Source organism: Haemaphysalis longicornis, unplaced genomic scaffold (genome assembly GCF_048455015.1).
Source record: "Haemaphysalis longicornis isolate Haplotype H1 unplaced genomic scaffold, Haemaphysalis longicornis Haplotype H1 scaffold_4, whole genome shotgun sequence".
NCBI lineage: Eukaryota > Metazoa > Arthropoda > Arachnida > Ixodida > Ixodidae > Haemaphysalis > Haemaphysalis longicornis.
This window is the reverse complement of record NW_027526361.1, coordinates 131275830-131412600: the sequence shown is the minus strand read 5'-3', so window position 1 is coordinate 131412600 and position 136771 is coordinate 131275830. Positions and strand designations below refer to the sequence as shown.

Sequence of the window (136771 nt, the reverse complement as noted above, 5' to 3'; positions counted from 1 at the left end):
CTAGCGCTCAAATAGTCTGATGGCCCAGAACGTCACATTGCTTTCGCGTAGAGGAGATTGTCGAAAGCAGCGCAAATTAGTCAACTCTACAAGCATTACTTGCTTTAGTGTTTGGTTTAGGCCGGTTCCACCGGTACATGTGGGGCACATCGTTTGAAACGCGTACTGACTGTAGGCGACTTGCGTGGTTGCTGGGCGCCAAGATGTCTGTTCCCGTGCAAAATTCACCTCCAAGGTCGGGTTGGCTCTGAAGCTCTCCGTTTACAAGTACGAACTTGTATGCAAGCCTGTCAAAGAGCTCTGGTGCTTTAGTGAAATGCCACTGCCCAACAATAGCCTTGGATTGCTTCACCTTGCAGGGATCCAGCTGTAACTGGTATATCCGCAACTCATTTCACTGTTGTGACAAGCCTTGTTTTTTTTTTCGAGTCTCAGTTGTGCTCTTTTCCATTGATAATGCCGATCTAACACGCTCTAATCGCCACTTTCGCTTTTTACGCGATGACGTGGCACCATACGCAAGAAACGAACCAGTTCTGGTCAATGTCCTTTCTGGTTTGAAACTATAAAGCCTTTCAGAAGAGCAGACCCAAGCCTTTATAAGCGTTGGCCACTTTGGGAATCATGAGTCGTGGTTCCAAAACCATTGCAGGCCCAAGTATTTCGCGTGCTTCACGCCAGCCACCTAGTTACAGAGAAGGGCAAGGTTCTTTTGAGCAAGGATGTATCGAGAAGAGTCAGGAGCCATATTTGATTGCGACGCTTTGGCAATGACACTTAAAGCAATGGGATGACCAGCGCTACGTGCCATACTCCATATTGAGCTGCACTCCCCTGGCAATGGAGACGTGTGAACTTGTTTGTGATTTGGGTATAACGGAGGGAAAGAGGTTCCAGAAGCTTCTCCTCACCTCGCGGTTGAGAAGGACGTCGTGCTGATAGTGCAGTCCAGGACTGAGCAAGAACCACCGTTGGACGCACACAGGTCACGCGGGTAAACTTGTACTGTGTTTAAAGGAGGGGAAACGTAGAGTACTGCGTTGGGAGCCCAGGTTGAGATGTACAAGAATACGACAATGTACCTTGCAATCAGTTATCATTATCAATCATTTATCATTATCACTCTGTGCTTTGACAATGCCTTAAAAAACCCTGTCCACACATTACTGCTGTCGGCTTCTACTATGAGATGGAACGTCTGCAGGGCGCTGAATGACTGTACAGGGCCAGGAGACCCTATACGCAACTATGCATCCATTCGATACTGGCAGTGGACATCACAAGGCCAGAACGCCTTTATTACACGCAGTTATCGGAACGGAAGCAGATGAACAAGACGCTGCGTGTACAGAATGTGCTCTCTTTTATGGCACACTGGGCTTTTTGCAGAATTAAGATCATACGCATCGTCCGGAAGCTTGGGAACTCAGATAGTATGTGGTGGAAGCAGGAGATAAGGGAGGGTGAAGAGGCATGCGCGGCCGGCGAAACAGAACGGGAGCTTTTGAAGACACATTGCGCTGGCATGTAAAACGATACAGCCCGAAAATGTTTGCGGAACAACAACATAGCAGGCGATAAGTTTTGAGCAAGGATATCTACTAGGCTATGAGACCAACGCCAGCGAGACCATCAGGACAAAAGGGACCGTGCTGCGGCAGACCCTGAAACAGGGGGCAGATGACATCCACAGGACGAAACGCCGTGTCGAGAGCAGTTTTGCAAGAGGGAAGTTGAAGGTCCCGTCCGGTGACGTTTCTCGGACGTTGTGCTCCACTCGTTAAAGAGATGATGCCCGTTAAATCATCATCATCGTAACTAACGTAGTCATCGCCCAATGCTCACAAGGGGCCATGGAGGTCATCCCTCTCCTTACGTCATTGTCATAATCCCGCTCCTTAGCAGAGTCAACACCTTTTGGTAATGACGGCACTAAGGCCAAATGTTTGTGCGTGTCGCCGGGTCTATTAGTACGCCCACACTTGACACCATCCTATATGTTGTTACCAACAACATCGAAAAAACCAACTGACCCTGATTTCATGTCACATATAGCTGCGGACACGGCTCGTTCTTTAATCAGTCGAAGAAAAATATTGTTGAGGGAGTAGTCATTCGAGTAACACCCAACACAAGGATGATAGAGGCACTCAATGATAAACGGAAATGCAGTGACGCTGTGCACGCATGGATTTTTTCTTCCCCCTAGATACAATATATAGAGACGTAAACCCGGATGCAACGAAGTTGAAAAAAAGTTCGCAATTTTTCGTTACATCCAGGTTTTCGTTGCATGCAGGTTTTGATTTAAGCTCGTGGGAATGAAGCAAAAACGAATCCAAAATACTAGACACCAGTGAACATGAACTCTCTTTCAGAATTTATTTCATAGTGAAAAACTGCGTGAGTTGCGCTTGCTGCTTTCGCACTAGCTTAGGCACTACATGGCGCAACCCCTTTTCTACTCCCACTTCTCCCACTTGACGTAGAGTCTTCCGACAACAATAAAGGCTGCCTCCTCTTCTCCCCCAAAGTTGTGAGGTCTTCGGAAACGCATTCGTAAATGTAAACGTAACTGATGTGTAACTTTTGCTTTTGACCCTTTTCGGTGCTTTAACGCGCTTCAAGAGCCAAACGTGGCTGAAAGAGCGCCTTTTCGCGAACTTGATGCTCTTTTCCGCACTCCAAATTGTTAACAGGGTGTTAGCTTGCATACTGTACATTCGCGCTCACTATGACCTACACCGCTCATTAGTATTCACAGCTTTATATGACCTTTGTCTGGCAGCCGGGGTTAAGGACCAAATGCGCATTAGGAGAACAACGTCCTAATGAATCAAGCCTTATCCTAACGTATATGGCCATAGCCATTGTTTTGACGATATAATCGTCTGAATACTAATGAGCAGTGTAGGTCATAGTGAGCGCGACTGTACCAAGCGGCGGCATTCTTTCTCGCCGCCAGAGACGGGATTTGAAATTGTGAGCTTGTCTTGAAACGACAAAACTTTGTTTTCTGGCATTACAACCCCTCATCTATGAAGATAGCAGTAACGGCGTACGACTACAAGCCGATAGCCAGGCGTGGCATATCAAAACTTAAGTCTCAACCCGATACCGCACTCACACGTGGAAACGCACGGTAGTTGGCAATTCTAAGCAATTGAAGTGCAGTTACTCTTGCTACTTGGAGTGGTGTCACGCTACAGAAGCAATACCAGAAGTGGATGCTATACGTTAGGCACGGGATGGTGCTATACGCTTTCTTCATCATCATCAAGAAGAATATTGTTTGTAGGAAATTCTAGACGTTTTCGTATCTGCTGGCTCCTTACAGTAGTGCTAGTATTCGTTAAATTAGTGCATTTCTCCGGCCGATTTTTCAGTACGAGGACAAAAACCAATGACTGATAAACATAGCATTCAGGTTTCACTGTGTATATATATATATATATATATATATATATATATATATATATCGAAATCGAAAGGCGTGGGTTCGGTCCCCACTCTGGGCACGTGTTTTTCTTTCTTTCTTCTGTATATTTAAAAAAAATGTTTACTTAAGTAACCGTAGTGAAAAAGAAAAGCGCCTAACCACACCCCTATGCCTCCTTTGGCATTGTAGACTGCCGACCTATCTTTGTGTATATATATATATATATATACATATATATATATATATATATATATATATATATATATATATATATATATATATATATATATATATATATATATATATATATATATATATATATATGGTAGAGCAGAGAATGGTAGAGCACCGCACGCGTTATGCGGAGGTTGTGGGTTCGATTCCCGCTTCCGGAAAAAACGGCGCCTTTTTTCTCGACTTGAATTTTCAATTATTTATTCCTGCATAAAAAAATAAAGGCAATCATACCTCATTCGGCACTATAAAACACTGTTAAAGCGCCAAACAGCACTGGCAATAAGGACTGCAACTTTGATATGTGTCCTTACGGAATCCCTCGTCCCGTACGTCTCGGTTCTACAAAATGCATTACGAGGGTTCTCGCTTCAGCAGTATGAAATGCCTTTGGCTATCCCCGACCTCCGACCACGTCTTACGTGCGGCCGCTGGGAAAAGACGTTCTACGTCTTCCCGCGGTGGTCGAGGGGCGGCGCTAGTTGACCGGGCTCTGAGCAGTCGTAGATACAAAACCCCGAAGTATAGCCGAGAGAGGAGTCGCCGCGGAACTAGCTCAATGGTAGAGCACCGCACGCGTTATGCGGAGGTTGTGGGTTTGATTCCCGCTTCCGGAAAAAACGGCGCATTTTTTCTCGACTTGAATTTTCAATTATTTATTCCTGCATAAAAAAATAAAGGCAATCATGCCTCATTCGGCACTATAAAACACTGTTAAAGCGCCAAACAGCACTGGCAATAAGGACTGCAACTTTGATATGTATGTGTATATATATATATATATATATATATATATATATATATATATATATATATATATATATCGACAGAAATTATGGGTTGGCAGTCAAGAAAACCTCGGAAAGCAAAGGGGAGGTTGTGGTGGGTCATAGAAAGAGATGAGGAATTTTTTTAGTCGAAAAGAAAGTGGTGAAAAAATGCCCGCCGGGTGGGATCCGAACCCACGACCTCCAGAATACCGGTCTGGTGCGATAACCACTACGCTACCGGCGGGGCTGTTTCCCCAGTACTTTCTGGGGTATTTATGTTAAGGTATTTTTGTTTCCTGTGCTTGGGGGTGGTAGCCAGCGCCACTCGGACTAGTCGGGGTGAAGGAGAGCTTCTTTTTAACCCACGCGCCGTGACTCGAGTGTCTACGACATGTCGAGAGTGGTCGACCAGCATTGAACCCTCTTAAGCTTCCTATGGCACCAAGACTGCCAGAACAGAGGCCCTCGCTATGCATGTAGCGAATCAGAATGGGAAATAAGGGGCTCGTTGCATTAAGACAGAAACAAGGGTTGGCAGTCCAGAAAACGTCGGAAAGCAAAGGGGAGAATGTGGTAGATCATTGAAACAGATAAACAATGTGGAAAAACAGAAAGACAGTGGAGAAAAAATGCCCGCCGTATGGGATCCGAACCCACGACCTCCAAGCATGTGAGAATCTCTGCTCTGGCACTCTGGCAGTCTTTCTGTCTTAGCTATATATATATATATATATATATATATATATATATATATATATATATATATATATATATATATATATATATATATATATATATATATATATATATATATATATATATATATATATATATATATATATATATATATATATATATATATATATATATATGTACCATTGGCATAGCCCGACTGTATGCATACTCTCCGTTTCCGAAACGTCTCCCTCTCCTTCTCACAGTTTTCCGCAAAGCGATTGAAGAAAAGTGTTCCAAACGTTTGTGGCAGCAAAATCATCTAACTACTCTGATGAAGGCAAGTCCCATTGCCGCTACCTGAGTAAACCTTCTTTGTTATTGTTCTTGCTGTGTATCCGACTCTTTACTTCCACTATTTCTCCGCGCTTTGCGAGTTTTCTCTTGTTCTAGATTTATTTATTTATATATATATATATATATATATATATATATATATATATATATATATATATATATATATATATATATATATACATATATAGGGGGTTGGGAAATGAGGGGCTCGTTAGGAAATACAGAAAGAATTAGCCTATATATATATATAATATATATATATATATAGAATATATATATATATATATTCTTTCTTTCCAAATTCTTAATCTGTTTCAATGATCTCCCACATCCTCCCCTTTGCTTTCCGAGGTTTTCTCGACTGCCAACCCTTATTTCTGTGTTATTTTCAACGAGCCCCTCATTTCCTATTCTGATTCGCTACATGCATAGCGAGGGCCTCTGTTCTGGCAGTCTTGTTGCCAAAGGGAGCTTAAGAGGGTTCAAAGCTGGTCGACCACTCTGGACATGTCGTAGACACTCGAGTCACGACCCGGGGGTTAAAAAGAAGGTCCCCTTCACCCCGATTAGTCCGAATGGCGCTGGCTACCACCCCCAAGCACAGGAAACAAACATACCTAACATAAATACCCCAGAAAGTGAGTGGGAAAATCGCCCCGCCGGTAGCGTAGTGGTTATCGCACCAGACCGGTATTCTGGAGGTCGTGGGTTCGGATCCCACCTGGCGGGCATTTTTTCTTCACTTTCTTTCTTTCCAAATTCTTAATCTGTTTCAATGATCTCCCACATCCTCCCCTTTGCTTTCCGAGGTTTTCTCGACTGCCAACCCTTATTTCTGTGTTATTTTCAACGAGCCCCTCATTTCCTATTCTGATTCGCTACATGCATAGCGAGGGCCTCTGTTCTGGCAGTCTTGTTGCCAAAGGGAGCTTAAGAGGGTTCAAAGCTGGTCGACCACTCTGGACATGTCGTAGACACTCGAGTCACGACCCGGGGGTTAAAAAGAAGGTCCCCTTCACCCCGATTAGTCCGAATGGCGCTGGCTACCACCCCCAAGCACAGGAAACAAACATACCTAACATAAATACCCCAGAAAGTGAGTGGGAAAATCGCCCCGCCGGTAGCGTAGTGGTTATCGCACCAGACCGGTATTCTGGAGGTCGTGGGTTCGGATCCCACCTGGCGGGCATTTTTTCTTCACTTTCTTTCCAAATTCTTAATCTGTTTCAATGATCTCCCACATCCTCCCCTTTGCTTTCCGAGGTTTTCTCGACTGCCAACCCTTATTTCTGTGTTATATATATATATATATATATATATATATATATATATATATATATATATATATATATATATATATATATATATATATATATATATATATATATATATATATATTGTTAATTACAGGAAGCAAGGCGATACGAAAACTGCTCCAATAAGCTATGTCACCGCGTTTAACAAGTCTATAGGAAGCGTTGCACCATCCGCAGCCCTTTTCGAGAAAATAAAGTGCCTAATTATTGAATAACAGGGCGAATGCGGCTAATCGTCATATTACAGGGCAGTCAGATTGCAGCAGCAACCATGCCTTTCATTAGTTAGATCAGTAATTGATTGGAAACGCCAGTGCCCGATATCTGTTCTTTTGCCTCACCAACTGTGCGGAAGTTTTCTTTTTCCCATCCATCTACTCCACAAAGATGACTACGTCTAAAGGTACAAACAAAATTCAAATAATGTCGCTAAAGTAACATTTCTTCATCCAACATCTCCTGTTGTCAAACATCTACAATTTAATTCTAAGGGTCAGTTGCCTAAAGGGTTACAAGCCGCTCGAGTAAAACCAGTATTCAAGCATGGCGATAAAAATATTTAATTACTCTCGTTTCATTTCTATACTGCCCATATTTTCTAAAGGTACCGAAAAAGTGAAGCACAAATGATTCCTTCCCATTTTGATCAACTTAGCTTGTTCCTCAACTTTCAAAATGGTTTCCGAAAGCAGCGTTAAACCGCAACAACCTTGTAATACCAAAAGAACATATTATAGAGGCATATAAATCCAAACATATGGCATTAGCCCTTGTATCGATTTTTCTAAAGCATTCGATGTCATGTATAAGGGATCGGCCAGCACCTTCTGAGGCGGAGGGCCAAGTTGAATGAAGTCTACAAGGCGGAGACCGGATGAGAAATCAGGGAAGGGGGGGGGGGGGAGGGGGGGCTTGCAAGCAAAGAGAAACAATTGGGCGAATTGGCAACACTGTACAAACCTTCAATTTAGTCATGTTCATTTTCATCGGAAGTTTTTCTGTAGTTTGAAGTTTGATCCCCTTTAATGGACCTTTGCTCAGAAAGGAAGCACAGACGTTACTTTTCTTTTGTTCCTGACTGACCCCATTTGAGGTCAATACTGCCATGTGGGCCTTCAGTTAGGAAGTGACAAAGGGAGGGGCGGGGGTTCGTGCCGTGGGCCCCATAATACAGCCCCGCGGGCCGCAGGTCACCGAGCCCTGTCATAGATCTTTCCGTAGTTCTTTACAAGCCATACGAATATGGTATGCGTGGATTAGCCAGTGACCTATTTGAGTCTTACCTCGCATACAGAACACATTGTGTGGGCGTAAATCACTCACTCTCATCTGTGCAATATATACGCGCTGGTGTACCCCGCGGAAAGGGAGAGGGAGTGAGAGATAATTTAGCTAGGAACAGATGGGTTAAGGAGACGGGGTGGCCACCAGGCTGGTGGCGTCTAAAGCAGCTCGTTCAACCAAGAGCTCTCGGGTGGCCAGGTCGGAGCTGCCCAGCACCTCCTCCCATTGCTAGCTGCTGGTGATTGGGGGGAAAGGATCCTGCGGGCCTTCCCACATGCAATGGGTGAGGGATTCATACGCACTGCAAAGGGACATTTAGGAGATGGGAATTCTGACGGGTGAATGTGATGGAGAAGGGATCTCGTTGGGAAGGCTCCCGTTTGAAGGAGCCTCCATATTCGTACATTATGTTGTGGAAGAGATGCATGGGCTGGTGGGTAGAGACGACGGTAGAGGCGGTAGTGATCTGTGATATCGTTAAAAGGGATCAGCTTGTCTCTGGTGAACCTGGCGCCGTGGTGGGTGAAGGGGTTCATGCCGGCCCGGTGTGTAAGCTCTCGGGCCGCCATGTGTGCCGCCTCATTCCCCTCTAGCCCTGCATGGGCAGGGGCCCAGACTATTTGCACAGAGATAGTGGGTGGATTTTGCTGGAGAATTTGGAGCGCATCCGAGGAGATATCGCCTCGCGCAAAATTTTGAATGGCCAGTTTCGAATCTGAAACTATGGTCCTAGGTTGTGGCCGACAAGTAAGAGCCAGAGCGATTGCCGTCTCTTCCCCCTTAGTTAGGAAATCAGTGAGAATGGTTATTGCATTAACTGGGGTGGAGATCGAGTGGTTGATAACTGCCACAGCGTAGGCGTTTTGATGCCTGTATTCTGCGGCATCTGCGTAGAAGATACCAGACCGGATGGATAGCTGTCGGTCGAGGGCTCGAGCCCTTGAGATTCGTTATGGTGCGTTGTAAACCGGATGCATTGCCTGAGCAGAGGTCGATGGATAAGATGCTCTCGGATATATGTCGGCATGGAACATACCTCCTGCACGAGGTCTGAGACAGGGATAGTCTGCGCCTTAAGTATTCCTCGACCTGGTGGTGAGTGCTCTAGGCGTTCCCGTTGTGAGGAGAGGTGCACCTCAATGAGCTCCTCAGCAGTATTGTAGACCCCAAGATTATTAAGTCGGGCAGTGGAAGCATGCTGAGGTAGCTGCAGAGCCGCCCTATGTGCTTTCCGAATGAGGCGGTTGATTTTAGTGAGTTCCGTTTTGCTTGCGCAAACACAAGGCAAGGTATAGACGAACCTACTAATGAAAAATGGCTGTAAGAGGCTGAGTCTGTTTTTCTAGCCCAGACCTCGGTTTCGATTGGACACCCTTCTGATGAGTGCTATCAGCTGGTCTACTTGGGAACTTAATTGCCTTATGAGTTCCGAATTGGTTCGATTCTGCTGAATAATGAGGCCTAACTCCTCGAGTTTTGTGACCTGAGGAACTGGGTGGCCCTGTACCAGACTTTCGAGCTTAGAGGATGAAGATGCTGTCCTTTTGGGAGGGAGAATGAGAAGCTCTGATTTTGTGGGAGAGCACATGAGACCTGCCATATTAGCCTGAGTTGAGACCACGTCTGCGCCAGCCTGAAGGGTGCTTCCGATGTGCGCGTCGCTACCCCCCGCGACGCAGAGCGTAATGTCGTCAGCATACAAACTAACACGGAGTTTTGGGATTTGTTTCAATTCGTGTGTGAATGGAAGGAGAGCCAGATTGAAGAGAAGGGGCGGAATAACGGCTCCTTGAGGAGTGCCTCTGTTTTCGAGATTAAATGGACCATCCTCACTGTGACCAACCGTATTGTAGCGGTACGCGCCGTCAAAAATACTTTGACGTTGTTATACGTTCTGTGTCCAGGATTAATACACGCCACAGAAGCGCACTATGACCGCTTCTGTTTTCCATTTATATAAATGATATTGTACACTGTACCGAAGCAGCGAATTTTATTTCATATGCGGATGGTACTATATTCTTCATACTGCGTAAAACTGAAAAAGACATTGAAGTACAAAACAATCATGTGGTAAGGCACTTAAGCATTTGGACGAGTGCAAGCTGTCTACGAATAAATACACGAAAAAGGGCAAATCGAGGTTATGAAATAAGTCAAATCCTTGGAAGGATTTTATTCTAGTGATCTAAAGTAAAATAAATGTACAGAATACCTTCGTTCCGGAATTTTATCTGCCATTCGTGTTACTGCATGATTTATAAACATTGTTCCTGCAAAAGGTAAAATATTATTGTACAATTCATTAGTTACTTACTATTCAATATTACGGTGTTCTATGGTGCACTACGGTAGTTGCGAATTGAAGAAGGATAGAAATTTTACACAAAAAGATCCATTCACTACATTGCCACTGTATTGCGAAGTTCTTCCTCCTACTGTTCTTTTTCAAAATACAACATTCTTTCTATTTTTGTTCACAACTTCAAGCTTTTACTAACACACAAACGTTTTAAGTGCAAGGATAACTTCATATTAACTTTGGCTAATTTAAGAGAATCCCCACAGTCGACAAACACGACATAAAAAACCTGGATAGTAGCAATTAATGCCTCGAATGTACTATAACAAACAGTCATTTAATCATACCGCTCCAGTTTTGTTCGACCAATTGTCCAAAGACCACGTCGACCCTTGGAGAAAAAGCAACAATGCAATTAGGCTGTTTCTTCAGCAAGCTGTACCTTCTAACAAGCATTGATGGATGAAAGCGCGCTTTTTGGTATAATTTTATTCTCACTAGGGCCCTTATTTTTTGTATATCTATTAACAATTGTCATCCTATTGTGCCGTGCTGTTCTAAACGTCGTGTACTTACATCATTACCGGCTGTTTCTTGAGCAAGATGTATCTTATAACAAGCATTGATTCATGAAAACACACTTTTTGGTATAATCTTATTCTCACTAGAGCCCTTATTTTTTGTATAGCTATTAACAATTGTCATCCTATTATGCCTGGCTTTTCTTAATGTCAAGTGGTTACGTCATTACTGTACTTGTCTGTTTAAAAACCAATTATGTTGGAACTTCCATGTTGTCAGCTTCAGAAGTTTGGACCCTTGTCAAGCTGTTTTGGTAGCCATTTGTCCTGTCTCCTTTTTCCAAAGAAAATAAAATGGGGGTGTTACGATATGGATGATTTTCCGAAAATGAGCTTATTTCTTCACCTAGGCGGGGTGCCAAGCTCTTCACGCCTTTGTATGAGCTATAAAAATAATTAAAAAGAGCTGCTGCCACCTTCGGTACCTACTTATAACGCCAGTTTGTAATCTTTGAATGGCGCTCGTTGCAGTAGGCGCACCTTAGCCCGTTTGCATTGCCCCGCCCAAGAAAAGGAAGAAACGTTGCAAAATTTGTTGGGGCGCGTCCTGTCTAAATGTGCCAAAATAACCGTCACGTGGTATTCGGTCATTCACCGCCAATCTCCGCCGCTGTCGACACTCGCCGGGCGTCGGGCAAACCGCGCACTCACCGCCGATCGCGCGTAGTGCGCATCGAACCACGTCACGGACGAGGCAGCGAAACCCATGATGTGCGTCTTCCTGCTAACTGTAAGAAGATGGAGCCTTCCGCAGGTAGTAGGGGATAACTGTTCTTCTAAAAAGACCCAGGCTGTCTAGAAGACAAACAGCCGTCCGTCCCCGAATGTGACGACGTATGTCCCAGGCTCTCTCCTTTGTTTCTCTCTCATTGACGCGCTCGCCGCCATTCGTCGAAGTGCGTCATGCCCGGAGCGCTGTTTTTCCTGGCCGCGGTGTTGTTTGGCGTATTGCGCATACAGGTGCGGAAGGGCTGACGGGAAGTGCGCTCTAATATAACAACACGCGATGCGCTACCTCTGCGTCGTTACGATGACGTCCCAGCGAGGCGTTCCCCTGGCCAGCTGATTGTGATTGTTCTTCGCCAGCGCGTGTGCTGATTTTAAGGAGGCGGTGGCGTTTAATGGACCTACAGCCTCGGTGAAATACTGACCCCTCTTTACATACGACGGCGTCCTTGAGCTATTCTATGCTTGTTCGGCTTCAAGGGCACGTGCAAAGTAAACGACGTTCTGCCGCTTTAAAAAGTCCGCAAAAATTACAAGTTGGACATCTTACTAAATTGCGATTACTTCATACGGCCTTGTACAATTTTCATGCGCGGCTATTTCCTGTAGATACATCCGGTAAAGTACCAATACAGCTCTTAACAGCGGTTACCTTTTTTGTGGCGCTATCAACATAAAACAAATTTCTCCCCGCCTCGCGACTAAAACTGCTGTATAACAATCTGGAATGAAACAGCGAAATTTCAAACATTACGGAGCTTTCCTTTTGCGTTTCGAATTCGTTGACTCCTGTGTGAGTAGCATGGCTTTAGTAAAATCGCTGTGAGCTACTTCTTTTAACTCCCCTACCGCAGGCGGTCGCACCTCGGAGGGTTGAGAAATGTGAATATCCGTGTCCTTATAGCTTGTTCAAAAGCGAGAGGCACAGTATGTACAAGAGTAAGATGGCATCTGTAGGTGGGTATATCTCGCCTGCAGAGAAAATCGTCTAAGGAAAAATGCAAAGCACGTCCAGAATTTAAACACCACTAAAACCCTCATCCAGGAGACAACTGTGTAGAATTTGAAAGACCTTAACATCAAAACTGGTTTCTCCAGAACTTATTAGATAAGGTTTAGCAGTGCTTTTTTATAGCAACGTTAAAATCTTTTCTCTTTAGCACTGCTTTTTTGTAGTTTCTGCACGGTGCAGATAATCTAAAAAAATTTCTACGACTGCGTTAAACTTGAGTACTCATAGTTACATAATTATAAAAAGGTCGACTTAGCAATGTTAAAATGTTTTCTCTTCTGAGTGACACCCATTGTGGTGGCTCAGCGGCTGAAGCGTTGTGCTGCTGATCCCAAGGACGCGGGGGCGATTCCCGGCCGAGGTGGCTGCTTGTATGGTGAGGCAAGAAGCGAAACGCCCGTGCGTCGAGATATGGGCACACATTAAGGATCCCCAGGGGGTCCAAATTAATCCGGAGCCCTTCACTACGGTGCGCCTCATAACCCGGGTGCAGCTTTCGGGCGTTAACCAAATAATTTCTCTTCTGTATATGCCGCGTTACTTCCACTGGTTTGTTATACTCTCCAAAAATACACCAAAAGGCGCAGCGTTTCGCGTAAGTCGACAAAACAGGTTCAGATTTTGTTACATCCCCAGCTTCCTCGCTCAAAATTCCGACCTCTTAGGAACCTAGTCAAACCACTTCAGTAAATTGATATTCGGCATAAAGCAAGACGTCCACCTGGAGACGAAAACTTTAAAATTACTTTCCAGGTTTCTGAAGATTTGTTTGTGTAATTCGCTGTCAAGACGCACTCCCCATGCATTTCTATGGGATAGTTTCCATGGCTCTGGAGTTTGGTCGCCCAACGTGCTAGATTTGAAACTGTGTACAAACTTTCGCCCCCATATTAGCTGCGCGGAAATATTTTACATTCCGCTAAATAACTACGCAGTAATCATTATTGGAAAGACTGTCATGAGCCGGAAAGCTGCACCTGTGCTTTCGTTTAGCGTTTGGTAATAGATCGGCAGATTTACATGGCAACTTGGTTTCACAGCCACTCTTCCGTAAGGAACGATGCAAGCCACCTTGATATCGATCAGAGGTGCACGTATCTTCGTACAATAGGCACAGCACACAAATGCCGCAGGTACCTTATTAGATATAAATCTTGCATGGCATCATATCCTTGTATTCTGTGTAAAATCTGCAGAGTGCTTAGCGTCGCAGAAAAATAGACACAACTGCTTACGGTCTTTCTGCGCCGAATGGGCGGGCGCCCCTGTTTCGGAAATGAAATACGATGTTCCGCCAGCCCACCTATGCCCCACTTCATGACGCACAAGAAAAGCCTGAAAAAGGCGACCAAGTCTGTCAAAAGCGGCAAAGTATTTCGTCAGAAAAAAGTACAGTAACTATCTGAAGGATGCACTGCAAAAAGAGCATTGAGCAGAGCGGCATTTGAAAATGAAGATCTGTGCCAACTAAGGTGACCAAGAACGTCATAACTGTGTTTCTAGGAAATGTAGTACACAGCTGTGGCATTATGTTTGTTGCCGATCCAGAAATCACGAGCAGAACAGGAGCGTTTGCATAGTTAAACACGACTACTTCTTAGAAGGCATTTCTTGAACACGCCCGATTCGTTAGAAACTTCTTGCACCAAGAACAGGCGAATGCCACGGAATGCTCGAAGACGGGGGTGATTTTTATCGCGCAGGGCTGCATAATGTGCCATGTAAATGTTTAAACGTTTGGCAATGATCCATAAATTCTGGTTTCGCATTTAGGCGTCGGTTAGGAAAAATGTGTTGGTCACAATTCATAGTGCACAAAACAATGCACAATGAACGTTGCTCAGTGTGTAGGATTTGGACCATTAGTGCTCAGCGAAATAATCTTGGCGTTCAGGGGAAGAGGTAGAGGCTTCCTAAACTGAACAGCGCCACTATTTGATGCTTAGGTTGCACTATGCGTTCATTATCGTAGAATTTAGGTGTTAACTATTCGTCTGCTTCCTAAGCCAGCCATTGCAAGATGTGTTTGAAGTGCACCAGTATATGGCGTTCTGTGCCACAAGGATTTTTTGTTCAAATGAAATTAAGGCAAGTCGGTGGCACGGATTTTAGGGTTCAGGGAACCTAATTAATCTGGTGACTTACATCAAATAAATATCCTGAGTCTTCTGCTCCAAGAGGGCCTAAATGTTGGCCCTTATCACACTTGCCGTCAGGCTCTGCCAATGGGTTTGAGTAAATCTGGTGACTTGGCTCTTTAGACAGATTGCTGCTTTTGGCGTCTCTTACAGGTGTCGATGTCAATTCGAATTCGGAGTTGCCTCCATGAAGCCGCAACATCGTAAGATTCTATTACTCTACTCTTAGTCCCGTTGCTGTGATGCACTACGTTATTACTCATTTGACGTGTGCAACAGCCGAGTAATATCACTCTCCACCATTTTATTAATACTACATGCAGATATTACAATGTTCCCGCAGCCACCTCAGCCCATTCTTTTCACTTCACAAAAAGATACATCAGAACAAGTGCCAACATTCGCAATGTATGCATGTAAAGGCTGCCTACTCATCCCTATGTTACCTGACGGGCCAGTACATACGGGTGGGAAAACGGGTGCAAGTTGATACTTCCAGCAACATTAAGGGCTTCGCTTTAAATACGAACTCTTGTAAGGGTGCCCAAGAACATATCTCCACATGAAGCGAGCAATCTTTTACCACCGACAAGTAGCCTCTCGACTCCTAATTATAAGCGCTGCCGATGAAGGCGCACTATGGTCGGGTACATCTGCCCTAGAGGGCACAGTGTGTTTTGACCGCAGCTATTACGGCAATTCCACCCTATTCTCAACTTCTGATGATAAAAACAACATGAAAAGTTGAATGACTGTACTGAATCCCAAACATGCGAGGAGAGCAAGGTTTCCTGTCGTGGCTGCTACATGGGCCCCCATCACGGCGGAAATGTTTTGTAGTAAATTCGTATGTGGAAAACTATCACCAGTAAGCTATGTTCTCTCGGGTTTTGTTCAATTACGTCGAGAAATGCACGCACTGACGAATTGACATGACCCTTTTTCGTTTATTTGTTTCTGCCTGTGCATGTCGCTTTTGCGCTTATTGCACTACAGTTTAAGGTCCCGGTATTTATAGTTTCGCTTTGACGATCGTTTTCCTCTCAATCTCAGCAGCATACAGTTTCGGAAACGCTGTCCTTACTGGTTTCACTTCTTGCTTCTTCGTTAAACATAAGAATTAGACTGACTTTCTCAAGTGGTAGCTGGAGTCATGGGAGCCGAAACTATGAATCGGTAATGTAGCGCGCAGTTGCAGAGATCTGCACATACACTGTTGGTTTTTTTTTTATGAGTAAGAATATCGCACACACGGGAGTTTTAGATGCGACTGCGTCTCATTCACTCGCCTTGTCCCTCCATACGGCGTTGTTGTTGTCCGTCCACACCCTCCCCCATTCTCCTCGCCGCGCGAGGTGCGCTCTCCGCCGCTCACCCCCTCTCCTCTCCGATAGCGAACACTCTCTCGCGAGGGGCATTGGATCGGATTCGATTGGATTGGCTTGGCTTGGCTTGGCTTGGATTGGATTGGGTTGGGGTGGGGTGGGGTGGGGTGGGTTGGATTGGATTGGATTTGGATTGGATTGAAGTGGATTGTGTTGGATTGTGTTGCGTTATAGCCGCGCCACGTTGCGTCATGGCCGCGGCAGGGGGTTCACGGCACGTTTCACGCGATGGGAGAATCAACCTAACGGAAACAACAACGGAACCCCCCCCCCCTATGCGTCGCATCTACACAGGGGTTCCCGCGAGGGGAGGTGGGAGAAATTTTTGTTTTAGAGCGACAGCTCTACTGCGCTACATCTTTTGAAGTCATTCATTGCGTAGCCGTGACCTTCAGCTACAGATGCGCAAGCTGCGTCTTTCTTATCGTGCTGGTAGCTTCACTGCTGAAGTGACTAGCCTAAGATAAAATCGCTATTTCGCTTGCGCCTTGTCGTCAAGTGCGGGCCATCTGGGCGTGCGGATCAGCGCTAGCGAATCACATGACTAGGCGAGCGTTTGACAACCAATTTATAAAAATACTGCGCTGACTGAGTTTACAGGAAGAAAGACTAGAGAAGCACGCTGCACGCACACGAAAGTACTACTTTGCCGGCTGCTTTGATGGCGCTTTGTCCCTCAGTCGCGCCGATCGGTGGCTCGCCGGCTGGGCTGTTTGTACGTTGCCTTCAGCCAAAACGTAAGGGTGAATCCAGTCATCCACTAGAAGTATCTAGACGCCAGGCTGCGAAAGCTCAACCAAGGCAAACTTTCGCGAAACAGTGTGTGCATACTCTTTGCTTTTGTTCATGATAACTAGGTTGAGAAGTGTTAAACCTGAGTCATTTTTTCCCTCCATCGTGACCATTTCTTGCAGCTCAATGGTGATTCCGTCACTTGTAAGCAGTGTTTTGCTTGTATCTGGGCCTTTTTTTCAAACAGTCCACCTATTGATGTTCTCTTTCGTCCAAAAATGTGGCGTGCCTGAACGGATCCGGAAAGTAAGGATCAGTCAATAAAATGGTGTGTAACTCAGCTCACTGCTTTGCCGACTAGACAACCTTGGGAGAGCAAAAGGGGGGGGGGGGGTGCAATATATAAGGACACCGGGTCCCTTTATTTCCACCTATACTGGCCCCCCGGATATTCCCGTGTTCCGCAATGCGCTGCAGATTTGTTCCCTGCACTGCCTGTCCCTCCAGCATAAACGACGTGCTGGGTGCTCCTACAAATAGCGACCGGCAATATCAATATATATATATATAAGGTTAGTAGAGATAGAGACACACGAGAAAGACGTAGAAAATAGAAATAAGTTTACTGACGTTTCAGGAAGAAGTTCTCTTTGCTGAAACGTAGGCCACAATCGTGCTTTTACCTTGTTCGAAGTTTTTCTTCTCTTGTGTTCTCTACCATCTCCAAAGTTCTACTACTCCCTATATATATATATATATATATATATATATATATATATATATATATATATATATATATATATATATATATATATATATATATATATATATATATATATATATATATATATATATATATATATATATATATATATATATATATATATATATATATATATATACTCTAGAGATGGAAAGTCGCTGAATTTGACTCGACGTTTATTCAACGCAGCATGGAACTACAACAATCCAGCCGAGTTTGTGAGACAAGCGAAACGCCGTTCAAAGGCCTGACGGGGCCTTTCCCTAATAACACAGGCATAGCAACAGGTCTGTTGTTTGGAAACAAACACACAACCTTTCCAGGGAAGCAGACGTCATGGTTTCTCGATGTTGTAATTTGTTTCGGAGGGTTTGGCTCGATGACGTATGCATCGGTGCAACAGCTGTTCGGATCTCAGGTTTTGTTTTTCCTTCGAGACGGTTGGTTTTTAGGATGCGGTGACGACACGCGCGCAACTGCGGACGCTGTCCAGAGCGCTGGTGCACGTCACAGGTGTGATCTGCGCATGACTACACGTGTTTTCGCTTCACCGAACCTTTTCTGTGCCATTCTATTTGTTGTTTTGCGCAGTAGGAAGCTTTAACGCGCCCGACAATAAATGGGAACCGATAATACGAGCGCAACCTCGACGCAGGTCCTCGCAATTCTCCGAAAAGTGTGTAGACGAATAAAAACGGGCTGTTCAGTTGTAAGCGAATGTATCACCAGCAAATCGCGAAAAGAACGTAAATGATCCCTCTCACTTCGCACCTTGAATTTTTTTGGTTGTGGAATATTTTTGAAGGTACTGCAAATACAACCGACCTACTAATTAAGCATCCTGAAACATAAAATAGCGCTGGGTAACAAAAGCGTGCACAGCCAAACCCGTTTATAGCGAACTGCAATATGCACCGCGATTAGTTCGATATATCCAATAGTTCGATATAGCCAAACCCGCCTATAACAACCTTATTATTACGAGTTCGCAATCCGCAGCAGCGCCCCCCCCCCCCCCCCCCCGTCCTCACCAACTCCGCCATCCGCGTATGCAGAAACGAACACAGTACAGCAGCCATTACCATACCAAAATAATCAATATATTGCTAGTAATAAAGCTACTTTCCACCTTTACTGCCCACGTTGCAAAAAAAAAGCGGTGATTTTTGTTTTCATTTTCGTTTTGGCGGCTTCAACTAGCATAGCATTCTCGACACGACACATTGTTTGCACCAGTTCGAGTGCGTCCTCAAAAATCTAAGAAGCATTGGCGGAGCACATCGACTGCCGAAGGCGCTTCATTATAAGCGTCGGACGGATTTCACTCGCGACATCATCGGGAACGCTGGCGAGCTCTTCCCACAGTTCACCGATGCTGCTGTCTTGGTCCGGACTCGCTGACTGGGCGGGTTCCGTCGAGAGTCCCGCACGTCGGAAACAGTTACGGAAAGTATTGGGCGCCACGTCGCTCTGTGCGAGGCGCAATGTCTCAGTCGCAGCTCTTGCTCCCTGGTCGCGGCCAATCAGCATATCAATCGCCGCTCGAGATCATGCATTTCGGCAGCCATTCTAGGCGCCCAGAGTTCGATATATCAGATGTGAACTTCGTTATAAGGAATATGTTTCCCATGTATTTCTGTAACTGAATTTTTTTTTGTTCGATATATAGCATAATTCGCTCTATCCGGGTTCGTTATAGCCGGGTTTGACTGTACTGCCAAAAAAAGACGAAGACTGTCATGATGAAGTGCAATCTATTTTGCGGCACATATGTTCTTGAGTTACCCTAACAACGCTCTTGTGTTGCCACTACTATCGCACATTCACGCTTTACTGCCCTCGGTCGGGTGAGCGGTTGTTGCCGCAAATCGTCGGGTGGTGTAACATAGCAAACAACTATTGTGCATAAATACACCCTCCGTATAAAATGTTCACGCAATTTCAGGAAATGGGTGGCATTTCAGCGCTTCTGTAGGTGACTTTTCCTGACGTCGTCAAACCATTTAGAAATGCTGCTAAATGTGTCCGCGCACCACGTGCAATAATCTGTCAATTTGTTTTGGGCGTGTTTCAAGGAAGGTTACTAAAAACGTTTTGTACAGCTGTAAACATGGTTGACACTGGTCCACTACAATGCACAGTAACTGAATTGTGTTATGAAGGGAAGGAATGTCTTGTTAACCCGTGCATTTTGTTTTCTGCGGTACGAGAAATGAACTGTGATAGTTCTTCGCGTTCGGCTGAAGCAACACGAAACTCGGGCAAGGCGGAGCTGTGGTCATAATAATAAGCTCGTGATAATATTTTGAGGAGGGGTTAAAACGTTTTTAAAATGCGATTTATACTAGTTGCTGATTATAGAAGGGGACGTAATCGGTCCAGGGCAAAGCGCTCCAAGGATGCGCGACTATAGGGTGTGGTGCATCTTTCAGGGCGTCCTCTCGCTCTACCAGTAGCTACTGGTAGAGCGAGTGGCTGCTGGGTGGCTACTGGAGGCAAGTGGCTACTTGGTGGCTACTGTGGCTACTGGGGGTAAGCAAATCCAAGTACGTTTTTATTGCACTTTTGCGTTATTGATCAGTATTTCACTACAAAGTTCATTTATTTTTTTATTCCAGACGTTCATATAAGCTTTTTGTTTGACATTTTTCGCCCTAAGAAGCAGTTTCTGCCACCGGTGCCAGAAAATGCCATCCCGTGACTGTGACCGACCGGCAAAAAAAGAAAGCGGGTGATGGAAGCGCGCCACATTGAAAACAGTCACTGCTCGTATACAATATCGAAACCCTCCGGTTTTCGATACAAAATTTCCTCGGGCCACTCTGCTTGCGAGCTTTTAGGATGACAGCCTGGCAATGCGTGTACGCCGTGCTTCCGCAAAAAAACATGGCGAACTGCCTTGGAATTTGTGCAGTCGAGAATAGGGGCCCTATTCTCGACTGCACAAATTCCCGGGAAATTCGCCATGTTTTTGCGTAAGCACAACGTAAGCAATCAGTGACGTGATGCACGTATAGCTCTGAGGACATGCAGTGTAATTGGACGCTTCACTCATAAAGATAACACCCAAGGTATCAAATATTGTGCACAAAAGATATAAAAACACTTTACATGTACTACAAAAATTAAGGCGGTAGCTGAGGCTGGCAAAAAAACATTTCTGCGGGTCAAAATTGGCGCCAACACCACAAGGCGATCGAGTAACGTTGATCCAAAAGCGAGCGAAATGCGGATGTCGAGCTAAAGAACACCACGCAATTTTTACCGTATCTATTTATTCATTCCAATCGCTTTTTGTAACATAGTTTGGCTCTCTGCCTCAATTCAAGCTTTGTTGCGTTATCACCTTCCAGGCCGCCACCGCCGCCACGCCATCGTCTGCTGCTATGTAACAAGTTTATGGCGTGATCAGAGAAAAAGACGGCCGCGACCATCGCTTGTATGACGCATAAAAGCAGCGAAGCGCTACGCCTGATAACCGCGGAGCGTACCGATGTCGCCGATTCACTCATTGGTCAAGCTCGACTCAAATCAGCGCTATAATGAACAAGAGTCACTTTTATTTGTTATTTTTCTTTTGAGCTCGATCATGTGACCCGGCAGCTTACTACGAGAAGCGTGGACAAATACCATGCATTGGGTTCTCTTTGTCTGGAGAAGCTTGTACTGCCCTCTTATGTTGCGGTTACGCCGAACAAATAATTTTTAATTTATTGCCAAACATAAATGCAAACTACGGCACGTTATTTGTATGCTTCCTGATCGCTGACTTGGAAACAGTCAGAACTATTATTTCTTTCGGTAGAAAACATGCTTTAAACCGCGCGTCATACGAAATTATGGTGCACCACGAAACTTGCGCACGCAACCATTGTTTGTAAAACACTCCATATTAAAAGCCGACCAAGTGTATTATCTGCGGCTTCTTCAATACATTCACCAGAATCGCTTGTACTCTGTTCCTGATAGCAACATAGGTTACAATCTTCGCGTAGTAAAACTAAGAGTTCCGCGAACGCGAACAAATTACGGTGAACAAAAACTGTGTTGTCAGGTACCCAATGCGCTAAACAAATTCCCCTGTTCAAAAAACATGTTAAAAAAAAAGACCAAACAGCATCTGATTGAAGGTGAAATTCTAATATAAAAATGCAGCTTACCGCCTTTGATATATATGCGTATGTGTATGTATGTGTGTACATGGATGTAAGTGTATATATCTATTGTTCTGTCTTTTTCACACAAGTACTTAAGTCGAATGATTTACTTTATTTCATCCGTATGTACGAAATTGAACTCGTACAAGTATCAATTTGTATTTGCCCATGATTGTGCACATGTTTTGTATTCTAGTAAGTGTTACTGCTTATATATTACTTTTGTATTTTGATTGCTGCCCATTCTATGTATTAAGTGTTTTTGCGTTTGCATCTGTACTACTTACAGGTGTGGCGACGCAAAGCGGCGCTTCTGTGTGCGGTGCAGAGAGCGCATGCGCCCGCACGAGAAAGTTATCTTCGAGACGAAGGATGATAATAAAAGATCAGTTGTTGTTTGGGACGCGAGTTGTTCACTTGCGAAGCTCTGCCGAGCGACGCGTCCCAACATTGGTGACCCGGAATACAGACACAGCGACCGGAGTGTCGAACCAGCCGCAATATGGATTCAACGTCCACGACCGACGCCCCTCCGACAGTCTCCTCAGTCGACGGTAAGCTGCCCCCTTTTTGGACTGCGGACCCCGCACTTTGGTTCATACAAGTGGAATCTCAGTTCGCAGCCAGACGAATCACCGCAGACCTTACGAAATACCACTACGTAGTCAGCAGTCTCCCGCCCGCCATAGCCAGTGAAATCAGGGATCTGTTGCTCGCACCACCTGTCGAAAACGCATATGCAACGCTAAAAGAAACCCTTGTTCGCCGAGTTACGCCCTCCGAACCACAACGACTGCAGCAATTGCTTCGCGGCACGGAACTCGGCGACCGTACTCCTAGTCAGCTTTTGCGGCACATGCAACAATTGCTCGGCGAGACATCAACCACGATAGATGGAGCATTGCTCCGAGAACTTTTTTTGCAAAAGTTGCCTTCAGGCGTCCGCATGGTCGTCGCGGCCTCAGAGCACAAGGATTTAACCGCAGCCGCCGAACTTGCTGACAAACTGGTAGCGATGACCCCGCCCACACCCATGGCTGCCGTGCAAGCGCAACAGCCTCTAAACGAACTTCAAGAGATGCGTGAGGAAATTTCTCGACTTGCCGAAAAAGTATCAGCTTTGCACGCAAGCAGGAGGGCGCAAACGATAACCGAGCCTAACACGCCGCTATCGCAAAAGCAGCACGAGCATATCTGCTGGTATCATCGGAGGTTCGGAAGTAGTGCGCGTAAATGTGTCCCACCGTGCGCGCACTCGGGAAACAGCCGCGGCAGGCACTGAGGGCGACCAGTGCTACTACGTTGCCTCCAAGTCGTCCCTCGGTATTCTTCGTTACCGACCGCAACAACGGAGTACGTTTCTTAGTTGACACAGGCGCCGAGGTGAGCGTTATACCGGCGTCACAAGCTGAAAGAAAGAAACCTAGTGCATCGCCCTTGCAAGCTGTCAATAACACGGTGATAACAACATATGGCCATCGTTCACTGTCGCTGAACTTCGGTTTCGGCAGAACGTTTAGCTGGGTGTTCATAGCTGCTGATGTCAAATTCGCCATACTAGGCGCAGACTTTCTCCAGTTCTTCGGTCTGTTGGTCGACGTCCGCAACAAACGGCTTCAAGATCCTGTTTCTCGGGGAGCGGTACAAGGCACGCCGTGTTGGCACCCCCCTATCAGCCCGGCCTTGCTTAGTCCGGCTGGAGAAGCGTACTTCACCGCAATACTACAAGAGTTCCCAGAGCTGACGCGACAGCCACAGGCATTTCCAGAAGTAAAGCACGGCGTCCTGCATCACATCGAAACCACAGGCCCACCGGTCTATGCGCGACCACGGCGCCTGTCACCCGAGAAGCTGCGGTTGGCTCGACAGGCGTTTGCCCACATGATGGAACTCAGGATAGTACGTCCTTCATCCAGCCCATATGCGTCACCTCTTCACATGGTCCCAAAATCAACAGACGGTGATTGGCGCCCTTGCGGGGACTATCGAGCGCTGAATCGGGTAACCGTGCCAGACCGTTACCCAGTCCCGCACATTCATGACATGACCTCCTTCCTGCATGGTGCTACCATTTTCTCTAAAATAGATCTAGTGCGAGCATATCATCAGATACCCGTAGCACCGGAGGATATTCCCAAGACCGCAATAACAACGCCGTTCGGAATGTTCGAGTTCCTACGCATGCCTTTCGGCTTACGCAACGCCGGCCAAACTTTTCAACGGTTTATGGATGGCGTTGTCCGTGGCCTCGACTTTTGCAAGGTATACCTCGATGATCTTCTGATTGCTAGCAGCACTCCTGAAGAGCACGAGCGGCATCTGCGCTACGTACTTCAGCGACTGACAGAGAACGGCATCGTTATCAATACGGCAAAGTGCGTGCTTGGGGTACCGACACTATCATTTTTGGGCCACAGCATTTCAAGTGCCGGAGTACAGCCCCAGAAGGACAAGGTGGAAGCAGTACGGCAGTTTCCACAGCCGAAAAACCTCCGCCAGCTTCGAGAGTTCCTGGGACTCGTGAATTTCTACCGTAGGTTTATCCCGAAATGCGCCAACATCCTTCACCCTCTCCACAGCCTACTTGCGGCATCTGGATCTAAGGCAACTGCCATTCAGTGGAACGACCAATCCACACAAGCATTCCGGATGATTAAGGAAGCTCTCGCAAATGCTACCATGCTCACGTACCCGCAGCCTGGTGTTCCTCAATGCGTCATGGTGGACGCCTCCGATGCAGCGATTGGAGCCGTGTTGCAGCAGAGGGTGAGCGGAGTGTGGCGACCAATTTCCTTCTTCTCCAGAAAACTGAGCCCGTCCGAACGAAGGTACAGCACCTTTGGTAGGGAGCTCCTGGCCATATACGCGGCTATCCGGCATTTCCGGCATTATGTGGAAGGACAAGAATTTTTTGTGCTCACGGATCACAAGCCACTCACCTACGCATTGCGCGCGAACTCCGATTCTGGTGCGCACGTGGCACGGGAGCTCCGCCAAATGTCGTACATCGCAGAATTCACGACAGATATACGCCATGTTAGTGGCACGGATAATGCTGCTGCCGACGCTCTTTCGCGCGGTCCAGTGAATGCCATCAGCCTGCCGAGCGGCGTGGACTTCACCACACTTACGACGGCTCAACGCAGTGATGGAGAATTGAAGCGTCTACTGACGTCTTCAACCAGCGCCTTGAAGCTGCAATGGTTGGCAGAACCCACAGGATCCGTATGCTGCGACATGTCTACAGGCAGGGCCCGACCGTTCGTCCCCTCGAACCTCCGTCGCAGCATTTTTGACTTGCTGCACAGCCTGGCGCATCCCGGGATTCGAGCCACGCAACGGCTATGCACAGCGAGGTTCGTGTGGCCAGGAATAAACCGGGATGTCCGACACTGGACACGAGAGTGCCTCGCATGCCAGCGCTCCAAAGTTCAGCGACATACTGTGACCCCCTTGGGATCCTTCCCTCTGCCGGACTGTCGATTTGCCCATGTGCATGTTGACATTGTGGGACCACTGCCGTTGTGTCAGGGGCAAAGCTACTTGCTAACCTGCATCGATCGCTTCACGCGATGGCCGGAGGTCGTGCCCATTCCAGACATGACTGCTGATACCGTCGCTCGCGCATTTATCTTCCACTGGGTGGCCCGCTTCGGAGTGCCGGCAACCGTGACTACGGATCGCGGAACACAGTTTGAGTCCGCCCTATTCGCAAGCGTCACCCGGCTCTTGGGTACTTCCCGCATCAGAACAACTGCCTACCATCCGATAAGCAACGGTATAGTGGAAAGGTTCCATCGTCATCTGAAGACGAGCCTGACGGCTACTGCGAGTCACAGTTGGGTAGAGGCACTGCCGTTTGTTCTGTTGGGCGTTAGGACGGCTCTGAAAGCAGATATTGGATGCTGCTCTGCTGAACTGGTGTACGGAACAACGCTTCGCCTCCCAGGGGAGTTTTTCGCTACCAGTAAGGACGAGAACGTGTACGCGAACGCGGACTACGCCGTGCGACTGCGAGACATCATGAGCAAGCTACGCGCTGTTCCTCCGCGTCCGCCCGCAGCCCGGCCAGTCTACGTGGACCGGGAACTCTCCTCCTGCTCTCACGTGTTTGTGAGGCACGACGCCGTACAGCGTCCACTCCGGCCCCCGTACGACGGGCCTTTCAAGGTGCTGCGACGGGCAGACAAGCACATTACAATCGACAGAGGTGGTCGTCACGACGTGGTTTCTCTAGACCGCGTAAAACCAGCACACGTGGACTCCGACAGCGAAGCACCTGCACCACCTCGAGCTCCATCTTCGCAGGCACCCCCGGCAGACCACGTAGCGCAGCCCCAACAAATCCTCAAACGGTTCACGCGGAGTGGACGGTGGACGAGACCCCCGGTGCGCATGAACTTATGAACCGCAGTGGGTCGTCCGAGTGCGACCGTTGTGCGCGCACTCACTAGGGGGGGAGTACTGTGGCGACGCAAAGCGGCGCTTCTGTGTGCGGTGCAGAGAGCGCATGCGCCCGCACGAGAAAGTTATCTTCGAGACGAAGGATGATAATAAAAGATCAGTTGTTGTTTGGGACGCGAGTTGTTCACTTGCGAAGCTCTGCCGAGCGACGCGTCCCAACACAGGCTTAGGGTACCGAGGCCTCGTCAGGCTTAACCGCTTTTTGCCTCGGTCCCCTCTTTTCTATGAAAAGGAAAATAAACTTCACTTCACTTCACTTCAAAAAAAAAACTGCGCCTGCCGCAAATTCGCGGACATATTGCGGCGCCGAAAGCCGGGGCAATTTTTTGCCCCATTTTGCGACAAAAACAGCCGCCATTTTCAAGCTGTTACGTAACATTACGTCACTTTTACGCAGGCTGAAGTTGCCAATGCTTGACGTGATCGTTCCCGCCAACTGTTTAAATTACGTCATGCCTTCTCAGCCAATCACAGAGAGGGCGTGCATTACAGGCGTTATTGTTGTTGACTAGCAAAGACAGGCCTACGTTGTCATGTCTGGTGCTTTTAGTCTGGTTTTTCCTTGCCGGCAAAGAATTATGCGCTTTCAATAAAGAAACATAAGGCGAACTTTAGAACTGGTGCCCGTAAACGTCATGAAACGTCAAAATGACGACAGCACACACAACCGCTTTGTCAACCGGAAGCACGTGACCAAAATTGAAAGGCAATCAGAAAAGACTTCCGGCAAAATGCCTTATTTCCCGGGAATTTGTGTAGTCGAGAATAGGGCCCCAGGGCCCTTGACTTTATCAACGTAAGCGGCCCCATACGACGCGCTGAATATGCCAGGCGTGCTGCGCGCGATTGCGCTGTTTCCCTCGAGGTGTATCGGATGCTCCACTATTACTACTTTCATAACCGAAGCAGCTGGAAACTCGGGAGCAGGCAGAACTCGGGCCTTTTTGGAAAATCGCCCCAGATCAATGCATGTGCCGTTGCTCCGCGACTATTTTTTCTCATTTGCAAAACGCAGAACTCACTCACAAAGAATGGATGGTCCGACGTCTTGTGACCCAAGAAACATAGACGCGGATCACTTTGTTTCTCTACACATCACATTCCTCAAGAAGGTTTTCCTGAAGGCTGGTAATAATGATCTCGCCCGAGGAGCGTAGAAAACTTTTTTCAGCAGACAAATCAGGCTTAATTTCTTCTGCATCCATCATATAAGCTTACATTAAATCGAAGCTGAGTTTAGTGTGCAGCTTTGCCTGAAGTAACATTTCCTTTTGCGAAAGGTGAGTGCAGTTCGGGTATTATTTGCCTAATTTAAACTTTCTAGCAGCTTCTTTTACTGCGTTGGTTCCCAATTGCATCCGTTAATTTTTTTTTCTGCACTCATACACACACACCCGTGACAGGAAAAAGCAACTTAGACGCAATGATGACGAAATGCTCCGACATTTGTGCGATGAAACGGAATGAAAAAAAAAGACCCTGGGTTGTGGTATTATTATTATTATTGCTTTACATTTTCATATCTTTAGATAGCATGCCTGTAAGCGAATGCATCTCAGACATGGTGAACACTAGCGTCACAACATCGCTGCTGGCATTATACTTATGTGGCAGTGCGTGTAGGTGATTCTGTGTGAATGCGCGTGTCGTCTTCGTTAGCGTGTTATTCTCATTCTATGTGACCTGTTATCCCTTTCTTTCAGTCCTTTGCGATCTGTATTCCCCGCGCCTTGCTTGTTTTTCATTTTTTATGCTTGTTCCGTGCGCCAGCACAAAGGTGCTCTGTCTATTTCTGGGAACGAAAACCTCGTTAATTCGAATTCGGTTAATTAGAACTTCCGGTTAATTCGAACTTCCGGTTGATTCGAACTCACGCCCTGGTCCCAGCACAGCCGTGCATATTTCAATGGGGGAAAACTCCCTATAATTCGAACGCGTCGGAATGCAGAAGGGTTAATTCGAACTATGATCCCCTCGTTTGCATCGCCCCTCACAGAAGAAGTCGACCTAGAGTGATTACAATGTGTTACAAATTCAAACCAAACCCAATTTACTAGCGATGCAAAACAACGAAACAGAAAAATAGCGTGGCGCGCGCGCTACGCTCCTTCAACAGCTTATTTCGCTTCTACAGAGGGCGCCGTGCGATTGGCGCCAGTGCTGCGGCGTATGCCATTATTATTTACGAGAGATTATTTATGAGATCGCCCGCCACAAACGTGTAGCAGCACCTAATTCGCGATAACGAGTCCAGAGGTGGCTGCTTTGAGTTCTGCCCGCGCAATGTGGCGCTATTTCTCTTCATTCTAGCGCCCTCCCGCTAATTCGAACTCCGCTTACTTCGAACAATTTTATGGTCCCCTTCGAGTTCGAATTAACGATCTTTTACTGTATTACTATTCTTGTGGTTATTTCGAAACGCTCAGTGCCGCGCGACGTCACTGCTTGAACGTTTGCGCAGTCAAGAGACCGGGTAGTTGAAGTGGCAATTCGAATTTTATTACCGATCAAACAATAGGCCCGTTTGAAATTTCACGCACTACACTTATTCCAGAAAACATCTGACTGCGTCCATAGAGCACAACCGTTTTCGTACCTTTGATCGCTTATACCGATACACACCGCATTCACTAAAGTTGAAGAAAAAATACACATATGGTGTTTGTGCCGTAAACAAGTGAACGCGAAACACACATGACGTGTAACCTCAAATTTGTCACTTCTTGCGTCATATTGTTCCTCTCATAACGTTCCTTCTATTCTCATTTCGTGCTCGAGGGCCGCGTTGAATATCCTCGCTGCGACAGACATCTGCCAAGACCTCTGGTTACGACGTCAATACGCACTGCGACGTCAGCACATGCTGCGACGTCAAAACGTGATGTCGCGACATTTACACATTCTAAGAAGCTTTTTGGAAAGTTGAATTGTCTGTTATCCACGTTTCAAAGTGCTGAATTTTTGCGGCAGCTTTCTTTCGCGCCTCGACACCGAAAAAGATGAAGTATAAATTCGGACATGCGGCATGCTAGTGATTTACACCTCGTGCTTTATAAGCGTCATTTCGCGGGTTTCATGGCAGCCGAGGCAAGGTTAGAGAGGTGGTTAGCAGCCACTCCTTTGACATTTGATTAATGAGTAAGTAAAGTATACGATTTTTAAGTTGTTTTGCATTGAGCGTTTTTAAGAGATGTTACCCAGTTACGAGCATGTTGAGTCAAAATTATTCTAGAAACGCAAATCTGCCACTCAGCCTGACATTAGTAACACTTGCAGTAACAATCAGTAACACTTCCAGAACAATTAATCCAAGATCCATCTGTGGATCCCAATTAAAGCGTTGGAGTCGCAATTCTAAAGGTTTATATGTAGATTTTCACGAAGTTGTATTATCTTTTCTTTCGCCGTAAAGATGCAATGTGGGACTTCCATTGGCATTACATTGACGCTGTATGAAATGTCCAAACCGTTTTTTGATGACTTGGTTCGATATAGCGTTTATCGTACATAGCCCTGACATCCCCGTCTGCCTCGCGAACTTAAAGGTTGGTTCCCCTCACCTTACTCTCGCTCCAGGAGCCTAATCTAGGCATTTCTCGTCTGCATTTTGCTAGCCGAAACCACACGCCGTTCAAAACGCGTGAAGTCTCCAAACACATGCTCGAGCGCTGTCGCTGCGACCGCGGGTGACGTTACCCGAGCAACTTTGCCGCCAGAGGCTCGAACGAGCACTACCACAGCCAACGCGCCGCCAGCTGAGCGTGACGTCACTGCTCTCAGCGCGCTCTATTTCGGACTCCGTTCTGTACCTGGTCGACGACGACAATTTTTCCTACATGCCTCATCTATCCCGAAAGCAATAATAACATGTATCCCACATAGAACTGGCCAGTTAACTTAGAGTACTGACACGAACTTTTGCTGTTACGTTTTTTCCGCTGTTATGGGTGCCTACCAGCCCACAAATCATAGAATGACACATTAGACGGTCGGTCGCAGCGTAAGTAATTATTTACAGACTCGTTAATTCGTGTCAGTTCGGCTTTTATACAGAACGAACACCAAGGAGGCCGCCATGACAGGAGGGCGCTTGTGACGTCACCCTTCTTGTCGCATCACTGCCAGTGTGGACGCGCGCGCGCGCGCGTTCAGCCAAGCCAGGTTCTCCACCATCTCCACGCGACCGGGCAGCATGATGTCAGTCCCAAAACTGTGACGTGATACACACGCTGGAGCAGCGTGCGCCAACAGCAGCCAGCGCGTTCGCCACGTCGCGGGGCCCCCACGTAGGCAGTTTAGGGCCAGGAGGAGCAGATGGCGTCACGCTGATGCCGATTTCGATAGGGTATCCGTTCCGAGCTTTCTCGTGCGTGCGAAGATTAAAATGAAAATTTTAAATATGTCATACTAAACGGCGACTGTTGAAACTTGCAGGGAGATGTCGCCTTATACAAAGGAAGAGTTTTACACACTTATCTCAGCTTTGATATTTCGTGCCAGTACTCCTTTAATGCGATCCCCTCCTTGTCCCGACCTTTCCTCGAACGACGTTGTGTAGTTGTTACGCGCCTAAAAAGTGAACACCGGTCTCCCTCCCCCACCGCCATAACCCATCTTATTTCTGTGGCTATGGTTTTAACCTGTTATATGAAGAAATGAAAACGTACAAAAAACATGCTGAGCCCATGGTCGCTCCTTCTCGCACCTTTCTGCTGTTTTTTATGTATGTATCTGATGGAGGCTATGCGCCATTTGTAGGTACACAAACTGCGTCGACGGTTTGCGCTAGGTTTAAAATCGCGTCCAATATTTTGCGCACAGCGTTCAAAGATTGGCGCCAGGCTACAGATCTTATTAAGTGACGCAGCCGCCCATCGGCGTCTACCCTCGATTGCGTCTCCCGTTGTCGCCATGTCTGGCTGCGCCGTCCTACGAGGAAAACAAGCTCGAGGAGCTAGGAGCGACCATGTGTGCGCCCCGTCAGAATTGTGTTATCTAGCTGAATGTGTCGACAACATAAACGCCCCTGTTGCGGTGCTTTTAAGCAATTACAAATGGGCGAATTATATGTGCTGGCCGTTATAGCCGTATAGTATTTTAGGAGCATTTCGTGCGGGCTTTCATTAGCTACACGTGTAGCAATCTCCAGTGATATTTTCGCACTTCTAGTCTTCTCACTTGTGCGCAGCCTCTTTTGCATAAGAGAGAAGAAGGAAAAAATGATTGATTCTTTGGGTTAAGGTATTTAGGGTGAGTGAGGAAAATAAATATGTGCTTGATATTTTATACAGCAAAGAAAAAATACTGTTCAAAAGTCATCATCGTCAACATTATTATCATCACCAGCCTATCTACGCCAACTGCAGGGCAAAGGCCTCTCCCATTAATCTCCAATTTACCGGTTCTGTGCTAACTGCGGGCAATTTATCACCGCAAGCTTCTTCATCTCATCTGCCCATTTAACTTTCTTCCGTCACCTGCCACGCTTGCCTTCTCTAGGGATCCACTCTGTTACCCTTAATGACCAACGGTTATCTTACTGCCTTCGCGTTACATGCCCTGCCCACGTCTATTTCTTCGTCTTAATTTCTACTAATATGTCCTTAACACACGTTTGTTTGTTCCCTGACCCACTTCGCTCTCTTCTTGTCCCTTAATGTCACGCCCATCATCTTCCGTTCCATTGCTCACTGAGTCGTTCTCAATTTAAGTTGAACCCTCTTAGTGAGCCTCCAAGTTTCTGCCCCGTAGGTGAGTACCGGTAAGATGCAGCTGTCATACACTTTCTTCTTCAGGGACAATGGTAGGCTGCCATTCATTCAAACGTATTTTAGCATAAAATTACAAAAAGAGCTCGCGTGATCCGGGACCTCGTGGCAGTGTTCCAGGTTCAACTGTAACAACAGCTTCCAATAGACGGAGCGAGCATGGAAGGCTGCTAGATTGAATTGACTCTAGTGAACCTCCTCCGTGTTGATCGTGGCAGGGTCGAAAAGGAGGGGAAGGGCGGGAGATATGGGCGGGCGTTAAAATGGAGGCAATCAGGTGGCAAATCCAGCAGAACACTACAGTAAAAGCTCGTTAATTCGAACTCGAAGGGGGCCATGAAATTGTTCGAATTAAGCGGAGTTGGAATTAGCGGGAGGATGCTACAATGCCATATCGCGCAACACTGCGCGGGAAGAACACAAAGAAGCCACCTCCGGACTCATTATCGCGAATTAGGCGCTACTACGCGTTTGTGGCAGGTGATTTCGTAAATAATGTTGGTGGAGGTTGAACAGCGAACGAAATTAACGGATCAGTAAGTTACACGCCCGAAACAGGCACTCAGATTGCATTGATGTGAGCAGTGAGCCGTAATGTCAAAATAATAACGCTGTTTTTGCCCGAAAACAAGTTTGTTTGCTAGGCAGGGTCGAGGCAATCAAAATTGAAAGTAATCGGTGATATGCATTTGCTTGCGCTTCTTCTGTCACGACTCCATGAGAATTGCTTGGAACTTGCGGAAGAGCTCCAGCGCAGCGTCAGAATTCTCATCTGCTGAGAAATAACGTGCTGCAACATCCAGCATCGACGACGCTTTGCGTGCATCTCTAGTCAATTTGGTTTGGTTTGGATTTGCAATACATTCTAATCGCTCTGGGTCGAATTTTTCTGCGAGGAGCGATGGAAACCGGGTTATCCCAGTTGGACTAAACCGTTCTGGATACCGACGCGTTCGAATTATCGGAAGTTTTCCCCCGTTGAAATATACACGGCTGCGGCGGGACCAGGGCGTCAGTTCGAACTAACCGGAAGTTCGCGAATTAACCGAGTTGGAATTACAAGGTTTTACTGTATCATCTTTAGACGCCATTTACAGCGAAGAGAGCAGATACGTGGCCAATTGTTTCCGAGTTTTTTTTTTTTTAGCTTACCGTTTTCGTAACCTCTATCGATAGGTGCGCGCGCGGGTTTGTGAGTCTGAGCGTGTCTGTGTGTATGTGTGCGTGTTTTGTAGTGAAACATCTATTTGCCCAAATAGTTGGTCAGGCATACACGTTGAAAAATTAACGAGATTTATTTGGTGCGCATGGGTGACCGCACTAGTGTTCAAAAGAGCTGAGCCGGATGAAGGCCCTGATAAGGGGCAATGCACTTGCCTGTGATACAGCTCACTCTGTGTTTTTTCACTCGCTGTGTTTTTTCAACGTGTCCGACTTTTTACGGGCCCTATTAGTCTGAGCACTTTTAAAATTCGCTTTGTGTTCAGACTTTTTTTTTTACTCATCCCATTTTTCGTACGTATTGGTTCTATACTATCCTTCTTTAGGGATAGAGGCAGCTTAGTCTTCATTATTTGTGAATGCTTGCCGAGTGCATCCCAGGCAATACTTATTCTGCGCCGGACTTCTTACTCGTGGTAGGCATGAGCGCTGGCCACCTAGCCAAGGTGGTTATATTTTCCTAGTAGTTCTAGCGTTTCTTTTCCTAAGCTGAAGAGGGCGTTTTTTGGCATGCTTTTTGCTCATTACTTTAGATTTATTCATATTTATTTTTAACCCCACGGCCGTGCTTTCCGATTGTAGTGCCTCAAGCATTGTTTGCAGGTGCTCTGCAGTCTCCCTCAGCAAGACTGTGTCGTCCGCAAACCTGAAATGGCTCAAGCAATCCCCGTTTATCCTTAACCCTATGTTTTCCTAGTCAAGCTTTCTAAATACCGCCTCTAGACATGCTGTCAACAGTTTTGAGAGATGGTATCTCCCTGGTCTTACTCCCCTTCGGATTGGGAATTTAGCGCTTTGCTTGTGGAGGGATATCCTGCCTGCGAACTCCATATATACGTATTCTAGAAGTCTTATGTAGGTCTCCTCTATTTCCTGGTCTTTTAGTGCTTCTAGCGCGGCTGCGGTGAATACAGAATCAAACGCTTTCTCATAGTCTGTAAATGTCATGTAAATGGGTTTAGTGCATATTTCTATCACTTGATTGACGACATGGATGTCATCCAGGTATAGGACCCTTTCCTAAACCCAGTCTGCTCTCTGGGTTGTTGGGAATCTAGTCTGTCACTTATGCGGTTAATTACAACTTTGGTAAACAGTTTGTATACACTGAGAGTAGGCAGTCGGGTGTGTAATTCTTAAGGTCTTTGGTATCTTCCTTCTTGTGAATCAGAATTATTTTGGCATTTTTCGAGGCTATAGGCACTCTTTAGAGTCCTTAAGCATTCTGAAAATAATGAAACAAGCTTTTCCAGCACAAATCCCCTCCCTCCTTTAAAAGATTCACGGTTATGCCGCCATCCCCTGCACCTTAGCCCCTTTTCATGCCCATGGGAGTCTTTTATACTTCCTATTCAGTTAGTAGTGGACATGCCAAGCTAAGCTTGTACCCTCAGTAGTTTCCCCAGGTTTAGCATCGCTGGCGTATAGCCTGGTGTAGACTCGTTCTGTTACCTTTATTATCTCGTCCATTCTGTGCGTAATATTACCCTGTTCTTTTCCAAGTGCGTAAATTCTGTCTTTGCCGATAGCTAGCTCCCTCTTAGTTGTTTTTAAGCTTACTCCAATTCCCAGCGCTTACTCGATCGCTACCTTGTTATAGGCACGAATTTCCTTTGCTTTACTTCTGTTAATCAATTTCGATAGCTCTGCTAATTCAATTGGATCCGCCACACTCGATATTTTTATGTTCTTACGTTTGGCAATTAGCTCCTTCGTTTTCTGAGTTAAGTAATTTTTTTCCCGACATGATGCTCTCCCCCCCCCCCCAGCTGATGCTGATTGTATTCGTTTGTTCGTTCAGAGTTTACCCTTATTTGAGTTTCAGCATCCATCTCTGCCGATAGTTTGCATGAGTGCATGTGTGCGTGTGTGCGTGTGTGCGTGTGTGCGTGTGCGTGTGTGTGTGTGTGTGTGTGTGTGTGTGTGTGTGTGTGTGTGTGTGTGTGTGTGTGTGTGTGTGTGTGTGTGTGTGTGTGTGTGTGTGTGTGTGTGTGTGTGTGTGTGTTTGCCCGTAAGAATTACAAAGACACGTTCGTTGAATATTCAATGAGGTTTAGTACATACGGGCGACGGTACTAGTGTCCAAAAGAGTTTATTACAAAAAAAGGGCACCTGAGCCACATGTGATCCAGCTCACTCTACTGAAGACCAGTTTGTGGGAGTCAGATAGATATATTTGAATTCGAATTTTTTTGAATTTTTGAATTTATTTCATTTTGTGTTACAACAAGAATGTATACAACAGAAGATTTCAGAAGGAGGTCCCAGAGTAAGAGACTGAAGAGGGGACCTCCTATTTATTTGTCTGTGTACAGCACAAAATACAATACGAGAGAGGACGGAAAGAAAAAAAGCTGCCCTTTGCAGCTGGAGAACCCCTTACGCCCTACATAAGACAACAGTAGTGATGTAGCAGGCAGAGACGCAACGACTACATTAATTCAACATTTTTACACAATAATAACGGTAATATCAACACTGTACATTACTGTAAAAAAGAAGCAGCTATAGAAAAAGAAAAAAAAACCTATACAAGCAATACTCGTAAACCGACAAAGCTGTAACGAAAAGTACATGTAAATCCTCAGAAATGAATAAATACGATTACAACAAAGGCTCAAAAATGTACATCAGCTTCGTTAATATTTTCTTTGAGATTTTTGTTATAGAAACATTATTTTCTTCCAGTGTGTTGAAAAATATTGGTAAGGTGTACAAAAAAGATTGGTAACAATGAAGAATGGCAATGACCACAAGGCACGGTGGCGTACACAGTAAGCTGGTTGATGACGAACCGCTGAAACGTAGACAACGTGGCACTCTTATTGGCGGCTACAGCAGTTTTGTACATTGAAAGTAGTCTGAACGCGTAGTAGATACATCACTACCCCTCGATGTAATTTTTTCAACATGTGTCCGACTTTTTACTGATTTCTTCCAATTTACTTTCTCTTGGCACTTTTCACTCGTACTATTTTTCTGAGCTCTTTAGGAGTTTGCCTTGTTTTCAACATCCATCTCTACCGATAGTTTGCGTGTGTTTGCGTGCGAGTGCATATATGTTTGTCTATCTGTGTATGCGTTTTGCAGTGGAAAATCTATCCGCCCACTACAATAACTAAGACACGGTGAACAACCATTCACATTTAGTTTTAATGAACGACGGCACCAACGTTCAGAAGGGTTTACTGCAAAGTTTAATCGTATGACGACCCTGATAAAGGGCAGTTTAGACCCCCGCAATCCAGTTCACTCAACGCCAGACAAGATTGGAGCTGGTACGTAAGTAAACTTCGCTGCAAGTTTTTAACTCGTGTGCGACTTCTTACTCATCGTATGTTACTGATCTCCTTCACAGTTTACTCTGTGTCCAAAATCTCTATCGATAACTGCCTGTGGGCGTGCATGTGCGTGTTTGTGTGTCTGAGCGTGTGTGTGTGAGAGAGAGAGAGTGTGTGTGCGCGCGCGCGCGCGCGCGTGTGTGTGTGTGTGTGTGTGTGTGTGTGTGTGTGTGTGTGTGTGTGTGTGTGTGTGTGTGTGTGTGTGTGTGTGTGTGTGTGTGTGTGTGTGTGTGTGTGTGTGTGTGTGTGTGTGTGTGTGTGTGTGTGTGTGTGTGTGTGTGTGTGTGTGTGTGTGTGTGTGTGTGTGTGTGTGTGTGTGTGTGTGTGTGTGTGTGTGTGTGTGTGTTGTAGTGAGACATCTATTTGCCCACAACAAGTCAGACACGTTGAAAAATCAACAAAGTTTAGTACGTATACGCGACGGCACTAGCGTTGAAAAAACATTTACTGTATGCAAAGCTGACAAAGACCCTGGTAAATAGCAGTTGCGTTTGCGTGATCAGGCTGACACTGCTGGAGATGACTTCGGGGCCGATACCTAAGTAAACCTAACTGCAATTTTTCAAAAAGTGTCGGACATTTTACCCATCCTGTTTTTCTGAGTTCTTTCAGAGTATACTCTCTTCGCAATGTCTATCGATAGTTGTGTGTGTGTGTGTGCGTGTTGGCGAGTCTGAGCATGTGTGCGTGTTCGTGTGTGTGTTTGTGTGGGTGGGTGGGTGTGCGTGCGTGTGCGTGTGCGTGTGTGCGTATGTCTGTCTCTGCGTGCGCCTGTGTGTGCATGTCTGTGCGTGTCCATGTGTGTACCTGGGTGTGTGTGTGGGTGTGTGTCTGTGTCTGTGGGTGTGTCTGCGTGTGTCTGTGTCTTTATGTGTGTGTGTGCCTGTGTCTGTGTGGGTGTCTGTGTCTGTGTGCGCATGTGCGTGTCTGTGTGTGTGCGTCTGTGTCTGTCTGTGTATCTGTGTGTGTATCTCTGAGTGTCTGTGTGTGTGTCTCTGTGTGTATAAGTGCGCGTGTGTGTTTGTGTCTGTGTGTATATGTGTAATTGTTGTAGGGAACATCTGTTCGTCCACAACTGTAGTTGACCTGGTGATGGCTAGTGGCAGTGCTGTAGCTATAAATACTTTTCGGGGTGTTATACGCCCCCAGTACAATAATAAAGAGGAGGGCGTCAGCGCTCAACCAATAATGTAGTCATTTTGCTGATAAAGACGGTAGGTTAGTTGTTTCGTTCACAAAAGAAATCAGAAAATTTCGCGGGGTCCGTTGACACCCATAACCCCCCCACCCCCCTAGCTACAGACGTGCCTTGGGGTGTGCTTGGTGCTTACGGAGTTGCGAATCATAGTATCTTTCATTCGGGCGATATTTTCACACCCATTGGAAATTCGGCATAGACAAATTATGCCAACATGGATTGAAGGCGGTCCCGTTGGTACATAACTGAGTTATAAAACAGCGCGGGAAACAAGACTACAGAAAGGGCACACAAACAGGGTGCTGTCTGTGTGCCCTTTCTGTAGTCTCGTTTCCCGCGCTGCTTTATAACTCAGTTAAAACAAATTATGTATTGAGCAGTACCACAACTTCCTCCTGAATTGTGCGGGAAAACGATGCTGTTCCTTTTAGAACCGATTCTACAAGCTTGTTTGCGTCTTTTGGTCGGTGCCCAGTTAAAATCAAAAGATTCAACTACAATTAAATCGGATCCTTTCACCGGATCGGATTAAATCGCATCCTAAAGACTCCACTGGTCAAAATAGCATTCTCGTTAACCCATATAAGAGAGTAGTTAATATTGAACGGCAGAACTTATTCCAATGATTCCATGAAGCATTGGTAGATTGAGTAGCTCAGAGTTGACTCGCAACAAGTTTTAACAAATCCCATGAAGTCGGAAATCGTAGTAACCTAGGAACATATTCTACAAAGCTGGCTGCAGTGGTTTACTACGTTTACTTGACCTTCTTGTATGCCACAGAATTCTCTGATGAGTGTAGATAGATAGGTGACCAGCAAATACCAGGACATATAAGTATTACTTTAATCTACTGTGAGACAAAGCGGGGGAGACAGCGCGGGCTTCTCTAAAGAAAGAGAAATATGTCTAACGGGTTACCACGAATAATATGCTAATGGAATGTCCAAAGAACATAGGCTAACATTATCCCCCCCCCCCCCCCACCGCAAGCCGGACACGCCACCACGTGGGCTGTACGGGACAACGCACACTGGGTTCTCCGAACGCCGCCGGTGAATCACTCGCCGTGCCGGTCGGCCGGGTCGGCGAAGCGAGAAGGCAACTACACGGCATAGAAGCCGGTCACGGCATTCGCCGACATGAACGGGGTTCTCTCGCCTATAACGGAAGCACCCAAGCCACGCTGCAAGGAATTCGCAGGAAGCCGCTTAACTGTCATTGGTTCGCTTCATTGCCGTTAGCATAGCGTTAACTACGGAGATACCAGGCTGCACCGTACGCCCAATGTAGCGAAGCTATGTGACACATTTGCTTTTGTGTTATGGCGAGTTCACCACCCTCATACAAAGAGTATATGTGTACGTTTGGGAGTGTGGAGGGCGGGGAGAGGGGTACCAAGCTCTCAATTTCTTTATAGTATCGCAGCACCTCAAATTTCTTCCTTTGCGAGGTATACGGACGCTTCGATGTTACATTAAGCGGTGCAAGTCTATAGGTTAATTTCGGGAAGACGCTCCAGCGGTATTCAATTCAGAAACAAACGTATCGTCCCGTATCGTCCCTGTAGTTGTCCGTGCTAACGCCGGTATTATTTGGCAGAATTAAGTGTTGCAAACACCGGCCTTGCAGTCACGTAAACGCGCGAGTGTGCATATTCGAGTTAACACTGCGCAATTATCGCTGCACCAATGGAACGGATGCTCACAGCCACCACCCATGAAGGTCACGGTTGTCCCAAGGGTTAAGCCGCACTTCGCCAGGAGGCGCTAGAGGTGGAACGAGGTCCAGCCGGCCATCAGCTGCGACGCTGCGCGCTGCCAGCTTTTAAGCGCAGAAACGCGTCATCACGTGCAGCGTCAGCCGCCGGCCGGGGCAGGCCCAGACGCGCGAGCGTCTGCCCTTTTAGAAACAGCGCAAAAGGAACAAAGTAAATGAACCATTAAGAACCGTCGCGGCCACAATGCGTGAGCCGAGCCGAGGTTCCTCTCCGCCTGGCTGGGCTTCCAAACTGAGAGCGGCCAACTCTTCCGACCCTCGCTTCTCGAAGAGGGCAGGAAGAGAGGGGATAGACGAAACAGAAAAAAATGGGGACAGGTCAAAGAAAAGAGACAGCTTCCACGCCGCCGGTCTGTGCGTCACAAACGCCCCGCGCGAACGTCGGGAGCAGCAGCAGACGAGAGAAGCGCTCTGATCCTCCGGCGCCATTTTTATTTTTCGTAACTTCCGGCCGCCGCCGCACTCTCTCCGCCTCGGAGGTGATGTCGATACGCAGAACTTGGAGCGCGCCGCATAAAAAGTGAGTTGCCAAGCGGCTGCGGCGTCAGTGCGTGGTGCGAGTGCTTCATCGGCGGCGGCCGGTCCAGTTGTGGCGGCCAATTGACCGCAAACGGTTTTCCTTTTCGTCGGCTCCGCTCGTTTTTTGTTAACGACACTTTCGCCGTGTGCTGCTGCTACTGGGTTCGACACTGCGATCACTGTCGTTGGGCTTCGGCAAGCTGCGGGAATTTTGCTCCACTTTTGTTTCGGAACGCAATATGTCTGTGGGCCCGCCGTGGAGATGCGTCGCGCGCGTGGAGCAGACGACGCCATCGATCGAGCGCCTTCGGGAGAAGACGTGACTGTGTATATAAAGAGCGGTGAAAGGACTCGGCGCAATCATCCCAAGATAAACTCTCGCACGTGACGCACCTGTCCGCTCGCAATGGAACCTACACTTGTCAAGGTGAGTTGAACCATTTTCTACATTGCACCATTTTTCGCAACTGCCGTCATTTTTTGAATGGTGTCCCGTGGTTCGGAAGCAACTTTATACAACTTGTTCTATTTGTCAGTTGATTTCTAGTAGTTCTTTGGCCTATAGAACGTGTTGCCCGTAGCGGGAGCTCTAGCAGCGTATGACGTTACCACGGAAATTAAATCATAGTATCCCAAATCGCTAGAATCTACTGATATCACACTTGAGCCGCAAAATAACGCCAAAAGAGGTCCTACAGTGCCGTCGCTGGCATGACGCAATTTCGCGCAAGGCACCATTGCACGTTCTGACAGCACCGTCTCTTTGTACTTCGTCTGCCAAATACCTAAGGCGACCGCAAAACTATCTCAAGCAAGTTGAATTATTGGCGTTTATTCAGCGCAGAGCTCATGTGAAGGGGCGTTTCGATTCCGACTTGTTCAGTCCGCTCCGTTCTTTGTTCATCGGGTCAGGCGTACGCGAGGCTTAATTGTCACAAAACGACCGAACGGAGTTTATGTGTGAGTTTTTATGTGATGAGTAAAGAAAGGTATTCTTGTGATGCACATAGCACAGCTATTCTGAGAGATGCCGCTGAAGAGATGCATTTGACCCATCTACGCACTTTATCGCGTATATAGTACTTTTATCTCCTATCTTTATATGCGCGCCACATGGTCTCAACAACACATCTTTATTTATGTGAAGTCAAATACAGAAATTTGGTGAGGAAACCGTAGGCACAAAAGAGGACACGGACTATCTGCAGTAGTATCAGCTGTGACGAAACCTTACGTTATCTAACCCATTTACCCGGCGTTCGGGGTATAAGCTATCTCCGAGAATTCCATCACGTACCGGCTGAATGTACAAAGAATATACGAGCATAGTCGTGGCAGCTTTCCTTCAAGATGTGCAAAGATGCGCGATTGGCATTCTGTTAGTCATGTGAGGTATTTCTGTTTATTTTTCTCTGGGAATCCTTGGGACCTTTATCCGCAAGGTGCGCTCCGAGAACTTTCTTTTCATTTGCTGGTTATCTACACATGCATTTCCTCTTGTTGACAAGCGCGCCGCCGCTGAACAATCGCGGGTAGACGACCCGGTGCGGGTCTCTACGTTGGCGGAGAGTAGACACACGCCAACAACTTTTGCGCATTATACATGAGGTCGCCGACGCGCGAAATCCAGCCCGTGGGGCTGATTGCCGCTCCTACAATACCCCTTTTGCCTAGCTGAATTGTTGCGCTACCTCTTTGTGTAATTACAGCGACTTAATTTCTATACGGATCGAACTCCTTAAATGTATGTGCTCTCGAGGAAGCGCGCAGTGCCCGCATTCTTTGTTTGGGACGACGGGCATTTTCTGCGTTGTTTCGCCGCCATCTTGTTCTGCAATGTGCGGGGCGAGAGAAAGGGCGGAGGCTGAGGGGCGAGTGCGTGCCCACCGTTCGGCCAGTTCGGCCCCCCTACTTGAGGGCGTACGCAATGCGGCGCAACATGGCGGCGGCGACCGTAGCCTCCACGAATGCCGTGACTCGGCGGGTAGGGGATAGCCCGCTGTCATAGGCCGTTTTTATTCAGACCGCGCCAGCGACCGCAGCGGCTTCTTACGGGCGGTGAACGACGCGGCGATGGCGCATTACGCTGTGAGTCATAGTTTTGAAATGACTTTAAATTACGTGTTATGAAGGCTATGTAGCACACGAATTGTTTCGAACGCGTAGCTGCCTGTTGGAGTTTACGCGGGATGGTTGAACGAGTCAGTGAGGTTCGATGGTCGATTGCAGGTACCCGAAGAGGTGACGTAACCATTGGAATGTGTTTTGCTTTGCTCGCCGCTAGCGTATCATTTTACACTGCGAAAAAATGCGTTTTTTGATAAATGTTATGCACGTTCTGGTGTATAAATTAACCTGCGGGTGTTTGTTTTATCTATTTGTGCATGTTTCAGCCGCGGTTAAGTAGCGGATAGGCACGACGCGACAGATTAGATGGCTCAAAGGGAGCTTTAACAAGAGAAACAAGTGGGAACCGAGAAAGTTTGCGAGATGTTTTCTTAGGAGAAAGCAGTTCTTCAGTGAACACAATTTTGGGCGTGAATATTTTGGTGATGGCCCATTCCTCGTTGTACGTCGCTTTATTAAACATTTATTTGAGGCAGCCTAAAAATTTTTTTTGTTTTTTTTTTTTTTTCAAGATTCCTCAAATGTTTTCTGAAGAAGTGGCATAACCGAGGCCCCTTCTTCCACCGTAGTAATCCTGTAAATAACAAACTATATCAGAGATTGAGGAACTTTTTTATTGGTACACTGTCACTAATATGACCACCGGTAGCAAATTTCAGGGCAAAGATTGGCCTGTGCCCCCATCGCAGCTATTCCACCGTATTATTCGTTCTAACGTATTGTAACTTCCAAATATAGGTCTAAGAATAACATTTTTAGTGCCACTCGGACAGCAACCGGTAAAACGTATATCTGTATGTAAGCAGCTCCGGGGGCGGGAGGTATTCCTTGCACCGCAAGTATCGCGCATGCTGCGCATGCATCGCATGCCGGTCACGGCATGCATGTACCTATGCTCCGAATGTTCTCCTTTCCTCTCCACAACGTCGCCATTGGTCTGAGTGGCTGAGCTCGGGCGGCTGCCTTGACTCGACGCTCGTAGCGCAGGTTCAAAGGAAAACTTGTTCCCCTCAACACCGCGAGCTGACTCGGCTGGAATGCCTGGCTCGCCCCCCTCTCTCTCTCTCACACACCCCTTCCACCCTCCTCTCAGGCTCTCTCTCCCTGTCTCACGAGTTCGTCGGCGAACGGGGTGCTCACGTGAACGAAGTGCAATGTATTTTTGAGAGAGCGAAGTCTGGAGGGGATGCGGCCAGTAGCAGAAGGCGAATGAACACAAGGCCAGCAAGAAAAGCGCGTCGGTGGAAAAAGAAAGCTGAAAAGGCCTCTGCCAGGACATACGTACTACGTATGTAGTACGTGCTACATACGTAGTACGTACTACATACGTAATACGTACTACGTAAACGCTGACGGGACTCTGAAGGAAAAACAAGCCAGAGTGAATAAAAACAGAGATAAGTGGTGTCTTGGAAGTCAGGATCAATGAACGCGGGTCTTCCCAGAGTTGACCGGTCGGACTGACCGTCGTTGTTGGTGATCGAGTAGATGCGGCGTTTGAGAGGGTGGGGGGAGGGTGAATCCGTTGACCTAAGACACGTTTGTGGTCTCGATTTTGTTTAGTCTAGCAAGGTGTTTTATTTGGTAATACTTGATTGTTTACTGACGCTTCGGATACACCACAACCTTGGGATAACGCGTACGACGCTTTACCAAGTGAGCCACAGGAGCGGCTGTATTCGGTTCCACATGTTAGGTGTATGGAGGTGTAAGTGTATCGTGCCTATCTGGGCGATGCGCGGCGCCGCTATTTGAAGGTTGCTGGGTTCGGATGCCATCCGGAGCGTGCATTATTCTCTCCGTCATCTTTCTTTCCGACCGGAAAGTCAGATACCCGTGTAAAACTGAAAATCACGGTAGGTAGTAAAAAGGAGCACAATCGATGGAGGTGTAGCGCGTCTGTACTCACTTGTCGTCACCACGCTGAACGTTTTCTGTCGTGGGACCTTGCCTGTGGCACGCCAGTGAATTTTTCTGAAATGTGTGTCTGTATTTCACTCAAAAAAGTCAATGCTGCGGTTAAAGTTACTCTTTTCGACAACATATCTACTCAAAATTGCCACGGTATTGTGAAATGGCAGCTTTATGTGGTACGTTCGTTTACGGTATCTACGGCCCCTTACATATTACTGTAACGCGCCGCCTGAAGACAATTCTGGTTCCGGCTGTTGAGAAAGGCCATTGTATAATTACGTGGGAAAAAATCCTGGCGTTCGATTCCTGACACGTTCGACGTGACGACGGCCGTTTGGAAATGATTTTTAAAGCGAAGCCATCTATGTCTAACTGACGGTGTTGTGCTTGGCAAGAAATGCACTGCCGAAAAGCCTACGTCACACAGTGGATTTCAGAAAACAACGACGCTGATAAGTGAAGGCACATCAAGCGCCTCAAGATAAGAAGCGATTTCCGTGGTCGGACTCGAACCTGGGTCCCTCGCGGTATGAAACTGGTGCCGATCCTATGCACCAACCCGACACGGTTGAAGTAGTTGAATGAAGTTGCATGGGAGAAAGCTTCGCGTTTTAGGCATCTGTCTCTTAAGAAGACGGCTTTGATTTATGTACGTTTCCCGTGGCTGTCGAGGGGCGGTGTTAGTCGAATCGCCCCAGGACAGTTGACATATAAATCGTCGCACAAGTCGAGAGGGAGTAAGCGGCAATGGTGGCTCACTTGTTAGAGCTCCACGAGTCGTGTGGAGGCTGCGTATTTGGTGCCCGTCGGGCACACAGCTGAATTCTTCTTTCTATATCACACAGAAGTTATGCCTCAGAAGTCTACTTTTCAAAGTCGGCTGTTAAAAAGGCAGTTGATCATTTCAAAGGTTCCCGTGACATTATTGGCTGCAAGCATTGCGTGTCTGTGTCGTGCCGTTCGCTCAGCAACTTAGGAACTTAAATGCGCGCCTTTCAACTTGTTGATTTAAAGTGGCGCTGAAGTAAGCTGTAGATATTGGCTAATCACCGTACAAGATTGAAGTCTAGAAGTTGTAAGGCCATGTCCTTTGTCTTTCCGGCCTATTTATACTCACTTTTTATTGGGTAACATGCGTTGGAAAGTGCTGTTTTCCTTGCACCACCTTCCCCGCCTGCCTGCTTACGTCGACAAGCGCTCCACACTGGAAAATCTTCAGGTTTGAAATTTTCGGTCTGCTAGCCTCCACAACCTGGGCGTATACAAACAAAAAACCGATATTAACCACCAAATACAGGAAATCATAACATTCAAAGCTGATACGGCATAGAAAAGCATTGCGAATGTAAATCTGCGGGGTGCAGCGTCCGCGAGTAATACATCATGGTGTCTTCTCTACTTCCGCTCATTGTACATGTGAACTGAGAATCTACGGGTTCGCTTAATAGTCAAATATGGGGATTACATGGACTGGCCTTCAGCATTCAGCCGGGAATAAGAAAAATGACTAGTTCACTTCAGTTACCCTATAAGGCGGTCTCCAAATGATGTGTACTACAGTCAGAGCCTGTGTATTATTTTTACCTCCTAAAGTTCTTCGCAATCACGAAACGTATAAACCGGCGTCGTTGGTGCAATTCGGATCCAGTTCAATCCACTCCAACTACCCGGGCGTCACTGAGATTGGAAATCAAGCCCGTGACATCGTCGGTTCAGAAGAGCAGACAGATTTACTTTTGTTTTCTTTGTAGCGAAATGTTTTTTTTTGTGTATAAGCCAGTACGTAACACCCATTATACGTTTGTTGTTTAATGAACTCGTCCGATGTTTGCGTTTTGGCGGCAATATTCTTCATTGCCAAAAGTCTCACTTCGGTAAAGAGCGATTGCCTTTATCGCCATCTTGGAGTCATTACCGAACTGCAGAACAGCTTGATGAAAGTTCGAGCTTGATTCAGTTTTGACGTCGAGCCTAACCGAAGGTTTAGCGCTGCGTGACAACAGAAAAAACAGACATGCGCGCCCTGAAGTGACAATGAACAATAGTAAGAGTGCTTCCCAGTCCTCAGATTTTAGGCGCTTTCCTGTCATACGTTTCTCATAGCAACAGCCTTTTTCCCTTCGGCATGTCATCTCCCATAAGTATACATTCGTCAAACTACGCGAAGCCATGTTTTTCGAAAATTATACACGTGCTGGTAAAAGTGTGATAAAAAAAAGAGAAGGGGAGGAGGAGGAGGAGGAGGAGGAGGAGGAGGAGGAGTGGGGGGTGGAGGAGGAAAAGGGATTGGTGAAAGTGATGGTGGCAATGACGACGACAATCTTCAAAGATCCTGTCAGCATTGCATAGGGGCAAAGTGTGAGCGATACGGGCTCCCAGGTTTCCTTCCACCTTTCCTCGTATGCGTCTTTTGCATTCACAGATATGTATATTTTAGAAGCTGGTGTATTGTAAGGCCCACAGCCCCATCTCCTTTATTCTGCAATTTTATAAACAGAGGGATCAACGCCACATGCAAATGAGCGAAAAGTGACCCAGTGGCACGAACTTTTCAAGCGGCTATGGCCTGCAAGTGATAAGTTGTTTTGGACAAAAGTCCTGCCTAACCGGAAGGCCATCATAAAAAAGAACACATCTTATCTTAAATCGCCGTGTTTGTTGTCCGTGCAGCAGGACCTCAGAGCAAAACACTCAGTACGAAGCCAGTCGCCGACGAAACGAAGTGGAAAGGGTTCATCAGAGCCAGCCAATGCCAGCGAACCCTTCTAAGAAACGAGATAAAGCTGCGTACAGAAGACGAGGAATTTAAAATGCATCCTGTCTGCGCCATTGTTCCATCTTCGGCGCCATCCATTTTGTTTTCCTCTCTGCGGCGCCTGCTGCTTCATTCTCCCGCCTTTCACGCCTGACCGTTGTTTGACGCATCTCGCCTGCAGCAAACATTGCATACTTAAACGGGCACCACAAAAGGACAAAAAGAGGTCATTGCACGAGGACAAGTTTATCGCACTGCAAGGACGTTCACCTTGGATGAACGAACCCCTTCCGAAAACGAACTGCATTGATGTTTTTTTTTTTTACTTCTCAACATCACAAAGTTTTAAAACACCATTTTGACCCCCGGAAATGAGGAGCTTGAGGGTAATGAGAAAGCGGACCAAACTGCGCGAGAACTTCCTAACCGCTCAGCCAGTAGTCGTATCTTACTCACCCCCCTTCCTAATACCTTCGGTGAGCGCCTCAACATTCGAAGAAAAGCCAGAGCTCTCTTTTCTCCGCCAGATAAAAGCTTATCAGCTGCAGAGAATCAGTCTCTCAGACAAATACCGACGAACGCCCATCCCGACATCCTCAGACTATCAAAGATGTTTCGCGAGAAATTAGCAAACGCATGTAATAAGTGCGGTTAAATATCCACCCTATTCCATGCATCCTGACGTTGCCGTATTATACGGCCCTCAGTAAACACCAAGACAGAGTTACATGAGCTATGGCAGGCAGCTCTGGCCGGCTCCGATCCTGGGGTTCGGAGTATCTGATCTTTGGGGCCAAAACTGGGGCATAGGAAACCGGGCCCGTGGGAGGAGGGAACCTACCCTAGCCCGATCAAGCCTTTTCATTTCAAATAAACGTTTCACCTCTCTCTCTCTTTCTCTTCATCGGCAAGGCTCAGTTGCTGAACCAGAGGGGTGGCACTGGTTACAGCAAGCGTTTAGTGAGGCTTCGAGGGTGTAGAATGGAGGGACGTACATGTCCCCACCGGCTGGTCTGGAACTGAAAGCTATAAGTTGTTATCAGTCAGCCACTAAGCCTAACAACGCATCGGTAGCGTTACTTCGAAAACACTGACTAGTCGATGATTTCGACACTGCGCGAGATCAGTGCAGAAACGACAATGGTGATATTGTTGGCCCTGCATGGGAAAAGCAGCCGTTGGTAACGTCACTTCCTTGTTCCCGCCATACAGGAGCGTGCGCTGTGCGTCAGAGATTGCTTCGGAGTGACGATACCCGTGGGAACTTCGTCACGATAAAGTGGAGTGGGAGGTCTGTTTCTCGCTCTTTCGTGCGCGTAGTGATAGCCTGCGCTTTCCGGAGATACGGTCAATCCCGAGCTGATTGCTGAAGGCATTTTATCGCTTACGTGATTAGCTCCACAAGGACGCTGGGTTTTGTCTTTTAGAATGCTGGAGGCAGCTATTAGGCGATACGCCTGACAGCGCAAGAACACTGCAGATTTTTCACTTTGAAAGTGGGCAGGTTTGTTTGGATGCGGCAGATGTAATTATTGATTAAGAAGGCCACATTTCTATCGGCTACCTTCGCGGTGAGTACATGAGATGGTACGCCATCATCGTGTAAAATACACGAGGCTTAACACCCTATCCGCAAATCCATGAAGCGCCACCCACTTTAGAGAGACTGAGTTTATCCTTGTAGCCCGTCTGTAAAAACCTAATTCGTGGGTAAGCTTTCGAGTTGCATGCAAACAGGGAAGACATGCAACTCAGGCAAGTGCACAATCTCTTAAAATGTCGTCTTTTCTACTCCACTTTACATGTCATTTGTTACTTGCAGCTTTTTGCTTTCCCGCAACAAGTTCCAAGTGGTACTGTAAACCCGAATTTACATGTAATCAGATTCGGCATGTTGCGTGTTAATATGTAACATGATTGAACAGATAACTGGTTGGCACTGCAACTTTCGTTTTCCCTCGCGCGCACGCCATCGCACGTAGGCGCACATTAGCACTGGTACAGAGAGCTAAAAACTTCCGTCCATTCATCGCGAAAATTGTCTTGCCGTTCTGGAATTCCTGCGTGCAGTGTCGCTGCATGCGTGCAGTCCTGCAGTCCAGTGTCCTGCGTGCAGTCCATAGCTGCCGCTTTCTGCGAACTACGCCAAATAGTAGGCGCCCTTGCCTATGGTCAGGCTGAGAGGCTGTTCCGAACCGAAAAGTCTTGCGTCGGGACATCTGAGCATTGTTCTCTTCCTGTTTGCTTGTTGGCAACGGAAGCGATTAGGCGGTCACCAGTGAGCGAACGAGTCGCCTGAGCGTAGTCGTTAACCTGGTTACGTTAACCGCCTGTGATCGCGCGTGCCCCGCATTCACAACGCCATAGCGGTCCTAGTCGGTGGGGCTGCCGCTGCATTATATTAGCAGTCAATTATTCTTGGCCGCTTCGACTGCGACGTCTAATGCCCTTGCGAAATGGGCCGGGGCCATTGACAGGTTACGTCACGTAGGCGGAAACCCGGTGAATGGTTATGATACTGCGTGCGATAAGGTAATTGCTTGGGCTGCCGCTTTGATGATGATGATGATGATGATAATTCTGATAATATCACAGTTTCTGGTGCTGTTCATGGCGCAGGGGTAATTTGAAATACCATAGGGTTAGGCGACGCCGCGGCATGTGCATATTTTTGAAAGGGGGATGCGAAGCGTGTGTGTGCGAGTGTGTGAGTAAAAAGTCGCACACACGCTGCAACAACAGCAAACTCACGTATCGGCCAGTGGCAGGAAAGATTATGTGTCTGTACATCCTGGCAGCGAAGAAAACGGCGTTGCATAAGGGCGTATGCATATAATCAATGAAAAGAGGAAGAAAAATAACTCAAGGAGCAAGAGACTGTGTCAGCGTATCAAGGACATTGGCTTCCTAATGCTTTCGAGTGCTATTACCAACCGTTCTGGGTGGAATAAAGAAATATAACCAGAGGTAAATATATATCGAGATACATGTAACAAGAGGCACTAGAATTTTTAAAACCTTGGGAATCTTTCACACGTGCGAAAATTTACCGCTGGGTTGTATCAAATTCATCACGCAACACACTTCGCCCGCCGATTGTCCTCTTGTTGCACTATATAGTTCTGGAACTATTGCGGTCCTTAAAACGTTTCTTTTCTTCGTTGCTTGTGAAAATAAAAAATAATCGCAGAAAGGGAAGTCTCTGACGCTTATGGAGGTGGGGTGCACTGTTGCTATCGCGTTGTTTGAGAAATTGAAAGACTTACTTAGGGAGGTGCGGTGGATTCTTGCTATCGCGTTGTTCGAGACACCTGCCTCGGGCTAACTGCTATGCGAGTTGTGATATCGTGTCGCAGTGCTTAAGCCGCTGAAGCTCAAGAAAGATCATTGTGTTAAACCTTTCTCTGCGCTAGTGCAGCTAGTATACGGCTAAACTGTCTAATCTTTTCGAATGATAGATGTTCAATCTGACGTGTACCCAAGTCTAGACGCTAACCTTTTTTACGCCGTCATTGGCCGAAAAGGTGTACAAATATTGTCCCATGCCGCGTACCTTAATTAAAAAGGTTTTTGACTAAAAAAATGCTGTAAGGATGAAACAAGTATGTGCTTGTGAACACCCTAAAATAAGGGGGGGGGGGGGAGCAGCGCAGCTACACGTGGCAGTGTGTATCGGCTGAGTGCGCAGCGTGACGTACAGACACATTCAACACGCACAAGTCACACTTGACCCACAAATTAATTGAGAAAGAAAACCAACGGGATGCACGGGGAGAACGAGTACATACTTAGAAATACGTCTGCTCTTCTTGCTTTTATAGCGAGCAGAGGAAAAGTCATCTGATAGAGTCAATGGGCTAGCCGCAAAAATTATATTTTACCGCTAATTTGGGGATTATGCATTTGAATGCGAGCATATACAAGTCAGCATGCGTATTTGCAAGAACTTTTTAATCGTGAGGTATTTATTACGTTCAATGACTCATAGAATTTCATTAAATGCCAAACACGTATCCTACACCATTTCAACACTCACCAAGAAGGGTGCTCACTATTTCCACACCATTTTCCCAGAAGGCTGTAAAGCTCGGTTTTAGGGTGTTGGAAACCAAGAAAAACGGTGTGACAGACCGCCAACTAGGAAAAAGGGTGTAGAAGACCTCCAACTTTGGAAGTAACCCGTTTACCTGGGAGGACTGAACATTTTGTACAAGCGGGGGGATGTTTTGTACCTCGCACTGTTTAAAACAATATGAATTGGCATAATTTATTACCAGTGGAGCTGTTTAAGCTTGAGCTTGGTTGGGTGGCTTTAGCAAAAAAATACAAAGAAAAACACTGCGCCGCCTGTAAAGGGTGCACCACCACAGATAGGGTATTATAACAGTGAAGCCGGCTTTCACGCCTCTTCCAGTGTGAGCACAAGGGGCGCATGCGTATGCGCACCTCTTACTATACCATTTCAAAGGTCCTAGTCTTTTTGGGATACCAAAACGCAAGAAAACGGCGAAGCTTTTACTAGTTGGGCACGGCTGAAGAAACAGCAGAGGTGGGGGGTCGATCTAGCTCGTTTTGACCCTTTGATACGCTGTCAGTGCAGGGGACACACTTGAACAGCCTCGTAAAATCCGGCTAAACTTGTCCTCACCCCTCACCACTTAGCCTAGCCTGGCACGAACATCGCAGAACCTAACAAAACTTAGCAAAGCCTAGCAATACCTAGCAAAACGTAGCAACTCCGAAAGAACCTCCTGCTCCGCTTTTTTTTTTTTTTTTTGCAACTGAACACGTATTTCACACCTTCTCTGCACCGTACAGAATACCAAGGGTGTTGCAGTCGGTCCTTTTCAAGTGGCAGCCCTTTTAACCACACAAGAAGACTGTAAAGCTACAAATTAGGGTGCTGGAACCTAAGAAAAAGGGCGTAATCACTTTTCCAACACCCTTATTCCACTTTTACTGCACTTTTTTAGGCAATGAGGGTGTAAAAACGTTTAGTGTGTACATATAGTCTCTGCATTTTTAAAAGTTCAAATCGGCGTTTCACGTGCCAAAGGCAACCTTGGGCCAGGGGGCGCACCGTATATGGAAATGAGCGATCATTGCAGACGAACAATTTTTTTGTTTGCTTTTGAACATTTTTTACGAGGTGGGAAGAAGGGTATGAGGGGATCTCTTCTACTTCGCAGTGAAATTATGTATGCGTGCATGGCTTAATCAATCAAGAGCTGAACACGTTTTCCACACCCTTCTAACAAACACCCTACCAAAAACGAAGGTTGTTGAAGTTGGCGAACACACTTTTCTTATACAAAAAGAGTACAGCGCTACGAATAAGGGTGTAATGGCCTCCCAACACCCTTTTTCCACTTACCCTACACCAAAAAGGGTGTAAAAAAGTTTAGAGTGTACCGTAAATGTATAGTACGCCCTCTGGAAAAGTGGGACGCTAATATACCCCTCCAGGCTACTCAACCTCATTTTTTTTCCTTTACCACTTGCTTTTCATTCCGTTGTTTTCTTTTTTGCAAAACAGACACACTGTTTTCAGTGAAGGTAAGCTTAATTGAGTCCCGCCCCTATTCGCACAGCCTGTACCCGAAGCGTCTCATGGGATCTCGTTTGACCACGATTGATGACACCAACATGGCGCGACCGCCAATCTCATAAATCCCAACTTCTCAACACCCAAACTATACCAAGATTGATGACGCCTATAACGTCGAGCCAGACGCCACAGTCTCACTAATCCAAACTTTTTTTGTGGACTCTCAAAATGAAACACCGTTAGTCGGACGAGCAGAATCGTCTCCGCCGGCGTCGCCCAGGCGCGGGCCACTCTCTCGGCAATGGCGTGATCCATTACCCGGTGACACCCGCGCGCACATATGCTCGCTAGAGACGTGCGCATACCGCGCGCGGTCGTCGCTGCCGCCGCAATCGGCGACACAGTTACGGGGAATCGCATGCCGATGCACCCAGTCACGTGACGCGCTTCTGTGAACAGCGGCAGCTCTTGCGTCTTTTGTCTCACGTGCGAGGGACCGTATACATACGCGCAGGCGCTCCGCCCTCCCCTTGTGTTGTTGCGCGAGGAGGGAGCCCTTTCTTCTAACTTGTCCGCACGTAAGCGCCTCCTCTTTGTTCAATTGCGGTCCGGTACAACGGAACATTCATCATCCATTCATTGTGCGTTTCTGCTACGTTTTTGCCGGGCGTTCATTGTTTGGGTTTCTAAACTTTTTCTTTTTTTTTTTTTTTTTACTGTGGCGCGTGGTTCGCACTTGCAAATCCACTCTAGGTAGGTTTCAAGCGCATGGGTACTCTTTAGGCTGGGCTCGGTGATGTATCGACTGTGGTCGTGAAAAGCACCCGAATAGGCCATCGCAGCAGCACCCACTTTTGCTGTGACCGCGCTCCAGTGTGTCTGGCTGCGCAGTGGCTTCTGGAAAATGTAAGCCGCGGTTCTTTGATCCCGAATTTGTGGCTTTCTTTTCCTTTTCCCTGGCCACCTGCTTGTCGGAGTAAAGTTGCGACCATTGGAGAACAGGGTTTGTCAAAGGTCTCCAGCTGAGCTCGAAAATTCTGCTGGTTTAAAAGTGGCGCCGTTTGCTGTACCATTGGGGCTCTCCGTTGTCCGTCCTGCATTTATGACTTATGTATACTGCCAGGCAGTCCGATGTGAGGCACGGATTATGAACAGGATAAAATTGATTATGGTGAACTTGTGCTGCCGAAGATGTTGAAAAGACAGACATCGCAGCATTAGTCAAACATAATGACGTGTGGGCTGTTGAAAATCGGCGAACCGAATGCCACACGTTTGGTGTGCATGTAAATTTACGTTGGAGCGCATCGCAGTCACACCGAAAAAATTGTCGATCACACCAAAGTAAACTAATCCAGCGACGCACACGTTGCAATCTTCCACGATCAGATGGCATCGCCCAGGGCACAGCTTGGTGCCATAAGGAACACCACGGAACAGCCGTGCGTGGCTAGACATTGACAACCAAACATAAACAAGCCATTAGCACAGCGTGTTCGCGGCAATATGATTATCCCTACTGTCTGCTTGTTCGCCTCTCCAAATCTCCCCTTCCTCCATACAAAGCGAAAATGAGGCCAGCGTTTATTTTTTGCTGATTTGTTTATTTTGGAGGCTGCGAGAGGCAGGAGAACCTACGTTTATTGCCTACGCTCCGAGTCCACCTCGCCTGTGACAGGCATGTACGCCTTCTAAACCCATGTCAGTGGACTTAGCATGTGCAGGCGGCATGCGAATTTTCCTTCAAATTCAAATTTAAAACCAGAAAGCCATTTTTGGTTATTTAGGATGGCAATGCGGGTTTCATCCGGTCTCTCTTTTTTTTTTTTTGCCGCTTTCGCCTGAGTCTTATGTGGTAATCCGCAACAATAATAATTATAATGGAAATAATGAACAGTATGCATTACAGCTTTGCGACATGGTTGAGGCGCTAAAAAATGGACGGACACAAGAAAGATGACAGAAATAGACGGACCTTGAGTCCGTCTATTTTTTAGCGCTTCAACCATGTCAAAACGTTCACGCCAACTCGCCCAGCAGCAAGTTCTTCATAAGTGCATTACAGTCAAATGCATTACAATCAATAAGGTATTGATTGATTCGTGGTTTTATTTATTTATTTATTTACTGAATGGAGAAGGTATTATTATTTAAGCTGTGCCGCATGTACAGTATTTGTCAAAATTTTTTCGGCCAAGCCGGAAACACGCAGGCCGGAAACACGCAGGCCGCAAAAAATTCAATGTACAAGCGTACGTCCTGAGCGAGGCTGGAACGTTTCACGCCGAAAAGCTAGAGAAAACACCCTTCTTTCTTACTGTCATAAAATATTTGTGTGACGTTTGAAGGCAAAGCTTATTCTTTAAATTCTTTGTGGTCGAGTGGCTTAAGATTGGCCTAGAAAATTTTGACAAAGGTAGTTCTAATTTTTCAGTCATCGTGAGCAAGTGGTATTTCGTCTTGCTGGCATGGTTCCCTGGGTGAAAGGTTTTTACCTACAGGTTCGGCCTTTCTTGCCTTGCAGTGGTCGGCAGAATGAGTTCGGGTGGTGAAAGAAAACTCGCCGTCGAAAAATGTAGATAACGGAGAAGGAAATTTCGCTCGCTCGCATGAGCCATGCTAAGGGCACGCCAAAGCAACACCGATAAACCGCGATATCTTCATACGGCAATTGCAGGTTCATTGGTCGCCAGGGATGCAACAGGATGCTGAGTGTTTTCGCGTGTCTCAAAGACTTCGACTTTTTCTGAGGTCGTGTTAGAACGCAAGCTGCCGAATTCCGTCGTACTTTTCATTGACGGGGGCTTCAAACGCGCCGATCACACCTCCTGCGCGTGAAGTGAAATGAGTGTGGAGTCTGTAGCCAGAGGTACTGTTGTTGAGTCGTTTTCTTACCTACAGCCGACAAATATTTCCAGTCGTCCGCACCACGGAGGTCAACACTTGTTAGAACTGAAATGGCAACGTGGCAGGTAGAAGGCGCGAGAGGTCATTATTTTATTTATTTATTTATTTATTTATTTATTTATTTATTTATTTATTTATTTATTTATTTATTTATTTATTTATTTATTTATTTATTTATTTATTTATTTATTTATTTATTTATTTATTTATTTATTTATTTATTTATTTATTTATTTATTTATTTATTTATTTATTTATTTATTTATTTATTTATTTATTTATTTATACATGTTGCAGCCCAACTGGGCTGCAGCATGTGTATGTACATGGAGTGCAGTAGCACTATTCGTCACAGATCAATAGAGACATAATTCACAACTCATCAAAACTCGCGTATGTATCGCGAAGTTCAGATACAGCAGGTAGCAATAAATAAAATGAAGGCTGAATGAAGGTGTACAAGAATTCACGACACATAATCAATTTAAATTACACAAAAAAAGTTTTCTAAAGGCAATGACCTAATCTCACCTGCAAGTACATTCCGTTTTTCAATTGTTAGAGGAAAGAAGCTGCACCTAAATAGATTAGTATGTGGTTGAAAAGGTGTAAGGTTAAGTTTGTGGATGTCCTTATACATTTCAATTTATCAGAAGACAAATAGTTGTTCTCTAATAAATAGCGCGGAGTATTCGTAACAATATGCGAAAGTTGACATTCTCGATCACGGCGTTCGGCCAGGTGTTTAATTCTCGTGTAGCTATGTGGGATGACTGTGAAAACATCCAATCGAAGCGGCGGCAAATGAAAGATTTTTTTTGAACTGATCATGAAGCGTGTTAATTCCAGGAATTTATTAGGGTTCCAGATAGCGCGGGCGTCTTCTAGTAAATTGACGTGAATATGAAAGGTCGTCCCTATAACGCGTGCTAGGAGACAATTTGGTCTCCCGAGAACGGGTGCAAAGCCACCTGGTTAACTTGTTGCTACTAGTAATTGTTCCCCGTTGCGGGTGAACTGGTTTTCGCCGACGTTCTTCCTCCCACGCGCGCGATAACGGAAACGGTGGGCGGTAGAATAGCAAGACGCTTGCCAGCGGCGTTGCAACCGTCCGTCCCGCCGCCGTCACTCGTCGCTCGTGCTATTCACCCGCGCCGAGGCAGGCAGACAGCGGTGCCCGAGGGGAAGGGGGAGGCATGCACGAGCGTTTCCGGCCGCCCACGCCGCAACGACGCGAACGGCCTGGCACCCGTAGCCGCCGAGAGACAGCCGCGGCCAAGAGAACAAATGCCAGCCAAGTTGCAGCAAATGAGAGCTTGAGGGATAAAGGGATTGGCTACGTCCGACACGTAAGTGGCGAACCTGGCTCCCTGATTAACTGGGCATTTTAGAGCGAAGCTGTTTACGATTGCACCCCCAAGGTTCAATCGTGTCCGTGGACAAAAAATGTCTTGTGATGAAACCAACTTCCTCAAGTAGTGTCTGACGTGCGCGAAGGTTAGCTGCGCTAAGCATATGTGATTAGTGTTTTTTTTTTTTTTTTGCAGTTGGGGTTGTTTTGCCCGTGTTTAGGTTAGGTTGGTTCTAACTGTGATTTTTTTCACTTCGAATGCGCTTATTTGCTGTAGGTGAGTTTCTGCTGTCAAACGTGCCCCTTTTGCACTTTTATGCCACTTTTAATTGTGCTATTAGCTGGGCAACGAGTTTTATTGTTACTATTATTGCCCTGTAAACGAATTTTTTAAATTGTATCCTGCTTTATGTTCTTGGTCTGCAGTTGCCTTTGTGTATGCTTGTTTCATCCCCCTTGCCCTTAGTTATACCCCGTCCGGGGCCTTAAGAGTAAATAAATGATGATACCCCGCCGCGGTGGCTCAGTGGCTAAGGCGTTGCGCTGCTGAGCACGAGGTCGCGGGTTCGATTCCCGGCCGCGGCGGCCGCTTTGTACGAAAAACGCCCGTGTGTACGAGATTTCGGCGCACGTTAAAGATCCCCAGGCGGTCAAAATTAATCCGCAGCCCTCCACTACGGCGCGCCTCATCGCCTGCGTTGCGTCGGCGCGTTAAACCCTACAATCAATCGATCAAATAAATGATGATGATGATGACGACCATGGTAGTGGTGATGATTATGATGGTGATGATGATGAAGCAGGCGCAGGCCTCTACGGGATATCTTGCATATGGTATCTACATTAGACTGCATATGATATCTACACTGCGATGTGTTTTTTTTTTATTCATATCCTGCGATCAGTTTGTCGCGGAGACTAATCTATCATTACGGCGAACTTCATTTACTTGTAGAAATTAGTTCACATTTGAGGTGGAAACAGTCACGAATTCCCACCCGTCATTACTTGAGTTTGTACGGCAGAGTAGGCGAGGTTACAGAAAACAGCTGTAACTCGTGGTTTACAGAAACTGTCTGGATACAAATTGTACGACGTTGGACTGCTCATCAGCAGGCGTTAAATGAGATTATGGGGTTTAACGCGCCGAAGCTACTCCTGGGCTGTGAGTGGAGGGCCCCCGATTTATTTCGACCACCCGGGGATCTTCATCGTGCGCCGAAATGTCGACATACGGACGTTTTCGCTGTCCGCCTCCATGAGAAAAGCAGCCGTATAGCAACCGGGGGAGAACCCGCGTCCTTGGGCTCAGCAGCACAACGCCCTAGCTCCTGAACCACAGCATGCGGGTTCTCAGAAGACGTCATGAATAAATGAAAGGCGGTATTTTTCTTTTTGCTTCGTGTTTCCGGAGGACGTTTCGCCTTTCTTTGAGCGAAGATGTCGAGTGCGCCATATATAACCCTCCGCCCCTTGTGCTTTGACCATCGCGCTCAGAAATATGTAAATGTCGCGTTGAATTGTATAAACGTGTAAATTCAAAGCCGAATGTAAGTTTCGGCACCTGTTAATTAGCAAGTTCAACGACTTATCTTAGTACGCCAACTTCGCGTCGACATCTGCAACAGGTGTAGCCAAACGCCTCGGCGAAGCCCCCCTCCTGGTCTATTGAAACCGCGTTGCCTTCTCTCCCCGTGGCAACAACAACGCCTCGTCTAAAATGCCTGCACACACGATAAAAAGGTACCACTAGTAGGCAGGTTTCGCGTTTCCGTTGGTCGCTGTCTAAGGAAACACCGGCCATCACGAATGACAGCGAACAGCGTAAGAGTGGTTTCCTCCTCTAGCGTGACGCTTAACCACCTGTGTGTAGTCATTTTAGCCGAGGAGATGGTTGGTAAAAAATTAGGTTCAGGTGCGGCGTTCAGCTTAGCCGCGCGTTTGCCGCCTGCCGTTCCGGACAGTATAGTAGCTCGGCGCACGGGAGGAGGAGAACCGTTCTTCGGAGATAGCGACGAGTGCCGTTAGGCACGCGCGCTGCCGCAGGACTGCACGTGGCCATTCGGCGTCACAGCGCGCGGAGAGCTGGCCCGTTCTCTCCCCTTCCTCGGCGAGCTTTTCGAAGCCATCTGTCTGCCTCCTCGTGTCCCCGAAATAGAAGTTCGCGAGTAACGCCTCGCCGCAGCGCCGGGGTTATTACGCCACGGACGCAGCACTCCGCGCTCCGGCGCAACGCTGGTGGGTGGTGTGCCACTCGTTGCCGTTGTGTTTCCCGTGACTCTTGGTTTTATTAGACGGCGAAGAGAGGCCGTGTCGCCCGGGGGGACTGCTTTCCCCGTGGCGAAGCTTGGCAGATTCGGCGGCGAGTGGCCAGCCAGCCTATTAAGAGGAGCTGACCCGCGCGTTCAAGGCTACGGCGGATGAAAGGCGAGTGCCGTTCCGCGAAACGGTTGACAAGCGCCTATTAGCATTCCGCGCGCGTATGTCCCGTCGGTCCAAGTCGAGCCGCTTGTCTCCAAGGTGCCCCCTTACTGTGCGACCGTGGAAGCTCCGCTGGATCTGACGGTATACCTTATGGCCTGAGGGTTGTGCGGGGTACTCAGTGTAGTCCGTGCGTGAACGGGACCTTTATGTTCCCGGTATCCGGAGCGGACGTCGCGATGCGGATGAATATATTTCGAGCTGGGTTGAACGTAGCTGTGGCGGCGTTTGTTCACGTTGTAGCAACTTGGCTGTGAGGGGGCTTTGTTGCTCGCAATGAGGAGTGAGTAAACGTGGCTGGGTATCTTTTAGGTGTAATGAGTCGGGGAGCTTGAGCGCCTTGCAAGGAACATAGTTAATTCCTTGAGGTCCATCCGAAACCCTCTCTGCGTAACTTGGTTTGTTTATCACGCATGACCGGACAACTTTATTTCTGTTGTTGCGGCAAATAAGTGTCATTCGGAGCGCTGGGTTACTTACGTCTCTGGTGCAAACCCGCGTGCGTGTGTGTGTGCATGCGCGCGAATTTTGAAATTCTGCCCCAGCGGTGACCCCCACTACAGCGATGTGTGAAACAGAAGTAAGGGCCGTCAGGCATTTCTATCGTCAGTTCCGACTAGCGCGCAAATTTTGGCAGCCTCCGTGCTGGTGAGGATTTTAACAAACGCGGGAAGTTAGCAGCGGAAGAATGAATAAACTTTCAACCCACCGACCCTCCTAACACCGCAGGGAATGTCCAGTGGAGGCTGAAACAGGAAATAAAAGCGAGAAAAAGTAAAAAGAAAGCAACGCACTGCCACTAAAGTTCACGGGAGTAAATTAAAATCTCTATGGTCGGCTTTCCCCCAAGGTACGTGGGCAGCAGGCAGAAGCAAGCTTCCAGGAAAATCATCATTTTAAGGCTCGAGATAGTTCGCTTGTTTACGGACCGCACACAACGGATGTATGGTGAACCAGAGCGCTGGTTGGGGCTTTCAATAGCAGAAGACGAACTAGGAGGAGCACGAATAGACGTTTATTGCTAAGCCAAAGCGAAAGATGCTTGGGCCGTTTCCGTGGATTGGGAACAAAAACAAGAAAACGCATTCCCGGCTGGTCCCTCTATAGCCCGGATGTTTACTGTGCTCCGAGGGGGCCTTTTTCGTAGTAAGACACAGGCGATTCTATTTTATTCTTGTCAGCTTAGAAAAAATCATTCGGAAATTCTGGGGCGCTAGCCGTAAACAGTGACGTCATGGACAGCTTCATCCGCCGGAACACCCCTTGCCCAAACCACGTGGAGTCGCCTTCTCATGATTGGCTTTTGGCGGTCGCCTTCAGTTTGTTGGTTCGCATAAAGGTTAAGTATATGCCGCCTTGCGAATCGCATTGCCATAAACACGGCAGGGAGCAAAGTGTTCTCTCAGGTAACTAGCATATCAATATCTTTAAGCACAGTAGCTTCATCATTATTTCGTTGTCATTTACGCGCTGTTTTACTACTAGGGGCGCCACAGCCGCCACTTTTTGACAACAACGTCGGTCGCGCTGATTTCGTATTCAAACAACTTTTATCAACAAGTCACGTGACTGTTTTTGATGCAATACGAGCGCATTCGCGTCTTTCGAACCCGTTTCTTCTTTTTCTTCATTGTTTGTTGCTGTGACCCGCACCTTGTTGGGACGGCAACCACCGCGAATGTATAGAACGTTCAAGTCGATTCTACCGCTGCGTGCAGTCGTTGTAAACTGTGTCCATAAGAACATCGTTCGGATCACCTCCCCGCACATCGCAGAAAAGAAAATCTGGTTGGACGGTGGATAAAATTAAACTACGGAGACTGTGGCAGAAAGAGGGAGGCTGGCATGCGGTATAAGAGTGTTTTAGCATAGCGGGTAGCGTACGCTACGCTAGCGGCAGCGGTACCGGGACCCTACTGCGCATGCGCGCACGGGCATGGTGGTGGGGGCCGCCCGGCCCCTAGAACGGGCTGAGCGTCCCCTGAACAAATACGGGCATGCGCAGTCGGGTGCTGGTACCCGCCGCCGCTAGCGTAGCGTACGCTACCCGCTATGCTAAAACGCTCATGCTGCCCAGTATACCTACCGGCTTCTCGAATAAAACGGAGATGACAATACCGGACCATCTTCAGGGGTTTTGTCAAGCTTTCGAAGGATGGTTCACTGACCATTTTCGGTCTGGCATTTTTGGTAGCGGAGGTTGGCTGTGAGTGCGTTGGTCGTGTTAGGCCGGACAGTTCCGCAGCAAGTGGTTGAGATCTGTGGTCTGTCCTTCCGTCTAGAAAGTTTGTCGATCTTCTCGCCTGCTTGAAGCCGAAACAGGGCCGTGCAGGGTTTCTCAAGAAGTTGCTTGGCATACCATGATGCATTGCGCCCCGATTCCATGCATCCACTGCAAGAAAAGCCCAGGTTGGCGCACCCCGCACTTTCCCGGTTGCTTTTTGGGAAATCGTTTCCTTATCTACCCGCTTTCAGTGTATCTCCACACAGCGAGCCTTTCGTGTTGCGGCGACTATTCTTGGAACTAATAATTTGTTCGGTCCATCCGTGTAAAGCCCCAGTCACTTACGAAACGTTCAACTATCTCCAGTCCTGGTGATTTAATTGCATGGTAGGGCGTTTATTTGTGTCCGTGGAAGCGTCGTGATTTTGTGCATCCGCCGTCGCCTTAACTAACATTCCGTTTTTCTTTTTCTCACGCAGTGCTGAGTGAACCGGATGGCTGCGTTGCTCTTCCACGGAACGAGAAGCAACAACAACTCCGCTACCTTGTCTCTGAGAAAAGATAGCAGATGAAAAAGTGGTACGTATACCGACTTCATTTCAAGCTTCTGACTCAAGCCATGGATGCTCAGCACATGGATGTCTCGAACGGAAGGTTTATTATGATTACAACTGACTTTAAATATAATAGTCCTTGACTACCTAGACAGTTGCCGATGTTGTCGTGACGTAATGTTTTTCTATGAGGTCCTAAATGGCCATATTGACGCACCTGATTTATTTTATAGCGTTAATTAACATATTCCACAGCGATTTACACGCCACTGTGCTTTATTTGCCCCCCACTACGTTCCACAGCGAATCACATCATGTACGCCTACAAATTCTTGGCAATAGAATCTCAACAGATAGTGATTTTTTTATTCCGCAACTTAATTAACCTGTTTCTAATGCCATGACTCGCGGTTCCGCCTTGCATGTTCAATTATCTCCTTGTGTAATTGGTGCTCACGATTAAGTCATTTGCGTGTAGTTATATTAGTGACATATGTTGCAATTACTAGAATTACCTTGTATTGGCATGACATGTGCGCCAATATAAGGGCCCTTGTGGTGTTTTGGACACGCAATAAAAATGAATGAATGAATGAATGAATGAATGAATGAATGAATGAATGAATGAATGAATGAATGAATGAATGAATGCCATACACTTTAAAAGCCTGCAGCGCGCGGTCCGTTCCGCCATTTTATTGACGAGGACAAGGAAAGTTGGCAGCCTCGAATCTATGCGTCTCTTTTAACGTGGAATATGACGTGTAACTTGCTCTGGGCAAGAATTTCTCCACTCGCACATGTACGTCCGGCATCATCATAACTATCATCATGACCCGTTGGTCACAGGGGGCACAGTGACATGAAAACCGAGACCATCCTCCTCTTAGAAGCAGTGGCTGGTTATCGTCCCACGATCCTCCCCTGCCTGAGACATAGCGTAGGGGATGAGTAAATACTTGCCTCGAAAGACACGCCGTCGTTCCCCTTGCGGAGGAGCTGTGTCACGATACCCCTCTTTTCGTGACCGCCAATCATGTGCCATGCGGCCGAATGAAGAATGGACTCATGAGTCGGCCGCTCTGAAAGGATATGCGTGTCATCGGCTTTTCACGTACGTGACGAACGAACTGGCAAAACACACACACACACACACACACACACACACACACACACACACACACACACACACACACACACACACACACACACACACACACACACACACACACACACACACACACACACACAACACACACACACACACACACGCACACACACACACACACACACAGAGGCACACATGCACAAGCACACGCACACACAGGCGCACGCACATACAGGCACAGAGACACACACACAGGCACACGCACACAGGCCTATGCACGCACGCAGGCGTACACATGTACGCACACGCAGGTAGAAAGGCACACGTATATACAAACACACACAGAGGCCCACACAAAGACGCGTGCTTGCGCGCACGCACACTCTCGTGCACATGTACACTCACAAGAGACAGACAGACAGACAGACAGACAGACAGACAGACAGACAGAGGCGGCCTTGGTAAGCACGCACGGTGCAGCTCCTCGGCAGGGAAGCACACGTGGTCCTTGCGCAGCGACAGCGCAGCCGCAGAGCGGTGGAAGAGCGTCGTTTGGAGTGGGGCCAGTCGGCGGAGGCCTTTGTTCGCGCCGCGAGCTGATTGTTCGGGGCCGCCTCTTAATTGTCGCAGCTGGTCGTTGATCCGCGTCGTCGGTCGGCTGCTATCTCGGGAGAAGGGGCAGGAGGAGCGCGCCTGCCGCCGCTGCGCTCCGCTGCTGCCGAGCTCGGAGGAGATGTGAGACTGTTTCCAGGGCCCGATTTCACGCCATTCTTGATGCGCCGTTTCCGAGAGGCCCGGCGCACTTCAAATGAGCAGCTATACACACAACGAGGTTGCTATTAAATTCCTTTTTAGCGATAAACCAACGCGCCCTAACAGCCGCATGGTTTGCAGAAATTGCTGCTACCTTGCCGCACTCAAGTTTGTTGTTGCTGTTGTTGTGTTCACGGTAATTATGGGAGCATCCATGTAGACGAACAGTGCTGCGTGCTTGCTACCATAATGGCTGGCTTAATGGCCTCGAATGAGTTATGGAAGCGCAACATCTTCTCGTTCTTGAAACGTTTCGGCCGTTAGGTGTCTTTCTTAATGAAAAAAAAAAAAAAACGGTAGCTGCGTAGAATTTCGGACGCTTCAAGGTGTGCATTACGGCTTTCCTCAACATGCGCCATAACACCGAAAAACACCCTAGAGGCGGTGTTGCGGCGTTGTTATCCCCCACGTGGACGCGCCTTGTCGGGAATACTATGCCTGAAGGAAGAAGCGAAATTCAATCAGGTGCGCCCTGCGATAGCCAATCGCTACCAGATCTTAAAATGGGGCGAGTTTCAACGGAAAACTTCGGTTGATCGTTTAAATAAATTGGAATTAATGAACTGACTCGCAGTAACCTCGAAGCAATCTCCGCCGTGTACCGTCGCCAATTTATTATATACGCTCCAGATCATTACAATTCACCTCCTAGCACAGATATTTCGCTACGTCAAACAGCAAAATATATCTGATTAATTTTGTTTCTTGCACTGAAGTATCTCGATGACGCTGGCGTCTCTTTCAGAATTGGATGATGTCCCGTTGGTGCTCAGTGGGCGACGTTATTTAGCGTGGGATCATACGGTTTCCCTGTATCATTTGATTTTTTGATTTACTCATACCGTTGACCAGTGAGGCCGATACAGGATGACGTTACAGGTTACGAAATCGTTGTATTAACATATAAGCATTAAATCTATATAACTATTTGTATATAGTTATATATATGTAACTATGTAAAACTATATAAGCACAAACTACTCACACAAATATTGCGCAAACAATGCAATAAAATACTGGCAGGAGATACAAATACAAGTCATGAACTTTATACATATATATACGTAGGCACGCACATGTATGCAAGCGTATTTGTTACTTCTAACAACAAGGTTAGGATTGGTTTGCACTTGCGACTGCATGAATGCGGTTCTAAAACTCCGAAACAGTTCGAGATTGGACGACATCGTTCTGGTGATGCGTTCCAGTTTGTGCGTGGAAAAAAGGAATAGTATCGCAAGTGTCCATGCGTAGCTGCGGTATTCTGTAAGCACACTCACATTTGTACCTCGGCTGTCTCTGCATTGTCTTGGTATTAAATTCTGTGTATTTTGAATGGTAAAGGCATTCGCGGTGAGTGAAAAAAAAAAAAAAAAAGCTTGAGTCATGAGTATGGGGAACTGCTAGTGTTGGCAAGTAAAGAATTTCAAGCATTTTTGAAACATATTCAGTGCGCGAGTAACGTGACAGTATAAACCGAACCGCCTTTCATTGCACTTTCTCAAGCTTATCAATTAAAATTTTATTGTACAAATCCCAGATGATGCTAACCTACTCAAATGTTGGCCAAACAATTGTTAGACAGACAGATAATTTAACCGGTGGCAGTGCCGGATTTAGTTTTCTGCGCAGGAACTAAAGCTTTTTTTTTTTCAGGCAACTGAACAGATCTTAGTAATATGAGAAGCCCAACTTAGGTCATTGTTAGTAGTCACACCAAAATATTTTACTGGGTTGTCTGTATTTATCTCGCTAGATTTTAGTGTATTGGGGAAATTAGGCACATGTCTGGTTTTATTAGTAACGCGTCAAGCAACCACACCAATTTTACATCGGTGCAAAATCTTCGCTGGGTTGTTGGTGGTCGTTGCGCTCATTACTTTTCCGGTATATTAGACAGCCGTCTGAAAAAAGACGCCCCGTGATTGTCTCGTCAGTATGAGAGACAATGCCATTTATATACGCCAGAAAAAGAACAGGACCCAAGACTGACCCCTTGGGTACGCCAGAGGTAACTTGTGGCTGGCGAGGTTTGCTGCCACAGACTTTACAAACTGAGTCCTGCCTGTAAGATAAGCTTTTATCCACTTTAACACATTGCAATTAGTGCCTCATTGTATTCATTTGTGCATTAGGTAATCGTGTGGTACCCTGTCATATATGCTCTTAACATGTCTAGAAATATTGCATCAATTTGCTTTTTTATTATTTATAGCTTGGGGACAGCCATTTATTACCTCGGTAAGTTGTGTGGTAGTCGAAATATTTTGAGAGAAACCGTGTTGATGTTGAAAAAAGGCAACAGGGTTTTTATATTCGTATCAATTTATTTTGATATGATATGTTCGAAAAGCTTACAGCACACGCACATCAGAGAAATCGGCCTGTAGTTCCCAATTTTGTGGCGATCACCTCATGCACCGGGACAACTCTCGCCACAAGTCCATCTTTTGGTCCCCGAGATTGCACAAGCGATGCGCAGAATATGATTTCGAGATTTCTAAAAAGTTTAATCCGACTTTAATAAAATGTTAGCGTTAGGACAGTTCCGCAGCTCCGGTTGTGAAGGGGACACTCGAACAGAACCCAACGAAGTCCGAAATATTAGGCCTGTGGGTGCAACAGAAGGTCCTCCATGGTGGGATACGTGGCTGTGGTTGGAATCCAAGCCTTTTATCCTTGCCACGCTGGCTGAGTTATTCCCCGTTTGTTCACCTCTTGCTGTTCGTTTCGAAATGCTCCGAGGCGTATCATGGACTTATCAGCACGAGCCGTGCCAACAGCGGTGTTGGGCACAACGGCGAAACATCACAGCTCCACGCACCTAAGTGTCTGCGCTCTGATAGCACGACTTCTTCAAGCATACAGGCCTCAAGGGTGTGCCTTCCGGACAGTGTCGCGCAATCGGCACTGCACTCCGTTCGCTATCAGAAGGCCGAGGAACACTCGTCCTGTGGCGTCCGCGTGGATGTCACGCCGTGCGTAGCGGGAGCTCCCCACATAAAACACGCACAGGGCAACGTGCGTCACATCCGGAATCTTTATCGGCCCGTGGCTGGTACAAGTGCGCGCGAGCGGAACTGTGTGAAGGGGGAAAAGAGACGTTTCTTGGAGGAGGAGAACCGCGTCTTCGTACGACCCCGATGAAAGTCCGTTCCGAGGCGTCACTGCGACGACGTCGACGGCAATTGATAGGGGTGAGAAGGAGAGGCGCGATTAACATCCGGCACAACGCCGCTCCGCGATTGAGATTTTGCTAGAAGGACATTCGCTTTCCCGTCACTTCGCTCCGTCCCGTTTTGAAACCTCGGCACGTCATGACCTATCGACACCCCCTTCATTGACGGAGAATGATGACCCTGATGATGACAACGATTGGTAGGTAGGTGTTTATGTGCGGATGAACGCACGCATGGTGTGGCTCTTTCTCGTCGTCATCGTCACGATTAACATCCGCCATCATCGTCATCTTGTGTTGGTGTACGTAGTGTATATCGTATGTAGCTCAGTCAGCACTGTAGACTCGATGCTTTACTGGGAACGGAAACGGAATATCAAAATGGCTGGCAAAGGTAGCTAGTAACAGCGGCTCGCTATGACAGCTAGTAACTTATCTACAATAGGCTGCCGGTTAGCCTGACTGGTCTAAGCCTGTCTTAGAGGTTTTCTACATGTAAAAAGACGTTGGTTGCTTCCCCCACAAAGGCCTGCTTTTCAGTTGGAGGCGAAAAGTGAAAACGTCCGTGTAAAAAAAAAAAATGGCAGCATCTCCACTCCGGGGATGATGGCGAGGTTAGCGGAGTACGGGTACTCGAAATGATATCCAAGTTGCGCCCCGACCGTCATTCGCTTTTAGCCGTGAGTTGCACCTTTATTATTCCCTAAAAGAAACTGCATCTCACGGTCCAATCGAATTTCGCTTGATTTCCTCTTGATGGTGGTGTGCGCACGGATGGACGCGGACGGACTTTGGGAGGTTCTGAGGTACTCCGCACCGTTACAGGCGAGGGAGCAAGCCGTTTGACTCTGGTATGCTAACTCGTGGTCGTAGCCCAATGGGTGAGATGACTGACATTGACTTGGTCCGGTTTACCAGACACAGGCTCGAATCCTGCCGGTACCTGTGTGATTTTTTGCGATTGTAAATGCTGTGCGCACGGACGCGGACGGACATTTTGCGGTCCTAAGGTACTCCGCTCCTAAAAAAACCGTGTTGCAGAGAATTCATCGAACGCCACTTCATAGAAGCCGTTTGATAGAAGGATGTTTCATCGAGGACATTTCATCGAATTTGGTAGTGCACTATAGAGAAGAGCCTTAAGGGAGCATAGACAGAAGCAAACGAAATTGTTATTCTTTCTCAAGGATTCCATCTTCATGCTGAGCGTTTGGCGGTTCCTCGGCCGCATGCATGCAACACGAGCAAGAGGCTACCGACGAACTCCTGAAAGCACTTTCGCGCAGCCAGCAGCCGCCTAAGTCGAGGAAGGCTGTGATAGCTAAGAAGAGGCCCTCGAGCGCATCTGGGACCACCGGAGAAGCATGCCAGTAACGGAGTTTTTGACGGCAAATGCTCATCAATTAAAACAGTTGCAGCGTTTTCGTACATGTTTATGTCATTGTGCAATGTAGTTACATAAATAGCTCATATCGTCCTTGAAAAGTAAACTAGTTTGATTGCTGCCAGTCGGTGGATGAATTTTTAGTGCGTCCTGAAAATGTGTGTCTTCTGACAATTTGGGCGATCAAATAGTTTGTGTAAACACAATATCGGAAAACCTCAAGAAAGGAAACAACAACAGGCTTCAGTAATCGCAACACCGAGGGCAGCACCGCGCGGAGCAACTTCAACACATTGCATGTTGCCGATCATCGCCACGGGAAGTGGCAGTGACAAAGACCTGTGCCTGAAAAATGAATGGTTTTCTTACGCAACCCTACATTTAAAGTCTTTAATACTTCATGCTTCTCTTATAACGAAAAAACTTGAGTACTTCTAGCAGCAATACTCATAGCGACCGCATCTTCCGAACAACACTCAATTAAACGGGCGACGTCGCTTCGATGAAACAGCGTTCGATTAAACGGTTTCGATGAAACGGACATTCCTTCGAAAAAGCGGCGTTCGATGAAGCGGTGTTCGATGAATTGTCACTTACCCCCCAAAAAAAACCTCCTTTAGCTTGGATTATGTGGGCAGCAGAGCTGCTGAAGCCAACATTTGTGGAGCGTAGGCAAGCTCGGCTCGCAACCTATAAGCCACTGATTTGAAGCAGAGCAGACTTGGATGCCCAGAGCAACATTTACAGCTGCCCTCAGTGAGCGGTATTTCTCGTGTAGAGCTTTTTTCTCGGAAGATTGTAACGGCGGCAGTGCAATCGCTGTCCAAAACAAAACATGTAATTGTGCTTTCTCGAATGCAAAATCAAATATTTCCATGAAATTCGTTCCCTTCAACGCTTCTATTTATGTCTCTAACGATTCCAAATAAATTCGTTCTCGGCACATCTGCCCCGACCGTCGCCTAACCGATCCAGGTTTTCGCGTTACCAGATGCTCTAACATTCCCAGCAAAGGGCAGTTTATTTCAACGAAACTGCTTATAGCTCTAATTCAAAAAAAAAAAAAAAAAGAAAAAAGAAATAGCGATACCTTTATTGGCGTTTCTGTCAAGCCGAACATCGCGTAACCGAAACTGGCTGTCTCGTGCTTTCCTAGATGGTCTAAAATTCCAAGCAAAGGTTACTCACTCTGCACGCATTTTCGATTCATTAACCACGTGTAAACCAGGCAACGAATATTTTCGATAATTATGAAAGCAAAGGGCGGGGCTTCGTCGGGCTGCATCTGAATAATTTGGGCAGTAGTAGATGCTCGTTATTAAAAAAAAAACACATGGGGTCACAAAGCTGGCTTCGTCAAAAGCGTGACTTCCTTAAAAGCGGGCATTATTTACTCTCGATTTACGGCAGCGACGACGGTGAAAAACTTCGAATAAAGCAATTTCGTTGTAAATACGGTGTTTACCCGCCGCGGTTTCTCAGTTGTTAGGCTGCTGATTGTCCGGACGCGGGTTTGATCCCGGCCGCGGCGGCTGCTTTCCCATTGTGCTGCGATTTCGCCGCGCGTTAAACATCGCCAGGTGGTCGAAATTAATCCGGAGCCCTCCTCTACGGCACGCTGTAGGTTCGTGGCGTTATAGAGTAATACCTCGTTCATTCGGATCTCAAGAAAGTGAAAAAAAAAAGTGTCCGAATTGTTCGAATGTCGAATTATCGAATGAATGAAAAAAGCCACATTTTCAATTATTTTATTCCATACCTTTACTTTGGGAAGTAGAAGTCGGTGATGCTTGTTTTTTTTTCTTTTTTTTTCGGACAGAAGGGCTAGTTCGCGGGCATGCGACTATCCCTCAAGCGCAAACGTATTGCCTGGAACATCGTAGCAAAACCCCTCTAGAAGGAAGACAGCGTCCGCGGCTTCTTTCGCGGTACGACGCATCGGGCGCAGCACATTGCACGGGTCTTCTTCGTCGGACGCCTCACCCGCCACATCGAGGGCAGCGCTGATGATGATCCCTTCATTGGCCAACTGGCCGGCGACGGCAACGCCGTCATCAATAGCAATGAAGGCGGAAAGCTGCACTTCGGAGGGAATCAGGTTATCGAATGCAATATCGTCCTGCTGCTCTTCTGGGGCTGCGGGCTGCGTTGCGGGCTTTCAGAAGCCCCGGGCCGCACAAATCCACTGTTTCAGTGCAACTTGTTTCAGTGGCACCGGCCTTGACTTGCCGCCAGTCCGAATCAACCGGTGTGCGTGCAGTGTTGCGTCGGATCAGCGAATGTTTGTTGCTATAGGGCTATGTACATTTTTGAAGGGAGGGTGTGGGAATGACGAAATTATCTGAATTTCCGAATTGACGGGGGCCGAATTAACGAGATTCTGCTGTACCCCCCCCCGCAAAAAAAAAAAAAAAAATCGAGATTGTTAGCGACGGTCACCCGTATTTCCCAAAAGCGTATGCCGTGCGATTCGGATACAAGAGCTGCTTCAGTTCGGGCCCAGCGCACGGGATACGTTTGCTTTCGATGAGTCGTGTAGTGCACGTACAGCTGGGCCGTCTTTTGCGATATTCGGCGTCGTATGCTGAGCGGTGTGACTCAGGGTTTCGCCCGCGGATTCCGCGTGAGGATGAAATCATCCTTTCGCGGCCTTCCCTCGTGAGTCGGTACCGCGTGAGTCACAGGCCCATCGCCTGCGTGACTGCAGGAGGCGAGCCGTATGCCAAATGTAAACAAGGCGCCTTGTTCACTGCACCTGCTCCGTTCCTCATTGATTGCGGATCGGCATTGCGGTTCGGCAAGCGCGGCATGACGTTGTAGCCCTTCTACGAGCACCCGCTACTGAGCGCGCCAAATTTGAATGTGAACTGGAAGAAGTTTCTCGTTGCTTGCATTTGTACCTCATTCTACGATTGTTCCAAAATTTGTCCGGAACCTAAACAAAAAACAAACAAACAAGAAAACGGTAATCCCTTTGTGCCGGACAAAGCCACCTGTCCGTTCGTGATGTTTGAAGGAACGTAAATTTACCTGGCTCGATTTATCAGTAACTTCACGTTGTCTGTTCAGTGCCCTGCAAATACAGTCACGTAACGGATGCAAGCATCTGCCCTATCAGAAAGCTGCGTTTTGGGGGGATCGCGGTCAGCGCTGATCCGACGTGCGAGCAAGCCGAGAGCGCCTCGGATACAGCCCCTGGCGGCGGCAGCGAGAGCTGCGCGCCGGCCGCAGGAAGCGCTGACGTCACAGCGCCGCTGCTAGATTTCAGCCGACTTGCGCAAACGGTGACTAGCGCTAGCTGACGTCATCGCGGCGCCGCTGTCGCCGCCGCCCCGCCGAAGCCTCTTCGCTGGCGTCGCCGCCGCCTACGCCTTCCCTCTCTCCGGCCGACGTTACGGGAGGCACTTTTTCGTTTCGTCAGCCGTCGGCGCGGCGGCGGCGGCGTGTGCAGCGAGCCGTCCGTGCTGCGCCAGACTTTCACGTGCGCTACCGACCGGTGCTGTCGTCGTCTTCCGCCGGCCTTCCTGCAGCGTCGTGTTGCCCCGCGTTCCAAGTCGACTCCACTCGGGCGGACTGACCGCTTCATCCGGCAGAACTTGTGCCTGGAGCGTTTGTGCGGCGAATCACGACGGAAGCTTGGGATGACGATGCACTCCTCCTCCTTCGAGTTCAATCACAGTGAGTGATTTTTTAACTGTGCTGGCGAAGCTGAATGGAGTAGCTTGGTCGCGGCCCCTGGTCTTATTAGGTGCCAATTTTGTTATTACAGAAGCATGAATTGATGCTCTTAGTATTGTTTTTTTGCTCGGGATCGTACAACGAGAAATACCCCAGTCGGTATTTTAGCCTCGTTTGCGTGGTGGCAGTTCTACCGTCGTTTCCTTCCGTTTCTCGGTTCACTTCAGCACTGTGGTGTACTCAAATATCTACGCTCATATTTTCACTCCTAGCGTCGTTAACGCGACAGTAGTCGTGGTGAAAAGTGCTGTAGCTTCCCCTTGCCGGTAAAATCGTGCTGCCACATGGTTTCCACGTAGAAACAAGCTCGTCAACTTCTGTGTACGACTGCGTGGGAGTGGGTTGGCCTTGCGGTGTCACTTTGTTCCGTCTCTGCTCAGCGCACTTCGCATCGTCAGATCTACTGTTGAATGAATGAATGAATGAATGAATGAATGAATGAATGAATGAATGAATGAATGAATGAATGAAGAAAACGAAGCAATGAAGCAAGGAAGAAAACGTACAAAAAAAAGCGAAGGTCTCAATGAATGAACTCGATGTACCGGATCATTCACCCAGTGGTATGCTGAGATATCAGTTAATGGCGATCCTGTCGCTGCGAGGCCAGTGCGCCGAGCCCTGCTTCATAGCTTGACGTCACAGCTACTGAGGGAAGCGAGCTCAAGTTCCACGGCCTAGTAACGCGCGGAGGCCACGGCAGATTAGCGCGCTGGAATCGTCGACCGTATTGCGATTTGGTGGCGTACGCATCTCGGCGCGAAACAGATAGGATGAATGAAAGAACGAGACCAACACGCGGTTTGTTTGTCTTCGTCTTTCCTTTGTGTTGCCCGTTTCGAGCTTTGCCCTAAATTTTGTCCCATTATCTTTGCTGTGAGCGCGACTCCACGTAGGAGCTGCTTTACAGTGTAGCCTGAGGCTTTGATGCTGTTTCTAGTCGTGGCACCGTTTTTCCGGCTTCACTGCTGACGTGGTGCCGAAATTCTGCCGTGACTTTTTTTTTTTTTTTTTCGCACTTTTGTTACTTCTCCATCAAGTGTACTGGCACGGAGAGCGGGGTTATTCTAGCGGTAAATGCGAAATACAGTCTTCTGTTGCCGCTGATTCTTTTATAAGTTTGTTCCAAGAGATGGCGAGCTGGCAGAACGAGGTGTACAAACGTTTTAATGCGTGGCATTCTTTGCCGAGTATGCCGCCACAGCCAGGACCGTGTAACACCCTGCGTTCCCACAAAAAGGCAGATATCGGGGAAGTTTCACCTGTAATCGCTATAATAGAGTAAATGGAGATAATTGGTCGAACGAAATTTTGAAAAACAAAAAAAAAAATAAGAAAAATATAGAAAAACAACAGAAAATGGCGAAACGTGTACCACCCGGCATTTCAACAATAATGCGGATATCGCGAAAGTTCCATTTCTAAGTGTTATAATAGCGTAAATGGAGACAATTGGTCGAACAGAATCTTGAAAAACTAAGAAATTAAGAAAGATGTTAAACATTAACAAAAAATGGCAACCGCGTGACGCCCTACATTTCCACAACAATGCAGATTGCGCGAAAGTTCCGAATGTAATCGTTATATTAACGTAAATGGAGATAATTGGTCGGACGAGATTTTCAAAAAACTAAAAATAGGCAGTTTTAGCATATCGTTACGGTGTTTGCGTTACCGTTTACCGTGTTACCGGAAGCCGCTGGCGACGGCGAAGCCTGTGCCGGTACGTTACCGTTCGCCGTAACTCTCGCGCTGTGCATTCACACGGTAAACGGTAACGCAAACACGGTACCGATATGCTAAAACTGCCTAATAAGAAAAAAGGTTCAAAAATTACGGGAAATGGCAAAACGTATAAGGCATGACATTTCCGCAATAAGGCAGATTTCAGTGCCGTTCATTACGAAACTATACTCGTTTGTTCAAACTTTGGGTCGAAAAGCGTTATACAGTGGAGTGAGGTGTGGGGCAGCCCATGAAGTTGGCGCTCCTGATGTTTAAAAGCGTTTCTGCGCCGTATAAGTTAAATTTATTCCAAACCGTAGCTACCACGGTCAATGCTGAAAAATTGACTGTCTACCTCGTGCGTTCACCAGTAGAATGTGTCAGCCTCATGAGTGGTCTAGCTTGCACGAGGCTTTCCTGCCGCCTGAAAGAGAACTTTCTCAAAATCTGGTCCTGAGACCGTTGAGAGGTTCAGTAGCAGCGGTGCTAAAGCGTGTATTTTCTTCTATTCGTGCAAAGTGAGCACCCTCTATTTCCGCGAAGAAGGAAAGAGAGGAGAAAAAAAATGTCGCTTCTACTGACGTCATCAGAATCGGCCGCCGTCAAACGACAAGTCTGGCCGGTGTGCGGCGTTGCCGTCGCTTTCGGCGAATTGGTGACAGCCTCCGGGTGACGACGTCAATGAATGCTGTTTCCGGCCGCATGTACTTCGCTTTCTTTCGCGTGTCGTGTTCGCGTCGTTGCCGCAACCGTAACGTCTTCCCTTTTTTTTCGTAGTTAGTTTATTATTGTGATTATTTTTCCTCTAGTCTTCTTTCTCTCCGTCGGCGAAGGCGTTGGTGAATGTCGGCTAGCGAGGAGCAAGCCTTTTCCCCGGGTTACGTGTGTTACTGTGAAAGGCGGCGATGGGAGGTTTTCTTCTCTCTCTTTTTTTTTTTTGTTACCCTTCGGAAAGTCGTAGCATTTCCTGCGTGCGATGAGCGGCCAGTGCGTCTGGGATTAGTATAGCGCATGCGCTAATTTCTGTCCGCTCTGCCGCAGAGCCTATAATTAACGCAGCTATAGTTCTGCCCTTCTTCACCTCATCATCATCGTTATCGTCAGCCTGTTTGTTGGTGCGACATCTGCTGCCATCAGGGGGCGCCAGACAACAACTGCAGTGTGTAATTGTAATTATTACAAGAACATCTTGTGGGTTTTCATATTGTCCCAAATTTAAACGCGCGTTAGTTTCACGAGAGAAATGGGTCTAAACAAGCAGTCTCTTCTTCAACATCCGCCGCAAGATCAGGTCACCTTCACTTTGACAACGCGCTCGCAAGTCTGCAGGGTGGCCTTTAACAGATTGCGAGCCTGTTAAATCCCCCACATATCGTGCCTCAAGCAGAAAAAAATGTCGGTAATAAGATTCAAATTGGTTGACATTATGATTGAGGAGACTGAGAATAGCACTGCGCTATGCCGTAAGGAGGTCGCATACGGCGCCACGTCTATCGCTTTTTTTTATTCAAGCGTTAAGAGTAAACAAAGACTGTAGGCGATTGCTACATCGTGAAATATAATACGTCATGCGCAGCCTGAAGTACACGTGTTCGACAAATTCTCTTAAGTGCACTTTATAGGGGACGTGCTACAGACGTCATAGTCTTGTAGATGCGCAGAGCGCGCGTAAGCTTCGATTTCGTGCCACGAGGCATTTTTACCCTGGTTACTGGGCCGACAACTCGGCAGAGACGAGTTTGTATTCCCGGTATTCTGACGCTAACACTGCCATGTCTTGACAACTCTTCGACGCCGTTCTGGATCGAGTTCGCAGAATTGGCCCTTCGTTTACATGTAAGCTTAGGCAATTCTTTATGAGCTTGTGTGCCGTGGGAGCTGCTTGTGTTCGCGAACAATGCTGACGAGTCTTTGTGTTGCAATGTCATTATTACATTCAGCCCCGACGTGTCCTCGTTCATTAAGTTTGCTTTCTGTCATCAACCGTATGCTTGCAGTGAACCATTCTTTACAGGGTGCTTTATAAGAGGATGGCATAACACTGCAACACCTCCTGAGACCGCCATTTGCTGGTGTTGATGCGTACAGGTGCCGTCATAAGTAATTGGAACAAGGATTTGTGAAAGCACGAAATATCTATACTTAATAGTTTTGTCACAGCCTTTACTGGTTTACAGGAAGCTTTTTCTATCAGCGAGGACTCATTTTAACGCACACCAATGCAGCCAGACAGTTTCTGGGAGGCGAAATTTCTGTAAATTGACGAGGCCGTGTTCCAATTACTTTTGACGGTGGCTGTACATACATACATACATATATACATACATACATACATACATACTCACATATATACATGGAGATACACGCGCACACATAGTGTTATAACGAGGCCTCGTTATCACACAATCGTCTTGTTCAAAGTGTTCCGTGGTCCGCACAGCGATGCACCAAGCGGCAGCCATTCCCGTTTTAACGAAATATCACTCATAGCGAAGCAGGTTTTCTGCCCCGCCGTAGACTATGTTCTAAATATATGTACATATATATATCAGGGTGTCGAACCGGAACCGAACCGAACCGAAAACCGGAACTGAACCGGTATTTTTGCCGGAACTGAACCCGAACCCGAACCGTTATTTTTTGAGCACGCTGAACCCGAACCGGAACTGAACCGAAAAAAGAAATAACGGTTACCGGTTCATGCCGAAACGGTTTGACCCTCTGTTGTTGACATTTCACAGTCAATGCAATTCAGGCTTTTTTTTCTTTCACGTACCATCAACTTCGTACCTGCTCGCTCACTTCCCCCTCCAGACAATTGAACACTATCACGCTCTATGTAACAAGGGAAATGAATGAGCACCAATGTAGCAATGGTCTGTTGCTGCTGGAAGCGCGAGCGTAGTGGAAGCTGACCAAAGGAAATGTCATTCTCCGCAGCTTGCAGGGGATATAAAACGATTTTGCCCTTCCCTAGCTGCAACTTTAGTGGAGAAATCAGGCTGCAGGAGTGCTCCAGTGTGCAGCAGCGAAAGCCCGATGTGTGCAAACCTTTTCCATTTCATAATTTCTTTAAAAGGTCCGACACCTGCAAATTGTAATATTTGACAAATTTGACCGCAGGAGCTGCTCAGTGGCTAAACCGCTTGATGCTGACCAAAAGTGGCTTCGATGTCCCTTACCCACGACCATTTTTGAGGACAGTACCGTGGACAAGCTCCGTTTTTTACAAGTACTAATAACAACAGATATGTCAGGGAAAACTGTTAAGGTGCGCACTTAATCTCTTGGCAAGAAACTGCAGTCCTCGACCTTGTCTTGGAAGCAGCAACAGTAATAAAGCAGATGACACGTGCAGAAAGGACGGCCGGTACCTCACACTGTCCCATTCGCCGAGCGATCATCTTTTCTGCTTGTTCTGCAGTTTTTTCTCTTTCAGATCTGGTTTTTTTTCGAAGGTGCACTTGTACTGACTGCCCAACTCGCTACATTACTTCTACTGCTACTCGATCCGGAGGGGAGTACTGATTTGATTTGATTGTGGGGTTTAACGCGCCGACCCAGCACAGGCGATGAGGCGCGCCGTAGTGGAGGGCTTCGAATTAATTTTGACCACCTGGGGATCTTTAACATGCGCCGAAATTTTGTACACACGGGCGTTTTTGCTTTTCGCCTCCATCAGAAAAGCGGCCGCTTCGGCCGGGAATCGAACCCGCGACCTCGCGCTCAGCAGTGCCTTAGCCACTGAGCCACCGAGGCAGGTCAGAGGGGAGTACTGCTGTAGACGAATTAAAGAGCGCCTACCCAAAAAAGTTCTTCTCATGCTCCGCGCGTAAAATTTCCCTTTCATTTTGTAACAGCATAATCTGTTATAAGATTACGCAATGTAGCACACGGAATGATGGCCGGGGGTCAGGCGGTACGATGACATACTGATTGTAATGCACACATCCAGTATAGCTTTCGCAAAAGGAATTGCAGTGGTCAGAGCAATAATGCAGTGACTGAGCGTTAACTAAAGCTTACTTTTAACAAAAGTGTGGCTAACACATTCGATAGGGTGACAGCTAAGAAATTATTCAGGGTGACCAAATGATCTAATTCATTGGTAGTATTTATGTGCCTGTAGTAGGGTTTTTCTGTTTTGTTACAAATATAAAAAAAATGTGCGCCATTGGTATTAAGCGCTGATATTTCAACACGCCAGTACGCAGACCTAAATTTAAGGCTTCAAGGTAAGCGTTATAGGCGATTCCATAGCGACGATTGCGATTTCACCAAAAAATGAAAGGGCAGAATATATATCCCACCGTCATATCTCTTGGCGGTGGCTTTATGAATAGTCGCTAGGACAACATAAAGTCTGGACGAGAAAGTAGGTAGTAAATCGTCACCACTCCATCTGTTTTTCTAATATCTCGTGATTTTTTAAAGTTTGCTTTGCAATTGCGCCACTGCCCTTGGGGAACAGCAGCATTTTGAATTTTTGTTTGTGTTTTGACTTTACTGTCGCTTTAAACTACTAAATGTTTTTTTTTTTCTAATTTCAGTGACAATTCAAATCATCGAACCGGTTCGCGAACCGGTTCAAGCTCCCGAACCGGTTCGCGAACCGGTTCGGCACGTGATTTTGTCGAACCGGAACTGAACCGGAACGAAATTATTTCACCCGAACCCGAACCGTAACCGAACCGGTATTTTTTTCGGTTCGACACCCTGATATATATATATATATATATATATATATATATATATATATATATATGTACATGTATATAAAAGCAAGGAGGGCGAATCGGAGGGCGAATGGAATAAGCTCTGCCCCGCATTTTCGTCCGAGGCCGCCGTTTTAGCGTCCACGTCGGTTTCCTTCGGGCCTCGTTATCTTTGTCCCTCTTCCCTCTAATTATTCGGGGCGCTTCGCCGCACCTCTCCGGACGCAGCTCCCCGCAGGTGGTCTCGCTCTGCGCGCAAAGCAAACATTGGAAGCTGTGCGGCGTAAGCATTATTGGAGATACCCGCTTTCGTGCTACGCTTGTCGCCAAAGCCATTTCTCCAGCTCCAAGTGTGCGCGTGAGCAACTGCGGCGTTGATACATACGGTAGATAGAGGGAGAGAGGGTACCCCACGTGTGCGAACCCACCATGGCTTCATATAGACGTCTCCCGCGTTTCTCGCGTGAGCACAGGTCGTTAGCGCACGGCGGAGTTACACGCTCGAAAAGTTGGCGCAAGCACCCTCCGCGATTCACTGCTCCCTCCCGTCCACCGCCATTTTTCTGTATTCTTCGTTCTTTTGCGGTGCCCACTTTATCGCGAATAATCGCAACTAGGCCTCGTGGTGGCGGATAGGACGGCGAAGTTGTGCGTGTGCGCCCTGCGTTTCTATCCTAGGACGGCATACTTATTCTCCTCGGATGCCCGCTTGGCGTTCTGAAGCGTCTGAGAATTTGAGGGCACGAAGCAACGGCCGTTTCGGTGGTGGACGGGTTTGTCAGAAAAGGCAACGTGGCTTTGCAAGTATAAACGAAGCATTCTTAGCGCCGCCAATGTTCTTATCAGAGCTTTCTCCTGCAGCTGCCCTTCTATGACAGATGGGACGCGTTATCGTCTTCGTCGAATCTCTGTTACTGAGGCGCGTTAGTAAAGACACACGTAAAAATCAAGAACGCTTTAGAAGTCCTGAATGTACTGCTGGCCGTATATTCTCAACACCATGCCCATGTTATGTACGCTAAACCCTTGTTACAAAAAATTCATCGGTACAGGAAAGTAGCCCCTTTATCAGGGGTGATGATTTTTTCTCTATGAATCGCAGTGATGAACATGAAAGATTCGAATAAGGTGACATTGCGGATACATATATTTCGGGGTTTATTATTTTTATTCGATATTTCGACAAGCTCTGTTCGCGAAAATTTCTTTTAGCTCGGTGTCATGCGGGTACCACAATCGCTACATTCCTGACCTCTTGTCGTGAAGGGGGGTGACACAGGGCTTTGTGCTGTCCCCAACACTTTTTAAACGCCGCACGCTGAACAGCGGGTAGCATCCAGCGAACATTACACACTTTCCCATTCCGCGGAATCATTCCAACGCGCGCATACGTGGAGATTTTCCGGCTGGCTACTGCGCGTCGCGTGACGGCAGTTTTCGCGTGCCGCCGCTCGAATGAGGGAGGCGCCAAGTTTGAAATATGGCGCCAGGTTTGATTAATGGCGCTCGCTACCAAACTGAGCGTGGAGCTAGTGTGCCGTGTCGCCTATTAGCACTTCGTTCGTACATGGGCCTCTGTTACAACCGCCGGAAGCTGCTTCTCGCACGGCCGCGGCCGTGCCCTTAAAAGGACTTGTATCCGCACCAGACGTGCTTTTAAGAGTCGCATAAACGGTGTTGGGCGGTGGACAAAGAAACATGTTCATCTTTCCCGCAGCAAAGTTTAGAGCAAATGCCTATGTTGCGGTGGTGCTCGGTCGTACCGGAAGGCGTAAATTGGGTACGTTCCAAGCACGAGGAGTGACGGAAAGGAAAAACACAATTAGTTATGCGCCCCGGATGCAGTTGCATTCAGGTGGCCTCGTGATGGCGCATTGTGTGCAAAAACTGCTTACATCGACACCTAACCCGAGAACCGTCATTTGTTCATCTCTCCGTGCAACCAGCACAGGCGTCTCCGGTTTAAAATTTGCATTTCATGCTGAGTGGCAACGTGTCCCATTGGAAGCATGCGAAGCCAGTGTGAGCCGGCCACCAACTGACTCCTTAATTTCCGAAACATCTTCCCGCGAAATTTTAATCCTGCGTTAAATAAAAAAAATTAGCAGTGGCTTGGCTCGGCTATGCCATAATATACTTAGCGTGAGCTACCGCGTTCAGCTGGTTATTCTTAGGTTTCCTGGTTGTCTGGGATCACGCTTACTGCTGCTAAAACGATTTCCAACGCAATCCAGTCCAGTCCAAACCAATCCAATCCAGTCAGGTCCAGGCCAGTCCAGTCACTGCTCCTCGCGCATGCGCAGCACGGCTCTCCAGGAGCCCCGCGAAACGGCTATCAAGCGGCTCCGGTGCAGCATCAGACTTGGCTACTGCGCAACTGATGCGCACAGCTGGGCACGCGCCGGCGCCAGTGCGTCTGCCGTGGCTATGACGTCACTCCTCTGGAATGGGCAGACCGGCGAATGTGCAGACCCAATTCTATACACACCCGTAATCCAATTGCATTGGATTTCCAATCCAATTTAATGCATATCCAAGCCAAGGAAATCCAATCCACTCCAAATCTAATCCAGTGCAATCCAATCCCATCCAATCCGATGCTCCTCGCGCTTGCGCAGCACGGCCCTTCAGCGTCCACGCGAAACTGCTCAACCTCGGCCAGTGTAGCTTACGCCACAAAAGCAATGGCGCTGACCCAAGAATGATCAGAGGCACAAAATTGCAAGGCGACAACTCTCCGCTTCCTATGAATAAGAGTGGCGGCTTGTGCTTTGGTGACTGGTGCAGTTCAAGAGGATTGCTTTTAATAGGTCCGCTAGAGAGATAGAGATGGGGACTCTTTAATGTGAGCTGGTGAGGTCAGCCTGGTAGTTAGTGACAGTGATTGCTACTCCAGACGGAGGATGGTGGATGTTGGACATAACAGGTAGAACAGCGAGTTGAAACAGGGCCGTACCCAGAGGGGGGGTTTGGGGGTTCAAACCCCTCCCGAAATCTTCTCCAGGCAGCACGTAAACAATATTTTATGTTGCTTTCAGCAAAACTACCCCATTCCCAAAATTCATAACCCCCCCCCCGAAAAAAATTTCTGGGTACGGCCCTGAGTTGAAATACGTTGAAAACGAGATACACGGAAATGCTGCTCGCAAAGTTCATACAAAAATCAAGTTTGAAAGTCAAATCGTTAACTCTGAATCGGAATGCAAAGTAGAGAGTGCGAAGAAGAGGAAGAACGAAACCAAGAAAAAGAAAAAAATATAAACCACATCCCGAATTTGAGGCACTCCCGAATTTGAGAATTTGAGACACGAATTGAGACATATTTTGAGACACTCGCACTGTTTACAATCTGAGGAGATTTTTCCCGTTCAGAGTTACATAGGAAGCGGAGCAGAGCTTTAAGGATGTTTGGCTTAGGGTAGTTGATTAAGTAGAATAGTCCGAAGAGATTGGCTCCAATAGAAGGCAGATTTAGTGCTTGGACAATGGCAGCTTTCACGTTCAGTTTTTTTATTATCAATGGCGCCCTGTTTCGTGGACACGAGGGCTCTCTCAGTCACTCACTGACTCACCCACATAGTTACTCACCTACTCACTCACTTTCTCAGTGACGTACTTACTCATTTTCTCAGTCACTTACTGACTCAATTCCACAGTAACTTAGTTGCTCAGTGACTCACTCACTCGCTTATTCACTCTCTCAGTTACTCACTCACTTCCCTAATTACTTTCTCACTCACTCGACCACTTACTCGCTTACCTAATTGCTTATTTACTCACTCAACTTCACGCCCAACTCCCTGCGTGGTTGAAGCTGCTGCAACATAAACGAATTCTGTCCCGCATTTCACGTGGTTTCATCCATCCATCCGCTTTTTATTCATTTCAGGGGATGGAACGATTTCAGGGACTGTGTCGTCTCACCGTCCATAGCTAGGCTATGTTCAGACTACCGACGCAAAAGCCATATCGTGATCTATGGACGTAAAAAAAAAAAAATGGCGTGTCACGCAGTTCGCTGGCTGAGGCGTGAAATGACGTCATTCTTTAAAGTTATTACTACAGTTGCAGCAACAGTCTGAACTCGGCCTAACGCGTGCCATCAGCTGAGGAGCGGGGGCTCAGATTCGCATACGCCCGATGCACAACGCTGATTGATTGATTGATTGATTGATTGATTGATTGATTGATTGATTGATTGATTGATTGATTGATTGATTGATTGTAGGGTTTAACGCGCCAACGCAACGCAGGCGATGAGGCGCGCCGTAGTGGAGGGCTAAGGATTAATTTTCACCACCTGGAGATCGCTAACGTGCGCCGAAATCTCGTACACACGGGCGTTTTTGCGCTTCGCCTCCGTCAGAAAATCGGCCGCCGCGGCCGGGAATCGAACCCGCGACCTCCGACGCACAACGCTGATATTTCGCGGGCAATCATAGCCCGAAGCAATGCTTCCACCGCTGAATCACTTAGGGAGGAGGAGGATCTGGTGCGATTTAAAAGCGGGCGAAAGTTGCGGGCGAAATGCCGCTCAACTACGGCGTCTCCCAAGCTGGGCTTCTTTGCACCCGTAGCAACCAGCGGGAGGAAAGAATGGAAAAAAAGCGCGCCGCCGGCGCTCCTCGATGGCCCTGACGTCAGCTCGTGCGCAGAGCGGTGCAAAACGGCTATGCGCGGGCGTCAGCCCCGGCGCGCGCGTCATGCGACCGGCGGGGGTAGCGTTGTGGTGGCACGCACGCTACAGCAGCGCTTGCGCCCGTCGTCTTTTCCGTGACGTCACTTCGATAGGTGAAAGGCGTTTCCCCCCTCTTTCCCTCGCTCGTATTTCGCGCGCAGGCTCGAGCCCTTCTCTCTCCCTTGCCGATGCTGATATTTTCATTATTTTCGTTTCTTTTGTCGTTATATTTTGTTCTCGAAGTCGCGCTCCGCCGAGGTGGAATGGGGCCGAAGCATCTGTTGCGGCTTCGCGGCGTCTGCGGCGCGTGCCTTTCTCCCGGCTGATACTTTGTGCAAGCTTTGAACAATCGTTCACCGCACGGGCTTGCGAACACCTTCCAGACGAGAAAGCCTGCGCTGCGGTGTCAGGCTCTCTCGTCTGGAAGGTGTTCGCGAGCCCGTTCGCAACAGATTTCGAAGAAACGAGCAGAATTGTCCCTTGGCGCGATTGGGCTCGAGAATGAGGGCTAAGCTGAAAATTTGAGGCTAAATGTTTCTCGAGAACGAAGAGCTTTGTGGGAGAATATACCCACACAGCTGGGACATGTCTTGTCGGAGGAAAGGAAGCATAAAGTATTCGACGCTTCTTGTTTGAATGTGAGTTGTATCTGTACAAATCTTGCGAGAGAGAAATGTTTGCCTTTATGAAAACTTAACGTTTAGTCATACAGAGGCAAAGGCTGTAGAAGAGACTGCAACAGAATTGGAAGCTGGTGGATGAAAAGCACAGAGAGGAATTTAGCTTAGAGCAGCTACCACCTGTTAGTGACAAAATTTACTCCAAGAGTGGTATAACACCGATACACTGGCTTCGGTAAGGTGACACGTGCTATCTCTCCGACGCAAAGGGGATGCCACAATCAGTCAGCCATCAGGGACAGAAAGCTATTGCAGGGAGAACAATGGTGGGGATTTAAACTTAAGTAATCATGAAGACACGGTGCAAGTTACGAACGTTTACGGCTTGCTTTGTCCCAAGAACAATGATGGCGAATCGCCGAAGCAGTGGCGCTTCACCAGCCACTTTCTAGCCGGCTTTTTATGACGTCACATGTGCGACTGGTGGCCGCCGGCCGCTCGAAAACATAGCTGATTTGTTTCTAAGCTTCGAATGCGCATTTCATTGCCGAATAAACGGCAGAGAGAGACAAAAAAAAAATCACGCCATATCCACGGAATGAATGATGATAAGTGGGGCGAAGCTCGAGAGGGGGCGATCATCGGTAACCGTAACTCTCCCGTGAAAGTTCGCCCATTACATCATTAAGAAAGACGTAAGACTGTGTGCGTACATTGTACAAATCAACTTTTATTTTCGGAGTCAATGCTCCCAGGCCCAGACCTGGTGAAAGACCCCGCGCCATCGAGGACTACCCGGCACCTCACCACAATTTGTCACGTAGGATGGGACACAACGGTAAAGAAAGAACTTTTATTTAGGGCGAACTTGTGCCCGAACAAGACGAGAGGAAATGAGCAAAGGTCCTTGCGTCTCGTTCGATCTCCGAGAACGACTGCCTGCGTTCGTGGCATGATCTCTTGCGTGATCTCCCCCTCGCAGTGCACGTGCGCTCGCGCCTCCGTTGGCGAACACAGACAAGCTCGCGCTCCCGGTGCCGAGTTTGCGCTGCCGGTTGCAGCCGGTTCTTGCGCGTGCAACGCGGCCCACTTTGCGACATCTCCGAAAGCATGCGGCGGTCACGTACCACGAGACACAAGGGATGGACAGACCCATGACTTAAGGAGCTTCGCCCCTAAAAGCCATAAAGGGGGCCACCGTTAGTTGTAAAACCAAAATGGAACATGATTTGTCTTCAGCGTAGCGGGTGAGACCCGCGTTCGCGCTTTCCCCACCTGCCATGCGAGGATCTCGCGCGGAGTAAGGGGCTACCGAACCCTGCCCCTCCTAATTTTCCGTTGAGGTCAATGTTCTGCCTTTCGTCGAGCTAAAGCTGGTTCCGCCGTCGTCGACTCGGTGTGTCCAGTAAGCGTCACGGTTTAGGAAGCATGCGCCAGATGCACGTTGCGCGTCAATGTGAGGCCCTGCGGCAGAAATGTTGCCCGGTGGAGCGAAGCGGGAACCCCCTGGCTGCCTGCAGCAATCAATCCTTTGGGCCCGAGAAAGGCCAGGTGTTCGCGAGGACACATCTGTCCGCGAGTCCCTTTCGTGCCTCGAAACATTTGAGCGCTCTCGTGATGCGTGCTTGGCAGCGTCGTGGCCTGCCGCCGTTGTAGCGACGTCAAAGCTGTTGTGCGCGTTGCCGAGAGTTCGATGTCCGGTTCCCCGGAGGCCTTGTTTCCTAATGGCCGCAGCTGAAAGACTTGACGTCGGTGATCGTACGTCGGTCGGTACGTATACGCTTCCGGCTGAGTAGTGCTTGTGTACCAGCTGCTGAGTGGGCTTTCAGCGTGTGCAACTCACTCTTCACCTGAGAAGGAGGATGTCGTTTCCTATTTGGCAAGCTTAGTTCGATTTAAAAAAAAAAACCGCCGAGACCCAGCAACAAAAACAATGCGAAAAGCCATCTGGCGTTCCGCACTGAGAACGCCTATTTATTTATTTATTTATTTATTTATTTATTTATTTATTTATTTATTTATTTATGTGCTTGTTTGTTTAGTAATGAGAGGGAATCGGCCGTTGATTACAGCGCTGCGCAGTAGTAACTCGGAGTGACAATTCATCTCTCAAGGTTACTTTTAGAACTTCAGTATCCGACGGGGTAACCTGCTCCTCGCGACATTGCTTGAAAGCCGACTATATATCAAAGAACGGGCGACACGCGAAACAGTCTCTGATACCCACCGCCGCCTTAAGTACAGCTGTTATAAGCGTGGAGAAAATGTCAGTATATTTAAATGACATCGAGATGTTCAGTATCGTTGTTCTCGAGACTGGAGACGTGGATTCTTTTCCGAGTTCTAAAAATGCAACGTGACTGGTAAGTAGATTTACAAATGCGGGATACCGAACGAAAGGCTTCGCTGTTAGCCTGCAAATTTTGCACGAAAAAGGAGTGTGAGCGATCAGCTAAGCAGAAAACCAAGCACGCCATCCAAACTCTAGGTTTTCGGAAAATCGGGAAAAGGAAGCCGAAGAGGCGAAGCTTATGTTAACATTTGCCAACGTTAGCAAATGATACACGCGACAATGTTGTCGAGCCCTGAAAACACCTCAAGTAAGGAATGCAATCCCACAAGCGGTAACGCTGGTTATGCAATAAAAAAAATCATCAGAATGTCGCCACGCAACGAAATACCTGTCACGGGCACTTCCAATCGCGATTGAGTCGATCCGCATCGAGCTCAATCCCGATCGGGCGCTGCTACACGGCAGTTTCAATCGCGATCGAGCTCGATCCCGCTCGAACTCAATCCTGGTTTTTCAAGCGCGATCGAGGCTTCCAAGCGCGATCGAACGAAAGCGCCGATACTCTCGTCCCCGCTCAGTAATGGCACAAAAGGTGACAGCTTCAACTAATGCGACAAATTGTGTCAAATAACTTTACCCAAATAAGCGTGCGGTAACATTTCCATAGTTACGTGTACCTACGACCGCGCGAAGTTACCAGCCGCCGGCCGCAAGTACATTGTTAGCGCCATCTGGCGTACACGAGTGCAACCGGTGCAACTTCCCGATCGCGATTGAAACGGGCCGTGTAGCAGCGGCAGTGCGTCGAGCGCGCTCGAAAACTCGATCGCGATTCACTTCAATCGCGATTGAAAGTGCCGGTGTGACAGGGGTGTCATTCGCGGCCACGAACTAAGGCGTGCAACAGCGTAACAGCGCCGTTGGCCCAATTTAAGTTTAGTGCCTCATTGCTTATTTTTATTGGACCTGTGGACCTGTTCTTTGGTTTTTCCTCTCGTGTCTCTGCTAAATCGAACTCCCCACAAGCGTAATATTAGTGTGTCACCGCTTATTACGCCTGATTTTGTAGTGGTTGGCGCTTTTATTTTGTGTATTTTTTTTTGCGAGCTTCGGAATGAGTGAGGTGCTAAGCTGCCCTTGGTGTACCTCACACGGCGCTTCCGGTTCTCCTTTTATCGAGCCCCATCCCATGGTAAGGAGGGTTGCGTGGAATTGTCTCGTTGCAATGGCAACGAAAGTGGGGAAGACGCGCAGAAGCCCGAAGTGTTGCGCCGTGAATCAGAAGCGTGTGACGTTGATCACGGCAAACGAAGAGGCCGGAACGTTTTCGATGGACTTCGGAGGCATTTAACAAGCAGTTCCGGGGCAATCCGATGGGACCTCAAGCCGTTACCCGAATCATGCAGGCCAGTACGTAATTACAGAAACATCCGCGGTTTTCCCCATCATAGGTTTGTCGCCAATGTTTTAACCCAACGAAGAAGAGGGGAAGAAATTATGCAAGCTAACTTGATTTTAGACAAGTTCTATATGAAATGAACGGGGAGCTTTTGGTCTGATGCATTACAGCAGGCTTCCTTGTACGATAGGGGTGTACCTGAATGCATATTTATTTTCAAGCCCGCTAAAAAGAACATTCCATTGAGGCAAATGCTCGCAGATCAGCCCGTGTAGCTTGCAAACTAATTGCATTAAAATTGAAGGCTTCAGGTACTTAGCGGTGTTGCAAGGTATGGAACTTCGTTGAGGTTCCCGCATCCACGCCGAAGGAGTTAAGCACGGGGAACACCTCTCCCCCAGAACAAGCACCCCGGGATAACGCAATTTATCCGTCAGGCAGAGAGGAAAGCCTTGTACAGAGGGGTTCTCACAAAAACAGGGGCAGATTATTTTGCTTCTCGCAGCCTCCTTTGAAGGCATCCGACACGTTGCGAAGCTGCCGGCCGCATCTCTGTGAGCGCGAACAAGGGGCTCGCTTGATAAGAGCACGTCGTCTCCGGTGAAGATCGCGTACAACAATCTCGCGAGGAGCATGGCCGCTGCAGCAGCTGCGGGCCGGACAGCTGGCTGGGCACAAGCCAAGGCGGCGACACGGCAAGTGGCCGCCAGGTCGAGCCGTCGCTGATTCTCCCCCGACGGGGCTTTCGCGGAATTCAGGTTATTGCGTATGTTCAACCCTCTCCCTCCCTCTTCAGGCGCGCCTTGCTCGCTGCGGCCGCTGCGGCAGCGTTCTGCAGAAGCGCACAGCGCGCGGAACGTGCGTTGCCGCTCGAAGAGCGGCGGCATGCCATGGGAAAAGAACAGCGTTGTACACAGGACGGCTTTTGCGGGACGCCGTTTTTCTTTCAAGGTCACTCCCCTTCCCTCACTAAGTTGTGCTGTTTGCAGAAAGCGGTGTGTGTGCGTTGGAGAGAAGGAAAATGGTGTTTCTAATACGATCGAGAGGTGGTGTTTCTAATACGATCGAGAGAGGCAGAGACGGGCGTGGTGCTCTCGTTGTGAGGATTGATGAAGCTGGGACGAGGGGTTCTCACTGCGCGCGTGAGGTCATTTCTCGCGAGCAGGAACGGCCATGCGCGTCTGGAAATCAGTCCGTGGGGACGTTGTGCTAAAATCAGTTGGTTGCTACGCCCTCGAAAGCTCATTGGGTTTCGTTTTGCCGGACTCTTGCAACACCACCTAGACTTTGGCTCTTGATGCCTTATATTAACCCGTTTTGTCTTTACGCCGGACATGTGTCTCTTCTTCTCTCGAAGCAAGCAAGAAGGGTCCCGAAATTTGTGGGAGTTCATCTTGAAGATGAACAGAGGAGATTTGCGGTCGCCACGGGACGTTTCCGCTTGGTCGAGCGCGGTTGCGCTACTTTCGCCGGACACCCCGTGCGGTCACTCACGTAACTTCTCGCCGGCCTCTGGTCATTGGAATTCCTCCCGTGTTGCGGCGCGTCCGATTATGCGCCGTTGCGTAGGACGGTTGTTCGGCCTTGACACAAAGGATACGCCAACGTATAAGGTGCCTAGACGTGTGTGGGTTGTGGCAGTATTAGCGCTGCTCAAATGGAGCGTATGATGCCACGTAGGGGTAGATGTGAAAGTGGAAATTTGAGTCTGGCGTTTTGTCCTCTTCGTTTGCTTTTTCTTAACGTGTACGGTAAATTTAGAATTGCAAAAAAAAATCGCCTGCCAATAAACTTTTAACGGTGCTCTTCTGTAATTTGTTTTCTGACATGCTCGCCGTGGTTTCAAAATTATACGGTATGAAATTGTTTTCAAAGGCTTTCAATTGGTTATTAGCCAGTTTAGGTTTACCGTGAAAAACGACAAGCCTTCGCGTTATTATGCACTCAGTGTTTATGAATTTCTTCCGTATTCTATTCAAACGGTAAGCTGACCGCGGTGGCATTGTGAGGTTTTTAGCGAAGGAAGGGATGACCGTCAATCTCAATGAAGCGAAGCTAAGTGCATCGGGAACTTAATTGTTGCAGATAAAAGAATGCGCGTGTGAGTCGAGTGACCGGATTACGTCCTGAAGGCGTTGAGAACAGGAGAGGAATGGGGGACAGGGAGGGAGAAATAATTCTTTCACTCATACCTCAACAGAGAAACATCGAAAATGGTCCACCCTGTGCCACTACTACAAACTACTCAGGCGACAGCAATCTCGTAGCCTACTCAGAACACACGGCTGCATTCGTTTTGTTACCGCCCCATTGGAAGCAACTCTGCTCCGCAGCCATCATCGCCAGTAGAGTTCGACGGCGCCGAGATCCCCGCGCGCATGTGCCGGTGCGCGGCCACTCGATGAACGAGCGGGGAGTCCGGTGGGTGCGACCGATGCTCCCGCGGCGGCGGCTTCTCTGTCAGTCGCAGATAGCCGGCCATATCTCCGTTCCTCATTTGCCGACAGCGCCAGAGATAAGCGGCGACACTCTATGGACGTCCAGTGGGCCGCTCACGTTTCCTTTACGGCCCACGCGCGGCCTGCGACGAGCGCGCACGTTCGACCCTCGTGTCTCAGCGCGACGTCGTCGGGTGACCCGTCAACGCTCGGCCGGTGCGAAGCAAGCACGTTTGGTCTCTCCCAGGGCCTCGGTGACGTCGGACCTCTTTACAACGACGCCTTAATGGGTGAAGAATTGAGCTGGCTAAGATAAGGAGGTGAAGGAGGTGGCTCGCTGTGGAGACGCGTCCCCAGTAGACCGAAGCGCTTCGCCCGCATTACTAGGTGGAAGGCATTAAAACGGGCAACATGTAAGGGGTTGCCCTAAGCCTGCGCGAGGAGGACAGGACAAAAACACGAAACCAGTTACGTGTTTTCTCTCTGCGTTTTCGGAAGTTTGCCTTCATGAACCAAGCTGACCTGTTACCACGCGTCACCTTGACCGCGTTCAACCGTGATGGAAGCGGTCATCGTTGTTTGATAGATGAAGTGAGTAAAGAGCGGGTAATAAAAACCCGGCGCTCGAGTGGCACACGCTGCCTACTTTGCACTACAAAGCCGGCTTGAAATTTCTGCTCCATCTTGCGTGGCTTGCAGCCAGCCGCCCTGAGGGAGATGACGGCACTGAGGTCGTTGCGGGCGCAGATTGTTTTAAGACGGCCGACTATAATAGCGGCGAGGAAGAGACGGCAGCGCGATTGTTTGGAAGCCAATTAATGAGGCGCTGGCCGAAGCTGTCGTCGGGCAGAGCAATTAGTTCGTTGCCGGGAAGCGGCCACTACTATTTCACAGGCCCTGTCGACCTGTTGTTCTGCGGACTGTATACCAGCTGGTTTTAGCGCAACGCTCCAGCCCCTCGTTGTACGCCATGCGTTTCTGAATATTTTTTGTTTGTGTCTCTTTTCGCAGCGCTGCTTAATTGTCGAAGTTTCCATTACAGCTCAATTAGGCTGGCGTCGCGCCGGGTTTGTACGAAACTACGGCGGAGAACGCGCGTAGCAGACGATGCGGGTTCTGTCGTCTCTCTTGAGAGGGAGAGTGAGAGAGCCTGCGGTTTGGTGTTCGCGAGCTATAAATTTTCTTTGAGGGCTGGTTTATTTGCTTCCTTTGGAGCGCTAAACACGCGAGAAGGGAACGCGAAGAGCGAGAACGAGGTTATTAATGAACAGCTCGGCGATTGTGCCCGGCGTTTGTTCAACGAATGCAGCCGTTTTCTCGCTGCCGCCGCTGCAGCAGCTGCGACCGCCTCTGTTGGAGGCTCCTCCGGTCGTTGTACGGCCCACGTGTTTTTCGCGCTGCCGTTCGACCGTCGGCCCCTTGCGGAACCCTTAATTATAATAGACCGAACGCCGTCTTGTCGTGACGCTTGGCGCGGTAGCTGGGGACCCCTGGTGCTGTTTGGTAGAACTACTCGACGAAGTGGCCCTTGAGGACACGGGAGTGCAGACGGTTTGTTCTGCCAACGGCGATGGCGGTGCCGCTGGACACTAGGGACGGTATTGGAGCCGCTGGACGCGACACTGAGACAGAAATACCACGATTATAACGATAAAAATCGATTACCCGTGTGCGAGGTTAACCAAACACTTTCAGTTCATCATCACCATCATCATCTCCACCGGCGTCGTCGTCGTCGTACTTATTCGCACGGAAACACGCCTCTTTCTTGGTTATTGCACTTTTGTCGTGATTTGCTTGTTTGTTTGTTACTTAGTTGAGGGCTGTAATATGGCTATCACGCCCCCACAGACACACGGCCTTGGCTTTCTTTTTTTTTCAATGCGCCTTTGCCACAGGGCATCAAAAACCTGAGGATCGTCGTCGCGGAGCGCTCGTTCGCTGCCATACAAAGTTACCGCATCCCCCTCCCGTTGGCACGCGTTCTTCTTGAGTCTCACATTTTCCCACAAAACACTGTGATGGTGGTTCGTTTCGTTTGGTGTGCACTCTTTGACATTTATTTTGTGCAAGCCGATGTTAACGTGATCAATCGGAGTAAATTGACGTTGTTGAAAGCCCGCGCGAGCGTTTGCTAATTGCCGCATCCCTTAGTTATCCCGAAAACGCTCGTGTATGTCTTTCCAGTGGAAAACCTGGCGCGTTTTGCAGCCAAAGCTCGTTTTTCTAATGTCAGGTGTCGGCTTTTGTGCCCACGCAGCTGAGCCGTTTTCCGCGAATTGAAGAAAACAACGTCGCGACGATAACTTGGAATAAAACCTGACGATCAGCTTAGAACTTTTCCAGTGAGCTGTTTTGTAGTCCCTTCGAGTTGTTTCGCCAAGTTCGTTCTTCAAAGCTGTCATTCTTCACCTTTCCGAATAATTCTCGGAGACTGTGCCTCGCGATACACAATGTCTGCCCTGTCCCTGTCTCGAGCGAATTTTACTAGCGCGCAGTGCAAGTAGAAGTTTGTTCCTGTCGTGCCGTTTTTAAAAGAAGTGACTTCGTTAGTTGCATTGCATTGCCTGAAAACTCTTACTAAAAAAAAAGGTCATGGGACTTACTAACAGAACACTAACCAGTTACTTGTCACAGTATACACTTGGTACTTAGTGCTTTCCCTAACTGACCATGCATAACCTAGTAATAAACTGCGCGTGACAACGTGGATTGGCTGTGCGCGCAGTTTGACATAGACACATTCAAAACGCGCATATCACACTTAGACAGGGAATGAATTGAGCAAGAAAACCAACGGCATACACAAGGAGAGCGAGTATAACGTAGTTACCTTAGAAATACATCTGCTCATCCTTTTATAGGCAGCGGCAGAAAGTCCTCTGATAAAGTCAGTAGTCTTGTCGCAAAAATCAAATGCTTAAGCGGTAATTTTATAATTACGCATTTTAATGTGTTGGAATATTAAAGTCAGCATGTCGATTTGCAAAAACCTTTTAATCGCGATTTGGAGTGCGAAAATTGCTGTAGAAAGTTATGTTCAATAATTTACACAAATTTGTTACTATCAGTGAATGTCAGTATCAAACACGCAGCAGCTACTAAGTGCACGATCTAGACTTGCGACGATAGCATTTAGGTGCCATACTAGTGACAGGACCTACGCACCGTTCTGGGGATAGTGAACTCCTAACCTTTTTACTAGCATTTTTGTTAAGAGTGTATGTGTCAACTGATTTTTCTCTGTAATTTTGTCACGTCTGAAAACCTAATGTTTACCCTGCTTTCTCGCTTTTTTTTCTCCCTCTCTCTCGATCAGGTTGCATTCCACATGACGACGCTTAGTGTCCGCTGCTCTTCATCCGGAAGAAGCCCATGCACTAGCGGCAGCCTGTCTTAACCCTAACTGTGAGTATCGCGTATCTAGCATCGCTTGCCTTGATCCCACGCGTCGCCGTCGTAAAATTGGCTCACTAGCAGCGAGAGGAGGGTGTGTGCACGGCTAAAGTGAAACCTTGTGTCGCGCCGCAGCCTTTGTTTGTCAGAGGCTTGGCCGAACCACCCGATGTCCTCCGTCTCTGCTCGCTCTTGGGAGGACGCCAAGGGCGTCGCTAACGAATTCGCCCTACGCGCCAGATTGGTAGTCACGCATAGTTACGTTGTTCTTCTCACGTTTTTTTTTCTTTTTCTGTATTTTCTGTATAAGCTTGCGACCAGTTATTGGAACCTCTCTCTCTCTCTCTCTCTCTCTCTCTCTCTCTCTCTCTCTCTCTCTCTCTCTCTCTCTCTCTCTCTCTCTCGTGGTTCAGCCTTTCTAATATCGTTCGCAGAAGTACGTAAACTCAAAATTGCCACGGAGGACAGTATAATCAATCAATCAATCAATCAATCAATCAATCAATCAATCAATCAATCAATCAATCAATCAATCAATCAATCAATCAATCAATCAATCAATCAATCAATCAATCAATCATTTATTTATTTAACGTAACCAGGAACAACCGAGAGGTCTTGATGCTGGCGCACAAAAAAAAAGAAACAAAAAAAACTAACAATGACACAATAGAACAAGATGACTGTTCAGAAGAAAACTATCAGAGACACAATGCGCACAGAAATATTAGGACGACAGGACAAAAGTAGATTATACACAGATAATAATAATAATAATAATCAATCAATCAATCAATCAATCAATCAATCAATCAATCAATCAATCAATCAATCAATCAATCAATCAATCAATCAATCAATCAATCAATCAATAAATCAATCAATCAATCAATCAATCAATCTCTTTATTATAGTGCCCAGGTACAGCCAGGTACAGCCGTTGTGCTGGCGCACTTAAGAAAAAGACAGACGACGACACAAATACATCCACGCGTGAGAAGAACAACAAAATACAAGCGAAGAAAAAAACTATAATGAAGAATAAAGGTCATTTAACAAAATCAATGATTTCGCACACTAACGTTTGAACAATCGCGAAACGATAAAACACAGTGTCATAAAAATTTGACAATACAAACGGGCAGATATAGATATATATGAGTAGGAACAGCAACAAAGGCGAGCAACATAAACGAAAATAGGGCAATGAAAATAGAATTAATACTGGTCGGAACCAAGTCGGGGAGAGACAGAAGTCAGAAGGTCGCACATGTAAGACCGAAGGGGTGTATGAAACAGGTCAATATTATGGGAGTAGAGATTGTATGTTTCTTGAAGGCGGTACAATGTGCAGTGTCTATTGCATGTCTTACGGGTACGAAGTATAGGAGACTTACGGGTAAGTTTCGACGGTACTCTAAGATTTACATTTGCAAGCAACTCCGAACAAGAAATAATCCCGTGTACAAGTTTAAATAAAAAAATTAGGTCAGCATTGGTTCGTCTGGACTTCAAACTTTCGAGAGGATTAGAAGGAAAAAAAAGTGTGAACCATTGCCTCTGTGGCGGGAGAAACGATGTTTGTGGATCGATATGAACTTATTTTGCACTTTGTCAAGTATATTACTGTTCGACTGGCACGTGCCGTTCCAAACAACAGAGGCATATTCTAAAATAGGGCGGACAACAGACAAATAAAGCTTTAGTAGTGAGACAGGGTTGCTGAATTCTCTTGATATTCGACAGACAAACCCCAAGCGGCGAAGGGCGCGCTTAGAAATAGAATCCACATGAGCAGAAAAGTTTAGCGCACTGTCAAATACCACTCCAAGGTCAGATATTTTACACACACGCGGTAGTGGCACATTTTTCACATCGTACGGATAAAGTATGGGGTTTGTTTTACGAGTGTAGGACATAACCTTCGTTTTAGTGCCACTAAGAGCAAGTTTGTTCGCGGAGCACCAGTTGCTAAAAGCATCCACATCAGATTGAAGAGCTATGCAATCTTGAGCGCTAGTAACTTCTTTAAATATTTTGATGTCATCAGCATATAACAGAAAACAAGAGTGATTTATAGAGGCTGAGACGTCATTAACAAACAAAGGAAACAAAAGAGTCCCCAGAACAGATCCCTGAGGCACACCACTGGAAGCATAGTAGGCAGCAGATTCTTTATCATTAACAGAGACAAAACATGACCTATTATTAAGATAGGTGCTGAGTACCTCCACTAAGCAAACGGGAATGTTATAAGTAGACATTTTATGCAGAAGCAAGGAATGGTCAACTACGTCAAACGCTTTGCTGAGGTCACAGTACACGGTATCGAGCTGACCCCGCCCATGCACAGCTTCCGAGGCAAAGGACATAAAAGACACAAGGTTTGTAGTAGTTGAACGGCCAGATAAAAAACCGTGTTGTTCTGGAAGAAGGATGTTTTTGACACTACTCGACAAAATTACGTGCAAAATTGATTCGAACAGTTTGCTTGCCGAGCAGAGGAAAGAAATTGGCCTGTAGTTTTCTACCTTTGTTTTCACACCAGACTTAAACACAGGAACAATACGCGCGACTTTCCAAAGGCGCGGAAAGGTAGATGATTTTATACAGTTGTTAAATATAGAAGCAAGAATCGGAGCTAGTATGACCCCGTAAGCTTTTAGTAGTGCGGAGGGAATTCCATCCACACCAGACGAAAGAGATGGCTTTAGCTGTTTGAGTGCCTTGAGAACGTCTTCTTCGGATAAATAATAATAATAATAATAATAATAATAATAATAATAATAATAATAATAATAATAATAATAATAATAATAATAATAAAAACCAGGACCCACACATTTATTAACTTTAATCTTAAGTGAATATTCAATTCACTTCAGAGACTTCAGACGTGAAATTTGATAAGTGGTAAACGTATCGGGAGCGTTAGTTTGTGTGTCAATAAAACATTTGTTTTTCTTATACAAAGCGGCCCTAATGTAACTCCGACCGCGCGTTCCATTTCGCTTCACTCAGTTGTTGACGCATTGTTCTTTCGTCGTTTCGACACTTCGCCGCGCGAACTGTGAAATATGGAATATACAAAAGCAAAACGACATTAAAACGCTCTCAGAATGTTTCGCGCGTGTGCGTTAGGATGCTTGAGCGAGAGAAGCGGTAAAGCAATCGTTTTCAGTGACGTGCAATGCTCCGATTTTTATTCTATCTCTATCACGTACTGGTTAACTGGTCAAACATTCCTCCCGCTGTCTTTCAAAGCTCCCTCTAAACCAAACTTGGATAAGGAATACTTGGGTAGTGACGTTTTACCAGTCGTTGGTCTCGTACGAGCACCGCTAATAAGCAATTTGCAGCATTGCACGTGCCAGTGTTCTGCACTTAACTTGGTCAGTGGCGAATATTGTTGGTGTTCTTTAGCAGCTCCTCGTGGAAACCTCCTGGAATCTGTGGTTATGAGGAGATCTGTCGAGTGCGGCATTACAGGCTTTGCAGTACAGTTTCATCATTCCCGTCTTTCAGAGGTGATGGGGTTGCGCGAGAGATCGCTTGCGAACCGCTTTTGGGTATCGCACCGTCGTTTAGCAATCGCGATAGCCCACTGCGGGCCGTGCGAAGACGACTGATAGCCTTATCGCGTTTCATTCAGCGCCCGCTGAAGAGGGCCGCGGGGGGATTCCCTCCGTGTGATTTCCTCCGGAGAAGTCGACCGAGCGCTCGCCTCCTTATCTCTGCGGGTGACAGGCTGATCTGCTGGCGTTGCGGCACGCTTGAACGTTGGCCCTAGCGTCAATCATCTCTACGGAGGATCTCCTTGCGGGGGCGAGCGCGGCTGTTTCTTTTTGGCGCGGACTAGCGATAGGGGATTGCCAGGTGCTCGTGTAATGTGCGAGGGAACCGCGCGAGCTGTCAGTGCCGCCGTTGTAAGACGCGCCCAGATTGGGGTTGTAAATGTGACAGAGGCAGCGCCAGGCTTGTCCGTGGCTTGACGAGCTCGCTGCTTCAAATTAAAATTTCGGTTTTAATGCGGTGAAGGAGCCGGACAGTTCCGGCTTAATCTTAGAGTAGGAATTGACCTGCCCCGGTGTCTGAGTGGATAAGGCGTTGGTCCTGGCGCTGAGCCCAAGGACGCGGGTGCCATTCCCGGCCGCGGCGGCTGCTTTTCACGTGAAAAGCGAAAATGCCCGTTTGCCGAGGTTTCGGCGCAGGTAAAAGATCCCCAGGAGGTCGAAATTTATCCTGAGCCCTCCACTACGGCGCGCCTCATTGCCCAAGTGTAGCTTGGCATGTTAAGCCCCGTAATCAACCTAGTAAAGTAGGAACTGTTAACGTGGGGAGCATCACAGGCTGTGTGCATGGGAGTTCTCTTATTCTCTCACTTAAGGAGTGGAGTGTACGAGTTAGTGCAGATGCCGCAGCTTTAATATTTTCAGTGAACGAGCTCAAATGTCACATAACAGGTGTGTTCGTGGCGTGCCTTATGCTGAGATTGAAGGCAGACAAACATGTGTACAGACGTGCCCACCTAGGGCCCCGGTACTGCATTTAATTGCGTTCCTTCTTTCGTTTATTCGTTTTCCAACAGAAATGTAATTGCGGTCTGGTACGACGACAAGGGGAACTACGCACGAATGAACGGGATGGATTGGGAATGATGTCGCTGCGTACGTGCGGATGTCTCTCCAATTGGTTTCCACAAGGTCCAATTGATCGTAAAACGTTTGAACGCGTTCGCCAGAAAGCGTGATCGTTGAGGGGTGGTGTACCTAACGCGCTCAGTGCGTTTCCCTTAAACGCAGAACTTGACAACGTGGTAAGACTCGGGAGTTTATGCGATAATATCCTTGTCTTAACCTCGTTACCGGAAGCTGAAGATAAAAAAAGAAAACGTTTTAAGGGGGAATGTGACCCTTGTTAAAAAAAATAGAAATGCCGCGAGTTGCCGGTATACTATGTGAAGACGGGCCGATATGCCGGGAGAAAGACTTTAATAAGGGCTCTTCCAGCACTGCATGCACTTTTCCTTGCAGTCGAGCTGCTTTGACGATGTGTCAGGGGTTTTTGCTAATAAACTTAAACGCTGTTAAATGTTGCTGAGGGAAAGTAGAAATGCCACATAATCGCTGCCGAACTCCTCCCCGTACGCACCAGCCCGCATTCCAGACATTCTGACGTGCACAGCCACATTATTTATTCTTGTCGTATGCACAGACATTTTATTTCATGTTAACAGTAACATCAGGAGGGGGAAGAAAAAGCTGCAGGTAGCAGCCTGCTAAAGCTCCGCCCCATCGAATGTCAGCAGTTACGAACGTCAGCATGACACATTGTGGATATATAAAGAGTCATCTGTAGCCAAAAAAAAAAAAAAAAAAAGGGCAACACACAAACAAGAACTTCGGGATGCTTCTGTAATTAGAGCTGAACGGTTAGAGGTCCCACATTAAATAACAAAATCATACAAATGCGAAATCATTCGTCGACACTGGAACGAGCTTCCGAGTTGAAACGCTGCTGAAAAACTTGCTCTTTGGGGACGTTTAGCCTCGAGGACAATCGTTGGCTAGGTATCCCGTTGTCGAACAGCAGCACCGAGCGTTTTTCGCGTTCAAATGCTGTCGTACAGTTCGATGTTTGCCTATACGTACAGCCCTACCGTCCCTTCTTCGTTAAGTTTGCTCTCTTTCATCGTATACCTTTCTGCGGTGAAGCCTACTTTTCCAGGAGAATTCGGATCGGAGGGTGGCCGGTGGGAAGCCGCGGTGGCCTTCCGTGAAGAAATGACCGCGCTTTGGCAGGCCCGGGGTAACTAGCTTAGAATGCGACGAAAGTTATGGGCCGTAATGCGCTCACTCGCAACCGTTTGGTGGGAAGTGGTGCAAAAGGTGCAATATGGGAGGAACAGAGAAAATCGGGGAATTGGAGAACTGTACAGAGAGCAGGGAAGGATGAACTGTGGAGAAAACTGTGCCCCGTCGCTCCGTGCTCGCCGCAATTTCCATCTTGGCCGGCTGCGCTCCCTCCAGTTTGCTTGAACTATTAGCGCTATTGTGCGTAGCAGTAATTTGCTTTTGTGAGGCAACGCCGGAGCACGCTAAACGGTTTTTGGAAAAAAATTTGGTCCGGTGGTATTTACAGTACACGTAGTGCGCAGAGGTACGTGCACCACGCGTCACAACGTCGCCCTGGGTTGAAACACTGCGACCGAAGTGTGCAGCCGCTTAAGGGACAGACAACCTATTTTTTAAAGTGCATGTCCTCTGGCTCATATGAAAGCCAGCGTTTCACATAGGGGCGTAACCACAAGGAATTCCTAAGTAAATTAGTGAGAATCGTTGTAATTTGGCACTAAACTTTCTAAAGTCTGAAAGGCGGGGCCCTGTAGAATCTAAACGTAACGTGGCACTACCGTGCGTACACAAACAATTCCGTCGGTTTCAATGCGTGATTCGAAAACCACATAAAGGAGGAGGGAATACTACATCTTACAATTGTTTTATCTGGGGTCAAGTTTTTAATGTTGCTGCGCTGCTCGCTGTTATGGCTGCCAGCATTCCTTCTCGTAGCATACGTAGGGCTCGTAGATTTAAAAGAATAAAACTCCCACCTCCCCTCGCGGGAACCCCTGTGTTGATTCGACGCATAGGGGGTTCACGTTGCAGCGTTGGACAGCGGAGGAACGGCGCTGGAACGATGGAGCGGAGCGGCGCAGGCACCGCGTTTTATAGCGCGCATAACGGTGAGGGGACGCGCCGGCGCCAGTGCGTCTGCCGCGGCTATGAAGCAACACAATCCACTTTAATCCAATCCAATCCGAATACAATCCAAGCCAAGTCAATCCAATCCAATCCAAGCCAATCCATTCGAATCCAATCCAATGCCCCTCGCGAGAGAGTGTTCGCTATCGGAGAGGAGAGGCGGTGAGCGGCGGAGAGCGCAGCTCACGCGGCGAGTAGAATGGGGGAGGGGCGGACGCCGACAACAACGCCGACGCCGGATGCAGGGACAAGGCGAGTGAATGAGATGCAGTCGCATCTAAAAATTCTGCTTTCAGACGTTCTAGGGCCGTATCAGGAAAACCGTTTCGGTCCAAGGTGTTTTAAGTGATGCCGTTTCATTTACGATATAGAGAGCATGAACCCCACAAAAGTTGGTTGGTGTCCCCTAGGCGCCTTAGCACCAAGGAGGAGTAAGTTTTATACAACCTCCTTCCTTAGCACTGCTCCATTCTTTTAGATGCGGAGCAGCTTATAGTCGCGCCTGTTCCCTCCGCCGTTGTGCGTCCCGTTGTGCGGCGTTCACACCGCCACTGCGCATGCGCATTCTCCTCTCCCTCCTCTCCTCTCCGGCATTCCTCCTCTCTTCTCAGGGATTGCGCAACAAATGGCAACACCTGCGGCTACACGCGCGATAATACGAAGCAGCTTAGGGTTAGAGACGCGACGGTAGGCGCTGCATATTCCGCTGGGGGCGCTACTGTAGCTCTGCGGTATAAATGACGCGCGCGCGTGGTCCGCTCCCCTCATTCTCCTCCCGCAACGCCGCGATCGAACTGAAAACTAATGGGAACTTGAGTCGACTCCATGGCTGCTTCGCATACTACTCAGGGTTCCCCTACGGGAAGATGGTGAAATTTTTTATACCGTAGTCAGTACGCCATTAAGGAATGCGTGTAAATTGATTGACTGATTGGGGGTTCAATGCGTCGACGCTTCACAGGGGATGAGGCGCACCGTAGTGAAGTGCTCCGAAATAATTTAGACCACCTGGGGATCTTTAACGTGCGCCGAAATCTCGATTTTGCTTTTCGTCTCCATCAAAAAAGCGGCCGCCGTAGCCTGGTTTCGAACCCGCGTCCTTGTGCTCAGCAGCACAGCGCCATAACCACTGAGCCACCGCGGCGGGTGTGTGTGTAAAGAGAAGTGAAGGGTAGCGCAGGGACTTCTGGGAAGTGGAGGCTTACGATGGAAACGGAGGTACAGTATTCTTGCGGCGGGGAAGCATACATCGCCATCTCTAGTAAACCAAAAATTTACCATCTCTTCCTAAGGGAGTTTGAGACAAGCGCGGAACCTTTCTAATGTCCAAACCGCGTCAAACCCTTGGCTAAAAGTGCGTCCCACCTTCGCTGAGAGTGCGTCCAATCGACCGTCAAACCCTCAAAGACCCAAATGGCAAACGAAGAATGAACCAATGCGACGATTTTTCGCGCGCTAAGTGAACGGCATCTACGAACGATTTAAATGTATACCGATACGTGATTTATGAGACGAAGGTATACACTATGATACTCCTTCGTGATCGATGCGTGAATTTATTGCCTTATCTAGAAAACCGTTCCGTTTCCGCCATTTTGAAATGGCTGTTTTAACACAGAGGAAGTCCGGTTTCACGCACGCGCTGCGTGTCCAGAAGTCTTACCAGAGCTTTTCGGTCTACCAAACGGTCTATTGGGAAATTGATTAGTTTTTTGACAGGACGCCATCGATGCCACTAACAAAAGCTTTCGCTCTAGAAAGGCAAATGAAGCAGTGTAGTCGATTCAGTGAGCCAGAAGGCTAGAGTTTTACCCGTCAATTCGAGAATTCGTGCTGGCACTGACGAGAAAGCACGTTGCTTTTACATTTAAAGTCACCTCCGCTCGCAGGATCATCTACGCCCCGTCAATTCCGCCCGGCTGGACGTAATTTCGAGAACAGCGGGGGGAGCCCGGCGATGGAGCCGCGCCGCAATTTCCGCGTTGCCTTGGGCCGGGAGGGAAGGTGCGCGCGCGCGCGAGTGATTCGCGTTAATTCCGACGACATACTTCCATTCATGACTGCCGACGGCCGCTTATCGGGCCGCCAGCTTCACTCGTTCATTCATGCAGTGCACACAGTGTGTGCGCACGCGTCACTGCGAGCAGTGAATGACCCTTACGATTTCCGCGATGCGGTTCGCGCGTAAAAAAGAAAAGGAAGCGCTGGAGTGCGCGCGCACTTGCCACCTGCGCTCTCTCCGGACGCGTACGTCGAGCGCACACGGTTAACGAAAGCGATAACGCTGTTTACAGTGCGGTGTCAGTTTAGTGATGCCGGAACTTGGCGCAAAACGTTTGTGACCGCCGAATTTGGCGGCTGATTTGCTGATTCGTATTCGTAGTAATAAGTAACTCGATTAGAAACTTTGCGGGAAGGCAAGCCTCCTGGTCGTGATGAGAGAGTGGCGCCGGAGCTTTGGCCAACGATATTGGTGTCCATAGCGCGCCTATCACGCCTCTTATGGGCGAGCCGTAGCTGTAACCGCGCGCCGTATCTGGTGTCCACGTTCTTGAGATGCGCTCCGCACTACGTGTGATCATACCCGTGGTACAGGTGTAAGACTAACACCACCACGGCAAGCGACGTCTCGTTTGTACGTGCGATTCATGGCTGTTTCGCTGCCACGGAGTGGCGTCATCGGAAGTTGCGCAATAACCGTAAACCAGCATGTGAACCTGTCATACCACCCGGTAGTCTAAATTGATGTTAAGAAAACAAATTCAATCATTTGCTTCAAGAGGTGTTTTAATTCTGAATGCATTACAAGAATGCTTGTCGAACATTCGATCGTGTTCGCCGAAAAGGGAGAACGCCCGTGTTTCGAGATTTCGGCGCATATTGAAGATCCCCAGGTGGTCAAAATTAATCCGGAGCCCTCCACTACGGCGCGCCTCATAGCATCGGCACGATAAGGACCAAAATTTGGAATAATTTTGGATGTCCCCGTTGATGCCCAAATCCCCCCCCCCCTCTCTCTCTCTCTCTCTCTCTCTCTCTCTCTCTCTCTCTCTCTCTCTCTCTCTCTCTCTCTCTCTCTCTCTCTCTCTCTCTCTCTCTCTCTCTCTCTCTTTTCCGCATGCTGTTGAAGATCGACATGATCCGTCACTCCCTCTATTTTTGGACTTTATTGGGGGTGATGGTGGCGATGACGACGACGATGATGACGATACCTATCCCTCATTGCCTGTGGATAAAGGCTTGCTCAAAGCGAGGTATCCGTCTCATTTCGGGATTTAAGAAAAGGCGACTGCACACCTAACGATGACTGCCGTGGACGACGCCAACTCGTCGGCATTGGTGGTAGACACGTGCGTATTCGTGGCCGTCGGCCTACCGCGATGTGTCTCGCACGTGCCACGAGAACGACGACGGCGGTGTGCGCGACGAGGGACAGCTCGCTCGCCGTCAGAATGGCGCGCTGCCAGCGCACGCGTCCGCAGGGCCCGCTTCGCAGCCGAAGCTGCGAACGACGACGCGAGGTCATCGTCCTGGGTCGGCCGTCGGCGGCGAGGCCCGGAGTCTGGCTCGGCGGCTGCCGTTGCAGCACTGATGAATGGGCGAACCCGTATAGCCTCGCCGCCGCCCCCGGGCCGCCGCTCCTGCTACGGTTGCCAGCACCTCGTTGGGGAGGCGGGAGGCACTTGCCTCGCTCAGAGACGTACTCAACGCCGGCAGCTTGGTGGGGCGCGTTGTTTATTTATTTTTTTCCGCAAAACCTGTCGTTTCGCACGTATTTAGCTGACGGGTGGGTCTGAGGATTCCGCTTACGTCATCAGACACATCAACGCATACTTTATTAATGAATTGATGCGCAATTAATAAGGGCGCCACCTACGACAGGCTTTCCCGCTCGTTTATAGGTGGCGCTAGTTGATTATGATGGTGGTTGAGAACCTAACTACTGAGGTCTAAATGGATTGTTTCGGAAGCTTGAGAAATCCATCAAATCTAATTTCTTACTCCCTCCCTTTACTTCCCTCTTCACTGGGCGTGCATTACTCTTCAATGGGACCGTACGACCACAACGGAACAGATGCATGTGTAGCCTAACAACGTTTGACGTTCAAAAGTGCGAGTCTTTCTCAACCACTTCTCACCGGGGCTTGTTCCACAGACCGGCACTCAAAGTACCCGTCTCCCCAAGCCGCCATTGTTATGTACGACGTAGCCCCAAAGCCCCGCCCCCACTTGTGACCGGTTTAATTACATAGACAGGAGGAGGATATTTCCCCTTGGGTGGCTGGAGAAAGAAACACTGGGGAAATAGAGCATGGATTTACCCCGGAAATACGGGCAAGGTGGACCGAGCCACTGCGGAAAAGTCCGGACATGCCCGCAAGTGGGCGCTATCGACGATCGCGCCTGTGTGTCGGGGGGGAAAACCCTCTGTTAATCGGATCGCCTCTTTGCAGCAACTCAGTAACCGTACCGCATGCTTCCGCGTACCACCCGTCGTCGTCGCGATTAGCCAGCACTTCGTACACGTGAATGCATGAGGCAGCGCTCTGTGCTGCCAATGAACCAATCATCGATGCAGTTCATCGCTGGGGAAGAGTTTTTTTTTTTTTTTTCTTGGCCATTTTAGCAGCGACGCTGTTCAGAAAATCGTAATTTTTCCCGTCCGCAGTTAAAAATACCGAGAAAACTCCGAGCGTTCGTGTGCGCGTGCCTCGCGGCGACCGCCCAGCGTCCCCGACGCACTTTTGTCAAGCTAAGCGTACCAACTTAGGGAGGATTGGCCGAGATTTGCACCCCCCGAAAAAAAAAAAAATCCACCGTTCGCCGTAATCGTGGCGACACTTGCCCGGAACGAGAAAGACGCGCCGCAGGATACGCCCCTACGAGCCTGATCTCCAATGATTATCGCTTCCAAAAAAAATTAAGGAAGCTCACACTTAAAGCTACAGTGATGGAGCAAGGGTCGTTGCGGCAGCGACAGAGAAGTAATCGGTGCAATCGTGGACTTGAACCGTCGTTATGGGCGGGAAATTTGCGTACCGCTTCGCTACCTTCAAGTCTTACGAGATAGTGTGAACTTACGTGCATTTCTTTTTATTCACTCCATGTTTTCACGCTCTTGCGCTATATTATCGTGTCAGTCCGGAAAAAAGTGAAAAATTCTGGACAGCAACTAATGTTCTTTCCTGTTCCATTCTGAATGCTTGGCGTCTTTTATTTGCCCACCCTGAGCAGTTCTTGCCTCGACCAAACCTGCTCCCAATAGAAATTTTGTGGTGAAAAAATAATACGGAGCGGCTCTGGAGCTGTTCATGTGCAGTCCAGAACTGCTCTCGAATATAAATTCAATTGGCAAATAAAGTGCGGAACTGCTTGGAGCAGTTCTTGTGTGCAGCGTAAAACTGGTCTTGCAATAGAAACTGTATAGGAAAATGTAATAAGCAGCTGCTCAGAAGCAATTCGGGTTCAGTCCATAACTACCCTCGCAATACAATTGTAAATGAAATATAGATGCTCTGGAGAGGCTCTTGTGCAGTTCAAAACTTCTCTCGCAGTAGAAAGTCTATGTAAAAATGAAATGCGGAGCTGCTCTAGAGCATTTCTTGCGCGGTCAAGAACTGCTCTCGAAAATGAATTCAATTGGCAAATGATATGGCGAACTGCACTGGAGCAGTTCCCGTTCAGTGCCCAACTGCTGTCGCAATGGTAATTCTATAGCAAAATGAAATACGGCGTTGCTCAGGAGCAATTCCTGTACTGACCACAACTGTCCTCGCCAAAGAATTGTATGGGTAAATAAAATACATAGCTGCTCTGGAGCAATTCTTGTGCAGCACAATGCTGCTCTCGCATAGAAAAAAAAGGGACAAATACGCTTTTCTGGAACAGTTCTGAGCAGTCCGGAATAAAAAAATAAAGACCTTCTGTCACACCTTCACTTGAGTCATCTGCGAATCTGGGACGTCTTCTTGGGGGGAACCAAACCTTGGAAAAACCCTCAGATTCGTCACCGCGCTTCTTCCAGTTCACCCGTTCAATAAGGCCGCTAGAGCTCCTACCCAGCCGAATGACGTCACGTCATCCCCTCTCCATCGCGACTTCGGCGCTCCTGGAAAAAACGGTTGGTTGTTCCGGTTTCCGTTCCGTCCGCACAGATGGCGCCAGGAACCCAACTTCCTTCGCGGTCCGCGGCGCGCCGAGAGATCGTGGATCGTTCCGCTCTGTCCCTCCTCCTTCTTGGTCAAGTGCGTACCTGCGCCGCTCCAGCCTCGAATATCGATGTCGAACGCGTTCTGTCATTCATGATCCGCTCTGGCCGAGTTTCGCGGCCTCCCCCTGTTTGCGGAGCTGAATGGCTGGACTCCCTCCGACGTGTCAGGCCTCCTCGTGAGAGCTGAGCCCGGATCATCTCTTCCTTTCCGAGACTGTTAGTGCCGTTTCTTCAAGCGTGAGGGCTTACCGAATGTGTGTAGCGCTTATCGTGGTGATTGACGGATGGTGAATAGGTATGTCCTGGCCTTATACACCCTGTCGCGAATCCTGTTTCCTGATGTGTTTTCGCAGTGCATGGGGAAGATCTCGCCGACTCTTTCAACGTCTTCGCCGCAGGTATTTGTTACGAATTAGCTTTCGTTTGCATGTTTCTTACTACAATTTACCGCCGAAATAAACAGCGGTAACTAGCGATTTGCAAAATGTAAGCTCGGAGTTTCTACCCCTTTTTAGTTTCGCGCCGTCATCTAAAAGTGATTATGGCTATTCCGGGTGCCCTCCTCTGCTGACCCAAACATTCCACGGCACACTTTAGTCATCGGCAAAAAATGTCTGCGCTAACATTGATTCTTTTCATGGAGCTGAATATTTGCTCCACTCAAGCTAGTGTGCGTTCAGGCTAGGCATCATACACAGCACAGCTCATAGCCGTGGCCAGACGACGCGCACAATTCGGGTCAATGTCATCAAGCCGCGAACCTTTTCTGCAACCTACGCCGAGAGCGCTCTTGAAACGAGCGCACGCAATCCTTTTGCTCTTCGCTGCGGAGGGGGGCGACAGTGGCATCCGAGCGACCCCGCGCTCCCACGTCGGCGGAGGAGCGGGTTGCCGCTCGCGATCCTTGCATACTGGCGGCCCCTGGCCGTCTGGCCAGCGCCTTGGCGTAATCGTTTCTGCGCGGGTCCCGGAGCGAACTGGTTCCCCGCGCACATCGTGCGGCCGGCAGACCTAATGATAGCCGGAATTCGTGCTGATGGATGGCCCCGCGCGTCTCAACCGCGTTTCCGTTCTCTTTTCACCTCTCGCAGGAGGAAAGGCCTACCGCCTTCTCCGCCCGTCCACCAAGGAGCAGGCCGGCGCCCAGATGGAACTTGGGACGACGACGAGCGACGGCGGACTGTGGGACCCTCCTGGACCGCCCCTGGAACTCCGCGCAAGACCCCAGCGCTGTATTGTCTCCGCGAGTACGGCAGCAGAACTTGATACCGAGTGCGCGAGTTCTTGAAGAAGGGGATGCGTTGTTGGAAATGACGTGCGTCGTCTAACGTCATCCGGGAAGCACACGCGGTTGATGGTATGAGCGAGGACGCAGAGGCCGTCGGCGCGAACTTGTTAGCCATTCTATACTCGTTCCATTCCTCTTTGAACGCAGCATTCTCCAATGGTTTTCGGTTACAATTTCGTTACGGACAAAGTTCTTTGAGCTTAATGAAACGAACACCTTCTTTGAACGCGACATTAGCGTAGTGCAGATCGGCGTGGAACAAGCGCGGGGAGCTAGCTGCGCGAGTGCAGTCGGCGCCAAAATGTCTCTGGCCGATCGAACATCGCGCGGCTCCTCTCCCACTGCAGCTCAGGCCCGATCCCACGGTTGCGCTCGCTGCTGCTGCGCGGCGTCGGCCGCCCGTCGCGCACATCGTCCGCCTGGGCTCGGTGCAGGGCGCAACAGTGGCCGGAAAGGGGGTGGGGAGCCGCTGTCCGTTCCAGCCACCGGTGCAACTTGTTGCGCCGGCCGCGTCGCCTGGAATAGGGCTGCCTCGGGCGAAGCCTCCCCGATTCCAGCGTACAAATGGCCACCCGGGTGGACTGCCTGCGTCGATCGCTCATTTCCGTGAGCACAGGCAGGCGGAGAAGAACTGATAGGCCTAATAATTGACCGTCTCCCAGCGTGTACTAGATCTTTAGAGAAGAACAGTAGCGGAGTTTATTTGGATTCCCCTTGTGCCTTGATATTGCAGACATCTTTGATCAGTCCTCCGCGCAGTGAGGATAATAATATTCAGCAGAATTATGGAGTAATATTAACTCGTCAAAATTATGGAGTAATAATTAGTTTTTTTTTTTCTACCTTAGCAAAAGCATTGAGCGACTAGATATGGGGAGGCGGTGGTCAGGGTGAGGGACGTGTTTTGCTATCAGTCCCCGACCAGTGGCCGGGCGGACCATGCGCCCGTGCCGCCGAACCAATATGGCGGCCTTGGAGGGTCGCGGCGGCACAGGCCCCTGGCGGCTGCCGTCGTCCTAGATGTCTCGCGCCGTTTGTTGCGAGGCGCTCGCTTGCACTGCTTTCCGCGGCGGGTTTCGTTTTTATTGTCTTCCCCTCCTTCGCAGCCCTTCCCTTTGTGCGCGCCCCCTCTCCCTCCGCGGCGGCGCCCTTTCCCTCGCATTTTGTCTCGTTGCCCCTTTCTTTCTGGACGCGGCGGCGGCGGGCACAATGATGAAGCCGTCTGGCCGCGCGCGTGCGCAAACGACGGCGGCCGGCGAACGTTTCCCCCGCGCCCTCTCCCTCTCTTGCGTCTGCGTCAGCAATCGCCGCCAAGGTGCGTGCACTCGTCGCCGCGCCGTCGGCGCCGCTGGCGCTGGCCGGTGACGCTGCGCGCCACTCATCCGGATGGCGCATGCGCTGGCCGCCGTGTCTCCCCCTTCCCACCCACCCACCCGTCCGTCCCATGTGCTCAGCGAAGCGCCGGGGCCCACCTCTGCATTCCGCCGCAACGGAATTATCGATCGGCGCGGGGACTTGGCCGCGCCGCAGCGGCCGGCGCGGGCGTAGTCGCGGCTGGACGCGGACCGAGACGGTCGACCCGCCGCCGCTCGCGCCGTCCCAACCCGTTCGCGGCCGCGCGGGCCCTTAGGGAGACGATGCCAGCGCCCGCCCGGCGCCCCCATCCATCCGTCGTCCCAGCCTACCCGACCCCTTCTTGCCAGATCGCGAGTCCACCTGTCAGAACCGCCTCCTTGGGCCCCCCCTTTCTCCCGCCCGGACTTCGTCGCCACTCGTCTGCCCCTGGCCTCTACGTGCTGCATCAGGTGCTTGTGACTACGCGTTCGAAAGTCAGGTACCTGAAGTAGCGCGCGGAAGGCATTGGGCCCCCATTCATCGAGAAAACGGAGGAGCAAGATCCGACCACGCGGCGGCCGGCCGACGTCCGACCCGTCTCGAGAGAGCGACCGACCGCTTGCGCCGCGACGGCGGACCCCGGGCCCGGCAACAAGGAACCATGGCCGCCGCAGACCTGCGCACTCCTGCCAGTCGGAGGACCACGGCAGCAGCGCCGAACGTCCGAGGAGAGGAGACTGCTGCTCCCAGCCGTGAGTTGTGTCCTTCGCTTCTCCCCGCCTATCGATCGTGGTCAGGCGGTTTTCGGGAAACCATGACTCGTCGGCGGTGACGGATGGCTAGCTAGCCGTAAGCTCAACCTTGACGACTACGTCGCATGCATCCCAGACCTTTCCCCGTGTCGTCTAGTAACGCCCATTCCGCTGCAAGCGGCTGTGGCTTGTTTCCTGCGATATTTTAAGGAAAAAACAGCTGTCGTGGGAAAAAGGGGGCTACCACGAGGACGCCATATTTGAATGGGTCCGGAGACGCCATGTCTCCGTTTTCTTGTGAGGGGGCTGAGGGGAGCGGTCGCCCACGGATCGCACCAGCCGCATGGTCCAGGACTTGAGGCGACATGTTGGCTTACTGTCTGTCAAACTTTAGCGGTCTCTGTACTTATCTTGTTGACCAGCACATAACAAAGAACACGAAACGGGTCCCACTTTCGTAATTCTGTGTAGTTTCGGTATTAGAACGCGCATTTAGAGACATCTTTAATGAACCACAATCGCAGCAGTCGTTCGCGCACGCGATTTTAGTGGGCTTTAAAACGCTTGGAGGGAATTGCGCGCTCGATGTCTGGGAAAAGCATCTGCGGTTAAGACTATCAAGATCGTATCTCGAACCAGCTGCACGGCCCAGGTAAGTGCTAAGAGAAGTCGCCTTTTGACATATTGTTTAAAAATTCATAAGCCGTTTGACATCGTGCGTACGCTTGCGGAGAAGGAACGCAAAGAATGAGAAAGGAGAAACCAATACGTTTTCCCCAGCCTTCACATTAGTCGCGCCGACTCGGCCGCAGCGCAGCCGTGCCAAGTGGCGAAGCGACCTCGCGCAGGAGGGGGCGGGGAGCGGGGCTTTGGAAATGTCAAAAGTCGTGCCACCATCGCGAGCAGCAGGTCCTCCGCAGAATCGCCGCGCTAAAGGATGAGGAGGCGGAAGGATGGAGGGTTGCAAAGGGGGAGGGGGCGCCAAGGGAGAAGTGATGCGGAGGAGCAGGTGCGAGAGAAGAACGTGAGGCGTCCGCGCGGAGGCGGTGGATGAGAAAGGACGGCGCGGGAGTGGAAGAGGCTGCGGCGGGAGGTGGAAGGAGGGATGCTGAAGATGATGCGGCGGAGCAGTGGCCGCCGCCGGTGGAAACGGAAGGAAGGGGCGCGTTCCTCCTCTCGATGCGGATACGGATGCGGCAGCCTGCTCGCGCAGGCGCGCGGTTCCTTCAGGGGCGTGGCGAGATGCGCCGAGACCTTTCGCGCTGCCATCTCTGGGTGCGCGCGTTTGTGGCCGCCCGAAGCGCGTGCTCGCGCATCCCGTGCCGTAGTACTACGTCAGTGGCGCATCACTTGGGGCTCTGTTGCGGGGTGGCTGATGAGGCTTGCTTTGGTTTGTGGTGCTCGCGAAAATTACGTGCTGGTTATCCCGATCGAAGATGGCGTGCCCCTTTTATGTGCGCCCCTTTATCTTATTTTCAAATTAGCAACCTTTATTTGGTTTATCGAGGATTGAAACTCTTAAATTATGTGAGATTTTTTTCGATAAATTAGATTAGTAGAACCTAATGAAATAATGGTTTCGTCTGCCAGAAGATAATATGCGCCAAGAGTTGTGTGCAAGTTGCACCCCCCCCCCCCCCCGCGACCCCGAGGTAATTGTCGTGTAGAGAGAATTAAATTGGGCTTTACGCGGCTAGGAGGAATTTAATGGTGCACCTGTATTTCTTCTCATCAGCGGCACTTCGCCGAATGAGGGGACACAGTCGCCGCAAAGTCGGCACCATTCTCCGCTGCTACGGGGACTTTTTTTTTGTCGTCGTTTCTGAGCACGGGAAATGAGCAGCGCCGCCGCGCGCGCACGAGTCGATGAGAACCCGTGGGAGCGTATAGTCTGCGTATGCCGTTCGATCGAACCGAGCTGCTCGAAGAGACGAGAGGAAAATAAACTTTTGTTTTCTCCTCTCTCGCCGTGATACCTTAATGGCGGAGAAACCTCGTAGAGCCAGCGCAAGAGAGAAAGAGAGAGAGGGGAGGGGGGGGAGGAGACTGAGAGTGAGCAACCTGACTGCGTTCCGTGTGGGCGATCGAACAGCGGCTGCGTGATTGGGGAGCGGGAGCAGCTGCTGCTCGAACGGTTTCCGTCGCCTAGCAACAGCATCCGACGTCCCCCGCCGTTTCCCTTGGCAACGGACCGCCGCATCCTCCTCTTTTTCTGCACCAGCTTATTGTTCGTCCTCATGCTCACTCCCGACTTCTTTTTGTTTTTCAACTGCAGCGCACTTAAGGGGCTCGCCTTGTCGTCGTAGATCGTTAGCTAAACTCAAGTAGAGCCACAAGGCGTTCTGTCGTAGCGGCTGTCGTCGCGGCGTAACCCAGTGGCTTCGAAAGCCAAGCAGTTTAGATAGTCAAAAGCGTTCCAAACTCGTGAACGGCCGGCGCTTGTCGTACATCTCCCCGTTTTTTAGCGCAAAGAAAACTGCAGGCACATTTGAGGCAAAATATAAACCGGCAGCGCCCACGTTCATGTGGTTAGGAACGCTCGTTGTGTTGGTTTTTATTATATTAAGCGAAAAAAAAAGTGACAGTGCAACACCGGCACCTGCGGGAGAAAAAACAATCACAAAAAACAGAATTCTCGCCGGCGCAGTTTCAGGCGGGGGTCCCGCGAATACTGCGAAGGCGGAAAATTTGAATTGCATTGGGTGATAGCAGTGAGCGGGTAACGGTGTTACAGCCCATTACGGCGAATCACTGCTCTGCACTTCCAACAGGTTTCACATAGCGTGGAACGGCCTTAATTTTTTATTAATAAATGGCGCTTGCCGATTGGTGTACGTGTTGCATTTTTGCACATTTCCAATGCTTAGTGAATTATGTCAAAAGCACGTGAAGAGCAGTCCCGGAGGCGTGGTTTGTTGGAAGTGTCAGGCGAATGTGTCTTGTACAAGCGAAGACGTCTGCGGAGTAAATCTACCTTCACGCGTTTTCCCCAGTTCGCTGAATTGTGTAATGGGAGAGAAAAAAAAATACATTTTAGTGAACGTTTGCTTGGGGGGAGCATGAAATTACGAGAGAAGTGTACAACGAGAGCTGATTCGTGTAACAAAAAGTTGTGTAAAAGCATTGTCTTCTGGATTGTCAGTGGCACGCGCTGGCAGTGTAATTTACTCATCCTGCGTGCATTCCTTCGATAACCACTGCTTTAGCGGTAAACCGAGCTTCGGTAAAAAAAGGAGGCGTCAGTGCGTGGAACATGCAAGGTAGGCAGGCGTTGTATTCAAAGGCTCAACTCTTCTCGCGGCGCCCAGCGAGAGAGGTATAAAAAAGAGAAACCTGTTTGAGAAGGAACCACATATAAAAATGTACGCAGTAAGGGCGAGTGAAGGTATATTGAAAAACGGGAAGGCAGGAATGCATCTTACGCGTAGGTTCGCGCGGCAGCTGGGCTTCGATCTCGCGAAGAGCAGAGTAATTCGACATTGAAGTCGAGTGAGTGGAGAGCGGGGAAGGATGGGGCGATGTGTGCAGAGGAGGGGACTTTTACGCTGACCTAGTGGCGGGGACTTTCCCACCGCGCATTCCGCGCGCGCCTTTCGTTTCCACACCAAGAAGTACTCGTTTTCTTTACATTTGTCGGTTCCTCTCCGTTTCGACAGCCAACTATAGCATTCCCTTGCTAAGTTTCCCCGTCTTTAAAACCGCTTGTCGTTCTGAACCGGCGCGCACGAGACAGCAAGGGTGCTTCAATATCACCATCGCACAACTCTGCCAAAGGCGGCCGTTTGGGCGAAATCGGTTAACGGCCGAGTAAGTTTCAAGCGAAGCTACCGCACCTGCGGCGCACGGGAAGGGAAAGCCCTGAGGGGGTGGGGGTTCTGTTCTGGCAGTCTTTCAACTAATGTTGGCTAGCTCAAATAAATAAAGGGTGTTGTAAGAGGAGAAAGGGGAGGAATAAATGTTTATTTGACTACTATTGGTGCTGTGTTATCGCTCCCGCCTGGTGGGGGCCGTCCCAGTATGCGCTTGGTCCCAAGGTCCGACCTTTTCAAGCAGGCCACGTAAGAGGGGGAGGGGTCGAAAGCAAGCCTGGGGTTTGGCTGCACTTCCGTACTTACAAGAGAGTGAACATCACTGGAGTCAAAAGAGAATCAACATAAATGGAGTCAAAAGAGTATTAACAATAATGGAGTCAAAACAGTATTAACAATAATGGAGTCAAAAGAGTATTAACATTATTGGACTCAAAAGAGTATTAACATCAGTGGAGTCAGAAAAGAATAAACTCATTGAAAGGGAGTGTAACTGCACCAGCGCCACGGGATGGGTTAAAGTTACGCATCCCAGTGGGAATTTTGCGCGCAAGGTCGCCTCGTCGCATCTAATCGCTTACCAGCGCAGTGAATAGGGTTGACGCAATAAGAGGAGGGGGCCCTTTCGTCACTCGCAGCGTGTGATCCACGGCGACGCGACGTGCGCGCGTCGGAGTCGTCCTACGGCTCGCTTCTCTTTATTTGCGAGTCGGGTTCCCAGAAGGCGAGACGACGCAGTATCCCCGTGTGCGTCGCTGCGGCTTCCCGCGCAGTGCGAGGCACGTGTAGCGGCCATCGCGTGCGAATATATCGACCCGTCGCATCGGCGAACGGTAGTTGGATGAACTGCCTTTGTTCCGACGACTTCAAACGCCATTTGCAGCTGACGCCGTTGTTTGCATTCTTACCTTTGGCGACTACCACATTTGCCTTTTTTACTTGGTAGAGCGCATCTTGTCCAGTAAACTCTCGGGATGGTACAACCGCTTTTGGAATTCTCTAGCCTTATTCGAAGTTTAAAAGGGTCACAGTACAGGTGCAGGGCGGGCACGTCATCGCTTTTAGCGAAGTACCGCTTATAGCGAAATCAGTTTTTTTAGTCAGTTTTATAGTCAAACCATTCCCGATGAACTATAAAGCGGGTTTTTACTGCACGTTTCATTTCCAACAGAACGATACACGAAGTTGCATGCACGATCTCGAGTGCTATACAAAGCGTACACACGACCCTTGCGGTCCTATACTTGTAAGTACTTTGGCTCATTCAACGTGGAGCTCATATGGAATTCGCTAAATGGGCGCACCAAACACGCGTGAAAGTATTGCCAACGAACTCTAAGGGCATGGAAAGCGTGAAAAAAAAAAAAAAACATGAAGCTTCACTTGTACACTCCCGTAGCGGGAGTTCCTTGGACATCGACCTGCGTGTGCTGTCTCCAGCCTCTTGCTGCTCTGCTAAGTTCTGCCTACTGCAGCTGAAACGCCAATGGCGCGTTTGTCCATTTGAAGAACCGTTTAACTCCCGGGAGTGAGCTAAGCGTAACGTCGAAATGTTCTCGATTAAATAATAGTCTCAGAAAAGGTCCTCAGTTTCCCTGCTGCTTTTTTTAGATCGGCCTCAGATTGTCCGTCGCTCGTAATCAGACTGTCCTGGGAGCAAATGCTACATATCCTGCAAAACGTTTGACGCTCTTATGCGCGCGCTCCGGAATTCAGTTGTCAAATTGTCAACATCGGCACAGCGGACGGGCGACTTGGGAGGAAAGCGAAGCGTTTTCTGTGCCTTGGTCATTTCCCGCCCGTTATGCTATTTTCTCCTCCTCCGGACCTGTGTGCGAGAGAAAATAACCCTTAGAACCATCTTCCGTCGCATCGGACACAAGAGAGTTATAGTTACTCCCTCCTGACGCTCCGGTGAGCCGTTCCTCACTCGCGCGGCGGCGGCGACGGCTGGGCACAGGCGCACCGTATCCATCATTACGCCGCCGCGCGCCAGAGCATTGTCCACGCGTGGCCCCTCGGTGTGCCTCGGCTTGAACCAAGGCCAGTGTCGTCGCCGCACGCGTTGCTCGCTGTCTGGCGGTCTGCGGGGGACGTGGGCCAGCGCTCGTGACGCCTCCATTAGCCGCTTCGAGTCGGGCCTTGAGGAAGAAGGGGGCAGCGGTCGGGCCGTTCACCTTCTTCTCGTTCCACCGCGCGGGGCCTTGACTCTGGCGGCCACGCAGAGTTCAGACGTCTCGGAGAGAAACACCCTTTCTCGGCGAGGTGTCTGAACGCTTTAATCTTTGTTGTAACAAGCGACGCGGTGCGTGCTTTGCGGGGAGGTTGCTGAGAGGCTTGAGTCTTGGACGTGGGCAGTTGCGGATTGGGCGAACGGGACGGCCGTGAGATAACGACATTCAGATGAACGCAGCGAGGGCGTCCATGTGCATTGTGCAGTTTTGGTCGCTCCGTTTGAACGCGGTTTCTATGCACGAGTGACTGGTCACTCGCTTTCACTGGTCCGGGTATAGGTTCTATCCTGTCCTTTTAATGAACACCTATTTATGGGCGCCATTACTGCGTTAGTTGCAGGCATGCTTTTACCCCGAGTTAACACGTGGCTTGAAAACTATTTTGGTTAGGAAGGGTGCGTTATCGACAAATGAGGGCGTGCAGCGAGCAGAAGTTTAGTTTGCGAAAACTAGAAAAGTTTGAGACGAAGTGTCCGAGATCACGCCCACTTAAGAAAAGTGCTTCCATGTCCCTGTTTCTCCTCTATGCCCTGAATGGCCTGCCGAACCCAACGGAATAAAATTGAGGAAAAACGAACCCTGACGTGCGATATGGCATTTAAAAGAAACTGTCTGCGACGTGGCACTTCACAATGCAAAAAAGCCGCCCGCATCTTCCCACGGGGGGAACTCGAGTAAATGCGTCGCATCTACTCGAGTCAAGCAAAGCGTCACGTCAAGCGAAAGCCAAGCAAAGACGCCCTTGACTGAATTCAGAACGCGCGCTCCGCCGCTTATATACGTTGAGGGGACTGCGTAAGCCGGTCCCAGTCGACGACGTTGGCGTACTTGTAAAGCGGCGTGGACGCTAGGTGTTTGAGCCAAGCGCGGATGTTGCTTCGCCGGAGAACGGCACACCGGTTATATGCGCAGCGCGCCCGAAGGAGAGGAAACCGCGGAAGAGAGAGTACTGCACATGCGCCGGCCCCAGCGTGTCTGCCGCGGCTATGATGCAACACAATCCAACACAATCCACTTTAATCCAATCCAATCCAATCCAAATCCAAGCCAATCCAATCCAAGCCAATTCAATCGAATCCAATCCAATGCCCCTCGCGAGAGAGTGTTCGAATCCAATCCAATGCCCCTCGCGAGAGAGTGTTCGCTATCGCCTCGACCCGACGCGCATGCGCAGTGAGCGTGCGGACTACGGACGCCAACGCGGGTGACATCGTGAGTTACTGAAATGCTCTGCATTTAAAATGGCGTTTTGCCTGGCATAATGGCGCAACCCAAGTTGATTTGTTCCGGTTAGTCCTGTGCTGGGTTCCCCCTCCTGATCACGATAGTTCACACACGCACAGACAAACCCCAACACACACCACGACCAAAGAATTGTTCGCAAAACGTAAACTGCCGCAATTACGCGCACAGAAGGTGCGACGTATAGCGCCTATAGGAGTCGCTGGCATTTGCGCCCACAACAACTTTTAGGTTCGGTGGGCATGAACGCAGGTGATGTCGGCTACGGCCCTAATTCAAACTGCAGCCCGTGACGATTAACACCGTTCCCATGCGGTTTAACGTCGCACCATACACTGTGGCGACTGCGCGCCCTTCTACTCCGTACTTCCGCGTTCCGATGCCGGTCTCGACCCCCGAAATTCCGTCGGTCCCCCTCCCCCTAACGGACCAGCTCGCTCGAGCAGTGCTGCGGGGACGCGCCATCTTTCTGTTCTTCCGCGTCGCGAGTTGACGGCTCGGCACGCACAGCGCGTCTTCGGGCGCTAGACTCCCAGCGTCCAGAGGCTGGGCTTGACAAACAGAGACGTCTTTTTCAGGAAGACCTCTGTTGTAGTTGTCGCAGTGTCTGACGCTGGTCCGCGTTGGAACTCGTGCAAACGTCGCCGCCGCGCAGGTCCTCCGCGTCGGATATGTCGCGGCTGTCTTCGGCTCGGGACCGTTTTGGAAAGCGCGGCTTCATTATCATCTGGATATTCAAACGTGGCCGGTCGCTGAGTGGCGACGGGCGCCCGTTGTACGTGCGCCGTGAGCCGGTGGAATGAAATGGGTCTTGGAATGTTGTTGCGTGTGCGGTTAGTGCTGCCCGGCGAGTGGATATGGAGAACGGTCGTGAGTGGCCGCGCTGCCGTTCGGGTAGTCTGCGGTCCACACGGCCGGGTTTGACGTTCGTCTGAAGCCTCAAAGACACCGCCGCGTGGAGGGTGAGCACGGCGCGCTGCCACAGCGGGGGTGGAATGCATCACTTTTCTGCGTAGTTGTGACAGGGGACCCTTGGTCCCTTCTTGTCCAATGCGAAGTCTGTATTAACGGTAACGACGAGCATACTGCAGTTGCTCGTAAGCATACTTGCATTAGCAGCCATTCTAATGTCACTGCTGAACTGTTTTGACGCATCGCCGACATATTTTACCAGATTTTAACTTCGCGGCCAATATTTTTCTCTTTGCCGTAGTGGTTTTGGCACATTGAGGACAGTCGCATTTCGCCATGCCTTGCTGGGGAGAAATGACGGTTGAACGAGTCGTTTAGCCCAACCTCTGCATGGGCGCATAGGTATTTCCTCCCAATTTCTCTGATACCGGAGAAGCTGAAGACAGACGATAAAACTGATGCTATACCCCACCTTAGTTACGTTACATGGCAACCACACGAGTAGGATTCATTACATTGCAGTTAAACCTTTGCGAAATGGATAGACGGACGGACTGACCCGTCAAAAGGAGAAGGCGTCACGCCAGTGGCAGGCAGCTGCAATTCGCGCTTCCGTTTTCTATTTGTTCGCTCTCCTTCTTTTGCCTCTTCTTTTTGCACTTTTCCGTTACTCTTGACCGCAACGGGCACATTACTGCATCGACTCCGCAGTGACTCGCCTAGCGTTGGCGGCGCCGCCTGTCGGCTGCCCGCCACGGTCGTTCATGCGGTGCGGCCATTCATTTGACTCGCAGATGTGGGCCGCACTATAGATCACTATACTCTCAGTCCCGGGGCGCGCCGTCGCAGGTTGTTGGGGCAGACGGCGGGGCAATAAAGCGCTTGTTGCGCAACGCGTGACAGCCGCTGGCTGCCGGCGCAGACGGTGGAAGTGGGAGACGTGGAATACGGGGGGAAATGAAAGAACTGCAACGAGGGGAATGGTCGGAAGGCGGGGGGAGAGCGAGGGTGGAAAAAAACTGGCACGCACTCACTTCCGCTGTGTAGCGAACGTTATATATTCGGCGCTCCCTTATTTATGGGACGAGCTGCCGTCTGTGTATATACGCCTAGTCGCCGTTACGCCACCGCTGTGTTCCTTGCGCGTGAACACCCGTCGGTCTCGAGGACGGCCGTCGCGTTACACGGGCAGGGACTGAGAAGGTGCGCAGTGCCTTGCTGTTCGCCCTTGAGCGGCGCAGCATGCGGTCCTCATGGCCGTAGACGTGTTCTTTCCACGCCGTTGTGTTAGGTGTACGCGACACCTACCGCCGGGGCTAGTGACTTCTTGGGTGACGCAGGTCGTTAAGCCTACTTACTGGCACTGTGCGGATGGCCACTTACCTGATAATGGGTATGCCGCCCGTCAGTTTGCGCACACTGTGCTGGATACATTTTCCCGAGTGTTCAGTCGGGCGGACTTTGTTCGTGAGGCAAAATAAGCAAACGAGGGAAAGCGTTTTTTATGGGCAAAGCACCTTATTAAGGCCGGGGCTTGTCCGTCCGGCGTCCTTGCTCACAGCACAGCACCGTGTAAATCGAAACATCGGTGAACAAAAAGTTCACGAAAGGTTAACAAGAACAAAATAAAAGGTTCACGAAAGGTTAGAGAGAGGGGGAGATAGAGAGATAGTGCTCCTGGAGAGCCGTGCTGCACATGCGCGAGGAACATTGGATTGGATTGAATTGGATTTGGACTGGATTGGGTTAAATTGTATTGGATTGGAAATTGTTTTAGCAGCAGTAAGCACTCTCACGGGTGATTTACCGTAAGGACGATCCCCAGTGCTTAGCCCAGTCATGATTCACTACGTGGAGATGCGTGACTCTTTTTTCTTCAGTGGTCGTTGCAGAGGAAAACTCGTAATAAACATGCAAAAAAAAAAAAACCGCCAAACTTGGGCGCTGCTTCATAAGCGGCGCCATTCGCCTTTCTAATTATTTATGGAGGGGAACATGCTTCAAGCGAAGTGCCTGCGGGACATTAAAAGGAAAAAAAAAGACAACTATTTGAGGAAGAACTTGCCTGAAGAGCCAACCACCCCTGAGCATTGTAAGCACGTCAGTCTTGGTGCGTACATTTCTCTCAATGAACTTTATATAGGGAGGGGGGGGGGGAGATGGTTTAATGAGCCGTAGCGGGACAGTCCAGGCTGCTAAGAATTCCAGGGAAGCGTGTTATTACTCTTGAGTGAAAACGGTCGTTCGTGCGAAGAATAGTGTGTGGCACAGGTCACGCTACCCTTTTGCCACCTTGGCCGACGTCGTCACCGGGCGACGAAAAAAAAAAAAAAAAAAAACGAATCTAGGGCACGTGTGCAGTGCGCCGGGGAAGCTCGCTCTTTCGGGGTCTTTCAGCGATTGAGCGCCTGGCAACCCGTCCTCCGGTGTCGGCTTGCTCGCTGCCTCGGCGGACCGGCTGCATTGTCTGCGACCCGCCGCCGCCGTCTCGATAGCCTACGTGCGTGCCTGTCCGATCTGTCCCTCAGACTGAGAAAAAATGGGCCAGCCGGCAAGAGTTGGGGTCGCCTGTTGCTGTTCGCGTCGTGATCCGGGCGCTGCTCAATAACGCGGCGCGATTTCCACGCGTCGTTCCAGTTCGATAGTTCCGGTCGGTCCCGGAGCTCGCGATCCTTTCACGTGGCCACTCGCTACCGTCTAGGCGACTACCTCCACGCGCGGTGCCTTTTCCTCTTTTTGACCCCATGTCTATTGATTTGAGTATAGGGAACTTTGGTATGGTTCAGCGTCCGGTTCTCCACTAACGTAATCTCGGTCACCGCGGTGCTCTGTGGTGTTTGGGCTCGATATGGTCGTGTCCGGTGTCAGTGTGGTCATACCGTTGTCGCTGCACGTGCTCCCAGCGGCTGCGCATTTGCGTGCAGTTAAACGGACGGCTACATGCTGTTTTCGTACTTATCCACTGAGTATGATTACATGCTTCTTACGGCACAAGATCTCACAACTAATTCGAAGGTAACGGTCGTTATCTTTTCACGGCGACTGCGTCCTGGTCCAATACCTGATTACATTTCACTACCTTTCTGATTTAATGTGGTTAATGGTAGTTGTACTTCAGAAACCGGCAAGAAGTTCAGTCGTCTTTTATTCCATCATAATATCACATGTGGGTAGCGAACATTGATTCCGTAGACAGCTCATAACGACTTTGGCGTGGCAGTTTCACCAGCGGTGCTCCGCAATGCCGCGTCCTTTCTCCCATTTTTTCGCTCCGTTTCTCCGGGCGTCGCGGCGTCACAGTGTGGCTGCTGGTCTTGGTCGCCGTACCGTCGTGGCGTGGCCACGCTGATACATCGATGGCCGCGTGTCGTCGGCCGGCGCCCTTTCATGCCGCGGCGGCGCGACTACCCCTTCCACCGTCGTGGGCTCCGGCCGGTCCTATTTTAACCCGTTCGTGCCGCCGCCGCCGCTGGCTTCTTCTGGGAAGGCGTCCAAGGCGCCGAGGTCAGGCCGTCTGGGCTACTGGCCCCGTCCTCACCACCGCCGCCGCCTTGAGGTGCCAGACCGGCCCACCCTCCTTCTCGTCCACCCCTTCGCCCTCTTCTCCTCCTCGCTGTCTGGCTGGCAACCCCGCCGACGACTGCTGCACTGATCGCTTTTTTTTCTGTTTGTCGGCGGCTCGACTCCTTTGTGGCAGCGCCACGGCGCTGGCGGAGGATGCAGCGGCGATGATGGCGCTGGCGAGACGGCGTGGCTGTGGCGGGAAACAAACAAAACAGCCCGGCTCCGCCGCGGGTTTTCTGCTCATACTTTCTTGGATTTCCGTCAATTTGTTGTTGTTGTTTTTTTCGCTTCTGCGCCTTTTACTTTTGTGGCTGCACCTCCGCCCGCTGCGTCGTCGCCCGCGAAGCGAGGACCAAGTCCTTTCGCCAGCGTAGACAGTGTTCGGGCAACGTCCGTGCGGCTTTGAACGCACCGGTATCGGTTTCTTTGGAAACTTCGCATCGCGCTTGAATATTTTGCTCTGGATTAAGGCACAGTCCCTACTGTTCATATAACTATATATGTGGTCGCTATCGTTAAACACCGTCTATTCTCTCCCATCTAGTCGCACATCTTGCACCTTTTTGGTTCTTTTCCTGCTTTGAGGGCGACATTATGGGAAGACTGGAGCAGAAGACCAATCGTCTGCGTATCTCTTTACATATTTTGTTAAGTGCTCTTTCAAACGCTTGCAGGCGGCATGGGAATAAAGTCTCTCCTAAATTTCTGCCTTCTATACTAACCGGGAGGAATTGTCCTGATAGCCTATACTGTAAGGAATGTCTAACACAGTTTCACTCTGATTCCGGGCATTGGGATTTTACGTCGATACCTGGGGGCCCACCGCGGCCGATTCGACGCGGCCAAGATCCGTGTCTCTCCCCTTCCACCACGCGGGGGCCTATCACATCGTTGCTGCGCCATTTAACAGCAAACAGCGGACGTCCCGGCGCAGTTTTCCATCTCAGCCGGCGAGTTAGTCCTAATTCGTTCCGGTTCGCGCTCATTCATCATTGTCCCGTTGCCGAGAAGGCGCGAAAATACAGCGGCGCTCCGCCATTGCGTCGGAAGAGGCCTCACGAAGCCTGTAGCGGGCAGCTCGCCACGTATCCTTTCTTCTCTCAGTTTGCGCAATGGCGGCTGTCGCTACCCTCGCTGTGCTTGCCGACTCCTTTGCGCCCGCCGCAGCACCTCGCGGGCATTTTTTGCTCCGTGGGGGATTCGTTGGCACAAAACGGAGACCGGAATGGATCGCAGAATCGCGTGACATCGGGCAGCGCCGTCTTGCGTAGCCGCTTCTCGCGAGAAAACGAAAGGGCGCGTGAACGCGGGCTGTAATCGGCTCTTGTTAAGTGCGGAGTGGCGCTTAACTGTGGGCGCCATGAGTGAAAAGCTTCCGACATGGCGTTGGCCGTCACGTTCCTAGGCGTTGTTCTAGAGGAACCGATAGGGCAGCGGTCTGAGTTCGAGGCTTCGAACCTCGTACGCGGGTAACAGAGACGAAAAATCTTCAATACGACGTAGAGAACGGCAAGTTTTGAACGAACGCGGCGTTGTCATTGTTCTATGAATCGCGAAAACCTCGACGATGGCTTACTCTCAAGACCTGGACTGTGTGATGTTTCGTATTTTTTTTAAGTACATCGATTGCGCAAGATTCCACTGGCGTACTGGTGGGGAAAAACACGTGTCCATCCTTTGGCGGCGTTTTACTGCTTCCGGAGTTTTCTTTACTGTAAACAGAAAACAAGCTGCTCACAGTTATTTCTGTCTCTTTGCCCTAATGTCAACGGCGTTAACAAAGTGGCTGCATCATGCGCGGTTTTTTTTGCAATGCATCCGTTTCTCAATTGCGGAGGCTTGTCGCCGTTTAATATTTAAGTGATGCCATATTTAAAGTCGCGCTTGAGTAACGACGAAATTACGCGCTTGAATAACGACGTGAGCTATACAGTCCCGGTGGCCATTTCTTTTTGTCGAGGTCTTTGCAAGTGCCTGAAGGCAAGGTGAAGGGCTATCAAAGAACTCAAAATTACCATCGACTTGTACACCGGTCAGATGGAGACATTTCGATGCGAATATCGCTGGCGTCAATGGAAACATTTGCTGTCGCTATAATTATCTCGATGTATGCGTTCTGCTTGAACTCTGATATTTACTACGTGTCGGAACGCCATCAACCGCCGATGTGCACAGAAAAAGGTGCAATTGCGAGCCGGGCAGTGCCATTTTGCATATTGCGCTACGTTCCTCCTGCTTCCACAAGAGCACATGTTCCTGCACTAAAGGTTACACGAGCGTGGTGTTCCCGCCGCCTGCATAGTTAACGAGCTTAACGAGTAAGCGTCGATCTGCTTTCGTAACAGCGAACAAAGGGGGAGAGGGACTTCGGCGTCCTTTGTCCTCGTCACGAAGATGGACGAGAAAGCGCGGCCAATCAGTCGTCGCTGACTAATTGTAGCGACGCGTGTCACTCGGGTGATATGTTAATGCCACGAATGGCGTGTGCGGAGAAGGAATGTCATTACTGGCAGCGTGGCGACGGCGACACAGGAGCAGCGCTGTGGCCGGACCTTGCGTAATAACTCCGTTATTTTTTCTTATTCCTTTCCTCCCCGGTCTGGGCGTGGGAAGACGGCGGCGGTGCACATCCCCTCATTAACGACCTCCCACTGCTATTGAACTTCGCCCGCGGCGTCCGTCCATGGGAGTCGTATCGGTAACGCGCGTGCTATACGCGGCGCTTAATTATGCCGTCATCAACGATCAGCGTGTGGTGGTGTGCGTGTATAAGCCGGCGAAACAATGCGTTCGCCGCTTGTCCGCGGCCATGTCGTCGGATGCGGCGATGCCGAAATTCGTCTCCCGGTCGGAAGTCCGTGACGGCGCGAACCACGCGCCGTTGGCTTCCAACCCCATTGTATGCTAATGCGGGACGACTTGGCGGCGGGCGAACTATGGCGAACTTGTCTCACCATGGCTGACAGACTTGCAGGCTCCTGGTTACCTTGTATCCGAAAGGCCTAAAAAACTGAGTGACAAATGAAAGAAAACAAGACTTCCTGTGTTTGATTTGCTGCGCGGCATGCTCGCGTTGACGCGTAGGCTTGGATTGATGCTTGGATAATGTTGACTGAGTTTGGCTACTGTGAAGCCAAGAGAAAACCGCACGGGGAGTGAGAAAAACAGTGCAATAGATGAGTAAATGCAGGCCTCCTCGTGCCGTACAGTTTGGGGGCAAAAGGGAGACACGTGAACAGGATGGCATATCTGGAGTCCTCTCTTTGTTTGTTTCGGTAACTGTTGTTTTAACCCTCGATGTTTGCGACGCTGGCTCCTGTTGCGGCTTCGAAATAATCTGGCCCGTCCGCGCATGCGCGTGCTGAGTGCCGTAGGCCTGCACTTGCAGAAATGTAGGGATATTCCTTCAGGCAAGTTTCACGGCTTTCTACATTGCAGTAAATGGCGTTCATGCTAACCATTAAAGGCCCCGTTCAAGTCAGTGTGCACATTTTGTTCGCCAGAAAGAGCACGGGCGGAGCGACATCTTCCCATTGCCCCGAATCGGCAGGAACTGTTGAAGCGGAACACTTTTGAGTTGTCCGGGATTAGCGGCGTTTCTGCGAGGAAAACAAAACAGGAACAAAGGGCCCCGCAGTTCACCGCGTGCAGTCTTCGAGCTCGCGTGACGTCGCCCAGTGCGAACTTCGGGTCGCCGGCCGCCGGATCCTTCCGAGTTTTCTAACAAAGGCGCCGCCGCCGCCGCTGCAGGTATGCTCGCGCCGGCTCTTCAGGCACGATCCCGGGGCAACTTTTGTTCCTCTTTTTCCGGCGTATTCGGAAAAGCCGGCGGCGCGAAATATGCGGAAGTAGACGAGCGACACGCGCTCGCAGCCGTAGGGGGAGATGCTGTGCGCGCGCGCGTAGTGCGCAAGTCCTCTCGTCGACGACGGCGGCGGCGGGTTCACGGCCACCGAGACCATCTGCCTGCCTCTCCCCGCACATGCGCCGCCGCCGCTTCGGCGTTACGTAAGTGACAGGTGATCGTTCATCCATCGTCGACATCAAACGGATGCACTACGTCCCGCAGACACTCTAGTCCCGCCTACTATTCTCCCTCCGCCATCTTTCCCGTTGGTCCCCTCCTCCTCGCCGTGAGCTCAGTAGTGCCGCGGTCAGCAGCCCGCTGTGATTGTCGCTCGCCGCCGTGGATGGCGGCCAGGTGGCGCCGCGGTCTCGAGCGGCAGCAGCCATGGGTGTCCGTCAGCTGCGGCGTCGTTAAACTTCTGGTCTCTTTTGTTCTTTTCCACCCCACTCGTCCTGTCGATTTACCGCCGACTCCCTTGCGTGGGTGCGTATGATGACTCCTTTTTTTTTGCGCTCGTTCTTTGCTTCCATTGATGCCGTAGTACCGTATTATCTCCATGGTTTGGAGCGCGACTAGCTGCGTACAGCATTGTATATACGGTTTGATTGCAGGTTCTGTGATGGCTGAACTGTCAATGTAGAATGAATAGCGCGAGGAGACTGGCAAGTCCAGGATGTTGGTTCCGCGCTGTTTCTTCTCTATTTTAGTGTACTACCTCCGGTACAGTAACTGGCCGGCGTGGCAGATTGGGGAAGGTGCACGCTTCGTGCTAATTTGTAGCCTGTTACTATGGGACGTTTCCTGAAGAGCAGGAGTTTTACCACTGCATTAGAACTTCAAACTAGTGTTGGTTGAAACCATTCCCGCGCATAGTTCCCGTCTTGTCTGTATTTCCATTGTCCCTTCCGATGCATCCGTCAAGACAGTTGACAGCCAGCTGTTTCGGACGGGTTCCCAGGGCGACGATAAAATGCCGTTGTTAGTCCGCCAAGAATATGCTAGGAATAACCCGTTATAGATCTATCCTTGACTCCCTTGCTTTTGCTTAGGTTTGTTTGTGTGCACTCTGGCAAACGGCGGCTGGGAAGACTATTGAAGCCTCGCACTGGTTCGGTTTTCTATCTGGAATAAGTCTTTTTTTTTTTTTATCTGCGTCCTGTCTTTTGACACGCCGGTAATTTGGGTATTGCTAAGTGCTCCGAAACGCCGCGTCTGTACTTTTTTGCGCCATGCGGCACTTATCTTCGTTAAAGCTTATTCGTAAAGTTTAAAATAATCATGTTCTTGTTTCACTGTCAACTCGTGTTCCTACCAAAGTACTCTTCTGTCATCACTTTCCCTCGCGCGCTGAATTTTCCTTTTCACATTTCTCCCGACTTGCCGTTGTCTCTGTAGTTCTTTTTTTCTTTTTTTTCTGTGTAGCTGCGCGGTACACCAAAAGTGCGAGCGCGCGAATTTCGAATCACTGTCAGTGAGCCTGAAAGCTGTGCTGTTTACGAATAGCGACTGTTTTGAACCTTTGCAATGTTACTCAGAACTCGTTGTGGACAGCTATCAGGCTGTTTGCAGAATCTGGAGTTCGCAAAAGAGAACGCGCGTCGTAGACCGCCACTACCTAAAGCAGCGCACGTAAGCACTCGTACGTCGATCGAGCAACCTTCGCTCTTCGCGTACTCGGGTTGTTTCCAGGCCTTGGAGATGGTCGATATCAATGGCCTCGCGAGGCACGTGCAAGCAGTTCGGTTGGCGGATCCCCCATTAAAGAGTTGCTCGTAGCAGTAGCGTACTACGTTTACTTTTTTTCCCCTCTGGCTCGAAATGAGCGGGAAAGCAGGCGTACGCCCTCTCTCACTGCGGCAGACCACGAGAGGAGCGCCCGACGACTAAAACAGGTGAGCAGACGACGACCGAGTGTTGCATGAGCGCCAAGCTGTGCCAGGTGCCCCGTCAAGGTCGTCGTCTGGCGCGACGCTCTCCCTCTCCTCTCTTTCTCTGTGCACGCGATGTTCTTTTCCTGTGCGAAGTTTTGCACGTGATCGCTTGCCTCTCTTTATTTTCTTGCAGGCGGATTGGAGTAGAAGCTCGACCAAGGCCTTCACCCAGCGTTGGAGAACTGACACCGCCGCACACATACTGCTCGTACGCAGCGTACGCGCGTGACCGCGGAGTCTGCCGGGACGAAGCATTCGTGTCCACTAACCCCTTTACGCCGGCATTTGATAACGCCTAGTGCATGCGGCGAAGTTTTACGGGGATACTACAGTCCATTGAAGAAGCAGTGGGCGCAGAGGATTGATACAAATGACTAAAGAGTGAACTCGAGTTATATATATATATATATACGATTAAAAATACACTGTGAAAACATTAGATGTTTACTGACGTTTCGGCCGGAGCCCAGCTTTCCTCTTTTATTAAGACCGGTCCTCGGCCGAAACGTCAGAATAAACCTTATGTTTCTCACTGGGATTATTTAATTTGTAGTTAACCTTAATTGTATTGCATAGCCAGGAACTTAATGTGATGTAGAAGACTAGAAGGGCGCGAGCCTAATTTCAAGAGCCATCCAGCACAGGTCGCCTGCCGAGGAAACATTATAGTTTTGCCCCGTGACCCTTGCGTGTAAAGAACGCGCGAAAAAGGAAGAGCGTTTACATAGGCATCGCTTTGTGTGCGGCCCAGCCACCGGTTAATTGTACTTCATCAGGTGCTCTGGAGTGCATTGAGAACAACCAGGCATCTTTTGGAGTGCAAATGATAAGTGGCGCGAATACGACGAGAACTTCACTCAAGGGGCGAAGAAGAGAACGTCGAAGCCCGCTTCTTCACTGCTTCTGCCCGGTCGACGATGCCGACCAAGCGACGTTGCAGCAGGTCGGGTGAGTGACCACCAGTGCTTCCAATAGATGGTATCGTTGGATAAAACCAGCCCTAACTCAGACGAAGACGAAGAAAGTGTACCACAAGGACAGCCGCTGGTATTCACTGAAAAGTTTAGCTGTCAATTTTTTCGCTTGGCAACACTGGAACTTACGGCCGCAGACATGGCGGAAGCGCCGCGGGTGTGGCGCGGCTTGTGCCACTGCGCCCGCAAGCCGAAAAAAAAAAAAAAAAACCCCGGCGTGCGTCGTCTGCTCCGTTTCAGCCGGATTTTTAACGGTGGTGTCAACATAGATGCTATTAATCGCACTCCCAGTGGAGTAGAGGCATTACTTTGCGTTCGGTGGGGTAAAGTTTGGAACGTCCAACACAAATCATGGGCCTAGTAACCAGTCGCGGCGCACTCACATGGTCAGCTGCATGCTTGCCTCGCCAGTGAATACAATATATATATCTCGCTCCATGCACCCAGAACGCTTCAGCTCATACTAGTACAGCCTAGGGCTTGCTTACAGGTGTGAAAAAAAAAACCATTTGGTCATCAATTTTACCTGTTTGAAGTACCTTTGGAAAACGTAAGTCGGCCGACAATGGTAGGTAATGAAAAGGAGCTAAGTACCTATTCTAACATACTGGCAAATTAGCCCAGATTTTTCGAGGCAAACAGTGCTTTCTATCTCAACGGACGTCCTCGACAGTCGCCCATTTTACGTGGTGTTTCCGTCTGGCACAACTGCTATCAGCGCAGCGCTGCGCCAAGGAGCTGATGAGGTTTGGAGGAACGCAAAGAAGTGATAGCGACAGGAAGGGGTTTACTGTTTCTGGTAGAAATATTTAGTAATTTCGTGCAGTTTTCCTTCGAAGTGCACTGCCTACAGGGCTCGCCCCAACGATTTTCCTTCCCCGTCTTCGTAACCCGGTGGATCCATTTCCAAGGGGTCGTCTTGATCTTACAAACAGGGGCTTTAGCTTCAACACGAAGAAAGCGTGCCACAAAACCCGAGAATTGTTGTAACTCAACATGATGGGAATGCGTTGAATCAAATTGCTGAACGTGTCTATCTAACACAAACATCACGTCTGAGCTTTCAGAATCGCCTGTCTAGGTGTGAGTGTTTGTAGGCGCAGCACGCAGCAGCGCCGGCTACTACGTCCTGCACTTGAAACGTGTTGCAACTTGCGCCGGCTACTACGTCTTGGAACGTGCCACCTACTCTGACTACAAAGCGGGCAATGGTAGCGAAGACCTGTACGCTGTATTTTTTATCACTCACCTTGCAGATGTTTAAAGCACATCCATATATTTTTTTTTTTGATACTGGTCGGAGCTAAAATGCATGCGGCTGGACCACGTCGGTATTGCTGTTTTTACCGTATTACCAGAAGTAATCTAAAGCGTAAGTAGCAAAAGATGTCCATAAACTGACTCAAAGGAGCTATAATGTTGGCTGCTGAGTTAAAAAAAAAGAAGACATTTTGACAAAGGAAACAAACTTTCCGAAGGGACGAAATTGTGCATCATCTGATGAGGATTCGTTTTTCCAGGCAGCTTACGTTTGTCTCTTCATACATCACTTCCCGCGGTTGCCGTTTAACGACAGGGTTAGTGAGCATGCATAAAAAGGCGAAACTCTTGAATAATTACGAACAAATATTTCTTCGGTCTGATGTATTAGAAATATTGCAGGCTGTCGATATCATTTTTACATTTATGGCTGTGAGTTCTGCCTATTTTATGTCTGTGCACTCAGGTTGCATTGCAGCTCGAGAACTGGCCATATCGCAGTCCCTAGTCGTCACTTGGAAGCTGTTGAATTCAGAACACAGACTTCAAGGAATACGACGACCGGGATTCTTCACAGGGCGTCAGCTACGGCCTCAACAGTTCTCAATACAAATGGCTTCCAAGAAAAATGGATGCCTCAAAGCGACATTATCTTTTCAGGACAAGTACACCGACAAAAATAAACGTACAAGAAAAACGGACCCCTTTTGCGTTGTGTTCATTTTCTGAGACGTATCAAACATAAAGAGAAAAACAAATTAAACCAGTTGCACTCAACGTAAAAGCTTTCGGAAGTGCAGAGGGCGCCACAGCCCCTCTGGCTGTGGCGCCCTCTTTTGACGAGTTTTGGCAGCCTCCGTGCCAATGGCGCATCGCAAAGATCACCGCCAACACTTGGCATATGAGTGACGTGTGCCCATGTGGCTCAGTAGCATAGACATCGAAGGACCCAAGCTCGATCCCGAACTGGCCGTTATCTTTTCGAAGCCTGTTTGGGTGCGTGATGCTGTGACACAGGACGGGCTACGACAAGCCCCGGGACCCTTAAAGGAGCCATGAAGATAAAATACAACTTCGTTTAATTTGAAATAACTAGGATTCAGTATCTCACTCAGCTCCCTTACAGCCACAAAAGATGTTAACAACAAAAAAGCTAGAATTATTTAAAAACTTTCAAATTTCGCGCCACAGTGACGTGTTATGAGCAAGAGTGACGTCATACGGGCCAACAATAAAACAATTTTTGGTGCGTTCACTGCACGTTCGCATTCAAGTGATGCGGTCAAATGGAACTAGAGGCCCCATTACAGACGTCCAGTCACGTGTCGTCGCGCAGGTCAGTTAGGCGGCCGCCAATCGCGCAAACAAGGTTCCGTGACGTCATAGAAAAGTTGCGGGAAATTGGCTAGGAGGCCGCGACTGCTTCACACGTTTTCTTTAATATATCCGTTATTTGTTCGAGGATTGCGATGATATTGGTATCATTGTTATCGGGACTGAGCAGTCTTTCTAATAAACCCAACTTGTATTTTGTCTTCATGGCTCCTTTAAGTTCTGCGCACTTATATCACCAACAGCTTGTTTTTGTCCACAGCAGGACAAGGGCCTCTCACTTGTTCTCTCAGCCTTTCCTGTTTTGCGATGCCCTAGCAACTGATCTATTCCTGGCAGACGAGCGTTTGTCCGGTGCCTGTAATACATCGCCGGCATATTTTGGTGCAACACTTGCGAATTGGAGAACACCAATGTGTCGAGCGGCAAAAGCACGAAGTTTAATAGGGCTTGCCGTGGGTGTGTAATGCACATATCTCTATATCCTTCTTGCGGCAAGGTAGGGAAGTCCAGGTGGGTATCTACTACAATACTCGAAGGGACCCTGAAACTAGCCTTAGACGTGGACAATAAACTGGTACAAACTGGAGGTTGCGTAGAAGAGCAAGTGCTGAGTATGGCGTTTTTAACGGTCAATGCCAAACTTTCTGTTACGCTGCAAAGTTTGTAATCCCTTTGCCGTGCTGATTTGGAATCGTCGCCGTCAGTTTTTGCGTCAGGGAGCGAAGGTTGCTGCTGATTGACTGCTTTTTTTCGGGAAACCTGGAAGCAGGGCTCTGGCAGGCTAGCCGTCGTCGCTCTCAGTAAATTGAGTTCGCTTGCATAAAATTTACGCGCTGTCGTGCTACTATGTGTTCATGCTTAGGTACTATGCTTGGGAACCTATGGTCGGGAATCCTTGGTACTGAAGTAAACGTGGAGTCGGCCGATTCTGACAATAGGCGTTTTCCCAAGACGGCCACGCGCCCATGCTGCTTGTGTGAACAGTTGTACTCAAATGGCAGACATCTCAGGGAGCAGTGCGTATACGATTACCGATTCTACTTAGCTGTCCAGTTGTGTTTTACACGTGCAAAGGGACCGAGTGCCACACGTAAGACAGGAAAGACTGTTGACCTTTAAATGAGAAAGCCGTCGAGCGCATAAATTCTGCCCGAGCATGGTAGGAAACCAGAACTCCAACCATGGTGCATGGAGACTTTGTTTTTGGCCAATGGCCCGAGGAGGTGGTTTGTGGCATGTGTCGATCTTTTATTCGCAGCAGGTAACCTAGAGAGGATACTTTGGCAACGGACGTAACAGGACATGACCACTGTACTGCGCATGTATATGTACCATAGACGCATGAACCTCCAGATTTATCCAGTTCCGGCCCGTATTTTTGCCGTTTGTTTCCAGTTGGAGCAAATGACTCGTTTTTCGCCACATTGACTTCGTAATGAGGCGCAACTTGTGAATGAAATACCGATATTTCATGCCGTAAGACCACATGACGTCCGGCGTGTTGGTTAATGCCAGCCTCAAAACGCGCGAGACCTGGTTTCATTATCAGGACTGAGAAGTGTTATAATAAAGCGACACTTTCTTAGTGGGGCCGATGACGTTCTGTCAAGAAAGTAACGCATTTCCCATAAACCCGTTGGTCAACCGAAAAGCCCTGAGAAGATCTCTTGGCACACGGCGCGTGCGTGGAAACGCGCTTCCATAGCGTAAAAACGCTTGCTTTAAAAAAAAAACAATAGTATACCTCCACAATAGTATACCCGTATCTCGAAAATCACGTATCAGTGTAATGTGGATCGTTCGTAGATGCGTTTACTTAGTGCGCGAGAAGTCCTCGCATGCCTTCATTCTTCGTTAAGCCGGGTTCAGACTGTTGCCGCAACTGTCGTAATAACTTTAAAAGAATGACGCAATTTCACGTCCCAGCCAACCGAACTGCGGGACATGGTGCTTTTTTTTACGTCCATAGACCATGATATGGCTTTTGCGTCGGTAGTCTAAACATGGCCTTGGTGATTCGGGTCTTTGAAGGTTCGATTGATTAGACACGCTTGCAGCGAAGGTTGGACGCGCTTTTAGCGAAGGTTCTGACGCACTTCTGACGCCGTTTTGATGTCAGAAAGCTTTCGCGCTTCTCTCGACTTGTACGGTAAAGTTTTTTCTCAAACAGTGTGGAGCAATTGGGTCCTCTCGCGCGCGCGAATTTGAAGGCGGGTTAATTATGTCAAACGCATTTTGTGCTGCTGCAAAATGGCGAGTTGGGCTAGTTGGTGAATTTAGAGTTGTAGGCCCGTTCGTCACATGGCGTTTCGTGATAGGCCGGTTCGTAATAGGCCGTTTGGTCGTCATAGGACGTTTTGTCACTTAGGAAAATTAGGAAAATTCGTCACAGGGACGGTGAAAACAAATTTGCGACGTGTTTCTAGACGTAAGAGATGATAAGGCATCACTCATTATCGTTTGTACATGTTCCGTAATGGTTGCTAAGTAAGAAAGGGTACTTATAAACAATTTGCACACGTTTTTCTCACAAACTACGTGATTCTCACAATCCTTTTCAGCAATGTGGAGTGAAGAAGTTTTGTGCTATATCTTTCGATACTCGTGTAACACATTTCTTTTGTAAGGAGAAGTATGATAAAGAGAGAGCGTGTTAAACAAAGAATATAATTTCAACCGCCACCTCCAAAAAAGCAAAAAGGCCAACCCAGGATCTTCTGCGAAAGGGTCAACCGGGTACGAATTATCAGAGTTAAAGCAACTAACAACGCACCCCCCCCCCCCCCCCCCCCCCCCCCCTTCCTTCTGGACATCCGCCCAAACGAAACTTCAGACGAAATTTCCAAGAACGACGAGAAGGTCGGTGCTACCACTTTCCCTATTACGGGACCACTTAAAACCAGATGCCTCTTTGACTAGTTTTCCCATGAATAGTCGGCTGTGATGAGTGAGCCTGTTCCCACGGAGGGTGCCCAAGCCGGCCGCAACACTGAAAAAGGGGGGCGCGGGTTTTTCTTTGTGGCCCGTCTTCCAATAATTTGATTAGGCTACGTCCCTGCCTCACACTTTTCTGTCTAGGGTTGTTGAATTCGTATCTATATTCTTGATCATCCCAGGTCACCCTACTTGTCCACTCTGGCTTGCATTCTTTGCCGAGCTTTCTTCGATGTAAGGCCGAAAAAAAGAGACAAAAAAAAACGTGCCTCGCTTCTCTTTGAGATCCTACCTACTTCGCTGAGACCCACATGCGTTCAAAAAAGAAACACGTGGACATTCGTTTTGTGCACCTATGACAACTTTCCCATTTGTCGAGCCGGCCTATGACGAATGATCCCATGTGACCAAACGGCCTATTACGAACCGACCTATGACGAAACGTCATGTGGCGAACGGGCCGTATCCCGTGAAATCGCATCTCGAAACCTTCGAAATGCGCAACACTGAAAAAACGCGACGCAAGCGAAGGGAACACAGTACGAGCGTTCGCCCTGTGCTCCGTTCGTTTATGTCGCGTTTCTTCAGTGTTGCGCTTTTCGAAGGTTTTCGAGATGCATTTTGTGCCTGTAATGAAGGGCGACTAGCGGCCCCCTTGGTTTTCCGTCTACAGTAAGCTGCTCACGTTCGCGAATTCTTTCTTAGAGGAACTGGCGGCCATAGCAAAGGAAATGATTTGTCAGTTACTTCAATAACTGGGTTTAGTCGCACGCCCAAAAGTGGCAAATGCATTTCTCCAGCACGGCTTGAATGGTTTAACAACGCATATATGTTCAGTAATGAGGCGACTTTTGGGATGTGTTTCCGGCGCACAGTTTGTGCATGATTACTAAACGGCGCTTATTCACAGTAAACTACGATTAACTCGCAGCGCCTATGTTCTGGGCGGAAATTTTAGCGGCTTCAGTACTTGTTGCATCACATGCTTTCGTCGCGGAAAAGTACCTGTGCAGGCCCAGGGAAAATGTTAATTTCACAGTGGACGAAGTAATTTCACAGTGGCTACTTAAGCTGCCAAAAGTAACATAACACGAGAAAAGGCTACAACAATCTTCTCTTCAACTACCTGGGTTATACGCATCTAGTAGCTATTGAAGGAATATCGAATGGTAAGAAAGAGCACCGAAAATCTGCGCTACAAGTGAATGAGCAAACATGCTCACGTCTACGGTGCAAACGAAGATATCCACAATGAAAGTTGTTTTGAAGCTGTTAAGGTCGACTTGCGCAACTGCGTGAGCGGTTTCTTGATTGGATTCGGCTCATCCAAGCATCGTTGTATGAAACGTCTGTTGAAAATGCGAAAGGCCTTTTCACTAAACTACAGTAAAGCGCGCCTTTGGTTACTGGGTCGGTCGGTCGGCTGACCGTTTAATTCGTCGGGCGACCAGCAGCCAATTCGCCAGTTCTTGCTATCACAGAAATGGAGCATCTACCATATCTAAAATATCCACTGTCATAATAAAACAACCGTTCAAGTCGACTGGCCGACGGACGGTAAAGCCAGCATGTGGTTTACGCGTTTGGAAACGGAATATGGACATAAGCAGGCGTGTTTTGGGCCTTCAAGAATTTCGCGAAGTTAATTGTTGTGAAGGGTAATCCTGAAATTGCGGGTTGCCACGAGATGACAATAAACAGGCTATTTACTCGTGCAGGCATAACGCATTTTTGTTACAAAAGGCTTGGATAAAGCGGGCGTGCATTCCCACCCTCGTCGCATTCGCGTTGCCTGGAAATAAGCACCTCGGGGGGGGGGGGGGGGGGGGGGGGCGAAGAATAGGGGAGAGGCAAGGAAGCAGGGACAGGCGGGAGATATTCGTCCTGACGCATAAAAATAGCTCGGCCTGCCACAACAGCGCTGGTTTAATGTCTGTCTGCATAACCATTATCGTGACCAAGAAGCGTGAACAGCGGGCCCACCCATCACGTTCTCTTCGGAGAACAAAACCAGAGGGTAACGAACTGGTTAGCTCGGCGAGGAGGCCACTTGTATGCATAGGGCTCATGGGTGGTTGGCGCATCAACAATACGCTGTAACGATTTCTCACCTCTCCGCGATGGCGTCGACCATGGAACGTCTGCACTTAACCGGCCGGCGCATTTCAAAACGACCGCTACATCTCGCGCGTTCTTCGTCGCTCTCCCTTCCTGGGATGTTAATGTATACGGCACGCGTGAAGTGTTTCTTCTCGCTCGCCGTATAACTTGGCGTTCCTCGGCAAAACGCGACTCTCGTTGGTCTTGCTTGGCTGCGGGTTGTCAGGCTGGAGCCTGCCAGTGATGGTTTGGGTAATTGCCCCCTTTTGGGCGCACCTTTGGCACGCTCGAGTTGATGCTCCAAGATTTCGTGCCACTGCGCTGACGTCCAAGCACGGGAGCGCATCGAGCGCACCCGTGAGGTTGTTTGCCTTACCTGTCTTCACAGCGCTTGCTTGTTTAGTTTGTTCACACGCCGCGCTGCCCACAATAGACGCCTTTTAGGCTCACGGAGTCTGCCGACAATGGCGGCTTGCTTCTGAATAGCCAGTAGGGCCGACATTAGAGTTAAACCTGGACGCAACGAAGATGACAAAAGTTCGCAATTTTTCGTTACACACAGGCTTTCGTCGCATGCAGGTTTCGAGCTGAGGCTCGCGTGAATGAAGCAGAAACGAAACCGAAATGCTAGGCATCAGTGAAGGTGAACCCACCCTTCAAGGATTTATTTAACAGTGAAAAGCCGCGTGAGTTGCGCCTGCTGCTTTCCCTCGATCGCTTAGGCAACAAACGGCGTTCAAAAAAGCCAACGTCCCTCAATCACGTATTCACAAAC

The 136771-nt window shown here is 48.8% G+C and overlaps 1 long non-coding RNA gene across 3 annotated transcripts; it reads left to right on the top strand.

The window, feature by feature from the left end:
• The first annotated feature begins 40156 nt into the window (after positions 1 to 40156).
• Positions 40157 to 133614, top strand: LOC144179377 (uncharacterized). Of its 3 annotated transcripts, none has more exons than XR_013324214.1 (4): positions 40157 to 40588; positions 61948 to 62047; positions 93431 to 93519; positions 107571 to 133614. It is a non-coding gene; the product is annotated as an uncharacterized LOC144179377 (long non-coding RNA). The 3 variants fall into 3 exon arrangements; XR_013324213.1 differs by lacking the exons at positions 40157 to 40588; positions 61948 to 62047 and adding an exon at positions 64272 to 72183 and having other exon boundaries at positions 107571 to 109854; positions 127527 to 133610; XR_013324212.1 differs by lacking the exons at positions 40157 to 40588; positions 61948 to 62047 and adding an exon at positions 64272 to 72183.
• Positions 133615 to 136771: the final 3157 nt, after the last annotated feature.